Raw genomic sequence first — 144,179 nt, forward strand, 5'->3', positions numbered from 1 at the left:
GTGAAACTAAATAGAACAATTGACTATTGAACAGTCATATCCACTTATGGAGCCACCTTTATGGAGCTAGGGACTAGAACCCCAATATTCCACTAAACATCAATGCTTTTTTAAACTTCTGACACTTACCATATATTTTCCTCTTGTAGTCGACCTCCCTAAATATATCACATCAGACGTCTATATAAAACCACTTGCCATTTCTCTGACCAAATCTCCAAAGGCAATAAACCTTTTCTACTGTGTAGAAACTTATGGATGGAAATTCATCCAGATCCAATTTTGAATAGCTCCAAAAACACATACTTTGAAAAAATATATTATTTTTGTGTTTGCTGCAATAGGCACTGAAGGATTTAAAATGCATCCAGATCTTCCTGCAATTTACCATATGGGAACCGAAAGCAAATGGAAGCTCTTATAATGCCTATTATCCTGAATAGGAAACAGAAATTGGAGGTGTGTAAACTTGCAAACTTGTTTTTGAACTGATTGTATTCTGGTATTCTTTTATGAGTGGGTATTGCTTCTCCAATTTTTTTGACTTCTTATTTTCCATTAGGAGGCAGGAATTCAGCACCTAAGCATAGATTCCCACAGCAGTGACCATTTTCAAAAATATAGAAGGCAGACAGTTAATCATTCAGAAACAAATGAGCAGATAGCTAGTCCCTAAGGGAAAAATGAATCAGCAATTGAGAGTAAATATTCCCTTAGCATCTAGAGCAGAATTACTCATTGCCTGCTAACCTCTTAAAATGAGAATAAGGTTTTATTTTAGCAAGTGGCAGTATACGTATGCAATCATCATCATGTAAAAGTAAGAGTTCTCAGCATAATGTAAGACCTAAGCAATAGCTGCATATGACTATACTATAGAAATTAGTGATACTTATTTGGTGCAAGAACTATTAATTAAAATAATGACATTGATGTGGGCAAATATCAATTATTCTAACAATTATATCACAACTTCTGCATTGCTCTGTTGGCTATAATCAGGGCTGAATGAAGCAATTCTATGCTCTGGACATCAAGATCATTCAGTCTCTAATGCTACCTTAAGTCCAATGGAAAACATAGCTCCCCAACTTAAGCATGCTGATCCACTTTGCAAGAGATGAATATTTTCCCTGGTCTTCAGATCAGTTTTGCTAAAGCAGTGGGTGGAATGGAGAGAATAGGTGAGGTTCTGCCTGCTGCAGGCTTCAGAGCTCCATTAAGAGTAATCAATAGATGGCAGAATTACAGTAAGAATGAGACTCCGTAAATAGTAAATACATATGGTATATTAAACAATAATTAACACTCCTCGCCAAAAGGGGCAAACAGATTCAAATGGATACGTTCTTGCTCTTTGTAGTTGCCTCATGATATCCAAAACACAACAGGTCCAAATCCATCCCCTTCAGGCTGAATGAGCTACCCTCATATCCAGGAGCAGTCTGGCAAGCATAGTAGTACACAGGCCTCAAGCTACTAATTGCTTTAGCCCCAGATCTGAATAACCTCATTCAGGAGGCAAGGCTGAGGTGGAGCTGGGAGTTATCTGTCAAAGCTGAGAGTTTTTCTTACAATGCATAAACGTTTTTGATATACAAAATCATTTTGAGCCAAATAAAAGTGAAGTATACAAAAGATTTTGAAAGCACTTAAAATGTCAAAGAAGTAAGATGAACAGAAGTCAAATTAAAACATCCACCAAAACTAAAATATTGCTTACAACTTACAAAGTGGGTGGGTGTCGGTATCACAGCTAAGTCTGGGCAGAATCTAGGTATTGTATTAGCCAAGCTAAGCCTGAAAGTATATACCTTTATGTCTGAAAGCAGAGTTTGGCAGATTTGTGATATTTTGACATTCAATTATGATATATGATAAAATAGAAAGTGAAACTTCCTTGAATGAGCTGATTGTGGCTGAGCATTCTTAATACAAGTGATGTCCCATACAAGATAGTTGTATTCATATTTACAACTAATTGCAGATTAACAACTGTATGACAATCATACAACATTATTTACCAGGTACATGCCATGCATTATAACTACACTGATATTGGATCAAACATTTGAGAAAAAAATTGATGAAAAATACACACATACACACAGAAACTGGCTGAAGTTCACTTCAAAAGCAGTTGGCATTAAGGAGAATAGTAATTATAGATCCAATGGCTTACAAGAACAAACTAATGTTTTGTAAATATTGGATTATGTTTTATCCTATAATCACTCTGAAAGACATTTCAGGGAAATATTTGTTTATGATTCAGATAGCATAATTTGTAATCACAATTTTGTGTTGGAAACTATTCATGAACAGTAGAACATTCAGCCCATTTCACCAATATCTTTGGATGAACTAAACTTCAATTGATATTTCACTATAGCTTTGGAAATCTTTTCTTTACGGGCATGTATCCATTGAATCTCCATTCTTCAGGCAGTGCATTTCCAGTTATAGCAACTCACTCCTCTACTAACCCTTACCTTCATCTTATTTCTAGCATTCTAAACATTCTATCACCAAAAGTCAAGCATCCAGAGAGATGATAAATAAAAGGGCTGGCATGGTAGCATAGTGGCTAGCGCATCGCTTTACAACGTCAGCATCCTGGGTTCAGTTCCCACTGCAGTCTGTAATGAATTTGAATGTTCTCCCCGTAACCATATTCCTCCCACATTCCGAAGATGTAGGGGTAAGTAGGTTAATTGATCATGTGGGTGTAATTGGGCAGCATAGACTGAAGGTCCTGTTAGCATGCTGTATCTCTAAATAAATAACAAAATGGTTACTCATGACCTTTCATTTCCTCCACAAAGGCTGAAGTCATGCACATGAGAAGGAAGTATTGGCAGGCTGTGTGGCATAATTGATAGCAGATGGTTTACTAAATTCTAAACCACTTCCACTGAAAGTACTACCCATAATCATCCAGGTATGCTGAGTTACTTTATTTCACTGTGACTACCACATCCCTGTGATTTTATCGTCTTAGACTCTTTCAATACCACATCTGCTTCTGCATAAGCCTAGTCACAACTTATAGGTTTAACTTCTTCTATAGTGTAATTTCTTGGAGTTATACTCAGAGCTTTCATGTTATTCTGTAAGTTGTAAACTAATTAAATTGTAAGACACTGTATTAATAATAATTTTAACTTACAGTTTCTGTCAAATTTTTTAAATCAAGTTATTTAATTTTATAAAATGTACTGGAGTAAAATCAAGTACTTTATTTAAGTAGTTATTAGTCAAATGAATTTTAATTTTTGATTTACTGCATATTTTCAATGCTCTGCATGTAAAGCAAACTTTGACTCACCAATTCATTCTACTGTCCATCTCTCTTTTTTGGGGTAAACCTACACCAAGAAAGTAAATGTTCTAATGCTGTAAAGAATATCCTGTTTGATTTTAGCTGGTGAAAATCAAATTAATGATCATTTCTGTCTGCAATTATTCCAATTGTGAAATTGGACTGGGCACTTCTGTTCACAATCCACATTGATCCACATTTTCTGTGAAAGCCATTGATCATACAAAAACCACTTCCACCCATAGCTACTGAAGGTTCTCAAATACAATTATGGAGCAGTCACTATAAAGCCTTTTGTTCAAGATTATTGTTTTCCTCATTGCTTAAAGAGACACTCTGTTCTTATCAGAAGATCTGAATCTGATCTTACAAAGTAAAAGCAGCAGCATAAATGGCAACAAGGTTTCACTCCCAGATGAGCTCATGCCTCGACCAACAGAGGCACCCTTAAGATCTGCCGCAGCCTCTGAATGCCCTGTGATGGCACTTTCTGAGGCCAACGTGAGAGCATCCTTCAGGAGAGTGAATCAGCGGAAAGCATTTGATCAAGATTGCGTACCTAGCCAAGTTCTGAAGACCTCTGTTAATAAACTAGGTGGAGTGTTCAGCCTCTCACTTCAGCAGTCTGACGTGCCCATTTGCTTCAAGCAGGTATCAGTCATGCTGGTTCTCATGAAGAACATGGTAATTTGCCTCAGTATATAACTTACATATATCCACCATGAGGAAGTGCTTTGTTAAGGTGGTTATAAAGCACATCAACTTCAGCCCGAGGAATGACGTGGGTCCATTTCAATTTATCTGCCATCGCAAATTATCAATAGCAGGTGCCATCTCATTGGCTCTTCACTCAGCTCTGGAACATCTAGTCAATGAAGCTCATCATTCACTCCTTCCAAACTCATCACTAAGCTTCAAGACCTAAGTGTTGGTTGCTCCCTGTGCAAGTGGATCCTCGATTTCCGCACTGCCGACCCCAGATAGCACATATTGACAACAATATCTCCTACACACTCACCATCAACACAAGTGGACCAGAAAGCAGTGTGCTTAGCCACTGCTCACTTCACACAATGACTGTGAGCCTAAGCTCAGCTCCAATGTTGGATTTCAGTTTGCTGGTGTTGGCTGAGTCAAAGGTGATGATGAATTAGGAGAACGTAGGAGAAAGATTGAAATCTGGATCAGTGGTGCCACAAAACAACCTCTCACTCAGAGTCAGCAAAACCCAAGAGCTGATTATTGACTACAGGATGAAGACGTTGGGTCCCATGGGCCAGTCCTGATTAGGGGAATGAAGGTGAAGAGGCTAAGCAGCTTTAAATTTCTTGGCATTAACATATCAGAGCATCTGTCCAGGGACCACCTCATAAGTGCCATCACAAAGAAAGCACAACAGTGCCTCTACTTTATTAGAAGTTTGTAAAGAGTTGGCATTTTGGCATTTCACTACAACGTTTGACATACTCCTAGAGATGCACAGTGGAAAGTATCCTAACTGGTTGCATCATGGCCTGGTATAAAAGCACCAATGCCCAGGAGTGGAAAAGGTGACAGAAAGTGGTGGATACAACCCATTCCAACACAAGGCAAAGCTGTCCCCACCATTGAGTACTTTCAGACAGATGGTACTGCAAGAAAGCAGCATCCAGCACCAAAGAACCTCACCATCTAGGCCATGTTCTCTTTTTGCTATTACCATCAGGAAGGAGGCACAGAAGCCTTAGGTTATACATAAACAGGTTCAAGAACAGTTATTACCTTACAACTATCAGGCTCCTGACCCAGTGGGGATAACTTAATTCACCACTTTTCTGAACTGATGATATGACCTACAGACTCAATTTCAAGGAATATTTACAACTCATGTTCTCAGTATTATTCTTAATTTCACAATTATTCTTTTGCACATTAATTGTTTGTCAGCCCTTGACTGTTAATACATACTTTTTGTATATGATAACATATACATAATTTGACAGTAAATTTAATTTGAACTATGTACTACTGCCACAAAACAACAAATTTCATGATATACAGTTTGTCAGTGACAATAAACCTGACTCAGATTCAGAACTGACTGGGCATGTGAGCACAAATAAAGGCTGCCTTCAGCTTGTGAAACGCCAGCTGCTGCAGGCTGCCCAAACACCCTCTCAAGTTCTGTGAGTGAGTTGCAGTCATTAGTAATGCTTTTTATTTCCCCTCTAGCATTTAGCTGCTGAAATGTGCATGCAGTCATAGCTTCACTGTTAGCTAAAAAAAATGGTTTTGAGAACAAGGCAGGCAAGGAATCTGCAGAGACATTAAATGTTCCCTGGACCTCTCTGATGAACTTAAGATTTTCCAGGGTTCTCACCATTGGCAACTGTAGCATTCAGCAGTAAGACCTTTAGTTTCATTCTGTGGAGGTCAAGACCATATTGGCTCTGAAATTCATCACACAGAGTTATTCCAACTGGTTACGGCAGATCTTCATTATGTCTCCAAATTCTGCTCCTTGCTGCATGATCAGTGAGGTTACCGAGGCACTGCACTTGTGATGAAATGATTTTCCTACTTGAGGAGGAAGTAGCACCTCAGCAAAGAAACATGTTACTTGAAAAGCACTGGCAGAACCTAGAGAGCATCAGAAACAAGATGAGGTAACTACTGAGGAGATGATTCTCATCAGCCCACACAACCTCATCTCTCTGCTGAGTGGAGAAGCCAGACATTGTCATAAGGATATATTCCCCATAGGCAAGGGAAAATGCACAGGAATCTGTGAAATCAAAATCTCTAGCTGAAAACCAAGTAACATTTGCGCACCCCATTCATGACCACCATAATCTAATGGTTCTTTACAAATACACAAAGAGTCACAGAAACAGGCCCTTTGGCCCATCTAGTTTATCCTATTTAAACTGCCTCCTCCCGTTGACCTAGAGAGTCATAGAAAAGTACAGCACAGAAAAACCATAAAACCAAATAAATTAATCATTAATGTACAGGTTTACTGAAATAGTTCCATAAAACTGAAGTCTGCAATGGCAACACATTCTGGCATACCTTGTGGGAACATAACATTTGCTTCTGTATTGGCCTGTAAAATGTTCTGGGAATTCTTATGCCTGGAAAAGACAGCTCAAGCCACTCTCTACTCCTCTCTTTTTTTTTGGTGACCCCCATTAGGACTTCCTGGCATCTTACATAGACAGAACTTTGCTCATGGAATCAGTGTCCTTTTGTGGAAATTTGGGAATTCCTTCCTCTCTCCCGCAGCCTCCCTATCATCCATGGCAGCTATCTAGTACATTGTAGTTGACAGTATGCCTTGTAATAGTCCGGATAGTCTTTAAAAGAAATGGACTCTTTTGCACACACACACACACACACACACACACACACACACACACACACACACACACACACACACACACACACACACACACACACATACACACACACACACACACACACACACACACACACACACACACACACACACACACACACACACACACACACACACACTCCATCCTGATCTGCTCTAATCTCTTTTTCAGGACTGTCATCCAATGCACGAGCTATCATTTTCATCTGACTTTAAGCATACCACTTCTTCCGAGATGAATCAGTGAAATTTCAACCCAGCAAAGCATCAAAATGCTAACTGACCAACACTAACTCTGAACTGTGATTTCAAGCATGACTCATTTAAAAAATGACATGCAGTTGCTTTCCCTCTAAAATCAAGATTAAGAATGTGAAAGAATCTCAAATCACTATCCTGACTCCATTGTATATATAGTAACCCTATGTTTCCAGAGATCTCAGTGAGAGGAGAGCAACACTGATGTGTGAATCCCATATTGTGGATCCCTCTAAACTGTGCACCAGAGTATTATAGAATCTGCAAGCAGGACGCCTGGGTACAGTCACGATGAATAGTCTCACCCGGAGCTACATGTGGCGGCTGTGAATAGATAGGCAGATTGAACATTTGGCCAAAAGCTGTTTGGTATGTCAAAAGTTCAAAATACACCCCACAGGCACCATTACACCCTTAGGAGTGGCCGTCATCGCCATGGCAAAGAGTGCATATTGACTTTTCTGGGCCATTCATGTGTCTGATTGCTATGGATGCTCATTCAAAGTGGCTGGAGGTTAGACCAATGAAGTCAACCACCTCAGCTAACATTGTTTCTGCCCTGAGGACTATCTTCACCAGAAATGGCTTACCAGAACAAATTGTGAGCGACAACGGGCTACAATACACTTCAGAAGAATTCAAACTGTTCATGAAGAAAAATAGCATCAGATATTTCAAGTCAGTGCCTCACCACCCAGCAACAAATGAGTTAGCTGTAAGGTTTACCCAAGCCTTCAAGAAGTCCATTTAAGCCATGGACCAGAAGGACATTTCTCTACGCCACAAGGTGACTAACTTCCTATTTGTATATTGGAACTCTGTTCGTGCAACGACAAATCAAACACCTGTAATGCTGTTCATGAACAGGAATCTGAGATCTAGTATAGACCTCCTGAAACCAGACCTATGGACAGAGGGTACAGAATAAACAGTTCAACCTGTTGTAAGCACAAAGTACACTGCAGATGCTGTGGTCAACTTAACATGTACAAACAAGCTGGAGGAACTCAACAGGTCGGGCAACATCCGTGGAAACGAGAAGTCAACGTTTCGGGCCGAGACCCTTCGTCAGGACTGAAGAAGGAGGGGGCAGGATCCCTATAAAGGGTGGAGAGAGGGTGGGAAGGACAAGGCTGGTAGGTGCCAGGTGAAAAACCAATCAAATACAAATACTTTATTGTCACCGAACAATTGATACTAGAGCATACTATCGTCACAGTGATATTTGTTTCTGCGCTTCACGCTCCCTGAAGTACAAATCAAAGTAAACATAATAAAAATTTAAATTATAAACCATAATTAGAAAATAGAAAAGGGAAAGTATGGTAGTGCAAGTCAGGTCCAGATATTTGGAAGGTACGGCCCAGATCTGATAAGATCTGTTCAACAGTCTTATCACAGTTGGAAAGAAGCTGTTCCCAAACCTGGCCGTACATATCTTCATGCTCCTGAACCTTCTCCCGGAGGGAAGAGGGACAAAAAGTGTGTTGGCTGGGTGGGTCATGTCCTTGATTATCCTGGCAGCACTGCTCCGACAGTGTGTGGTGTAAAGTGAGTCCAAGGATGGAAGATTGGTTTGTGTGATGTGCTGGACTAGGTTCACAATCTTCTGCAGCTACTTCTGGTCTTGGACAGGACAACTTCCTTACCAGGTTGTGATGCACCCTTGAAGAATGCTTTCTACGATGCATCTATAAAAATTAGTGAGGGTTTTAGGGGACAGGCCAAATTTCTTCAGCTTTCTCAGGAAGTAAAGGTGCTGGTGGGCCTTCTAGGCAGTGGACTTTGCTTGGTGAGACAAAGTCAGGTCATTTGTGATATTCACCCTGAGGAACTTAAAGGAACTTAAACTTAAAGGGGCTGGAGACTACCCAGACGGTACATACCCGTCCGCCACAACAGACAGGATCTCCTGGTTGCCAGCCACTTCAATTCTGCTTCACATTCCCATTCGGATATGTCCATACATGGCCTCCTCTACTGCCATGATGAGGCCAAACTCAGGTTGGAGGAGCAACACCTCATCTACCGTCTGGATAGTCTCCAGCTCCTTGGTATGAAGATCGAATTCTCCAACTTCCGGTAATTCCCTCCCTCTCCCTTCCCCCATCCCACTTTCACTCTGCCTTCTCTTCCAGCTGCCTATCACCTCTCTCATGATTCTACCTTCTTCTACTACCCATAGTGCTTTCACCTTACATTCCTTCTTCACCTTTCCTGCCTATCCCCTCCCTGCTTCCCCTCCCCCACCCCTTGATCTTTCCTCTGATTGGTTTTTCACCTGGCACCTTCCACTCTCCCCCCACCTTCTTTATAGGGCCCCTGCCCCCTCCTTCTTCAGTCCTGATGAAGGGTCTCGGCCCGAAATATTGACTGCTCGTTTTCACGGAGGCTGTCCGACCTGCTGAGTTCCTCTAGCTTGTTTGTACGTGTTAGTTCAATCAGCTGCCAAATGAAGCAGCAAGGAGATTCTAGATTTGACTGGAAGTTCTGAAGTGTAATTACCAGGAAGACAAGCGGACACTCTGTAGGATAGCTACAAGAACCGGAACCCTGATGTACACAGTGGTTGTTGGAGACGTCAGTGGAACAGGCACTGGATGCTCAACCGAAGAACATACCTGAGCCGATTACATCCATCAGACGGACACGTTACAGTCACTGGACTTGCCTTTCAGTGATAATCATGTCACTGACAGCAAAGTGACACCAGAAACGGAGAACATTGGCTTAGACAAACACCTACCAAACCTGATGCCATTCCATGTCCAGAGGAACTATCCTGAATTAAACAGAGTGCCACCCAAAAGACTGAATCTTTAGAACTGTGAAGTTAGTTATGGACTGTTTTTGTGAAAGCATGTTTATTTGGAATGTGAGTTTATGAAAGGGAAATTGAATGTTTGTATTTATACAGTACAGTTTTATGTTGCATTAATCGAAAGGGGGATGAAGTGTAATGTATGGATCTATTTCTTTTAGAGCAACAACCCGGCCTCTTAGCACTACATATTGATCTGGTGCCTGCACATATACTGTTGTCTACACATGCACCTTGTTTTCTCTGTCTCTCTCTCTCTCACACACTCTCTCGCTGCAATATGAATACGCCAAATAATCATCTCCCACAAATGTGCTTTTATTTAATCAATATGTAATTGTGCACAGGCACAACAGTTACTGCTTTTGAGCACAATAACAACGTTAGTTTTTAGATAGTTTGAGAGTTTTTAGTTAGTGGCCTTGTAGGCCTAGCATTTATTACTTTCCTTTGCTCTGTATATTTCTTATTAAAACTCAGTGAATTGTTTATTCCACGTCTGTATCTCTCACTCTCTCTTTAAATGGGCCATCACTGAACTCCTGTTAGTCAGCTTCATCAAGATTAACTAAACAGCACTGATCAAATTCAGAACCTTTCATCAAAAAACTGGTTCATCCAGTCTATCCAGGCCAGATAAGGTGCTGATTGATCAGTCACAAAATCATCTGTGGGAAACCCAAAACCAGGGGTGAAAAATACTCATTTTTGTTCAGGGCAAAAGAAACTGAGAAATTGTGCATGGAGTATATTAAAACCCTAATGCAATCCAACTGGTATCAGAATATTAATTGATACCGTCAGTTGTATCTACCCTCCATCTACCTTCTAGGATAAGACATGTCCCCTACTCTGATGATTGTACCCTGCACCCATCCAGAGGACTGTCTTGGTGTCATACATGTCTTGGTAGCTCTGTATTAGGCTTCTCATTCCATATACATGCTACCATGATAGAGCACCTTCTTTCTAAATAACCAAAACATTATATTCCAAAACATGGGCATGAAAATTATTTCAGAGATCTAGACGTCTGTGCATTAGCCTCGAGGAACTGGTGATGCATTATATTTTTGAACCATAGCAACACTTCTGGTGAACTCACCTCCATCAGTAATGTTGCTCTAGGACAGGGGTGGGCAAACTTTTTGACTTGTGGGCCACAAAGGGTTCTAAAATTTGACAGGGGGGCCGGACCAGGAGCAGATGGACGGAGTGTTTTGGTAATACACCTCATAAGACAAAATAAAATATCATGGGATATGTAGAAAACATGTGCTTTAATTTCAATTGAAAATGAACAAATGCATTACAACAAAATATCTGTCTTTGAAGTCCCATGGTATTTAGCTATTTATTGAAATGACTTTTAAAACACTGAAAATTAAATGAATAAAATACAGCTTTTTTTAATAGTAACAGTTATTATTTTAAAGCACTGAAAATTCTGTTATCCTTCAAGATATTATCATCATCACCCTCCTCCTGACTGTCTTTATTTCAAAAACGGTAGGAGATGCAGGTCTACTTATCTTGCTCCTTCTTATTCAATTGTCCCCTGTGCCAAAACTCAACAACGACCAGCACAAGGACAGAACAGTGACAGCGCGCCAGTATGCGGAGCGCGTTATTTGATCTGGAGCGCATTTTTTTATTTTGAGAACGTACGTGCACCTGCGCACGACTCATGTCCATCACTTAACAGAAATGACATGTAACATGTAAGGCTTATTGAAAAAAATATTTTCAAATGCATTTTTTACATAACACAACGAAGAAACTTATTTTTAATTTCAGTGGGAACAGTGTTGTTGGTCTCCTTTTTAGCCAGCGCATCAAAGTCTGGATTTAGTTTTGTTGTGGCGATTCTCAGGATGGATCTGAGGTGTTGGTCAGTTAACTTGGATCTGTGGCTGGCTTTGTTGATGTTCATGACGCTGAACGCCTGTTCACACAAATAGGTCGAGCCGACAATGCCAGCATCTTCTGTGCCGTCCTCCGGAGGTTTGGAAACACCTCTTTACCAAGTGAAGCATAAAAGTCATTCAGTTTAAGAGAGTTGAACTTCTCTTTTAAGACGGGGTCAGACTGAAGGTCGATCAGTTCCAGCTCCTCTGGTGCTGTTTCAGGATCTTGTGACAGGGGATAGGCCACCAACTGAAGGGACTTGTCAATTTTTTCAAAATCAGAAAAGCGACGGCAGAATTCTCTGTGCAGCGCATCCAGTGACTCGCTGTATTTTTTCACATTTGCGCCGGCCTCTTCCAGCGTGGCTAGTGTGGGAAAATGAGTGAATAACTTATTCAAAATCTGCCTGGAGAAAAAAGCCAGCTTGGATTTAAAGGCTTTCACGTTTGTGTACATGTCATGCACAAACTGATCCTTCCCCTGTAGCTTCACGTTCAGTTCATTCATGTGTGAAAATATATCCACAGCAAACGCAAAGTCACAAAGCCAGCTCTTGTTGCTCAGCTCAGGAAATTCGCCGGCCTTCCTCAGTAACTCCAAAAATGCATCGATCTCCTCTTTGAGCTCCCATACTCGTTGAAACACTTTGCCCAAACTTAACCAGCAGACATGGGAGTGATAAAGTAGGTCCTGGTGATCCGCATCAGTTTCCTCCAGGAACGTGATGAACTGACGGTGCTGAAGTCCCCTTGCACGTATAAAGTTGACAAGTTTTATGACAGGATTCACAACATGATTCAGCTGTAATACCGATTTACATAGACATTCCTGGTGGATGATGCAGTGAAGGAAAATAACATCCTGGTCAGGATTTTCATCTTTCACTTTATTCTGTATTCTCCTCAGCAGGCCGACATTTTTCCCCGTCAAATTAGGAGATCCATCTGTGGTGACGTTGATAAGTTTACTCCAAGGGAGCTTCATATTTTCAATGACAGCAGACACCTGGTCATACAAGTCCTCTCCCCGTGTTTTTCCTTTCAGAGACTCCATTGTCAAAAACTCCTCCGTTATTTCAAAAGTATTGTTAATTCCTCGGATAAAAATGAGGAGCTGAGCAGTGTCTTTTACATCGTTGCTTTCATCCAGTGCTAATGAATATAACGTGAACGACTCTGCCTTTCTATTTAAGTCGCTGGTTATATCTTCATCTATCAGTTCCACACGGTGAGTCACTGTCCTGCGTGATAAACTGATTTTTTCAAATTTGTCTTTGCTCTCCGGACACAATACACCTGCTGCCTCCACCATACATTCTTTTAAAAACTCGCCTTCAGACAGAGGCTTGCTGGCCTTTGCTAATTTGAATGACAGCATAAAACTCGCCTTGGTACTTGACTCATGAATGGCAGTTTGACGGTGAAAAAAATTTTGTTGAGCCTGTAAATTAGCTGCCAACCTCTGAGCATTAGCTTCCCGTTCTTTCGTTGACTGGTTGCTAGCATAGTTGGCATGTTTTGTGGCAAAGTGATGGCTGATATTATGTTCTTTAAAAACCGCCACAGTCTCTTGGCATATCAGGCATACAGCAGTTGATCGGTGTTCGGTAAAAAGATATTTAGTTGTCCACTCCTTATTAAACACCCGACATTCTCCATCCACTTTTCTTTTCTTAGCTCCACTCATCTTTACAGAAAGGGTGAGAGGTCAAAGAGTAAAGCGCAAATGTGGAGTAATACGCTGCACCTCAACAAAGGTCAATGTATATAGAGTGCGTCATCTATTGGGAAAACACCAGAATTGCGGGGAAAAAAACATTAACAAGGTTTATTAATATAATTTCATCAAGTTCTGCGGGCCGGATTAAAAAGCTTAACAGGCCGCATATGGCCCCCGGGCCGTAGTTTGCCCATGCCTGCTCTAGGACGTAATGAAGGAGCAGAAGTACATTTCCAAATCAAGGTGGTGCTGATCTTGGATGAGAACCTGCAGATGGCAGTGTTCCAATGTGCCTGCTGTTTTTGTCCTTCCTGGTTAGGAGTTTTTGTCTAAGTAACCTGGGTGAGTAAATGCAGAGCGTTTTGTTGATGTTGCACACTGTTGATGAAGGTATTGTGAATTGGTGGCAAAGGGCACAAATACTTACAGGTGAAATCAAGCAGTTTGTTTTGTTCTGGATGCTGTTGGCTTTGCTGAGAGTTGAGGGTGCTGCATTTACTCAGGCAAGTGGAGAGTATTCCAGCACACTCTTGATTTTGCTTTGTTTACAATCGAAATGTTTTGAAAAAATCAAGAGTTGTTATGCCACCAAAGACTCTTGCAAATTTCTGTAGATATTCAGTGAAGCACATATTGGCTGGTTACATCACTGCCTGGTAGGGAGGCTCCAAGGCACAAGATTGCTAGAGGATGCAGAATGTTATAGACTCAGCCAGATTCATTATAGGCACAACAATTCCCATTATCAAAGACAACTGATGAAATAATCTAATTATTCCCTTTCCTTTCATTATTTATTTAGTTTTTTTCAGTAATTTTGTATTTTTGCACTGTATTGCTACTGCAAAACAACAGATAGTGAAAAGATACCTGACAAGATAGTGAAAATACACCTGACTGTGATCCTGATTCTGATTGGTGAGATATTTACCACAGGATATACAAATCAATACAGACCAATGGCTGGAGGAAATCTGCAGGTCAGGCAACATCCATGGAAGTGAATAAATAGTCGAAATTTTGGGCCATGACCCTTCCTCAGCACTTAAATGAAAGGGGGAGGTGCAAGAATAAAGAGGTTGGAGAGGAAAGGATGCTGTCTAGAAGGTGATAGGTGAAGCCAGGTGAGTGGGAAAGATAAAGGGCTGGAGAAGAAGGAATCTGATAGGAGAGGAAAGTGGACCATGAGAGAAAAGGAAGGAGGAGGGGTCCTGGGGGAAAGTAATAGGCAGGTGAGGAGAGGTAAAAGTCCAGAGAGGGGAATAAAAGAAGAGGGGAGGGGGAGAGGAAAAAACTTTTTACAGGAAGCAGAAATCAATGTTCATGCCATCAGGTTGGAGGCTGCCAGACAGAGCAACACCATCCTGAAGGTGGCTTCATCTTGGCACCATGGACCGACATGTTGGAATGGGAATGGGAATCAGAGTTAATTTATTTGGCCACTGGGAAGTTCCACTTTAGGTGGATGGAACAGGAGTGCTTGACAAAACGGTCCCCCCAGTTTACGATGGGCCTCACCAGTGTAGAGGAGGCTGCATCAGGAGCACCAGACAGGTGAAGTGTTGCCTCACATGGAAAGAGCTTTCAGGGGCACTGAACGGAGGATAGGTGAATGGCCGGGTGTAACATTTGCAGGTCAGGGTAGCATCAATAATGGAGGAAGGGATATCCCATTCTTTGAAGAAGGAAGACATCACTGAAGCCTGGAAAGGATGGACACATCCTGGGATTAGATTTGGCTGAAGCAACAGAGCTGAAGAAAAGGAATAGCACTTTACACGAGGTAGCGTAGGAAGAGATATAGTCAAGATAACCATGGAAATCGGTAGGTTTATAAATGATGTCAGTTGACAGGTTGTCTCGAAAATGGAGACAGAGAGATCTGTAAAGGGGAGGGAGGTGTGAGAAATGGACCAAGTGAATTTAAGGGCAAGTTGGAAGTTAGAAGCTAATTTGATAAAAGCGATGAGCTCAGCATGGGTGCATGAAGCAGCACCAATGCAGTCATCAATGTAGCAGAGGGACTGTTGGGGAGTATTACTGGGGAAGGCTTTGAACATGGACTGTTTTATGTAGCCAACAAAGAGGCAGACATAGTTGTGGAGCATGCAAGTGCCCATGGCTACCCCTTGAGACTGGAGAAAGTGGGAGGAGCCAAAGGAAAAATTGCTGAGGGTAAGAACCAGTTCTGCCAGACGGAGGACAGTGGTAGTGGAGGGGAAACTGGTTGGTTCATCATCAGAGCCAACAGCTTTGAGGCCTTCTTGATAGGGGATAGAAATGTATAGGGACTGAACATCCATGGTGAAAATCGTGTTGTCAGGGCCAGGGAAATGAAGTTATTGAGGAGATTGAGAGCATGAGAAATGTCGCAGATGTAGATGGGAAGGAACTATGCAGTGCAGGCTAAGGGAACTAGGGTTTTATGGCGATGGTTGGAAGATCTCCAGATTTGATGAGGTCAGTGATTCTCTCGGATATATTACTAATGATCTTCTTTTGTAGCCCTTATCCTCTAATATTGTGGCCCCTTACCTTGAAATCCTGCGTAATAAAGAACCAGAACATAATGATTAAAAATCACACAAAATTTAAACCAGTTACTTGTCATCAAATGCCAACACAAATGAATACAAAAGATATATAATTTGCTGAATATGATTAGTCTTGAATGGCAAGTTGTGCCACTTGTTCATTTGTAATCAACACTTGACACGGAGGGCTGCCAGATGACTGGAGGATAATAAATGTGGCATCTTTACTTAAGAATAACAGCAGAGATGAACCAAGAGATTCTAGGCCAGTGACTCCAATATCAGTGGTAGGGAAGGCATTGGAATAAATTCTGAAGTTGTTAAAATGTGGGTGCGGAGCCTTGTCCACCCGAATCTCCTCAGTACGTGCAGACACCAGCTGTGCCTTCTTCACTAATGAGGAAGACAAAATCCAGTTGCATGATCTGGTGACAGAGAGAGCTGTTGGGTTCCAGTGAGGACAATGTATTCACCAGCCTCTGAGAGATGATCATGCCAAACACAAAGTTGCAGTTAATGAACATCTTGGCATATGAGGGTTTCTTTTCTAGGTGAGACAGGACAGAGTGAAGGTCGAAGGCTATGGCATCATCAGTGGAACAGTTTGAGCGTAGGTGAACTAGAAAGGATCCAATGTAGCTGGATGTTGGGATTTTATATGATTCATTATCAGTCCCTCAATACACTTCATGATTGTTGAGGTCAGTGCCACTGGACAGCAATGGTTTAGGCCAGTTACCATCACTCTTTTGGACATGAGGGTGATGGTAGCTGCCTTAAAGCCTGCAAAGAGAGTGGACTGTTGCAAAGAGATGTTAAAGATATCTGTTAAGACCTCTGTTAGTTGGACCACACAATCCAATAGCACCCGACTGGGTATCACAAATACAAGGCAATCTGCAGTTGTTGGAATCTCTGCAGTCAGACATGTTTCTGGTTTGTTCTGGCAGTACAGCATTTAATCACAGTAATGTCTTCAATCATTTTTCCTACACAGCAAATCACCAATCACACATTTTCATCAATGTTGACATGATGATTGTAGGCAGGTGTTTCCCTGACTATGCTCCAGTCCGAGTTTTTGAAACAGTCCTGCAGTACTGAGCTGGCATCTTCTTGAGCAGTTTGAGGGTCACTCCACATGCTAGGCCATAACTGCACTGCACTTTCATAATCCAGCTCACGAGTGAGGTCGACCTGCAGATTTCAGTGTTCTTTATGACTATGTTTTCCAATCATAGAAATAACAAACAGGACATGAAATGTCATTGTTGGCTGAAGTTGGAGAAGCTACTGTAACCATGCATGCCACCATCTTGTGACATGAAGGTAGACTGGATGGAAGGATGGGCTGTGATTGTGATTGAAAGGGGAGTGTTAGGAGAATTTTGGCAGGAGGGTGTTGAGCAATTGTACAATACCACTGCCTTTAGCTGTTGCTCAGTGACTAGTTTGTAACTTCCAACTTTATTTGAAGTTTGGAACTGTCTCAGAACTGGCTTCCATTTTTGTGGAAAATTATGATGTGCCAAGATGGAATTGACAAAATATTACATGGCAGGAAGTCTAATAATTAGGAGCAGTGAAAGGATTAGTGGAAGAAGTTTAAAAATAATTATGCGGAAGGAAGAGGTACTCTGAAACCCATTGTCGATGCAGGAACCGTCACTGCATTTAAAAAGCACTTACTTGGTCACTGAAATGACCATGACATGAAAGGCTACAGATCAAAAGCTGGGAAGCTCAATCTTGCTAGAGAGTTCTTCATTCTATATGTTGCATTTTCTTACAGCATAGAAAGAGGCCATTTGGTCCACTTTGTCTAAACTGGCTCCCAGAGAAATCCCATCTATTCCTCTGCAACATATGCTCTTCAACACTCTTCAGACCCTCTGAACGCCCATATACCCATGGGTAAATTATTGGCAAACAGAAATGCGATGGGATGAATAGGTTCATTTTGAGCTGGATATATCTATGAATTTATCACCAATTCTAATGCTGTGTTTTGGCACTTCTCCCCACTCCATTACCAAGTTTGTTTTAAAAAATTTAGTGAACCATCTTGCTTCTCAGACCATATTTTCTTTTCAGTCATGATCTTGCAGAACTAGTTACTAAATACTCATTACAGTATCTAATGGCCCGGAATTTGCATTTGTTTTTCAAGGGAACCTGTCAGATTTTGACATCATTACTAAATGAAATTGACAGCCACTTTTGGTTTCTATACATGTGCTATTGAGCCCAATAATCCAAAGGCTACTGTCAGAGTCTTCCAACAGGTTTTGCAGACTCAATCAAGAGAATCACTGTGAGAATCTCAATTTTTAAACATATTCTCATTATAAAAGTTTTAAGTTATATCCAAACAGAAAATAATTTTATTATCAAAGAAGCTCAGAATTACTGATCAACCTCCTCTTTAGTTCAGAAAAATTCTCACTTTAATAAATATGCCATCACGTTCTCTCAGAACATGTATAAATTTCATGTTAATTTCAAATAATAGAAGGGAACATTGAAATTCAAATATATTTTAAGAAAATGCACAATTTCCCTCTTGATCCCTTGTGGATGAACCAATTTTATTATGCTTTGTGTACAATGATTAAAATGTAAAATTTACTCCCTGCTTTATTCCCCCCACTAAACCAGGCTGTGAGCAATGTTTAGGCTGCCCCCAGTCAGTTCTGTGACTGCACGCCATGGACCTCAATCAAATGCACTGAGGAAGGGACTGAGGAAAAAGGTTGGAAATAGGGAATTAAGTGTATTGAGGTAGGGAATGGGTAGTATGCTAAAGAATCCATGCCTATTAAGTTATCTTATTGGTGTCCCAGTTCAGCACACTGTTGGGAAGATCAGATTGTCCCAGGAAGACTCCATGACAGGTGCTTTTGAACTGGCACGGTGTGAGCTTTTATGCAATACATAGGTGCTTGATATCCCATTTCATCCCAGAAAAATATGCACTTTAATTGCTTTAAGCACATAATAGAAACAAAATCTAGTCAAGAACCAGTTAGAACACAACTGTTTTTAAATAATATTGATATCCATGTGTTCAGCAGGTTCTGTGGCAACTTGCATGTCAATTAGAGATCATGCTGTTACTTTCTGTCACTTTAATTGAGTTTGCGTGCCAGAGTACATGTAGCTGTACTTGCTCCAGGCAGTAGATTTATTTATATTTTCTTGTCAAGACACATTTACAAGACTTTGACCTAGTGTCCTCAAAAGACACACCCCTTTATAAAACTGCATTAAACATAGAAATAAGAGATGCTAACTGAAAAATCAAAGAAGATCTCTTGAGAAATTAATTGGTTTTAACATTTTGATTGGATCTAATTTGTGCAAAGTCTTCCAGTTTCATTAAATTCTGATTTTGACCAAAGTGATTCTAATACACGAATGCAAAGTTGACCACAGTGGCATAGTGGTCAGTGTTTGGGATTCAGAATTTGGAGTTCATTTCCAGTATCTTCTCTAAGAAGTTTGTACATCCTTCCTGTGAGCGTATGGGTTTCCTCCAGGTGCTCCAGTTTTCTTCTAGAGTCCAAAAGCACATCACATTAGTAGGTAAATTGACCTGTGGTTGTGTCAGGGTTAAATAGGTGTGTCATTGGGCATTACAGGTGGATGAGCTGAAAGACCTGTTCTGCGCTGCATCTCTAAATAAACAAACTAAATAATCAACATTCAGAGGCAATCCCTAGACCAGTTATGTGAGTAAACATTTGGTTTGGTTTCGTCGTAGGTCAGGGAGTTGGTAATTAATGGGAACAATTGATTTTGTGAAGTTGTTGAAAAGGTCAAATTTATTCCATATACTTCAAAGATAGGAATCTGTAACCTTAAAAGCATGTTCTGTTGGAATTTGCAGTAAGATCCAAGCCAAAATTGTCAGCCCTTAATGTTATTGTTCTGATGACAATATTTGTTACCTGCACCAATGTAAGTGCAAAAACTTATTGCTATTTTGTTATTAATACCTTGCTCCTCCACAGTATACAATACTCCAGTCTGCGTAGTCAACACTAACACAGAGTGACGGATGTGAACTGAATATCAACTCATTGCACTCTTGGTGTAAAAATCACTGACGATGTTATCATTGTCATTATTCCCCAGATTATTTGATCAAATTAAGCTTCCTCAGCTGCAGCAGTGGATTTGATCTTGTACCACATCACCAATACAGGCATCTAGATTACTAGGCCAAGAACTTAATTATTATGTCATCACATCTCTAAAATAATTAAACTGTTAAAGATGATATTGTTGATTTTCTTAAGCACCTTTTGAGCCATAATGGCTGATGATTGATGCACTTAATTCCTCCACAATAATTATTTCAAAATCTTTTTATGGTAAATTTAAGACACTACTTTTTTATTTTAATCTCATAAATATCCCTGTCTTTATAGTTATAATAACTAGAGATTTTCACTTTGCTTTGGCTGGCAGTCAGTTCTAATGGACTCCTCAGACACTGAGACATTACAGGTACCAGGTGTAATACCTTTCATGAAGAATGTGCCAGAGAGAAATTAATGTTAGAGAAAGAAAAATCTTTGGCCTCAAGTTTAGAAATTTTTGTCAGCAGGTTTCTTTTAAGCAAATGCCTTTTAGCCAGTGACCAGAAAACATGTCATGAAGCTAAAACACATGTTTTACAAAATAAAACATTTATACATTTAAGTATGGTAGGGCAAATGGATTTTGACATTGCCCAGAATTTTTGTCAGCAGCAAGTCATTGTTGCTCATCCTTGGCTAACAAGCTTGGACTTTCCTGCTGTAGTTCATTAGCAACAGCTTGTAGTTTCGAGCTAACTTGATCCATGTGGAGAGAGCTGATATGGTGAAAAGGCTTTCAATGGCATGGTGGGACCGTGTGGGTTGGCAGCACAAACTCCATCCACAAAAAAGTTTGTAACCCAATGGAAAATTGCTAAGCCAGCTGTAAACCTACTAAATACTTTGGTTTCTGACATGCAAGAACATCTTTTCAATAGTCAATACTATTCATACTTATTAACATTAACAATCTATAAAATAAATATAAATGCTTAAAATGTTATTATTACAACAATTATTAAGTTAAATTAATTAAATTGTATTAAATTGCATGGCAGTTTTTCAAATATGGGATGATGATTAATTTGAATTTTTTGAAGAGGTGACTAACCTCTTGGACAGAAGAATGTATATGGATGTAATAATTTGCTTGTCTACAAATCCTAAAATGAAGCAACTCATATGATACACTCATTAAAAAACACCTGAGTACAGTTTAACCAAATAGACAAATCTGTGACAAATGGATTTCAATGCAGGAAAACATATGCTTAAGCACTTTGAAATTTGAAAGGATGGAGGTGAGTTCTCTTTTAATGAAAAGAATTCTAGAAATGTTGCAAGTTTAAAGTGGCCCTTGACAAAGATCAGAATGGTCATGTTAAGTTGAATTTATTGTCGTACAAGATGTATTGATATATTGTGTATAAAATTATGAGAGGCCCTGATCATGTGGATAGTGAGAGGTTTTTACCCCAGGGTTGAAATGGTTGCCACAAGAGGACACAGGTTTAAGGTGCTGGGGAGTAGGTACAGAGATCTCAGGGGTAAGTTTTTTACTCAGAGAGTGGTGAGTGTGTGGAATGGGCTGCCAGTAACGGTGGTGGAGACGGATACGACAGGGTTTTTTAAGATACTTTTAGATAGGTACATGAAGCTCAGTAAAAATAGAGGGCTATAGGTAAGCCTAGTAATTTCTAAGGTAGGGACGTGCTCAGCACAACTTTTTGGGCCGAAGAGCCTGTATTGAACTGTAGGTTTTCTATGTGCATATGTGAAGTGGTACACTTTAGAAGTTTGAACTTGAAAGCAGAGTACAGTGGCAGGGTTTTTAGCAGTTTGCAGGAACTGAGGGGTCTTAGGATCCAAGTCCATAGATCCCTCAAAGTAGCCATGCAAGGTGATAGGGCAGTTAATAAGGCATATAGTGTGTAGGCCTTCATTGGTTGGTGAATTAATTTTAAGATTGAAGTAATGCTGCAGCTCAATATAACTCTGGCTAGACCACAGTTGGAGCATTATGTTCATTTCTGGCTGCGTCATCACAGGATAGGGGGTGGAAGCCTTAGAGAGAGTGCAGATGAGATTTTCCAGGATGCTGTCTGGATTAGAGAAGCCTACCTTATGGGGAAAGTTTGTGCAAGCTAGGGCTTTTCTATTTGGAGTGAAGGAAGACAGGAGTGGTGTCTAAGATGAAGAGGTTGATAGAGTGGGCAACCATTGTCTTTTTCCCAGGATAACAATGGCTGATATATATTTTTATGGGGGCTGGAGGAAAGCATAGTGGGAAATATCAGAGCTAGGGTTTTTACATAAAAAGTGTCAAGTGCATGGAAAGCACGTCTGTTGTCGCTGAGTCAGACAGATTTACATAAAATTTACAATTTACGTAAAAATTTACACATTTACGTAAAACACTTAGACAGGCACTTGGATAAAACAAACATGAAAGGCTGTGTGGGGGGAGGGGCTTAGACTGAGCTTGAAGTAGGTTAAAATGTCAACTCAATATCGTGAGCCAAAGGTTCTGAGTTTCATGTTCTCTGGATGTACAGGTGCAGTGAAAAACTTACCTGCAGCTGCATTGCAGGCATACAGCATTAGCATCCCAACCTTCACAAGAACAACATCAACTAAACATAAATTCTACAAGAAAGAACACAATTTTGCCTATTAGCCATGTGCCTATCTAGGACTCCTAAACATAAAGAAAAGTGCCAAGCGGTCAGATTACAAATCCCATTGCAGTACAGTGTATACCTAAATCAGTAGAGATTTAGATTACACTGTACGCATGAAGTGTTGTAAATACTATGTATTCTACTGCTTCAGATATTGCACAGGCACTTGCAGATTTGGGCGACTGATCCAGAAATGTGACTTCAAATCCCATTAGAGTGAACTGAAATTTAAATCAGGAACAAAAAGTAAAAAGCAGGTACCAGCAGTTGTGACCATGAAAACCAGTGGATTACTATTGAAATCCAAACTGACTCATTAAGATGATGAAACTCTGTCATCCTAACATTATTAATGTCTGAGATAGGCTAGCAAGGAACAGACGCAGAGGAATTAAACTGGGAAATTGGTAATTAGTATATGATTGTCACATACACCAAGGTAAAGCAGTTTACATGCCATCCACACAAATCAATACCGAACATCAGTTTATCAAGTAGTATAAGGGAAAAGAAGTAACAGAATGCAGAATGTAGTGGACGTTACAGAGAAACGTTACTTCATTTCATCCATAAACTTTGCCACAATGCCAACAATTCCATTATCCAAATCATTGACAAACAATGTGAAAAGCAGCGGTCCCAATACTGACCCCTGAGCAACACAATTAGTCACTGGCAGCCAACAAGGCCCATTTATTCCCACTCGCCACCTCCTGCCTGTCAACCATTCCTCTCTCTATGCCAGTATCTTTCCAGTATCTTGTTAAGCAGCCTTGTGTGGCACCTTATCAAATGCCTTCTGAAAATCCAAGTAAATGACGTCCACTGCCTCTCCTTTGTCCACCTGCTTGTTATTTCCTCAAAAAACTCTAATAGATTTGTCAGGCAAGATTTCCCTTTTTAGAGTATGGAGCTGATGGAATTCAGAGCCAAATCTGAAATAAGCAAGACCTGTTAGTACATTCTGTGGTGGTGTTGATCATTCGAGCTATTGAGCAGTTGGTAAGGGTCGATAAAAACAAGTTATGTTTAAGTGACGTGCCTGTTGTGGGAACAGACATTTTGTGAATGGGCCAGTGTTAGAGTAGAGAGCTGAGGATTTGTCAAAGAGACTTTGGCAAGAAGAGTCAGAAGGTTTGTTAGCACAGCTCTGGGAGTTTTAAACTAGAGTTGCAGAGGGATGGGAACTGAAGTGCCAGAGCAATTAGTGGAGTGGTTATAGGGAAAGTAGGAGTTAAGCCTCAGGAAATGAAAGATTGAGTATGCATCGACTGAAATAGATTGTATCTATTTCAATGCAAGGAGTATTGTAAGAGGGCAGATAAGCTTAAGAGGATGGATCAGCATATAGAATTATGGTATTGTAGCCTCTAGTAAGACTCAACCTGTAATGTTCTGATCATCATTCCTCTGCCAGCCAATGCCATCAATATAAAATGCTTGTAATTTATTTGCCCACTCTCAAGGGAATCTGCTGACAGAATGGCTTCTGCATTTGGAATGATGATTTCAGCAATAATCACTATGGAGTGCCATTAGGATATAATAAGATGCTAAAGTAAGCACAGAGGCCAGTGATGTCATTTTGATGAAAGTGTGGAGCTGGGCTGTACACATTTACATCAGTTCCATTTTACACATACAAGCTCACCTCATCCTGATGCAGGGTCTCAACCCAAAATACCTCCCCACCACCTGGTAGCCTCTTTCTTTCGGAGTTCAGAGTCAAGTGTCTGCTTTCATAGTCATAATGTAGGGTGTGTGAAGGGTGTGGGAGAGAGGAGCAGAGTTTGTAGTGATGTTGTTGCACTGCTTGTTGTACTGCTGAGCATTGTGGGTATGTTATGCTGCTGTTGGAATGTGTGGTGATACTTGACAGCTGCCCCCAGCACATCCCTATGTGTGTTGATTGTTAACATAAAAGATGCATTCACTCTATGTTTCAGTGTACACATGATTAATAACAATAAATCATGAATCTTGATTCAACTAAGTGTAACTACAGCCTCATTGTTAGAATGTTGGAGTGGGAGCTGACAGTGATATGGGTTCACTCCTTTCCAATGACTTTGTACAGATACGATTGGCCGTAGCTTTCAGTGTCGCTGTAGGTAGTCCAATTTACATAAGCAAATTAAAGGACGGTGATCACAGATTGAAAGCTGCTCATGAACACATTCATGGTGAGCTCACCATCCTCCCACTGACCTCTTGTAAGCTAAAAAGTAATTCAATAAAAGATGAGATAAGGCATAGCAAGAAAAGTTGGATTACCATTTATTAGACATGAATGTAAGAGCTGAGATAACTTAATGTTAAACTGGAGACACAAGAGATTGCATTTTCTATACTGCAAAGTAATGCAAAGGAAGTAATGCTGCCAGAGGTCAGAAAGCACCAGACCGGGGAAATGGACAGTTATGTGCCAGGGGGCCTCATCCTTTTTGCCATGCTCAATTTTCTAAGCACAGCAGTTGGCACTTCAGGAAATCAAAGGGTTGTTTTTTAATAAGATTAATTTCCAACTATTATTCTTTTTTTAGCTGCTGGTTGTAAATGGGAGGCAGTTTTCAATGTTTAGTGTAAATTGTAAGTAATAGTCAGTTTAATGTTGAAAGAATGGCTTTTGCGATATGCACACTGTCTATAGAAAGCATGAAGTTGGGTCACAGCACCTGAACAGATTTCTCAAGAGGAGCAGTATACACCAATGGGTATGTTAATTTAGCTTGTTTCAAAACCAGCAAGCTAACTAAGTTGTTTCGTTCAAGGAAGCTTGCAGACAAGATGGATATTATCATTTAGCATATCAAATAGCTAATGTTTTAATAAGCTGGAAGGATTGTGTACGCACGGAGTCAGCTTCACAGCATTAATTGTGGGTGCCTGAGAAATGTGTCTCCAGAAGCTTTTAGACTGTTAGTGTTAAAAATGGTATCTAAGGAAATACAAGTCTATGTGGCAAACAAGAAGTATTAATGCAGAGAACAGTTCAGGCTTTTTAGAGGAATGGTTAAAGAACATCAAGAAGAATGATAGAAATGCAAGGTTCCTTTGGCTTCAATTTCAGAAACGGGCGATTTGTTCATCTACATCTTTGGTATGTCTTTTTGGATTATAGGAATTGTACCTGTGTTATGGAATCCTTTGTATTTTAGAAATGGCTGTAATTTGAAAGTCTTTTATTGGATAGAAAGCCTCTGAGTTTTTAATGTTTTAAGAATGTGGTTTTGACTTAAGCATGCATCATTGAAAATAAATGAATGGTGTTTAAATTACTTTGTTAGCTGCAAGTATTTTCTTCCTCATAAGGAGGGGAACATTCCCCCCTCCCCCCCCCCACTCAAATATTGGGTGTTGGCAGTTGAACTCACCATGGAGAATAAACAGAGAAGTGAACTGGTCTTTGAAGATTGGGTAGTACAGTATAATCTCCCTTTAGTGAGTATACTCGCAGCTACTATTTCAGATAGGGCATAAGGCCTTTGTTTAAGTTCAGAATTTAGCAGTCAGAAAACTCAGTCTGGGTGAAGGTCATCCGCCACAAATGCTGCCTCTCCAGCTGAGTTCCTGTAGCATCTTTTTTTTGCTTGATATTGAGTAGACAGCAGAAGATGGGAAAATTAGAGGCAGTGTTTTATCGAGAAGAAATTGCATCCCACTCTGAACTGAAACTCATATTTCACCCACGCAGAAACTTGGTCAAAAGTATGGATTTACATAAAAGCACTTTGAAAATGTTGCATTACCAAGGGGTAGTCAGACTTCCCATGACTCATCTTTTAGCTCAGGGCAGTGAATCATTCATTGTGATGGATGAGGGAAGGAGAAATTTACTGGGAACACAAGAAGCCCGTTGCTAGGAGAACTGGAGTGAATTGAGGTCTCTTATTGAAAGCAGCATTCCGTCACAGAGTATTACGTAGCCTTCAGGGGCTGTGTGTGGTGTAATATGGTATTGTGACACAAAGCATTCTTGCAAACTTTAGAAATCTTTGTAGGACAAAGACAAGCTAAAACAGAGGTCAGATTTCCCTTGAACCAGTGTAGAATGTTATTCTGTCAGGTGCTGGAAAAAATAGAGTTATAAGGTCATAGTGTCATACAGCATAAAGGCACTTCAGCTTGCCAGAGCTCTGCTAACCATCAACAGACTACAAATGCTCAAATCTGAAACAAATACACTCATTCTGCAATATACAGCTGTGGTGAACTACGTGTGCCTGTCCGGACACGCCCCCTGCTGACTGCTCCTGTGGCTCCTCCCACAGGCCCCTGTATAAAGGCGATCTGAGGCCTATGCTCGGCCTCAGTCTCCAGGACGTAGTATGATGGTCACTCACTTCTGGTTCCTTCTTCCAGTCATTAAAAGCCGATATCTCGCCTTATGTCTCAGAGTGAGTTATTGATGGTCCATCAACAGCCCAAGATCCCAGTTGAAGACTACCACTTAAATTCCCATTCCCATATTGGTCTGTCTATCTCTACTAACAGGAAGGAGCCCATCGCAAACTGCAGAAGCAACCTCTTATATTCCATCTGGATAGTTTAGAACTCAATGGCATGAATATTGCATTTTTCAAGTTTGGGTAGCTCACCGTCCTTCCCACTCTCATTTTCCTTCTGATACTTTGGTCCTCCCATTTTAATTCCCTTCCTCACTCCCATCCTAGTTCCATCCACCCAGTTCACACACAAGATCCCACCTCCATCTGGGTCCAGCTACTGTTCAATTCTCCATTCTCACCTTTATTTAACAGAATCCAACTTTGCTGGTACTTTGTATTCCTGCTTATCTCTCTCCAACAGCTGTCTCTTTTTCATACTCACTCCTCCACCCTGCCCTCCACTTGCTCCATCTATTTTTTTTCCTTTTTCCTCTTTCTCTTTTTCTCACTCCATCTATCATTCACCTGCCACTGCCTTCCATCTCCCTCCCTGCTTAATTTACCTGGCACCACCTGCTTTCAATTTCCATTTCTCTGTCAGTTTACCAATTCATCAATATAATTATATAGCTGAAGGTTACCCATCTCATTACCAAAAATGCTGCCATGTCATCTGTTAACTTACTAATTATACCTCCTACATTGATATACAGATTGTAAAATGAATATAACATACAGAAAGGGTCCTAGCAGGAATCCTTGTAGTACTTCACAAAAACATTATCTTGACCATCATCCTCTGCCTCAACACCAAATCAATTTCAAATGTAATTTATCAAAGTGTACTGAATCCCATATACTTTTATCTTTTGGATCAGACTTCCACGTAGAACCTTGTCAAAAACCTTACTGCAATCCATACAGGTTACATCAGTTACTCATTGAAGCAATTTCACAGGAAGTAAGGTCACAGGAGACCTTACCCACGCCCAAGATTACGGCTGCACAGGTGAAAGGTCAACTGAGGAAGATCTGTATCAGCAAGCTGGCTGGACCGGATGGAGTATCCCCACGATTACTGAGGGCCTGTGCGTCTGAGCTGGGGAACCCCTTCAGCGCATCTTCAACATTAGCCTGGAGCAGAGAAGGGTACCCAGACAGTGAAAAACATCCTGTATTGTCCTGGTACCAAAGAAACTACAACCAAGGGAGATGAATGACTTCAGACCTGTTGCTTTGACATCGCACATGATGAAGACCACGGAGCGGCTGATAATACAGAATCTGAGGCCACAAACCAGGCACGCCCGGGATCCTCTTCAGTTTGAGTATCAGGAGAAGGTGGGAGTGGAGGATGCTATCACATACTTGCTGCACAAATCCCTCTCTCACCTGGACAGGGTCAGTGGTGCTGTGAGGATTACATTCCTGGACTTCTCTAGTGCCTTTAACACCATCCAGCCCAGGATCTTAAGGCACAAACTAACGGAGATGGGAGTAGACTCACACATGGTGGCTTGGATAACGGACTACTTGACAGACAGACCTCAGTATGTGCGGTTGGGAGACTGTAGGTCTGACATGGTGGTCAGCAGCACAGGAGTGCCGCAGGGGACCGTGCTCTCTCCGGTCCTGTTCACCCTGTACACATCAGACTTCCAATATAACTCGGAGTCCTGCCATGTGCAAAAGTTCGCTGATAACACGGCCATAGTTGGGTGTGTCAGGAATGGTCAGGAGGAAGAGTATAGGAAACTGATACAGGAATTTGTGATATGGTGCAACTCAAACTACCTGCGTCTCAATATCACCAAGACCAAGGAGATGGTGGTGGACTTTAGGAGATCTAGGCCTCATATGGAGCCAGTGATCATTAATGGAGAATGTGTGGAGCAGGTTAAGACCTACAAGTATCTGGGAGTGCAGTTAGACGAGAAGCTAGACTGGACTGCCAACACAGATGCCCTGTGCAGGAAAGCATGGAGTCGACTGTACTTCCTCAGAAGGCTGGCATCATTCAATGTTTGTAGTGAGATGCTGAAGATGTTCTATCGGTCAGTTGTGGAGAACGCCCTCTTTTTTGTGTTGGCGTGCTGGGGAGGCAGCATTAAGAAGAGGGACGCCTCACATCTTAATAAGCTGGTAAGGAAGGCAGACTCTGTTGTGGGCACAGAACTGGAGAGTATGACATCGGTGGCAGAGCAGGGGGCGCTGAGTAGGCTATGGTCAATCATGGAAAACCCTGAACATCCTCTGCACAGCACCATCCAGAGACAGAGAAGCAGCTTCAGCGGCAGGTTGCTGTCAATGCAATGCTCCTCAGACAGGATGAAGAGATCATTACTCCCCAACTCCATTTGGCTCTACAATTCAACCACCAGGGGCAAGACATGTTAAAGTGCTGGGGTTAGGACTGAGCTTAAGTTACCACTCAATGCACTTTAGTAAACTATTTAAGAACCTTTTAAAAGCTATTTATTAATGCTTTTTGGGAGGGTGATTTTACATGCATATCATATTTATACTGAGTTAAATACTGTATGTAATTAGTTTTGCTACAATAAGTGTATGGGACACTGGAAAAATGTTGAATTTCCCCTTGGGGATGAATAAAGTATCTATCTATCTAATTTGTTACTCATCGAAAAGATCAGTTGAATTTATTTGACAAAATCTTCTCTTAACTCAGCCACTCTGGCTGTCCTTGATAATGAAATGCAGATTAATTCTATCCCTGAGAATTTCTTGTCTACTTTTCAATTTACAAGAATTAAACATAAAAAAAGTTGAGACAAATTAAGAAAATCATCCACAATGAAGCTTGGGTTGACAATTTTCAAAAATGTTAATGAAAATTACTGTTGAATTTTGTCAGAAATGTCAACCTTTATAATTTCTGTGGATTTGAAATAAATGAAATGGGAGTTGTTGTAATGTCAATGAATTTCAGTTTTGCTGTGAAATTCCTGTCTGAAGATGTTTGCTGTCTCTGCTGTCCATGTTGACATTTGTATTTAAGCACTGGCACTTTTAAAAGTTCATTGGAGAGTGCAATTGAGAAACCCACAAACCACTGGAACACCTTGATCTTCTTTTATCTAAATTGGAGTAATTTGGATGTTGTGATGTTAATCTTCTGGGGCTCCAAAAGGCTTTATAACTCATTTCCAAGGAACATTGATGGTTATTTCATTGTAAAAATCAAAGGAAAGCTGCAAACTCCAGTTCCGACACTGAAATAAATGATGAAGAGCAGGAGTAGCCCATGGAAATTTTCACAATTGTCTCAAATAATTCTAAAAAATCTCTGCCAAGATCTATCTCAATGCCTCAGCCAATAAAAGCAAGCATGCTGTAAGCTTTCTTAACAACCCTATCAACTGGTTTAGTCCATTTCAGGGAGCTATGAACTTGCACCTCAAGATCACACTGCTCATCAACACTGTTAATGGTCTTGCCCTTAGCAGTCAAATTCACATTTAGCCAGGTTAAACACTTTCTACCATCTCACTGCCCATTTCTGCAATTGATCTATATCTAGTTGTATTCTTTGCCAGTACTCTACACCATCTACAATCCCACCAATCTTCCTATCATCTGCAAATTTACCAACCCACCCATCTACATTTTCATCCAGGTCATGTATATACATCACAAGAGGTCCCTGTTGCAAAGAACAGGCAAACCCAAATGCTGGACACTGGCACAAAGATAGAGTTAGGACACAGACAAGGGCATGAGCATGGCAGGGGCTGAACAGCAAACAGGAGGGTAAATGGAAAAGCAGGAGACAGGCAAAACTTATCTTGACACAGGGTATTGCTGGAGCTGAATGGCAAACAGGAGACACACAACACTGACCTTGACACAGAGCATTAAATGGAAAGACAAACAGCAGGCAATTCTGATCTTGACACAGAGAGACAGAGTTTCATAGGTAAACCTCAGTACTGAAGTAAAACTTAGAATACACCATTCTAAGCAGCCACAAACATGAATTACCACACTGGCTGAAACAATGATCTGGCAATGAGTGGATGCAAGCTGGGGTATTTATGCTGCAGGTTTCGATGACATTCAGGTGTGCCACAATCAAAGGGAATTAGGAGAAGATGGGGAATTAACAGTCAGGACTGTGACAGTCCCAGTATAGATCTTTGCAGAACACTACTAATCTTAGACTTCCAGCTGGAATAAATCCTATCAACCACTACCTTCTGTTGTCTCTTGGCAAGCCGGTTCTGAATCCAAGCAGCAATTCTTCATGGATCCAATGCATTTTAATCTTCTGGTTGAGCCTTCCATGAGGTACCTTTTCAAATGCTTTACTAAAATCCAAGTAGACAACATCCACAGTTCGATATTCATCACCCGCTTCACTTTGTCAATAAACTCAATCAAGAGAGTAACACCCAACTTGCCCCACTCAAATGCATGCTGGTTTGCCCTAACTAGGCCATAGTTTTCCAAATGCTCATAATTTTCTTCCAGGAACTTCTCTGACGTGTGTCTCACCGGTCTATTGTTTCCAGGATTATCCTTGGTTCCCTTCTTGACAACATTTGCTATTTACCAGTCCTCTGGAGGCTTGCCTGTGGCTAGAGAGGACATGAAGTTATTGGTCAAGGCTGTAGTAATCTCTTCTCTTGTCTCTCTTGATAACCTGGAGTATATGCCATCAGGCCCTGGCGACTTACCCACTTTAATGTTCTTTAAGGGACCCAGCTCTACCTGCTCCTTTACCTCAAAATGTCCTAGCATATCAATACACCTGGAACAGACCTCCCTGTCCTCCACATCCTTCTCCTTGGTAAATGCTGATGTAAAGTACTCATCATTAAGGACCTCATCCATATCTTCTGCATTCAAGCAAATCTTTCCCTCTTTATCCTTGAGTGGTTCTACCCTCTTTCTAGCTGTCTTCTTGTTCTTGATGTATATTAAGCAGGCCTTCAGATTTCCCTTAATCCTGTTTGCCAAGGACTTTTCATAGCTACTTTTCATACCTGCTTTAAAAGCTCTCCATCTGTCAGATGTGCATTTGCCCAAAAATAGCTATTCCAATTAACTCTCCCTAGTTCCTGTCTAATCCTCCCATAATTTACCCTCTCCAATTTAATACTCTCCTATAAAGTCTATATTTAATCTTATCTCCAACTACCTTTAAACGTAAGGAGTTGTGGTTACTGTACCCTAGCTGCTCACTCAATGAAATGTCAGTACCTGACCTGGCACATTGCCAACCATCAGACCCTGTATAGTCCCTCTTCTTGTTGGACTATCTTCATATTGGTTTAAGAAACACTCTTTAATGCACCTAACAAATTCTGCTCCATCTAAACCTCTTGCACTAAGAGGGTTCCAGTTCATAATAGAGAAGTTGAAGTCCCCCATGACAACAACCCTATTATTATTACAACTTTCCTTAATTTGCCTGCATTTCTGTTCCTCAATGTCCTGATGGCTATGGGGGGGTGGCAGGGGTGGGGGGTAGTTCTGTAGTATAATCCCGTCAAGAGTGATTTCATTCTACGTATTTTTGAGATTTAAGCATATAGATGACCCCCATTAAGTCCCCTCTAAGTGCATCGGTGGTATTATCCCTGATTAGTAGTGGAACTGTGCCCTCCTTCTTCCTGCCCTTTTACCTCTCTCTCTATCTTTATTAATACATCGAAATCCAGATGTTAAGCACTCATTCCTGTCCCTCTCTCAACTAAGACTATGTAATATCCATAACATCATAATTCCATGTACTGATCCATGCTTTAAGTTCATCAACTTTACACATAATAACTCCCATGTTTAAAGTTTATTTGTGTTTTTGCTTTTAAAATAATTATCACATACTTGTTGAAATTGCATGTGTTTCAAAACTTCTAATATCTGTCATAGGCATTCACAGATATTCATGTTTCTTGACAATTTTTAATGTTATTAAATTTGGAGGCATAGGCTAACTGGTTGTCTAAATATTTCTGGGCAGAAATTACTCTTCTCAGCAGAAAAGCCTTGCCCTGTAAAATGCCTTGGATGTTCAGAAGTTGGCTTTAAGTGCTGATGGGAGAGCAGTGTTCTGTTCAGTACATCTCAGTAAGTTCAAGTGCTATGCATCATGACTCAAGTGATTTTAATACATCTTCCATTTTGTGTATTTAATATTACAGTAGTACTTAAGCAATCGTGTATATATTTTTTTGATTAAGCGTTCTTGTTTGTTTAAATCATTCATTATGTGTTTTATATATAAAAATACATGAATTGCATATGCCTTCACACTTTTCTGATGTTTGTGCACCTCATTTAAAGTACGAGGTTAGATGCACATTTTGGACTCACATGTCTTCTCTTGAACTAGTTTAAGGTGTTGAAATTACAAAACATAACATTGGCAATGAGGTCCTTTTAAAATGAACCCAAAATGGCTACTGACCTACTGAAATGCAGTGAACTGTTCAAACTAAAAAATAATTGTAGGGAGGAATGGTAGTGAAAAATGCAGCCCGACACATGCCGAGATGATTGAGATTTTTTTAAAAAGGCAAAAAATAGAAAAATTCACAGGTTCATAAAGAGTAAGGACTGGGATGAAAATAATCATTAAAAAAGGAGAGTAGAAATAGCTGGATACATTGGAAAAATTGGTGCATTTGATTCCACAAGGGATAACTGACTCGTACACCATGCAAATTGAACAATGTTTTGAAGCAAATGAAATAAATGATGAGAAATGATTATCAATTTTGCTAAGTGCATTTGATATCCAGTTTGCTTTGAAGTTTGACTGCTCCAACCAAACCAGTAGAAATGAGCTAAGGTAATTTTGTCAAAGTAATGCAGGAACATTTAGAATGTGGAGATGCATACATCAGAAAGTTCTCATTGAAAACAGCTCTGTATTCAAAACTATTATCTCCTCAAAACTAATGAATAAACTCTAAGACCTTGGCCTCAATGTTTCCTTTATAACTAGATCTTCATTTCCTCATAGGCAGACCCCAATCAGTTTGGATTAGCAACAACATCATAAACCTCTGTGTTTGTGATATTTATCAATGATTTGGATGAAAATGTAGATGGATTAATTACCAAGTTTACAGACGATGCCAAGATTGGTGGAATTGTGGACACTGTAAAGGACAAATGTAGTGGGTCATAGATCAATGACAGATAGGGACAGAGAAGTGGTAGATGGAATTTAATCCAGGAAAGTGTGTGGTGTTGCACCTTGGGGGGGGTCAGATGGAAGGAGAAGGTACATAGTTAATGATAAACCCCTTAATAGCATGGAAGTATGGAGGAGTTTTGAGGTCCACGTCCATAGTTAACTGAAAGTGTCTACACAACTGTATAAGGTGTTAAAGAAAGCTTATGGCACACTTGCATTTGTTGGTGAGGGTATTGAGGATACCATGCTATATAAAGTAAGGAAGTCATGCTGTATAACGTTTTGGTCAGATTGTACTTGGAGAATTACAGGCAGTTCCAGTCATGCTATTATAGGAGTGATGTGGAGAATATGGAGAGGGTGCAGAAGATGTTTACCAGTATGGTGCCTAGATTAGAGGGTATTAGCTACAATGAAAGGTAGGACAAACATCAGTTGTTCTCCCTGAAGCATCAGAGGCTGAGTGGAGACATGATGAAGATTTTCAAAATAATGAGAGACATAGATAGAGCAAACAGTCAGAATGTTTTCCCCAGGGTAGAAATATTATACAGAGGACATGATTTTGCAGATAGAGGGGGAAAGTTTAAATGCAATGCGTGAGGCAAGGTTTTTTTATGCAGACAGTTGCTGGAGATTGGAATAAGTTACCAGGGGTAGTAATAGAAGCAGGTGGTTAGGTGGAATTTAAGAGGCTTTCAGGCAAATACGAGCTTATGAAGGGAATAGTGGAATATGGATAATACACAGGAAGAGTACATTTATTATAAAGTGGCATCAAGTGGCAGAACATCATAGGCCAAATGGTGTCCAGTGTGATACTCTTCTGTATTCTTTTATAGAGAGATAAGTGTAGAGGAAGACAGGAGGGATTAAAATACCCTGATCTATTTTCTAGCAATGGAATAGAAAGCAAAGGACAGCATTCAAATTCATGGGTGGTCTTTAGTTGTACAAGCCAACTCTGGTTCTCCTGAGGGTATCATTTTGAGTTCTCGAGCAGGATTCCATGAATGTTAATTTGCAATCTAAGTTGGTAGAAAGGATGACAAATGCAACATTAGTATTCATTTTGAGAGGAATAGAGTATAAAAGAATATAGGTTAGCACAATGTTTTACAGTACAAGTGACCCAGATTCAATTCCTGTCATGACCTGTAAGGAGTTTCTATGTTCTTTCCGTGACCACATGAGTTTCCTTCAGGTGCTCTGATTTCCTCCCCCAGTCCAAAGATGTACTGGTTGGTAGGTTAACTGATAGTTATAAATTGCCCTGTGATTGGGCTAGGATTATATTGGAGGATGGTTGGGTGGTGTCACTCGAAGGACCAGAAAGGCCTATTCCATGCAGTGTCTCAAATGCACATTACATGTCAGAGAAATGTACATACAATAAACATCCTGAAATGCTTTTTCTTCACAACCTTCCACAAAAAACAGAGGAGTGCCCCAAAGAATGAATGACAGTTAAATGTTAGAACTCCAAAGTCCCCCCCGTTCCCCTCTCTCCCATGCATAAGCAGCAGCAAGCAACGATCCCCCTCCCCCCACCAGCAGAAAAAGCATCAGCACCTGCCACTGAGCACTCAAGTGTGAGCAAAGAAACAACAAAGATACAGACTTGCAGTACTCCAAATACTACTTTTTCACCCGGTATTCAACATACCACAATTCTTTCTCTCCCTCATAAGGGAGAAAGATGTGTCTCTGTTTCACAGCGAGAGGGGAGGCATTACAAACAACTCGCTGGCTTATGGTGTTAGAAGTCCATTGTGTGCTTTTTCTGAGCTCAGGTCTCTGGGCACACAGCCTTAGATCTTCCATCTGCCACAACACTCCGATCCGTCTGGACACCGACCTTCAAACCGCCCATCTCCAGAGCCACGAGACCTCGGCCTTCCAAATGTGAGCTGAGCTCTTAGGCCAAATCTTTGGCATCACAAATAACAGCCAGACATAAAATCTCGAGGGTGGGTCCTGTTCCTGCAAAGAACCAAAGTCAGTCTGTAACTCCAGATCAGGGACTTCAAAAGAACCCTGAAAGCGAAAAATAGCAATATTAAAGCTGGAAATAGAGCTATTTCTGAAGATGCAAGCAAAGGAGTCTTATTATTATTATTATCTTAACAATAAATAATAAGTAAAAATAAACTAGAATTGTTGGGGGTGGGAACCGTTCTGAAGAGACTGGGGAAGAAGAGGTTGGCTCATAAATAGAGAAAGCTTGTAGTCAGTGTGAGAAGGAGGATAGGCAGGTGATAGAGAAGGGACGCGCTCAGACTGAAGGTTTGAGATGTGTCTATTTTAACGCAAGGAATATTGTGAACAAAGCGGATGAGCATACAGTGTGGATCAGTACTTGGAGATATGATGTGGTGACCATTACAGAGACTTGGATGGCTCAGGGACAGGAATGGTTACTTCAATTGCTGGGTTTTAGATGTTTCAGAAAGGACAGGGAGGGAAGCAAAAGAGGTGGGGGCATGGCACTGTTGATCAGAGAGAGAGAGTCGCGGCTGCAGAAAAGGTGGATGCCATGGAGGGATTGTCTACAGAGACTCTGTGTGTGGAGGTTAGAAACAGGAAGGGGTCAATAACTTTACTGTGTGTTTTTTATAGGCCGCCCAATAGTAACAGGAATATCAAGGAGCAGATAGGGAAACAGATCTTGGAAAGGTGGAATAATAACAGAGTTGTCGTGATGGGAGATTTTAATTCCCCAAATATCGATTGGCATCTCCCTAGAGTGAGGGATTTAGATGGGGTGGATCAACCACGTACAAACAAGCTGGATGAACTCAGCAGGTCAGGCAGCGTCCATTGATGTGAGCAATCAACGTTTCGTGCCGAGACCCTTCATCAGGACTGAAGAGGGAGGGGGCAGGGGCCCTATAAAGAAGGTGGGGGGGAGGGTGGAAGGTGCCAGGTGAAAGACCAATCAGAAGAAAGATCAAGGGGTGGGGGAGGGAGAAGGGAGGGGACAGGCAAGAGAGGTGAAGAAGGAATGTAAGGGGAAAGCACTATGGGTAGTAGAAGAAGACAGAATCATGAGAGAGGTGATAGACAGCTAGAAGAGCTCCCACCTGGTACTTATCCCTGCAAGCATAAGTGCTACACCTGTCCCTACACCTCCCCTCTTACCACCATTCAGGGCCCCAAACACTCCTTCCAGGTGAGGTATCACTTCACTTGTGAGTCTGTTGGGGTAATCTGTTGCATCTGGTGCTCCCGGTGCGGCCTCCTCTACATTGGTAAGATCCGACGCAGATTGGGGGACCGCTTTGTCGAGCACCTCCGCTCCATCCGCCACAACAGACAGGATCTCCTGGTTGCCACCGACTTCAACTCTGCTTCACATTCCCATTCGGATATGTCCATACATGGCCTCCTCTACTGCCATGATGAGGCCAAACTCAGGTTGGAGGAGCAACACCTCATCTACCATCTGGGTAGTCTCCAGCCCATTGATATGAACATCGAATTCTCCAACTTCCGGTAATTTCCTCCCTCTCCCTTCCATCACCCCACTTTCACTCTGTCTCCTCTTCTAGCTGCCTATCACCTCTCTCATGATTCTGCCTTCATTCTACTACCCATAGTGCTTTCACCTTACATTCCTTCTTCATCACTCCTGCCTATCCCCTCCCTTCTCCCCTCCCCCACACCTTGATCTTTCCTCAGATTGGTTTTTGACCTGGCACCTTCCACCCTCCCCCCACTTTCTTTATAGAGTCCCTGCTCCATCCTTCTTCAGTCCTGACAAAGGGTCTCGGCCTGAAACATTGACTGCTCATTTCAACAGATGTGTCCCAACCTGCTGAGTTCATCCAGCTTGTTTTGTACGTGTTGATTTGACCACAACATCTGCAGTGTACTTTGTGTTTAGATGGAGTGGAGTTTGTTAGGGGTGTTCAGGAAGGTTTCTTGACACAGTATGTAGATAAGCCTACCAAAGGAGAGGCTGTACTTGATTTAGTATTGGGAAATGAAGCTGGTCAGGTGTTAGGTCTCTCAGTGGGAGAGCATTTTGGAGATAGTGATCACAATTCTATCTCTTTACCATAGCATTGAAAAGAGTTAGGAACAGACAAGTTAGAAAAGCATTTAATTGGAGTAGGGGGAATTATGAGGCTATCAGGAAGGAAATTGGAAGCTTAAATTGGAAACAGATGTTCTCAGGGAAAAGTACAGAAGAAATGTGACAAATGTTCAGGGGATATTTGTGTGTAGTTCTGCATTGGTACATTCCAATGAGACAGGGAAGTTATGGTAAGGTACAGGAACTGTGGTGTACAAAGGCTGGAATAAATTTAGTCAAGAAGAAAAGTAAAGCTTACTGAAGGTTCAGAGAGCTAGTTAATGTTAGAGATCTAAAAAATTATAAGGCTAATAGGAAGGAGCTTAAGAAGGAAATTAGGAGAGCCAGAAGGGGCCATTAGAAGGCCTTGACGGGCAGGATTGAGGAAAACCCCAAGCCATTCTACAAGCATGTGAAGAGCAAGATGATAAGATGAGAAAGAATAGGACTTATCAAGTGGGACAGTGTGTATGGAACCGGAGGAAATAGCAGAGGTACTTAATGAATACTTTACTTCAGTATTCACTATGGAAAAAGATGGTGATTATAGTGATGACTTGCAGCCGACTAAAGCTTAGGCATGTAGATATTAAGAAAGAGGATGTACTGGAGCTTTTGGAAAGCATCAAGTTGGATAAGTCGTCGAGACCAGATGAAATGTTCCCCCAGGCTACAATGGGAGGTCAGGGAGGAGATTGCTGAGCCTCTGGCAATGATCTTTGCATCATCAATGGGGACAGGAGAGGTTCCAGAGGATTGGAGGGTTGCAGATATTGTTCTTGTATTCAAGAAAGGGAGTAGAGATAGCCTAGGAAATTATAGACCAGTGAGTCTTACTTCACTGGTTGGTAGGTTGGAGAAGATCCTGAGAGGCAGGATTTATGAACATTTGGAAGGTATAATATGGTAAGTGTTACGAATCCCATAACTGGGTCACTTACCAGCAAAGATAGAGAGGTCCATTGAAGTCTGATGGTACTATTTTTAACAGTATTTATTGATAAAAATACACAAAAGAATATCAATGCAAACATACAGATAATATATGTTGTCAATACTAAATCTAAAAGCGCGGGTACAATAATAATCAATAAGAAATAGCTCTATCGTTGTCTAGGGGATAATGTATTGTCCGATGGAAATATAAAAGTCACTGTTAGTTCGTTCAAGCTGCAGCGTTTTGGTTTGAGAGAAAGATGGGTTAAAACTTGCCCAGTCCTTTTATGATGTCAATCCTTCGAGAGTCGTTGGGAGTTGGTTTCCCCGTTGTTAGCTAAAATCCATTCTTCCGTGGTAAAGGACACCGGTTCCGGGGCAAATGGAACCGAATGCACGTGGCCTCCCCACCGGCTTCCGCTATTACGGGATCGCTAGCATTTCTTCTGGTGCGTCTGAGGGGCTGTTCTCACAGACCCTCTTTTATCCTGACTCACAGGGTCTCAGATGTCAATCCGGTTGGAGCAATCCCTCCACCAACCAGCCCACTTTGCCTGAGGGCTTCCACGTAGCACAGTATTGTAATACACAATTCCGTCTCCAAGAGACTATGGCCGTTTCCCATAGCTTTATATCGCCGGCGGGGGGGGGGGGGGGGGTCAAGACATTCCGAACGTCTCTCTCTCATTTCCTGGGTCTCCTGACCCAAATCAATAGCGATCCTGCGATTCTCAAGAAGGAGGGGGCTGTAGGCGTAACACTCCCTTTCTTCAACCAGTGGTGAAAACGAAGTAGTACAGAGTCTTACAGGATTTTAGAATCTAACCCAGGGGTCAGCAACCCGCAGCTCCGGAGCTGCATGTGGCTCTTTCATCTCTGTGCTGCAGCTCCCTGTGGCTTTTGAAAATAAATGATGAGTATTTAATTAAAATGTATTTTATGTTAGTTTGTTAGTTTTTGAAATGTAATTCTAAATTTGAAGATTATGGTGATCTTGTACAATCTAAATAAAACGTTGACGCGACCCATTTCCTGGCACATCCGTACCGGCTCACAATTAGCCAGCGTTCCGGCTAGGGGAGATAACCTCCGGGGGTTTGTGAGTACGTGTCTTTTGGAGCATCCGCACCCACGGGGGGGGGGGGGGTTTGAGGGAGGCTTAAGAGCAAGGCTGTTAAGGCTGTTTAGTTCAAATAAAGTTATCTTTGACTGCAGTTTACCGACTCTGTGTTGTTATTTTAGTGCTGTGTGTAGCACACCGCTACAACGTGTTTTTTATCGCTATTAATATACGTCACCACTGCCAATGCCTGACACCCACCAGTGCGTAAATTCTTTTAATTTTTCTATCCAAGGTAGGCTAACTATGGAGTAACCTTCAACCCAACGTCTTTTTTTCGGAGTTCAAAATGTTTTTGTTGCATGCAGGAATGTAATTTCATTTTCTCTGCAGGAGTTCATCGATTTCATAAATGCAACACATTATAGTTTGTTTATACATAGCAAAAAGGCAAAAAAAAGTTGTATGCAGTGTTATTTCATTTTAAATGTCAAACAGGTTTTGTGGCTCCCAGTGTTTTCTTCTCTGTGGGAAACGGGTCCATATGGCTCTTTCAGTGGTAAAGGTTGCCGACCCCTGATCTAACCCAATACAAAAGCTTTTCCTTTTCACTACAGAGTAATACAGTTATACATTCAATTCAGCAGCTAAACAGTTAACGATTACAGTGTCACTTCCTTTAATATCTTAACATCTTGTACCTTACTAAAGTCTTGTAGCATCAGACTTCAATTTAATAACCACCTATTTTTATTTCTTTCCTTCAGCAAACAGAGGCTCTCGCCCGCTTCTTTCATAGGAGTTATTTTATCAACACTGTGTCCCAAACTTAGACCATCTTCCGAATTTCCACCCAATTCTTTCATTTTACACAAGTTGCTAGCTTTCTCTTCAGGACCCTTCAGGCTATTAGTTTTCAGTTCGAACTCTTTGTTCAAGCAGCATTTCAAATTCTGCCTTTTCACACCACACTCTGGAATAACAATAGCATGGGGGGTCCCGACATCTTCCAATTCAATCTGGAAGCGACCTGCAGGCTTTAAATTTTCTTCATTCGATTTGGGAACTACATATTTCCCGTTTCCTTCAATAATAATATTCATCTCCCCACTTTTGATCTCTGCATTAACTTTTAACACACCATCGAGCACAAACACCTGGGAACTCTCACTTCCCACTATTACCAAGGTTAACCCTTTCTTCACTGAACCAAGTCCATCTGACCCACAAGGACGGCCTTCCTTTTCAACTGAATCAAATACCTCAGACTTTTTCTGAGCTCCATTACTAGGTTCAGTACCACGTGCATCCACATCTTAGACACACTCAAACGGGACGTTGGCCTCTTTCAGGCTTTCAATACCCATACCCGGTCCAAATTCTAAATTCCCCTGATTCTCCCAGCTACTCTCTGGGCAACTCCCTTCTGGAGTAAACACTGATGTTTGATCAGAATAAGAAGCTCTCAGTTTAATGAACAAAAAATAATTGAGCCAGTGAACAAATACAAAAGGATTCTGATTGTAGCAAACACATACTTTTTGTAGTAATTCGAAGCTACATCAATAAAGACTTATTAATTCTATATACATTTCCTTTTCTGTTATCTATTGGTTCACAAGTTATTCAGAATGAAACTAACTGTACAACTAAGGTGAAAGAACTGGTGGATGGAACTAAAGATTTGTTCTGCAGAGAACGAGAGGGACACGATAGGCCAAAGGGCTTCCTTTTGTTCAGTGACCATTCAATAATTTTACTTTGCTTTACTTGCAAAATGTGGACTATGCAATAATAATCTACACTATGTCAGTAACCTATATTAAATCTAGAATCAAATTATTCTAATGTTTTAATTCCCAGCTATCAAGTATACCTGGCTGTGTGGAACTGTGCAATTTTGGGGTTTATGGGGTGAGATTCGCTCAATAAATTACTTGTTACACCATTAAAAGACAGAATACCACATAACCCCTGAAGTTGTTATACAGTGAATTATACAAAGAACCATCCAAATGCCACCACATTGGGGAATTGTGCATATATGGAAGCATGGAATTCACCATCTTGCTGACCCCTCTCTGCCAGACTGCATGCAAATATTCGATAATTCATGAATTACAGCAACAGCCAATGAAGTTGTGGCATTTTCCCAGCACTCGCACAATTTCAGCAGGTCTGTTCATTTGAAAGGAGTGCAGTACAAGCATTCAGTATTAAGTTACACAGATTTTTTGAATTAATTGGGTATAATGGTTAAATTATGTGTGGTTTTGTTTTTCTGGTCACCTCAATACAGGAACAGGGTAGTTGCCTTAAAGAGGGTGCAGAAATTATTTACAAGGATGCTGCCTGGATTAGAGAGTGTGTTGATTTTTTAATTTTATTTGGAGATACAGCATGGTAACAGGCCCTTCTGGTGCAACAAGCTCACACCACCCAACCACACCCATGTCACCAATTAACCTACTAACCCTTACAAGTGTGGGAGGAAACCACAGCACCCAGAAAAACCCCCCCAAGGTTACTGGAAGGACATAACAATTCCTTACAAACAACAGAGGTAATTGTACCTGGATTGCTGAGCCTCACATTACTGCGCTGCCCCCTGTTTTAGTAGAATAGGTTGAGCAAGTGAGGGATTTTCTTTCTGGAGCCAAGCAGGATGAGAGGTAACTTGATAGAGGTGTGCAAGATTATAAGAGGCATAATTCAAGTGGATAGCCAGAGACTTTTTCCTCAGGGTGGAATTAGTAAATATGAGAGAACTTAATTTAAGGTGATTGTGGGGGATGTCGGAGATGTCAGTGGTGATTGCATGGAACTCTCAGATAGGCACATGGATGATAGAACAATGGAGGGCTATGTAGGTAGGGATGGTTGGATTGGTCTTCAAGTAAGCTAAGAGGTCAGCACAACGTTGTGGGCCAAAGGACCTGTACTGTACTGTAATGTTCCATGTTTATGTTAATAATTTCTCAAAGTTAGTTATTCATTGATTTTAACAGGTGATGAATATTTTGGAATATCTCACCCAGAGACAATGGTTTGCCTGTTGTAGATTTGTTTCAGTTCTTTTGTGATTGCTGCTTGTTCTGGTCCAACCTGACAGTCTTTACCATTACAGGAGTCTGATGTCATGTTGGTTCTCACTATTTTATAGAAGTTTTTATATGTTCCTAAAGCTGCATATCTTAAACACATGGGATGTTCTAAATTCAGACCTCTGTGGCAAAAATAAATTCTCTACCTCGTCTTCATCCTTGCCAACTTTGACTGACTTTCAATGTCCCTGAATAAATATGTTTATTCTTATGTTTAAATTCTTTCAATGTCTCACACTTTGTGTAACCTCGTCTGGACCTAACTCATTCTTCAGTCTTTACATTTTTCTGATTCTAAAGTCTTGTGCATTTCACCCCTTAATTCAATCACAAGGACCTAAGCTTTCAGATGTTTGGGCCTAGTAGAATCTCTTTAAATAACCCTTCTATCTCCGTCTTCATTTCCAGTCTGTTCATAAGCAAACATTTGATTGTGCCAAATATATTCTCCTCTGCTTGACATTTTTATCTGATTATCTTGGTGGATTGCTTCAGTACTTCTCTCTCTACTAAACATGATCCAGTATTAAAAACTGTTGTCAAGACAAGTTTGGAATTCATCTACAGTATCATTCCAGTCTGGAATTTCAGAAGTAATTGTCTTTATGTATTCTTCAAGTCTCCAATGGCCATATATTTCTGCTTTGTTATAATTATCCAGTTCTGTAATTAAAATAGAAATGCTAAAGATCATGCAAGCAAGACTGCAGCAATATATGGAACGAGAAATGCCAAATGTACGAATCGGTTTTAGAAGAGGCAGAGACTCCAGAGACCAAATTGCTAACCTACACAGGATAATAGAGAAATTGAGGGAATTGCAGAAAGGTATTTATCTATGTTTTATTGACTACTCTAAAGCCTTTGACAGTGTGGACCAACTATGGCAATTCCTTAAAGAAATGGGGATATCTGGACATCTGATCTGCCTTATGAGAAACTTGTACGGAGTTCAAGAAGCAACAGTTAGAACTGAACACAGAACAACAAACAGGTTCAAGGTTGGGAAAGGAGTACAACAAGACTGCATTCTGTCACTCTACTTATTTAATCTATATGCTGGACACTTCATGACATATGCAAATCTAGAGGATTCAAATGTTGGAAATAAAATTTCCAGATGAAATATTAAGAACACCAGGTATGCAGATGATAATATTCTAATGGCTGAAAGGGAGGAGGATCTAAGGAAGCTTCTAATCAAAGTGGAAGAAGGAAGTGCAATAGCTGGCTTGTTGCTCAATATTAAGAAAACCAAGATTATGTTGACCAGCCCTATTTTAATTCCATGGTGATGAATGAAAAGGAAGTGGAGGCAGTGACGGATTTTGTCTTCCTCAGTTCAAAGCTTGCTATAGATGGTAACTGCAGCCACAAAATTAAACGATGCTTACTCCTGGGGAGGACAGCAATGACAAAATTAGGTAAAATACTGAAGAGCAGAGATATGGCAATGTCTATGAAGATCCATATAGTCAAGTCTATGGTATTTCCATTTGTGGTGTAGGTCTGTGGAAGCTGGACTATTAGAAAGGTTGAATACAAAAGGATTGACACCTTTGAACTTGGATGCTAGAGAAAAGTGTTAAGAGTTTGTTGGGCAGCAAGAAGATCCAATGTCAATACTTGAAGAAATACAGTCAGACTGCTCACTAGGAGGCTCGGTTATGAGACAAAAGATCAAATATTTTGCTCACATCATGAGAAGACAGGATTCCTTGGAGAAGAGTCTCAAGTTAGGTAAAACTAGGTAAAAGAAGGAAAGGATGACAGAGGCTACGATGGATAGATAATATTACTCAGACAATGCGTATGACCTTGGGGGATCTTGGAGAGGCAGTTTCCAACAAGAAGGCTTGGTGCGCAGGAGTCCATGAGGTCATGAGGAGCTTGATTCGACTTAACGACCGAGCAACAAATGACTTACATGCTATACAAAGCACTTGAATTAAATTGAACTAAATAGATTAGGGAGAGTGATTATGATTTTGGCTGTTTTTTCTTCACCAGTCCAAACATGTTTCAAATTACTTTTGTCACTGGCTTTATCTTTTAATGGACAATAAAGAGTTTGTTTTGGAAGACATTTTGCTTAAAGAGAACAAACATTATGTGGATAGCTCCAATAATTGCAGCTGAACAGCAAGTCAATTGCTTATGTTACCTTCAAAATATGTGAGTGATTATTATGTTCATGTCAGTTCTGCTTCTTGCTAGGCTCACATTTCACACAGCATAGGAGGAGGGCATTTGGCAATCTGATCAGATCTTTGAAAGACACATCCAATTAATCCCATTCCCCTGTGTTTTCCTTACAGTTCTGTAATATATAGGCAATTCCTGACTAAAAAGTTACAGTTGATTCTGCTCCCAATAAACTCCTAAGCAGTACATTGTAGATCACAATATAGTTTCTTGGTTTTAAAAATGACACTTAATGTCAGCATGAGTTCTTCTAAAAATTATTTTAAATCCTGATCCATGGGTTGCCACCCTCTGCAACAGGATACATTTCAAACAGTTGGCATGAATTTTGTGAAGATGTTTAAGGACAAATTGATTCTCTCACTTCTGCTTTTCTAACTCATTATCTGACAAGAGATCTTCTGTCGTTCGGTAACCAACATTGTAAATCTGAAGCTCAGTAGTATTCTTCACTGTGATTTCTAACAAAAGAGCCTTAAGGGAAAGTTTAACAAGAAATACATCCACCTGCACAAAGGACATTTAAAGTCATATAGACAACAATCCTTCCTCCTATGGTACCATGAGCTCAATCAGGATGATTTTCTTGTCGTCAGTGGACCACAGTATGATGTCTGGTCGAAGTGTGGTTTGCACCACCTCTGGGAACTGCAGCTTCTTCTCCACATTGACCCTCATCTCCCATGGTTTGGCAGTTTACAGCAGATTGGATTTGACTGGTGTGGCCCTCTCCTTGATGAAAATGACTGTCCTGTTTGCCTCTCTGCCAGCTGGTCTCTTTTTGCACCTTTCCTGCTCCAATATGTCAGCAAGGGACAGCAGGAGATTGTCGTGATGCCACCTATACCATCCTTGTGTTAAAGCTGTTCTGCATTCTGACAGTATGTGTACCTGTGAACTCTGCTGACCACAAAGCTTGCAGTTAGGGTCCTCTCTCAGCCCCCATGTGTGCAGCTGTGATGGTGTAGGGGGAGTGTCATACACGGACCCTTTGTGTGACTCCTTCATGATTTATCAGTTTGTATTCAGAGCCCCTCAGTGTTAACACAACTCTACACTTTGCTATCTTGAACTCCTCCACTACCGATGACAACAGGAGCTATAGCTGACCTGATCTTATGTAGAACCCCACTGAAGAAAAATCGGGGGAATCCCCAACCGTCTCTGTCGGTGCCTGTTCATTTTCCTCTCGATGACTTCTACAGTGGCCATAGGGAATTAGTACAGTGTGAAAAGTCAAAACAACCTTGGTAGAAGACCATGTTGGTATAGCAATCTCTTAAATTTACCAGGGAGTTCAGTTTTATTGATTTTCTTCAGCCGCTCTTCAGTCTGTTTTACAGTATCGGTGATGTTGACGCTGTCTGTCATTGCTGCATTAAACCACTTACTGGGTTGTCCTCTATAGATGGAATGACTTCTCCCGGTACATGAAGAGTGAACTTGCTAGTAACTTTCCCCTTTTTGATCACCATGTATCTGGACTTCCTGGCCTTGAGGGTCATCCTAGCCCAGGTAGCTATATGTCCAGGGTTTCCAGTACCCACCTTGCTTGGACATGGGTTGCAATGCTTACTGTGATGTCATCCGTGAACCCCCATATTACAGTTAGTCAGATCCTGGGCTCCAACACTGGGCTTGGGTTACGTCTGTTGTTGCTGATATGAGGAGGTTCATACCCATGACAAACAAGATGGGGGAGATGGTACAGCTGGTTGGAATCCTTTTTTGGAGTCCTGCCACCTGGTTGTAAATTGGTTTGAAGTGAAGCGTATCTTGAATACTCCTAGGTAGCTGCTGATCAAGTCTCGAGTTACTGGCGGGATATCATAGTGGTCCAGGCCCACCTGGATGAGGACATGTGGAACTGACAAGGCAATGGCTAGGTCTAACCAGATGACTGTTAGGTTTCCTTTGTTCTGCCTGGACTCGCGGATCAATTGACTGATTATTGAGGAGTGTTCGAGGCACCCAGGAAAACCTGGGATGCCACCTCTCAGTGATATAGTGGTTCTCCATTAAGTAATAAGTCAGCCCTCTCACAAGCACCGAGAAGAATATCTTGCACTCCACACTAAGGAGGGAGATTGTCCTCAACTGGGTGATTGTGAAGGAATCTTCTTCCTTGGGAACAAAGCATCCTTCAGTAATTTTCCAGCTTGGTGGGATAGAGTTTTGGGCATTTCTTATGTACCTTGTGGATATAATACTTGGTCCTGGGGTGATAGATGGCTTTGCTCCCCTGACGATATCCTGGACCTCCTGCCATGTGAGCTCTGTCATGTTCAGCTACTGTGAAAGGAGTGATGATCCTAAAACACCTAGTAATTCATAATAAGAGTAACTGGGAATGTTGTCAGGAATATAACTGTCTACAAAGGTCATGCTTTTTTTTCCTGAACAATTTCCTGAGAAATAGAGAGGCAGTGGAGTTTAACAAGTAGGGACAGAGGTTCTGTGAAGGATATCCAGCACTTTCAGTTAGACAGGACTGGTCCTGCAGTGTTCGAGGCCATTCTTCAAGTTATTTGGCTGTTCAGAGTGTTTTTTAAAATCAGTGCCTGCCATGTAAATGACTAATCTTGGCAAGATTAAAGCCATACAGGTGAGGGAGCTAGAGGCAATGCCAATGAGAAAAGACCCATTGGTCCAACTACACCAATAGATTCTATCTCTGTCACTGAAATAGCTTTAATTTATAATAGTTAATACTGCCCTTGCAACTAACACTTTAACTTGCCATGGTAGTATGTTTGAAGTCAATTTCTCTTTAATGTTTAGCCTTTCCTTATGTCTAAAGTAAGACTTCGTCAGTTTCCTCTTGTCTATAGTATTGGTTACTCCTCACCCTCATGCACGTCGACTGTAATCTTTCAGCAGAAGATACTGGTTTGGAGGTGGGAACACAACAATCAGTGTTTAAGGTCTCCTCTAAATACATGCAAGGATGAACAGTAAAGTGGCTCAGCTGAGAAATAATCTAAAGACTTCAGAACCAGTAATCTTAGCTGGGATGGGCCATGGTGATGGTGATTCATAAATTTTGATGTCAGCAAGTAGATAATGGTTCGCTTCAGATACCACTGATCATTGAAGCTGTAACATGGATCTTCCACCTCAGAAGGAATCTATTTTTGACAAGGTCTATTGAGACAAGTTTAATTTGAAATTACAGGTAATCCAAGCTACGTATTGTTTTATGGAATTTCAGTTGATATATAGTCTGTGCCTTTCACTTACAATTTTGCTGTTCTTTTATGCATTTTCATCTCTCTGATGCTCCTTTCCCTATATTCCCTGCAATTTGTAATTTCTCTCCAACATAACAATGGACGGCAATGTAGCAAGGAAGGGTCAGATTGATCTAAGACTGAGTTCAAAGGTCAGCACAACATCATGAGTCAAAGAGCCTGTATAGTGCTGTAATGTTCTTTGTTCTTTTCTGCCTCGCTACAGATGGAAGAGATGTCAGGTGTGAAAGAAATGAACTCGTACATCAGAGATCTCAAAAGGGTACTAGTGTTAACTATTCTTTGGAGCATCTAAGTTTGATGGGGGACTTGATAGAGGTATTTAAAATTATGAGGGGGATAGGTAGAGTTGACATGGATAGGCTTTTTCCATTGAGAGTAGGGGAGATTCAAACAAGAGGACATAAGTTGAGAGTCAGGGGGCAAAAGTTTAGGGGTAACACGAGGGGGAACTTCTTTCCTCAGAGAGTGGTAGCTGTGTAGAACGAGCTTCCAGTAGAAGTGGTAGAGGCAGGTTCGGTATTGTCATTTAAAAAAAAATTGGATAGGTATATGGTCAGGAAAGGAATGGAGGGTTATGGGCTGAGTGCCGGTTGTGGGACTAGGTGAGAAGAGTAAGCGTTTGGCACGGACTAGAAGGGCAGAGATGGCCTGTTTCCATGCTGTAATTGTTATATGGTTTATATGGTTAATGCAGCAAGTGAAAGCAAAATGTCTTTGGAAACAAATAGCAGTCCAAAAGGGATCATTAAATCACCACAGAGACAGTTTGAGAGTGGTGAGTGTATAAAAGACTATATTTGCTCATTACAATTAAAGTTAATGTAAATATCTTTGTTGGAAAGCATTATTGTCTCTTGCAGGTTTATGGAGACATAGTATTGTGTTTGATTTTTTTTAAAAAGGGTGGATGCTTTATTATAATTATATCTGTATATAATAAACAGCTTCAGTTCCCTGTGTGCAATATGGGTGGTTCACCCAGACCTGAAAGTGACGTTGACGGACGGAACACACACACATTCTTGGCGGGCTAGAGGTTCAGTGTAAAATGTGGTCAAGCTGAAGCTATGACTGTAGTAAATCTTAAATAAAATAGTTCCAGCATTCTTACCTATGCAAGTGTGTCTTTGTTAAAGAAAAAACATAACATCAGGTGTATTATATTTTAAAACAGAGAAAGGAACTAACAACAGCCACAAGCTGCTTTGATATGGATTTTGAAATGCTTTGAAATCTTCAGTCATCCTCTTTTCTACTCTTATCTCCTCATTTCCAACAGATGGTTCTATTAATAACAAACCTAATCAATTGCATAAGCAATAGATTTATTGTTTACTGGTTAGATTTACTGTTAATTGGGACACATTGGGACCAGTACACTTTGGCCCAATTAAGCAACTGCCCTAATTTGCCAACATTTCAGAGAAATGGTTAAAAGGGTATAAAAAATACAAACTAATATTTATGTGAGTAGCAAATGAGATACAGGACAAACACTATCAATACCACTACAGACACTACAAACACTGCATGCATAGAATAGCTTCTATGCATGATTTGACACATTGAGTAATGTGAAATCGTGGAATGCCCCCTCTCTCCCTAAGAAACAAGCACCATCTCTGGCCACAGCTGAGGTGAGCAGGATCCTAGCCAGGGTAAACCCAAGCAAATCTGTGGGGTCTGACAACATACCTGGTCGGGTGCTGATGGACTGTACAGATCAGCTAACAGAGGCCTTAAAAGACATCCTTAATAGCTATTTGAAATGGTCCACTGTCCCTGCAGGTTTCAATAAGCCACCACTATTCCAATGCACACAGGAGCAATAGTAACTGGCCTAAATAATTACTGCCTAGTGTCTTCAACAATCAAGAAGTGCACTGAGAGGCTGGTAAAAGATCATATAAAATGCCGTTGGATCCTTTCTAATTTGCTTCCGACTTAAGCCAATGCATTGATGATGCTATAGTCCTAGCCCTCCTTTCAATCCTGTCCCACATAGAAAACAATGCCTCATACATCAGGTTGCTGGTCAACAACTTCAACCAGGAATTTAATGCAATTATCCCTCTGAGGTTGGGCGGGGGGAGTAAACTGTCTGTTGGGACTCTACGCCCCTCTCTAACAGAAAGTTCTGACTTGGCAGCAACATTTCAAGCTACATCACGCTGAGCACTGATGCTGCCCAGGACTGCATGCTCAGTGACATTGCTGACCGCATGCCAGATTCAGCCCGAATCATATCATCAAGTTTGCTGATGATGCTACAGTGATTGGCCTCATCAGCAACAATGATCAGTCTGTATACAGAGAGGAGGTTGAGAGGCTTGTCAAATTGGCCACTTATACTCCCAGTTCCCTCTCTTTCACACTTGCTGGTGCTCTACAAATCACTATGCAAGTTTTATTCTGGTTTGAATGTCCGAAATTTCCTTGCTCTCATTTTTGAACAATGGAACAGCATTAGCCTCTCTCCAGTCTTCTGGAATTTCATCAGTGGTTAAAGATGAAATAAATATCTCCACTAGAGCCTCTGCGATTACTTTACTAACCTCCATAAGGGCCGGGGGTGTACTTGGTTAGGCTCTGGGGATCTGCCCACCTTAGCTTAGAAATTTCAGTAGGAGGCATTAAATATTCAAAATAAAAGGATTAACATTGTATGGACGTATAAATACTGCCAATAGTGTACTTGTTGCATAAATTTAAATTCTGTAAAGCAATTTTAGATTTCTTTCAATTTGTGAATTTAGATTTATCCAACTTATTCACAGCTAGTTATTCAGCCTAACATCAAACAGGGAAGACCCTGTGTATTGTTTAATATCATGTGGTTAAATTGAAGAGAAGTGGCTTCTCTGGAATTCCGACTGAAATAACAGTTGTCTCAGTGGAGTGGTTTGAGATTAAATCGTACAAAAATAGGTGATCTTGGAAAATGGCCAGTGCTACCCCTGTTTAATATTTGATCCCAATCCAATGCAATGGAATCTGCGGATCTTCGGGCCTATTCAAACAGGCATTCTTCTCTTTGAATACGCAGATAAAGAGTCCCTATTTCATACAAACATTTTATTTACCTGAGGATGATGTTTCAATAAAGTTCAGGGTTGAGGTATTAGCCTTTGGCTATTTCAGTCAACTATGTATCATAGAACTCAACTTGACCTGTTTATTTTCAAGTGGTATGCTTCTGTGAGTGTCAAAATCCCAAGAAGATGAACATTAAAGTACAAATAATTGGCACTCTTGACTTGTGAACTACACTGCCATTATTAAATATTTGATTCTTGCCTCTATGGTACAATGATGTTGTACAACTTGGCATCTATATATTCAAGTTAATTGAAATCAGCATTGGTTGTTAATATCGGCTATTGAAGTGGCAGAGAAACAAGATCAACATCCCGACGTACATGAGGACAAAGCTGCCATTGTTAAAAGGAATTTTGAGAAACAAGCCTGTAATGAAGTATTGGCTCGGACACAACTATAAAAGCCTGTTTATTTTTCAATCTTTACTGACTGAAATCGGGAGTCACAACAGAAAGGTGCATCCATGAGAAGTAATGAGAAGAATGAGAGTATTTGTTCCTGGAGACAATACACCTCCACCTTGAAGCCAATGTCATCGATAATTGTATGGACAGTGATATCTCACTGACATTATCAGCCTGTGAGCAAGCTAGCCACAGACAGTCATGAGATGCATTGTCATTCCATTGGACTTACTGAAGTAATTGTACTCGATTGCAGCGTGATTCTGAAAGAAGTCCAGGCGTTTCCTCTTAAAAGTGAATTAATGATAATATAAAATGTCAAAATTGCTGTGGAAATTAAATAAGGTAATAGGTGGAATGGATTAGAAAATAACAGTGAAAAATATATTCCTTTTAGATCAAGGCATTGCAAGTTATTTTGGGATCTTGTTATGGGATATGTCAAAGGACATAGACTGAGTAATTTGAAATGTGACTTTGCATCTTGGGATAATAGGAAACATAGAGAAAGGGAATGGTGGCAACAGCAAAGATGAAAACTAGATCTTACTCAGTAATCATGTCCAAAAGCATATTTGTCTATCATGTAGCAGCTTAGATTGGGAAAATCGCCAACATGTTTTTCAGACAGCACTAGAGCAGGACTATCCACATTGGAACCTTGTGAATCCCTCTGAATGCCAGCTCTGCTCCAAACACTCAGCATGTAAACCAGAACCATTGTGCCTGCTGTGGAAGGGATCCATGACTTTGGTGGAAGCAGACAAGAGATCCCTAATGGCTTATTCCTTAGCCATTAGATTAAGGTGAAAACTATTATAAACAAAGAAAATAATGTCACTTGTTTGACTGGCCGATCAGCCAGAGCCTTGTCATTGACATTTCTCAATTGCTGAAACAGAACTCTCCATCTTTGAGCCAAAGGGATATCTATGAAGTTCCCGCCTGCCCTGGAATCAATAAATGCCTGAAGTTCATGAGTCTGCCACCTCTATGACAAGGAAGTTAGGAGCATTATGTAATTAGGGATAATTGACCGATCAGTATTTCCCATCCTGCTGATGGGTATCCTATTTTTGAACTGGGCAAATGAAACATGATGTCTGAAAGTGTCCTGGATTGCCACAGTAGAGACAGGAACCTGTTCTTCTCCTTCAGTCGTTCTCTGCACCACTCATTTGCCCAGTTGTCGATTTGAATTCTCAGTGTTACCGAGTCATCCAGACTGTCCTGCTCTTCACATTCTGTGATCTCATGCCCTCAGTCCATCACGGAAAGCAGTGAAAAAGGATCTCTTGTTCCACCCCATCTCGACCACAGGTGTATGGCACTTTATTGTGTAGTCTATCACTGTTCCTTTTCCCTGGCTCAGGTCCAGGAGTTAGTAGGCTACCTCCTGACCCCATACTGAAAAACTGAACACTATTTTGAACCAAGTTACGAATTGTTAGACTAGGCTGTGGGGTTACCTTGTTCTCTAGAAGCATTGAACAGGCAGAATGGGAGGTCTGTCTAAGGGATTCACCTGGTAAGCCAGTTTATGTGCATCATCACCCAACCGACCTGGCTGGGTTGGAAAGTCAGCTCATACTGGGTAATAAAGTTCCCACATCCATCAGGGTCACTTGGGTATCTGCCTGGTGGAGGAATTCTCGATTCTGATCCAGATATTGCTGAGGGAGTTGGAGCATTAGTGTTTGAAGCTGATGAGACTGTTACAGAGAAAGATGCCTTTCCGCTTTTCTCTCAAGATCTTGGCGATGTTCTCATCATTTTCATCAAACCACTTCTAGTGGTTCTGTTATCTAGACCCCAGAACAGATGTAGTCGACTCAGTTACCAAAGGTTTGTAATCCTCCCACTTCTGCGTGGGTTTTCCAGTGAGGGGCCATGAAATGTCAACTTGTCATCCAGATTGTCTCCAAATTGTTCCTGATGCCAGGGGTGGTTCTGCTTCCGGATATTGAATGACTGTTGAATGTCCCTTGGCTTCTTGAGATGTTTAGGTGTGATGCATATTGTAAGAATCGACCTAGCCAGTGGATAATCAGTTCAGCACTCTGCTCTGTGCATCACTTTGGTCATCCTGCAGTCACCAGCATCCACTTCCTAGTGATGACAAAATCTCTCAGATGCCTCTGTTTGATCATGGATCCATCCATGTTCCTTATCTGTAGCTATCGTAAGTGATATTATGTGATTCAGGAGTGGAACTGGGAAGGGGAAAGAGGATGAAATTTTGGGAGTGACATTGATTGGATTAAAAGAAAAGGAAGGAGAGAAGAATTATTTTCTGACTGGGTTATCCATAAAGAAATCATCTTAATGTGATGCCTGTGATCAGAACCTCAATTCCTCATTATCCAGCAGACAAAGCTCTTCTTTTTTTTCTGTTGATCATCGCATCGTCTATTTGACGACAATGCAAACACAAATGGTTAAAAACAAATCAATAAAATAAAGCTCGTCTAATTGCACAGGACCATGAACTAATCACCTTAGTGTGTTCTCTTAGGGCTGTCTTCTGTATGCCTATCCATTTGCTGTTGCATAGTGACCAATGGCCTTTTGTCATTTGAGGACAAGAGCATTTGTAAATCAAAACCTCACACCTGGCACAAAACTCATAGTCTACCAGATCTGTTACATTGTACAGGAAGGAGATTGTTATCTTGAGAAATATTTGATATGCAGAACCAGAATGGGAATTAGGTTTATCATCACTGACATATGTCATGAAATTTGTTGCTTTGCAGTAGCCATACAGTGCAATGCATAACAGTGTTACTCTAAGTAACAAAATGAAATATATAAAAAATAAATTAGTGCAAAAAGGGAACAAAAAGTGAGGCAGTTTTCATGGGTTCATGGTCTGTTCAGAAACCTGATGCTAGAGGGGAAGAAGCAGTTCACAACACAACAAGTGTATGTCTTCAGGCTCCTCACCTCCTCTCTGGTAGCAATGAGAAGAGGGCATGTTCTGGATGCTAAGGGTCCTTAATGATGAATGGCACCTTCTTGAGGCATTGCCTTTTGAAGATATCCTCGAGGGTGGGGAAGCTCATGCCTGCGATGGAGCTGGGTGAGTTTATAACCCTTTGCCGCTTTTTCTGATCCTACGCAATGAAGCCTCCAGTCAAACGGGTCTCTACAGTACATTGGTAGAAATTTGCTGGGATTTTTATGGTGACAGTTCCCTCAGATACAAATATAATACATCTCCAACTTTGCACCACCCTTACTAAGGCTTCCACTGCAGTGGCTACACTCAGTGGCCACATTAGCAGGTGCCTTTGAATCCAATATAGTGTATGTTTGTGATCTTCTGCTGCTACAGCCCATCCACTTCAAGGTTTGATGTGTTGTGCATTCAGAGATGCTCTTCTGCACACCACTGTGGTAACACGCAGTTATTTGAGTTAGTGTCACCTTCCTGCTTGAACCATCTATCTATTCTCCTCTGACCTCTTATTACCAAGGCACTTGCACCCACAGAACTGCCACTCACAGCATGTGCTTTTTTGTTTTTCACACCATTATCTGTAAACCCTAGAGACTGTTGTGTGTGAAAATCCCAGGAGATCGGCAAACTCTGGGATACTCAAACCACCCTGTCTGGATTCAACAATCATTCCACGGTCAAAGAGACACTTAGATATTATTTCTTCCACATTCTGATGCTTGGTCTGTACAACAACTGAACCTCTTGACCATCTCTGTATGCTTTTATGGATTAAGTTGCTGCTACATGATTGGTTGATCAGATATTTGCATTAACGAGAAGGTGTACAGGGGTATCTAATAAAGTGGTGAGTGAGCATACATGTTCTTCAAGGCCACTGAAGCAGTTGATGGACCGTGCAAACTGAATCTCATGCCCCTCTTATCGGCAGAGTGAGGCGTAATATCAGTGAGTCATGGAGACATGTTAGTAGCCTACTTAACATGTTGGGCATTGTAGATCAAACACTGCTTGATCAGATACCCCAGAAGCATATTATTAGCACCCTTGACTGCCCTCCTACCCTGGATGAATTCAGGAAAGCCATTTCTCTGACAATCTCTGGTAAGGCCCCTGGGAGGGAAGGAACTCCTAATGAGCTCTTTAAGTCAGCAGGCCTACTAACACTTATAGTGTACCACAACATCCTGACAAAGATATGGGAGGAAAAAGGTGTACCTGAGGACTTCAGGGACACCATAACTGTTGTGTTCAAAGGCAAAGGTAGCAGAGCTCACTGTGGCAATTACCAGGGCATATCTCTCCTGTCTGTTGGGTTGGGGAAAGGGGTTGTCTTAGCTTGCATTATCCTCAACTGTTTGATCACCAACATATCAGAGGCAAAACTTCCTGAGGCACAATGTGGCTTTCCACCAGGCTATAGTACTATCGACGTGGTTTTCATCATTCGTCAGATTCAAGCAAAGTGTACAGAAAAGAATTTGAAACTACTTGCCGTCTTCGTAGATCTAACCAAAGCCTTTGATACAGTCAACAGGGAGTCCCTATGGCAAGTGCCTTCAAAACTTAGGTGACCACACAGATTCGTCAATTTTGTCCATCTCTTCCACAATGACATGAATGACCTTGTAGAATGGGGAGACGTTGATGTAATTCAGCATTTCAAGTGGTGTGAAGCAAGGATACGTAGTGGCACCTATGCTGTTTAATCTGTTCCTCACGTGCATACTACACCACACACAGTTGGCACCCCACAATGTGGGATATACCTAAGGTTCAAGACTGATGGATCTCTGGTTGACTTGCATTGCTTGAAGGTCCGTACAAAAACAGTCAGTAATCTCATTCAAGAATCCCTATATCCTGATGATTGTACTCTTATGGCCCACGCAGAAGCCAATCTTCAGCTGCCTGTTGATAGGGTTGCAGAAGCCACTCGTATATTTGGCCTCACCATCAGCCTACCAATGATGGAAGTCCTGTTCCAACCCGGTCCAATGTCTACTGCCCCCACCCCATCCATCTGCGTCAGAGGCACAGAGCTTAGAACATTGGAGGAATTCACTGGAGTGAATTTTTTTTCTGGCAAGTCGACATCCTACATATGGAGAGTGTTTAAAGATCAACTGCACAGAGTAAAGGATAGGCATGTTCCAGTCAGAAGGGTGGACAAGGATGTCAAAGAGAACTTTGGATGTTGTGAGAGATGATGAAATTATTCAAGAAGAAAATGGAAAAGAAGCCAGAAGTCAGTAAAGAACTTAAGAAAGAAATTAGGAAAAGCCAAAAACGGCCATTAAATGTCTTTGGCAAGTAGGATCAAAGTTTGATGTGTAAATTTATTATCAAAGTACAAATATGACTCTATATAGAACCCTTAGTTTCATTTTCTAGTGGGCATTTTCAATAAATCCATAATAGAATACTAACCACAACAGATCATGCCAAGTTGGGCATTCAACTAGTGTGCAAGTACAAAAAGAAATTAATAATAACAATATATAAATGAGCAATAAATTTCCAGAAAAAGAGATGAAGAGTCTGTAATACAGAGTCCATAGGTTGTAGGAACATTTCAGTAATAGGGCTAGTGAAGTTGAATGAAATAATCCCCTTTGTTTGAGGGGTAATAATGCTCCTGAAACTGATGGTGCATCAAAAGCAAAAGGATATCTAGGGAGAAGGTGGGTCAAGTCAAGGATGAAGTGGGGAATATTTGTTGGGATATAGAAGACATTGGTGAGGTCCTTAGTTACCCTGTCTCTGTTCCTCCGTTGTCCACAACCAGCTCTTTGTTTTTGTGACATCGAGGGAGAGGTTGTTTTCTTGACACCACTGTGTCAAGGTGATGACTTCTTCTCTGTAGGCCAACTCTTTATTATTTGAGATTAGGCCAATCAATATAGTATCACCAGCAAATGTAATTAGCAAATTGGAGCTGTGGGTGGTGACACTGTCATGGGTATACAGAGGGTAAAGGAGGTGGCTTAAGACACAGCACTGAGAGACACGTGTTGAGGATCAGAGGGACAGAGGTGAGGGAGCCCACTCTTACCACCTGCTGGTGATCTGACAGGAAGTCCAGGATCCAACTATGCAATGCAGGGTGAAGGCTGAGGTCTCTGAGCTTCTTGTTAAGCCTGGAGGGAATTATGGTGTTGAATGATGAACTGTTGTCCAAGAACAGCATTCTCATATAGGTATCCTTCGTCTCCAGATGTGTAAAGATGGTGTGCACAGCTGTGGCTACCATGTCATCTGTCGAGCGGTTGTGTCAGTAGGCAAATTGTAAGGGGCAAGAGAAGAGATTACTGGGAACTAGACCAATATCTTATGTCATCTACAGCCACAGCCAAGATCCCGTAGGACTGGCAATTATTTGGTGTTATTCCATTATTCAAGAAGGGAACCAGATATAATCCTGGAAACTATAGACTGGTAAGTCTTATGTCAGTGGTCAGGAGGTTACTGAACAGAGTTCTTAGGGATAGGATTTATGAGCACTTGGAAAACCATGGCCTAATTAGAGAGAGCCAGCATGGCTTTGTGCAGGATAAGACATGTCTTACTAACTAGATTAAGTTTTTGACGAGGTGACGAGGGTGATTCATGAAAGTCGAGCTCTGGGTGTTGTCTGCATGGAATTTAATAAGGCATTTGACAAGGTTCTTCATAGGAAGCACATGCAGAAGATCCATTATAAATTTGCTGTTTTGATTCAGAACTGGCCTGCCCATAGAAGACAGGGGGTATGGTTGAAGGGACTTATTCTGCTTGGTGGTCCATGATTGGTAGTGTTCTGTAAAGATCTGTACTGGGACCCCTGTTGTTTGCAATGTTTATAAATGACCTAGCTGAATATGTAGAATGGGTGAGCTAGTAAGTTTGCATTTGATACAAAGATTGGTAGTGTAGAAGACTGGCAAAGAATACAAAAGGATATAGATCAGTTGCAGATACAATATGAGTGGAGAAAAGGCAAATGGAGTTTAACCTGGCCAAATGTAAAGTGTTGCATCTTGGTAGATCAAATGGAAAGAGGTAGTATATTGCTAAAGGCAAGATCCTTAACAGTGTTGATATGCAGTGGGATCTGGGTGTCCACGTTCATAGCTCACTGATAGTGGCTACACAGGTTGATGAGGTGATTAAGAAGCTATATGGCATGCTTGCCTTTATTAGTTGAGGCACTGAGTTCAAGACTTCGTCAGTAATGCTGCGGTAATTAAAATTCTAATTAAATCACATCCGGAATTTGCTCTGGTCGTCCCATTATAAAAAGGATGTTGACGCTTTGGTAAGGTTGCAGAGGAAGTTTGCCAGGATTTTGCCTGGATTAGAGGGCACGTGCTATAATGAGATGTTGGACAAACTTGGGTTGTTTCCTCTGGAGTGGCGAAGGGTGAGGGGTGATCTGATAGAGGTTTATATGGTTGCGAGAGGCATAGACAGAGTATACAGATAGTACCTTTTCCCCAGGGTCTCATACTGCAGGGCATGCATGAAGTGTGAGAAGGGTAATTTCAAAGGAGATGTAAGAGGTAAGTTTTTTTACACAGAGTGGTGGGTGCCTGGAATGCACTGCCTGGGGTGGTGGTAGAGGCAGAACCACTGGGTACTTTTAAGAGATTTTTACATAGTAATATGAACGAGAGGAAATTGGGAGGATTTTGATATTGTGTAGGCAGCCGGTATTGGTTTATTGGCCATTTGATTACTAATTTACTTGGATCATCATAACATTGTGGGCTGAAGGGCCTGTCCTTGAGCTGTACTGTTTTATGTTCTACAACTGTGGCAAAAACGCTAAAAATATTTTCAGTGTTGCTAGGCTAAGAAAGAGCATTAGTTAGAGTTTGTGGCATTGTTGGTGTTAAATTGGCAATGAAGGCCAACTGACATCACAATAGCCCCACTGATATTGATCTTCATGCCCTCATCAATGAGGCAACTGCATGAATCATGTCACAAAGGAGGTACCACATTTAAACAATTGGCATGCACACTATACTACCCAGGAAACAGTGCTAACCTTTCATCCACAGTCTGCTATGAACTCATTTCCGAGTAACATGGATAACAAACATTTAACTTTCACTCACTTTATTCTTTTTTTATTGCCACAATAACACCAGAACTATCAATAAAAATCTATCTGCTCTTTGGACAACATCCACCATTAGTTAATTAGTTGAATATTTAACTGTAACAATAACCTATTCAATTTGGCACATTGATTTGAGTCCAATGTTTGTGATTATCATAGCTGAATGATTTTTGCCATTTATTTCAATGTAAATAATTAATCTGCTACAAATCTGCTAGTTTGTACAAAGCTGGGCACGAATATGTATCCACATACAAACTCTCTATTGTTTAAAACTATAGAAAAGTCTTAAGAATTTTTTGAAGGATTATTGAGAAACAGTTGTTACTTAGAATAACATATTTATTTTATACAAATTTTTAAATTGCTTAATTGTTCGCAGTAAAGTGAAAGTTAATTACAATTTTGTTTCTATTTCACTTTCAAGTACATTCACATCATTTCAACTTATAAAAGGGCACTATTTGACCTACTATCAAACGCTGCCGTGCAAATCTGATGGGCCAAATAATAAAGTGGTGGAAAAACACAATGCATTTTAATTTATAGGTATTTTAAAGTCTAGAATCAACAGATAGACTGTACTGAACTTTCACTTCAACATTGGCTGACTTGTTGCAAAATATTGTGATATCTGGTGACATAAACATATCAATTTCTCTTCTTTTCTGTTTTGTATATTTTATCATTCATTAATTGGACCTCGTCATAAAGAGAAAGCAAGATAAATGAAATTGATGTTAATACAGAAGTTGGAGTAAATGAATTATAATGATGGAGAGTAAAGTATTAGAATTTGTGGGTGGTTTTTAACACACCACTGTAAACTAATCCAAAGCAAGCTGCAGGGTTATGATTTAGTCAAACAATTCAGGTCTTCAGGATGTGATCTTGAAATGTAGGTTGTTGTCAAATAAAGGTTCTGTCAGAAATCCATATTTGTGCATTTCAATCTGTACCTTTTTAACTCATTTTTATTGTCCCTGCCAACTGAGGCTATTTCAGAATCAATCACATTGATGGGACTGGAGCCATATTTAGGGAACTATTGTTCCTCCCTGGAAAATCATTAATGAGACATACTTTTTCACAATAGATCCATACTTTTATGGTCATCATTACTAATGACTATGAACTCCAGATTTACAACTGAATTTAAACACAAAGGTAGTGATTTCATCTTTGGTCTTCAGATTGTTAGTCAAGTTCTCTATGTATGAATCTCATATCTTAACTGCAGCACGATTATCATACCCCATCTGCAGATGTACAAGGTACTGATAGGACCATATTTGGAGTACTCCATTCAGCTGTAGAGAGTGCAAAGAAGATTTACAAGGATGTTCCAAAGTCTGGAGAATTTGAGCTATAAGATGAGGTAAGATAGACTAGGACATTACCCTGAGGAGTGTAAGACTCTGAGGGGCAAACTTATGAAGGTTTATAAATTCATGAGGGGCATAGGTAAGAAGAATGATCAGTCTTATACTCAGAATAGGGAGTCCAAAGCTATAGGGCAAAGGTTTAAAGTGTGAAGGGAAACATTTGAAGGGGACCTGAGGCTTATCTTTTTAACACACAGTAATTATTTGGAATAAATGTCAGGGAAAATTGTTGAGGCATGTATTTTGACAAGGAAATTGATAGGAAGGGTTTAGACGATGTGAGCCGAATGCAGTGAAATAAGATGAACTCAGATAGGTAACTCATTTGGCATGGATGAAGGCAATGTTTCATTGGTCTATAGCTTTATGAATCAATTACTCTACAAGTCACATTAAAGTGGGTTTAATCATATTAATCCACTAGACAACTCATTAGCTTTGAAATTGAACCAATAGCTAGACTGGATGCTCTCTCAGGTGACATCTATCTACTTTCAGCTCCATTACGCCGTAATAATAATATTTTAGAGCTGCGCGTTTTTAAGATCTTGCTTCATTATGGGTGAAAGTCTGCACTAGCAGAAAACTTTCTATTCGTGATCTGAATGTCTGATCGAGGAGTAAAAGTGCACTAGTTATGTTAACAGACTGAGAATGAGTGGAATGATTCTGGGGATGGGGAATTTTGTGGCGAGTGGGATGCTACAGGCAGTGTTTCTGATGCGTCCCTTATCAGAGTATGTATCTACCACAAATTTTAGTTGTGAGAAACTTGGGAAGTACAGCTTTATTGGTCCCAAATACGATAGGATATCCTTGTCAGTGTAGCTTAAGAATTTCCATTGCAACTGACAGATATTTGTGCCTTGTGTAATAAAGGTTATAAACTATGAAGATAAAATCCTCACTCAGAAGTCCAATCACTGTACAAAACTTTGGCTTTCTCCAAATTCACTGCATCCTCACTTTCACCTTCATTTAGCAACTGTGGACTTACAATTGTCCATTTGACACCACAAATTGCAGCCAAGTCTGTAGAGACAGTGCTCCTGGCTTCAATTGCTGGAGTTCTTTCCAATTGATAACTTGTGACAGCTCAATTATTTGCCACTGTTACAGCACACAATTAGAAAACTACAGGGAACAATGAACAAAGGACACTTGTCTTATTACAGAGACCAGTGTATCTGGGATGCTGGCCAGGAGATAGGTCTATGATTATGGTAAGGAACAAGGAAAATAGTTGAATGAAAGGTTTAACCGTGCTCGATAAATGATACAAACTGCTTATTGTGACTTCAAAGATGGTGCTGAATGCAATTACTCCTAGGAGTTTGGAAAGCTGGTAGGTTGTATTGCAACAGAACTTGAACATGCTTTAGCTACATAAACCTAGTTATCAGACCATAATGTTCTGTGCTTCAAATCAGGAATATGTCTTCTTTCGCATTTATCAAAGGTCATGTGATTCAAGTCTGTACATGAGATCTAGAGACAGACCTGAATTCTTGGCTTCAGCCTCACTCACAGAAGACATCATATTGTGAAAGCTACAGCAGAATTTGGCCATCAAATACACTCTTGTAACTTAATGGATTGGGAAAACTGGAAACATGAGCAGGATTCATTTTCATATTAACCACCGTGCATCAAAATCTTTGCAATATGAATAGAACCAATAACAAATCATAACTTTTTCCCCGTGAGCTTCAACTATAGATAATAGCATCCATGAGGGAACTTCCAAAAGAACATTGAAACCAGGCCCATTATATTTTCTCAAGAACATATGTGATTATGTTTTGTATTTTGTGATAAAGCCTATGGAAACCACTGCCAAAGAGATAACATGTGACAGGAGCATTTGAAGGAGCAGCTTTTACCTCTTATCATTTGGTTCTATTCCTTATGAAATCAATCCATTATTCTGGTCTGAACTTCTGCACACGTTTTTAGGTGCTGACCATTCTTTGCATTAGTAAATACACCAAGAAAATTATGCAAATTGAGGTCTTTATGAAAGCCCTTATTCTTTTACGAGTGCCCAGATGAGTCTTCCTATGGGGTTCTATGTATTTTATGTTAAGGAAATTTGAATGGTACGCAAAATTTATGTTTCTGCCTGCTGATGTTCCATATGCTTTATAGTCTAAGACACAAATTATACATTCAGCCCATTGTACCAATGGTTCAAGAAGAGCTTCCCAGTTTAATCCCAGCTTCCAACACATGATCCGTGTTCCTGCAGGTAAATACGATGAGGATTTCTGCCTTTACCATACTTTCAGGCATTAAGTTCTGGACTTCTAATAACAATGAGGTGCTGAAAAAATCCTTCCTCATCATATCCCACTGCTTTAAACCTTTGGACTTTGAACATTTGAAAGAGGTAACAGTGTAAAGTTGAATCAGGTTTGCAGGTCTGGCAAATGAGGCAGAGAAACACTATGAATAAGTATATTAATCATTTATTTATAATCAGTAAAAATTTGACCAAACATTCACGTTCCAGAAGTTACAGAAACTACGAAGCTGAATATTCAACAAACATACTTAGTTAAAGTGCGCACAAGCATACCTTTCCAATGGTCTTGGGGACCTCTTGCCTTAACAAAGGAAGAGAAAGCAAGCTGCTTCCATATGCTATTTTATACTCGGGATATCTGAAACGGAACAACAGGCAACTAACCAAAGGAAAAAGCAGCTGCAGTTTCTAAACTAACCAATGATGACTAAGCAATTAACATCAATCAGATTAAGCCACATCCCCCTGCCCACAGAGGATAAATATGTTGTTCCAATACATTCTATCTAGGCCTCTCCTAACTTCAGAATATAGAACATTGCAGCATAGTACTGACCCCTTGACCCACATGTTGTGCCAACTTTTTAAACTACTCTATGATCAATCTAACCCTTCACTCCCTTATTTCTTCTTTCATCCATGTACCTGTCCAAGAGGTTCTTGAATGCTCCTAATTCATCTTCCTGGCGGGGTGTTCCATGCACCCACCCCTCTCTGTGTAAAAAAAAAATTACCTCTGACATTCCCCCTATACTTTCCTCCAATCACTTTAAAATTATGCCCCCTTGTATTAGTTACTTCCACCTTGGAAAAATGTATCTGACTATTCACTCAATTTATAGCTCTTACTATCTTCTACACCTTATTTAAGTTTCCCTTCAGTTTCCTCTGCTCCAATAAAAAGAAGTCTCCTCTTCCAAACTTTGTATAGAGCTAAAATTGTCCAAACCCGATATCTTTCTGAAATTTTTCTGCTTCCTCTCCGAGAGTATAACCTTAACATTTCTGTTATGTGATTACCAGAACTGTACGAAGTGCTCAAGCTGTAGTCAAACTCATTGCAGTAAACAATATGTATCTTCCTATAGTCTAAAGTATTATTGTTAAGTGTGGGTCTTCAGCTCCCTGTTGGTAGTAGTGAAAAGAGGACATGCTTGAATGGTGAGAGTCCTTAGTGATGAATGCTGGCTTGTTGATTCATTGTTTTCTTGAAGATGTCCTGCTGATTATTCACTTTCAATTATGCTAATTCCTCAGTACGTCCTCCTTTGCCATATCACAGGGTCATCATTTCATACTTCCTAAAGCACAAGTTCAGTACATATGCATATACTGACAATCTATGTATATAAGCTCTCCTAAGCATTTATTTTTTTGTGATTTTAATTATTATTATTGTGTTCTTTATCTTATTGTGCATCAGATCCAGAGTTACACATGCATTGGAAATAACATTAAATAATCTTGAATCTTTAGTGTCTACACCCTATTTTGTGAAGACAGCCATGGATACATTAGGTATATCTTGCACTGGGTTTTATAAATTTATCACATAACCTCTTGGATTTTTTGAACTCACTGTTTTGGCATATTCAGGCACAAATTATCAAAACATTAAGCTTCCCTTTATCTCTTTCACTTAAGGATTACAAATATCTTCTATGATAGCTGGTGAATGTAGAAAGAGTAAATCAGCACTCCATTCTTCTTTTATGGCCTGATATAATGAAAAATAAATTTAAAGCCTATCTAAGCTACTTAAATAGTTTGAAGATCTAATAAATTAATAAGTTTGAGTGGCCTGGATAGAGTGGACATGGAAAAGATGTTTCAAATTGTGGGCAAGTCTAGAACCAGAGAATACAGCCTCAGAATAGAAGGATGTCCCTTTCAAACATAAATGAGGAGGAATTTCTTTAGCCAGAGAGTAGGTAATTTGTGGAATTCATTACCATAGTTGGCAGGGTATATTTAAAGGGTAGGTAAATAATTTCTTGTTTAGTAAGGAGAGAATGTTATGGGGAGAAGCCAGGAGAATGGAGTTAAGAGGGAAAATATATCATCCATGATTGAATGATGGAGCAGACCCAATGGGCCAAATGACCCAATTCTGCTTCTATGTCATAATCTTATTGCCAAATGGTTTAAGTGATTTCTTATGAAAGTTATTTAAGATTTAATAAGAAAATTTACTGTAAGAACCTAATAACAGTTCATTATTCTGAACCTCTTCCATGGCTATAATAAAATTCCTCTGCATATCAGATGGTCCATTAAAACATCCTAAAATCCAAACAGTTAGAAATTAACATTTTTTTCATCTTCAAAATTCTTGAAAGCAGAGATTTAAAGTGAGGAGTGACAGATACATGTAAGCCCTTGGGAGTCAAGAGAATGTTTGATTTACGAAGAATAGTTATGATCTGGAACTCACAATTTTTAAAGGTAATGGAAGCAGCATCAAATATGACTTTCAAAATAGAATTAGATAAGAATAATGGAAAGTAAACTGTGGACATATAAGGAGAAGAATAAAGGGAACTGCTTTGGTTGCTCTATGAAGAGCAGATGAACTTGATGGGCTGAAATTCCCTTTCTGTACCATAACAGTCTATACTTCATCTTTGATTATAATTTATAAACTTACGAGTTCAATGATTATTGCATGTGAAACTTCTCTGAATAAATGTTTATCAGATAACCATGGCAACCATATGCATAACATTACATATTTTTCATTGAGCTAAACTCCAAAAGAACAAATCAACCATGCAATGATAACATACAATGGGAATAGTAAGACTTCAAAGTCTCAATTAAGGTCAATAACAAAAAGTAATGTTTTCCTGAGGCAATCACACAGAAACTGCCAGCTCTTACTCAATGCATTTACCTATAATTACTGGAGGTGTCCTTTATATGCCCTCTGTGTTATGGACTACACCCTTATCATAGTTTTTTTCATCAACTAAATGCTTCTTGAACTGAAGGTGAATATATTCAGTATATTTGGAATTAATATACTCTCACTTCCAGCTTTATATATTTTATTCTTAAAACTATATCAAGTAACACAAACTTTTTTAAAAAATGTAAATAACACACAAACTACATTGGGAAAGACTTAAAATTCTTCATAATGAAAATGTTGTGAACATGCTGTATTACTAAGAAAAAAATAAAAGCTATATGTTAAAAATCAAATAACATGAATAATGACATTTTCATACCCTGTATGAAAATATACCTTATCTACTATCTTTAGAAATACAGTGCTGCCTGCTTAAAGCATGATTACATTTCCGTTAGTAACTGATGACACTTGCAGTTTTGTAACCAGTAACTTGTTTTAGAGCATTGCCTAGGCAACTGAATGAGTTAGAGTCATCAGGAAATTATTTTGAAATACTTAGAAGATAGGTCTCATTTAGCAAACACCAGCTACAGCAGTTTTATTGACATTATGGTTCAAATATTGTTTGTGAATCATGTAAACATATTTGTAAGACTTGTGTTACTGATTGGTCAATCCATTAGCCAATTGTATGTATACATAATAACAGCTGATGCAATTAATCTTAAAGAAACACTGATCTGATGCCAGTATGACGTGACTGGGCTTCAATGATCAATCTAATAACTTATCTTAATAACTCACTGGAAACCTGCAAGAACAATCCCACCTATGCTATTTAAATCAATATTCAGTTATTGTGCTGGACAGCACTATACTTGGGCAGATATCTGACAAGTATTTCACAATAAGTTGCAAACTTTGGACAATGGACACAAGGTCAATCTAACTAAACTGTAATGTATCATATTGGAATGCTCTTGCTGCTTATGGAGTGATAAGCACACCACAAAACTAAAGGAAATGACCATCTTTGGCAAAACTGATCTAATGGCCCTTCACTGTCTGATAATTAATGAGTTACCCAACAACAAAACACTAAGAATTAACAGTAACCAGAAGCTTAGCCAGATCATTGCTATAATTAATATAGTTAAATGAGCATGTCAGAGGCTCTGTAGGGCAAAAACGTTGTTTTTGCCCATACAAAACCATTCCTTAATCCACATAGAAAACATACAGAGGACAATGGAATGCAGTCCATCTGCTTTGCTAAATACGTCCAAAAACACTTACAAAACTGAAAACAATCAAATTCAAAGCATCTAGCATGCCTAACATTTCCTTCTTTCACCACCAGTGAATCATGACTGTACCGTTTACAATTTCAATAAAGTATAGCACAGCATAGGGAATAGCCCTTTAGCCCACATGCCATTGTTGACACTTTTTTCCATCTACACTAACTTATTTGCCTGTACTAGGTCTTTATTCTTTTATGCCTTTCCTATCTATGTAGCTGTCCAAATGCCTTTTAAATGTAGTGATTATATCTGATTCCACCTACTCCTCGGGCAATGCGTTCCAGATATCAAACTGGTCTCTCTGTGTTAAAAAAAAACTTTCTTTTATGTGCTCCTCAATACTCCTTCATTCCAACTTAAACCTCTGCCCTCTTGTTTTTGATGTTCCTGTCAAGAGAACACAAACTCTGACTACCTATCCTATCAATGCCTCTCGGAACTTTATATACCATTGGCAGGACACCCTTCTGCCTCCTTTGACCCAGGGAAAACAGACCCATCCTATTAAATCTCTCCCCATATCTACAGTTCCCCAGTCCAGGCAACGTTCTGGGGAATTCTTTCCAATATAACCATATCCTTTCTTGAGAGTAGCGACCGGACAGCACACAATACTGCAAGGACTGTCTGACCAATGTTTCATAAAGTTTCAGTGTAACATCCCAACATTTCCATGATGACAATTTGCCAAGGGTTCTTCCATATACCAACCAACCAGCCTATCCCCTGGAAGGCCAAAAGCAACAATTAGAGTTACTGTCTCCTGTAGCTACCTTTCCAATTCACAAGGAAATATACAACCATACCTTATTGGTATTGGATCAAAATCTTGGAACTCAAAGTTCAAAATTACTTTGAGTTTTGAAATCTTGGAACTCGCAATCTAACAGCACTGTGGGAGTAACTCCAGCACTGCCAATGCACCTGGATAAGGAGGTGAGTGCCAACCACTCCTCGAAGACAGGGAAGGATGATCATTGCATGCTGTTCAGCCATATCTACATCACTGAAGTAAAAAATTAAAGAAATCAAGTGTATTAATTCCATCTTACCATGCTAATGTTGCTGCTTATTTTAATACCTATCTGTTAAAAATCTCACCTAAAACTCTAAAAGGATTCTTTTGTTCTGAAGCAGCCACAAGATTACACAATACTGATGATAAAGCCAATGGTTCATCAGTACAGAAGTATGTTATCTTTCACCGACTCATGCAAACATTAGAGCACTATGTTGCAACATTATGAAACATAGGACCTAACCACACTTGGAATATTGTCTGCAGTTCCGGTCGCCATGCTAAATTTTAAATGATGTAAGATTTACAGTCCAGCCTTCTGGAAGTCAGTCATATTCATCACTATAAAAGAAAGGAATTTCAATATGAGAACGATTTTGAAATCTTATTAACTTAAATTGGTGTTCATGGTCCAATACCTGCAACTTAATTGAATCTACATATTTTAAAATGGTAGGTTGAAGCAACTTCCTCTAATACAGTGACCTTTATTTTTAATTTGAATGATTTCATGGCAGAATTTATAAAATGCTTCCTTGAAGGTCTCAATTAACAAAGGTTTGGGTGACCTTAGTCATGGACCAAGAAAGGCTCGGAAACAAATGGTGTTGTTGACAGATTTCTAAAACTCAGCGGTGAGGTGCTACACTCGTAAATCCACAATCTCATTTTCTTTGAAGACAATAAAAGAATATACCAGAGGCCTGCAGAAATCCTGAGATTTTAGCCATCTTCAAGAAAGAAGACAAGTCTGACTGTTGATTGCCACATTGAAAGTTATCATTAGATTGTTCCTAAACCTCATTCTTTCACTGGTCAAGAAGATGCCCCTCAGATTGCACTATGGATTCCATCTGGAGGAACAATGGAGATGATCTTCACTGTGTGACAAAAAATGCAGTGAGCAGAGCCACCTTCTATGGCTTTTTACGGCAGCATTATACCCTTAATACTGTCAGTGAGGAGGGAATCTAAAACATTTTCTCAAATTCAGTTGTTCAGTGAAATTTATCTCCATTTTCTATTTGTTTCATGGTAGTATGTAAGTTCTGGTCCTAATCAATAGGTCTTCTACACAGCTAATCTCAGTGAAGACTGGTGTCAAACAAGAGTGCATCATTGCCAAACACATTTCTCATTCTTCTTTGAGACCTTATCCTGAGGAGACAATAACAGCCATTGTCAAAAGTCCTGTTGAAGTTGGCATGGCAGTATAATGTTTCAAATGTTCAATGCAAACTCTGTGAAAGTTGCAAGTAAATGCAAAGACTTAGTAAACACATTTTAAAACAAAATACATTTTAAATTTAAAGGGACAGGCTTCTTGACATCCCCACTTTATAAAACATACTCTCCACTGTATAACATATGGTATAGTGGTTGTCTGTCATGTCTGATGACAACAGGAGAGTTTTTGAAGTGGAATATCTATTGCACTGGGGCAGTTTCGCTCTCTTGACTTCAGAAGTCTGGTTCCAGTGGTACGAACAAGTGTCACAAACTGGGATTTTCCTCAATTGCAGGGGATGACCAAGACATCATCTGTGTCTTGTCATGCCCTTCTCTGTCCACTGGATCTCACTGGAGATCTCATCCACCCAGTCCACCAGAGCTGACTTGGCAGACTAGGACCAGCATATCCCTATCTCACTGGAGTATGAGGCCCGCTGGCTACCCTTACCTGGTTCAGCCCATCCGTCAAAGAGGTGTGCAGGTTGTGGTCACTGTCGCAGACAAACACCTACTTAGAGCCACAGGTGAGAGTTGAGTGTCCAGTGGAGACCAAAAGTGAGTGAGTTGCCCCAGAATGGACATGATAAGCCCCTTCATCAGAGGTGCTAGCCTTCCCTGGGCACCCCATACACCCCACATTATAACATACATAGAACATCTCATATTTCAAACAGTTTTCCATAAGACCATAAGAAATAGAAGCAGAATTATGCCATTCAGCCCATCAAGCCTGCTCTGCCTTTCCATCATGTCTGGTTTATTATACCTCACAACCCTATTTTCCTGTTGTTACACCATAACTTTTGACATCTTATCTAATCAAGAGAGCCTTTCAATTTCCACTTTAAATATATTCAATGACCTGGCCTGTGCAGCCATCCAGAGCAATGAATTCCAAAGATTCACTAACCTCTGGATAAGGAAATTTCTTCTCATCTCTATTTTAAGACTGTCCTCCAGTCCTCTCCACATCTACTCTATCTAGGCCTTTTTACTATTCGATAGATTTCAATTAAATCCTCCCTCCTTTTTCTAAACTCCAGTGAGTACATGCCCAAAATTGAATTTAAAAACTCAATCAATCAACCTTAAGATACTCAGGACAATGAAGGGTAAAAAGATTTCTATAACTTATTTCCTACTTCTGCCCTCTTGGCTATGTTGGACAGGCACACGGGGACACCGTTCTTAGTGATCCAGTTGTTCAAGCTCCTACTCATAGCTAGAGTAACCTGGATCTAACCCTGACCCTGGACATGTTTTGTGTGGAATTCACACATTCTCCCTGATCATGTGAGATTCCTGTGTGTACTGGCTTCCTTTCAAAGACAGTCTTTCTTCCCAAACATATGAAGGTGGTAGGTTAATTGGCCACAGTAAAGTGTTCCTAGTATGTAGATAAGCATTGGGGTGGATGGGTAAAGGGTTGTTGGGAATTGCAGGTGTATAACATGAATTAAAGAAAATAGGTGCTTGATATTTGGAGTGGACTTGGTTGGCCAACGTGCTAGTTCCCCTGCTGTTGGAGTCTGTGGTTCTCCAATAACTGTGCATCAGTTCACAGATCAGCCCAGACAAAGGAGTTGAAGTTTAAAACGATTCTTATAACTGGCCAAAGAAAAATGTGAGAAAGGTTGCCATGGCTTCCTTCCATTGTCCTTTGTCTGGTTCCTTTGTAGTGCAAGATGAGGTTGAACATGCACAAGGGCTGCCCAGGAATCTTGGCGGGAGCACAACAGTCACCTATGCAAGTTTCCATTAATTGGCCACAAATTTCACAGAAGACCACAGGAACAGGCCCTTCAGCCCACAATGTCTGTGCCGTTCATGATTCCAAATTAGTCCCAGCCACCAGTTCGGAGTCTACATACCTTCACCCCCTGCCTGCTCCTGTGCCAGTCTATATTTCTATCTTATCTGCTCCCACCTCCTCCCCTCATTTCTGGGACCTGGCACTCTCCATGTAACAAAACTTGCCTTGTAAATCTCCATTAATTTTTCCTCCTCTCATCTGAAATCTATGACCAATGGTAGTTGACATAGGAAAAAGGTTCAAACTATTTGTTCATGAGGGAAACATCATGAACAAAGCGGATGGGCTTAGAGCATGGATCAGTACTTGGAGCTATGATGTTGGGGCCATTACAGAGGCTCGGATAGCTCAGAGGCAGAACTGGTTACTTCGAGTGCCAGGCTTGAGATGTTTCAGAAAGGACAGGGAGAGAGGCAAAAGAGGTGGGGGCATGACACTACTGACCAGACGATAGTGTCACAGCTGCAGAAAAGGAGAAAATCATGGCGGGATTGTCTACTGAGTCTCTGTGGGTGGAAGTTAGGAACAGGAACGGGTTAATAACTCTACTGGGTGTTTTTTATCAACCACCCAGTAGTAACAGGGACATCAAGGAGCAGATAGGGAGAGGGATTCTGGAAAGGTGTAATAATAACAGGGTTGTTCGTGATGGGAGAAGTTAATTTCCCAGATATTGATTGGCATCTCTCCAGAGCAAGGGGTTTAATGGGTGGAGTTTGTTAGGTATATTCAGGAAGGATTACTGACACAATATGTAGATAAGCCTACAAGAGGAGAGGCTGTACTTGATCTGGTATTGGGAAATGAACCTGGTCAGGTGTCAGGTCTCTCAGTGGGAGAGCACTTTGCAGATAGGGATCACAATTCTCTCTCCTTTACCATAGCATTGGAGAGGGATAGCAACAGACAAGTTAGGAAAGCATTTAATTAGAATAAGGGGAAATATGAAGCTATCTGGCAGGAACTGAATTTCTTCAGCAGTTTGAACGGGACACGACTGCGCAAGCGCGTGGAGGTCGGCCAGTGAGAACAGCGGGAAGAGTTACAGGGGGAGTGCCAGAGTAGAGGGAGACAGAGTAGAAAGACTTTGGCTCAACGGGGCTTTGGCAATAACGGGTCAAGGTGAGGTTAGAATACTGACAGAAAGAATGTGTGTGAGGCCGGTTTTCTGTGCTCGGTGTAAGATGTAGGAGGCTCAGGGGACTGTCAGCCTCCCGGACAGCTACATCTGCATCAGGTGCGTCGAGCTGCAGCTCTTTAGGGACCAAGTTAGGGCACTGGAGATGCAGCTCTATGACCTTCGTCTGGTCAGGGAAAGTGAGGAAGTGATAGAGAGGAGCTATAGGCAGGTAGTCACTCCAGGTCCTGGGGAGACAGATAAGTGGGCAACAGTCAGGAGAGGGAAGAGCAAGAAGCAGATGCTAGAGAGTACCTCAGTGGCTGTCCCCCTTAACAAGAAATACTCCTGCTTGAGTACTGTCGGGGGGACGGCCTACCTGGGGGAAGCAACAGTGGCCGTGCCTCTGGCACAGAGTCTGGCCCTGTGGCTCAGAAGGGTAGGGAAGGGAAGAGGAAGGCAGTAGTGATAGGGAACTCTATTGTTAGGGGGTCAGACAGGGGATTCTGTAGACGCAGGAAAGAAGCACAGATGGTAGTTTGCCTCCCAGGTGCCAAGGTCCGAGATGTTTCTGATCACGTCCACGATATTTTGAAGTGGGAAGGAGAACAGCCAGAGGTTATGCTACATTTTGGTACCAACGACATAGGTAGGAAAAGGGAGGAGGTCCTGAAATCAGATTACAGGGAGTTAGGAAGGAAGTTGAGATCTGCCTGTGCCACGTGACAGTGAGTATAGGCATAGAATGAGATGGAGGATAAATGTGTGACCTGTAAACATGTGACCTGTAAAAAAGGGACGGGTTGCACTTGTATCCGAAGGGGACCAATATTCAAGTGGGGAGGTTTGCAAGGGCTATTGGGGAGAGTTTAAACTAGAATTGCTGGGGAGTGGCAACTGAACTGAAGTGATGGAGGTTGGCTTACAAATAGAGAAATCTTGGAGACAGTGCAAAAGGGAGGATAGGCAGGTGATAGAGAAGGGATGCACTCAGACTCATGGTTTGAGATGTGTCTATTTAAATGTGACATGTATTATGAGTAAAGCAGATGAGCTTAGAGTGTGGATCAGCACTTGGAGCTATGATGTTGTGGCCATTACAGAGACTTGGATGGTGCAGGGGCAGGAATGGCTACTTCAAATGCCAGGCTTTTGATGTTTTAGAAAGGACAGAGAGGGAGGCAAAGAGATAGGGGTGTGGTACGGTTGATCAGAGATAGTGTCACAGCTGCAGAAAAGGAGGAAGTCAGGGAGGGGTTGTTAGGGAAGTTAGGAATAGGAAGGGGTCAATAACTCCACTGGCTGTTTTTTATAGACCACCCAATAGTAACCGGGATATGAGGAGCAAAGAGAGAGACGGATTCTGGAAAGGATTAATACTAACAGGGTGTTGTGGGATATTTTAATTTCCCAAATATTGATTGGCATTTCCCTAGAGTGAGGGGTTTAGAAGGGGTGGAGTTTGTTAGGTGTGTTCAGGAAGGTTTCTTGACACATTATGTAGATAAGCCTACAAGAAGAGAGGCTGTACTTGATTTGGTTTTAGGAGATGAACCTGGTCAGATGTCAGGTCTCTTAGTGGGAGAGCATTTTGGAGATAGTGATCACAATTCTATCTCTTTATATTAGCATTGGAGAGGGATAGGAACAGACAAGTTAGGGGAATGTTTAATTGGAGTAAAGGGAAATACGAAGCATTCCGGCAAGAACTTGAAAAAATAAATTGGAAACAGATGTTCTCGGGGAAACACAAAAAAATGTGGCAAATGTTCAGGGGATATTTGTGTGGAGTTCTGTACAGATACATTCCAATCAAACAGGGAAAGGATGGTAGGGTATAAGAACTGTGGTGTACAAAGGTTGTTGTAACACTAGTCAAGGAGAAAAGAAGAGCTTACAAAAGGTTCAAAAAACTAGGTAATGATTGAGATCTAGAAGGTTATAGGAGCTTAAGAATAAAATTAGGAGAGCCAGAAGGGGTCATGAGAGGGCCTTGGCAAACAGGATTAAGGAAAACCCTAAGGCATTCTACAAGTATGTGAAGAGCAAGAGGATAAGACGTGAGAGAATAGGACCAATTAACTGTGACAGTGGAAATATGTTTATGGAACCATAGGAGATGACAGAGGTACATAATGAATATTTTGCTTCAGTATTCACTATGGAAAAGGATCTTGGCGATTGTAGGGATGACCTGCAGTGGAAGGAAAAACTTGAGCATGTAGATATTAAGGAAGAGGATGTACTGGAGCTTTTGGAAAGCATCAAGTTGGATAATTCACCAGGAATGGATGGGACATACCTCAGACTACTATGGGAAGCAAGGGAGGAGATTGCTGAGCCTCTGGCAATGGTCTTTGCATCATCAATGGGGATGGGAGAGGTTCTGGAGGATTGGAGGGCTGTGGACATTATTCCTTTATTCAAGAAAGGGAGTAGAGATAACCCAGGAAATTATAGACCAGTGAGTCTTCCTTCAGCGGTTGGTAAGTTGAAAGAAAAGATCCTGAGAGGCAGGATTTATGAGCATTTGGAGAGGCATAAAATGATTAGGAATAGTCAGCCTGGCTTTGTCAAGGGCAGGTTGTGCCTTACGAGCCTGATTGAATTTTTTGAGGATGTGACTAAACACGTTGATGAAGGTAGAGCAGTAGATGTCGTGTATTTGGATTTCAGCAAGGCATTTGATAAGGTACCCCATGCAAGGCTTTTTTTTTGTAATTTTTTTTTAATTGAAGTTCATCAAACAAACATTTCCATAAGATCTATTTCAGACATTGTACATATATATCATATAATCATATATATCACAAATCTCCACAAAGTATTTATCTGGGGTATACACTTATAGAAATGAGTGGAAAGAAAAAAAAAGCAAAAGGAAAGAACTATGTACAAGTAGGGAGTGATCTTTTTTTTACAACAGATTCTTTGATTTGTGAGAATAAAATCAGGCCTATGAGGCATTATGTAGTTAAACCATTTTTCCCAGTATGAATCAAATTGTTCCAGCTTATGATTAACAGATGCTGTTATCTTCTCCATTTTGTAAATGTCCATTGTAATTTCCATCCATGTAGTTAAAGTTGGGCTCTCCTGTGATAACCATTTCTTAGTAAGAGTCTTTTTACCAGCCACCAACAATATATTCATTAAATATTTATCTCTTTTTAACCATTCTTGAGGTATATATCCAAAATATATGGTCTTACTCTCCAAGGGTATTTCACAGTTAAAGATGTCTTGTAGGGCATTGTGTATCCCCCTCCAATAGTTTTTGATAACAGGACAGTCCCAAAAAATATGATAATGATTTGCATTTTGATTTCCACAATTTCTCCAGCAAACAGGAAGGTTACTATCATAATGGGATTTCTGAGAGGATGTAATAAAATATCTTATCAAGTTTTTCCATCCAAACTCCCTCCATTTCTGTGAATTGGTACACTTCCATTGATATCTCCATATTGTTGTCCATTCTTCCTCAGATATAATTATTCTTCCTTCCTTCTCCCATTTTGTTTTAATGTATGAAGTCGAATGTGTTTTAAAATTTGACAACCCCTTATACATGCTTGAAATGATTCTACTTCCATTATCTGAATTATATGCTTTTCTAAAGAGCTCTATCAAACATGTGTTTGCCTTGGTTACATTTTTAAGCATCTTATTAACATATTGTCACATCTGTAAATACCAATAAAAATCTTGCTTTTCTAATAAGTGTTTCTCTTTAAGCATTTCAAAACTGAACAGTGTTCCTTCTTTCATTATGTTGCAAAAAACTATTATTCCTTTAGCTGTCCAGTCCTTAAAACTAGCATCCAATTTATTTGGTGTAAAACCAGAATCATATGCACACCATTTAAGAATTGCAATATCTCCATCTAGATTATATTCTTTTATAATGGTTTTCCATATTTTAAGAGAATATTTCAACCATGGGTTATCAATAGTATTTATGTATCTTTGCAGGTTGTTATCAGCCAAAATTGCTTGTATGGGGATGGGAAGTACCCGCTCCTCAATGTTTTTCCATTGAGCGTCATATGATGGGTTGCACCAACATATCACAGCTCTCAACTGTGCTGCAAGATAATAATTTCTAAGAGAAGGCAAGCCCCAATCCCCCTTTTCCTTTGTTAATGCAAAGTTTTGAGATGAACTCTAGGCCTTTTACCCTGCCAAATATACCTTGATAACATCTTGTTCCATTCATTGAATTGATTTTGATTAATCTCTATTGGTAGGGTCTGAAAGAGATTTAACAGTCTGGGCAGTATATTCATTTTAATAGACTCAATCCTTGAACTGAGACTGAAAAAAGGAATCAGGCTCCATCTTGATACATCTTCCTTAATTTTTTTATATAGAGGCTGATAATTACATTCTGATAATTTTGCCAAATCTTTTGGCATAATGATGCCCAAATATTTGAAAGAATCTGTGTGCCATGCCCAGGGGTATCGACTTTCAATTTCTCTTGGTGGGCTATAGTAATATGAGCGTAATTGGGTTTTATCCATGTTGATCTTGTATCCTGATAATTAACCATAGTGTTCAAACGATTGCATCAATTTAGGTAAAGAGTATGTTGGTTGCCCTAGATAGATCAAAATGTCATCCGCATGACAAGCCAATTTATGCTTTGTCCCTTTAATAGTAATCCCCCTGATACCTTCATTTTGTCCGATGTATTGAGCTAATGGTTCCAGATATAGCGCGAAGAGTAGTGGTGACCATGCACAACCCTGTCTTGTGCCCCTTTCTAGGGTAAGACTATTTGATAAATATCCATTGAATTTAATCCTAGCAGTAGGATTGTCATATAGTGTCTGTATAGTTTTAATAATTGTGTCTTGGAAACAAAATCTATGTACAACTCTGTAAAGAAAATTCCAATTAACTGAATCAAATGCTTTTTCAGCATCCACGCTTATCACTATTGCTTCGATTTTATTTTTTTGTATATGATCCATAATGTGAAGAGTCCTTCGTATATTGTCTTGTGTCTGGTGTTGTCGTATAAAACCTGTCTGATCATTACGTATCAGTATGGGTAGAAACTCCTCTAATTGTTTGGGCATGATGGAGGTAAATAACCTATCATCTACATTAAGATCGGATATTGGTCTAAATGACCCGCATTCCATTTTATCCTTGCCTTCTTTCGGTATAGCTGAGATTATCGCTTCCTTCCAACTGGGTGGCATTTGTGCCTTTTTTAGAGCCCAGTTCAATGTGGGGAGTAAAACAGGGATTAACTCATTTTTAAATTCTTTGTACCACTCTGCCGTATACCCATCTGATCCTGGTGACTTGCTTAATTTAAGCCTACTAATTGCAGCTTTTAATTTAACTTCAGTTATGTCAGCAGTCATCCTTCTATTTTGCTCTTCGCTTAAAGTGGGTAACTCTGGAGAATTCAAGAAGGTGTCAATTTGGGGAATGCTTCCCCCTGGAACTTTGGAATATAGAGTTTTGTAAAACACTTCAAAAGCTTCTTGAATTTCACTTAGCTTATTTTTTATCATTTTCATTTTTGGATCCCTAATTCTATGAATTGTATTTTCTGCTACCTTTTTTTTCAGTTTCCATGCCAGTATTTTCATAGATTTTGATTCATTTTCATAATGTCTCTGTTTCAGAAACATTAAGTTTTTCCTGATTTCTTGCATAGCCAAATTATTTATTTCATTCCTAATTCTTTTAATTTCCCCTCATGTATCCTGTGCCAAATACAATTTGTGTTTTTTCTCTAGTTCCTTCAGCCTATTTTGTAATTCCTCTAATGTTTTATTCCTTATTTTTTTCTTATATGAAGATATCGCTATAATTTTCCCTCTTAAGACTGCCTTCAGAGTATCCCATAAAATGAGAGGTAAAACCTCTCCATTATCATTAAATTCTAAGGAGAGACCAATTTCTTTTTTAATTTGTTCTTTAAAGTATGGATCATTGAGTAGACTTGAATTTAGTTTCCAAATAGTATTCTTTGGTTGTAGGTCAAAATCAACAGATAAATATATAGGTGCATGGTCACTTACATCTATTGTCCCAATTCCACAGGTGTTTATTTTGTCTTTGCCTTTTCCAAATGTTATGAAATAGTCTATTCTTGTATATACCGAATGTGGAGCAGAATAATGAGTGTAATCCCTTCTGTCAGGGAAAAGGTCCCTCCATATATCAATTAGACCAACATCCTCAAAAAGTGCATTAACTTTCTTATGTAAAGATTTTGTTTCATAGGTTTTTCTATTGGAAGAGTCTAAGTTTGGTTGTAACTGTAAATTTAAGTCTCCCCCACATATCAGGAGACCTTCTGTTTCCATTACCATAATATCAGTAATTTTCTGAAAGAAACCAATATCACTTCCCGGGGGTGTGTATATATTCAATAGAGTAACTGAATTGCCGTCTATATTCCCCCTTACCAGAATATATCTGCCTTCTTTATCTCCCATTTCGAATATTTTTTCAAAATCTAGCTTACTTGAGATAAGAATAGCAACTCCTCTCCTATGTCCTGATTTATATGAGGAGAAAAACAGATTAGTGAAGCCGATTCACTTTAGTTTATTATGCTCATTATCACTTAAATGAGTTTCCTGGAAATATACTAAATGGGCTTGTTCTTTTTTCATTTTGGATAAAATTCTCTTACGTTTGATTGGACTTAATAGCCCATTTACATTAAAAGAAATGAATTTTACCTTGTCCTTAGCCATCTGTATTTATCTGTCAATGTATCATTGAAATTAGAATAAAACTTAATCGATCTACTCCTTGAACAAATAAGAACCAAGAAACTCAAATAACAAAAATGGCAACAAACGTGTGATTCCAAGGCTGAGGTCTCTAGTAAATGACCCTGCATACAGCTAGAGGAAATGTTTAGCTGTGGGGGATAACCCCTCCTATTTGTGAGATGAGGGCCCCCATTGCAGTATTCATAAAAGTCAGTGAACAAATCCATTACACAGAAATGTTTTCCCTGTGTACTCCTATATATACTCCTATAATTATCTATCTATATATATATATATACACACACACACACACACACATATATATATATACACGCACACACGCACACACACACACACACACACACACACACATATATATATAAAGTTAGCCAAACCTTATGGCTCTTCTGAAGGGGGTGAGGACTGTCTTTGGGAAACTCCCGGTCTCTTCCTGATATGTTTCTCTCGGCCTCCTCCAGTCTCCTGCCTTCTTGTTTCTCGCACTATTTCCCAAGCCGAGCGTGACAATTCCTCAGCCAGGCTTTCTTTTGTTTTGGTCATGCTGACGGGCAACCCTCTGGCCTGGTACAACTGCATCCCGTTGTCATAAAACACTCAAAGTTTAGCAGGGTACGCAGTTTGAAATCTAATCTTATTTTACTTTAATACTCACTTTACTTCAGAGTATTCTTTGCATTTCTGGAGGACCGCGGGGGGGGGGGGTTAATCTTGGTCGAAATATATTAATTTATCATCATAAAACACTCTCTTCTTACCTCAGGCCCTTAGCAGAATCTCTGCCTTGGTGCTGTACCGAAGGAATTTTATTAAAATTGAGTGTGGCTTTCTATCCTGGGTAGGTTTTGGGACGAGCGCGCAGTGGGCTCTTTCAAATTCGAGCTTCATAACCGGGGAGAAGCTCCAGCGCATCCTGCAGTAACTTTCAGACAAACTCCGTCATGGGCGGGCCCTCCGCTGCTTCGGGAACGTTGTAGGTTCTGATATTTTTCCGCTGTGATCTTCCCTCCAGATCAAGCAGGTTACCTTCTTGGTGATGTATGATTTTTATTGTCTTGTTCAGTATCCGTTCCACATTTTGAATGCGAACTTCCACCTTCTCAGTGCGAGTCTCTGCCACTGCTATTTTTTGATTAATGCTGGCAAGCTCAGCATTAATATCACGGAGCTGCTGCTTTATATCTTTCTGGACCTCCATTATCTCTTTCAGGATTTTGAAGACATTCACCGCTTCGTCTGAACGAGGCCCAGCAGCCACCTCGCTCGCATGTGGTCGGGTCAGAGAGCCTCTCGCTGCACTCCTCTTGGACGCAGGCTCCGCAGTGTCGCTTTTTTTATTTCCATTTCTTCTCCCCATTTTTACCCCTCTTTTCAGTTCAAATATCTTTTCAAAAAATGGTATATTTGATGGGTTAATGGGGCTTAATACGCATTTTTCTGGAGGAGCTAGTGACTTAAGCTGCCATTCTCGATGATGATGTCACCGGAAACCCTCCATGCAAGGCTTATTGAGAAAGTAAGGAGGCATGGGATCCAAGGGGACATTGCTTTGTGGATCCAGAATTGGCTTGCTCACAGAAGGCAAAGAGTGGTTGTAGACGAGTCATATTCTGCATGGAGGTTAGTGACCAGTGGTGTGCCTCAGGGATCTGTTCTGAGACACCTACTCTTTGTGATTTTTATAAATGACCTGAATGAGGAAGAGGAGGGATGGGTTAGTAAGTTTGCTGATGGCACAAAGGTTGGAGGTGTTGTGGATAGTGTGGAGGGCTGTCAGAGGTTACAGTGGGACATTGATAGGATGCAAAACTGGGCTGAGAAGTGACAGATGGAGTTCAACCCAGATAAGTGTGAGCTGGTTTATTTTGTTAGGTCAAATATGATGGCAGAATATAGTATTAATGGTAAGACTCTTGGCAAGGTGGAGGATCAGAGGGATCCTGGGGTCCAAGTCCATAAGGCACTCAAAGCAGCTGCACAGGTTGACTCTGTGGTTAAGAAGGCATATGGTGTATTGGCCTTCATCAATCATAGGATTGAGTTTAAGAGCCGAGAGGTAATGCTGCAGATATATAGGACCCTGGCCCTATATATCTGCACAATATTATCAGCACTGGACTCCAGAGCGAAGGTTCCCAAGTTCGAATCCAAGTCGGGTTCAGCGTCAAGCTAGCAACTCAGCCTTATAGAAACAAAAATATCTTGCTATGGAAACAGTGTCATGACAGTGCCCTGATAACTCCACTGCTGAGTTAAAGGCTATTCTTTTTTACTTTATATAGGACGCTAGTCAAACCCCACTTGGAGTACTATGCTCACTTCTAGTCACCTCACTACATGGAAACCATAGAAAGTGTGCAAAGGAGATTTACAAGGATGTTGCCTGGATTAGGGAGAATGCCTTATGAAAACAGTTTGAGTGAATTCGGCCTTTTCTTCTTGGAGTGACGGAGGTTGAGAGGTGACCTGATAGAGGTGTATAAAATGATGAGAGGCATTGATCATGTGGATAGCCAGAGGCTTTTTCCCAGGGCTGAAATGGCTAGCATGAGAGGACATATTTTTACGGCGCTTGGAGGTAGGTACAGAGGAGATGTCAGGGTAGAGTTTTTTACACAGAGTGTGATGAGTTTGTGGAATGGCCTGCCGGTGGCAGTGGTGGAGGCAGAAACGATAGGGTCTTTTATGAGACTCCTGGATGGATACATGGAGCTTAGAAAAATAAAGGTCTATGGGTAAGACTAGGTAGTTCTAATGGTAAGGACATGTTTGGCACGAAGGGCATTGTGCTGTAGCTTTTCTATGTATCTATATTTCTAACTTGGATGCTTAAATTGGGACCAGATGTTCTCAGGGAGATGTACGGCATAAGTGTGGCAAATGTTCAGGAGATATTTGCATGGCTTTCTGCATAGCTATGTTCCAATAAGACAGGGAGAGGATGGTAGGGTACAGGAACCATGTGTACAAAGGCTGTTGAAAATCTAGGCAAGAAGAAAAGAAAAGCTTACGAAATGTTCAAAAAACTAGGTAATGATAGAGATCTAGAAGAATATAAGGCCAGAAGGAAGGATCTTAAGAATGAAATCAGGAGAGCCAGAAGGGATCATGAGAAGGCCTTGGCAAATAGAATTCAGGAAAACTCCAAGGCATTCTACAAGTATGTGAAGAGCAAGAGGATAAGATGTGAGAGAATAGGAGCAATCAAGTGTGACAGTGGGAAAGTGTGTATGGAACCAGAGGAAATAGTAGAGGTACTTAATGAGTACTTTGCTACAGTATTCACTGCAGAAAAGGATCTTGGCAATTGTAGGGATGACTTACAGTGGACTGAAAAGCTTGAGCATATAGACATAAAGAAAGAGAATGTGCTGGAGATTTTGGAAAGCATCAAGTTGGATAAGTCTCTAGGACCGGATGAGATGTAGCCCCAGGCTACTGTAGCAAGTAAGGAAGAAGATTGCTAAGCCTCTGGCGATGATCTTTGCATCATCAGTGGGGATGGGAGAGGTTCCAGAGAATTGGAGGGTTGCAGATGTCGTTCCCTTATTCAAGAAAGGGAGTAGAGATAGCCCAGGAAGTTGTAGACCAGTAAGTCTTACTTTAGTGGTTGGTAAGTTGAAGGAAAACATCCCGAGAGGCAGGATTTATGAACATTTTGAGAGGCATAATATGATTAGGAATAGTCAGCATGGCTTTGTAAAGTGCAGGTTGTGCCTTACAAGCCTGACTGAATTTTTTGAGGATATGACTAAACACATTGATGAAGGTAGAGCAGTAGATGTAGTGTATGTGGATTTCAGCAAGGCATTTGATAAGGTACCCCATGCAAGGCTTATTGAGAAAGCAAGGAAGCATGGATCCAAGTGGACCTTACTTTGTGGATCTAGAATTGGTTTGCTCACAGAAGGCGAAGTGTGGTTGTAGATGGGTCATATTCTGTATGGAGGCCGGTGACTAGTGGTGTGCCTCAGGTATCCGTTCTGGGACCCCTTCTCTTTGTGATTTTTATAAATGACTTGGATGAGGAAGTGGAGGGATGGGTTAGTAAATTTGCTGATGACACAAAGGTTTGGGATGTTGTAGATAGTGTGGAGGGCTGTCAGAGGTTACAATGAGCCATCAATAGGATGCAAAATGGGCTGAGACATGGCAGATGGAGTTCAACCCAAATAAGTGTGAAGTGGTTCATTTTGGTAGGTCAAATATGATGGCAGAATATAGTAGTATTGATAAGACTCTTGGCAGTGTGGAGGATCAGAGGGATCTTGGGGTCCAAGTCCATAGGACACTCAAAGCTGCTGCGTGGGTTGACTCTGTGGTTAAGAAGGCATATGGTGTATTGGCCTTCATCAATTGTGGAATTGAGTTTAAGAACAAAGAGATAATGTTGCAGCTACATAGGACTCTGGTCAGACCCAACTTGGAGTACTGTGCTCAGTTCTGTTTGCCTCACTATAGGAAGGATGTGGAAACCATAGAAAGGGTGCAGAGGAGATTTACAAGGATGTTGCTTGGATTGGAGAGCATGCCTTATGAGAATAGGTTGAGTGAACTCGGCCTATTCTCCTTAGAACAGCGTAGGATGAGAGGTGACATGATAAAGTTGTAAAGATGATGTGTGGCATTAATTGTGTGGATAGTCAGAGGCTGTTTCCCAGGGCTGGAATGGCTAACATGAGAGGGCACAGTTTTAAGGTGGTTGGAAGTAGGTATAGAGGAGATGTATAGAGGAGATGCAGGGGTAATTTTTTTTTACACGGAGAGTGATGAATGCATGGAATGGGCTGCCTGTGGCGGTGATGGAGGCAGATACGATAGGGTCTTTTTAGAGACTCCTGGTAGGTACATGGAGCTTTGAAAAATAGAGTATTATGGGTAACCTTTGTTAATTTCTAAAGTACATACATGTTCAGCACAGCATTGTGGGCCAAAGGGCCTGTATTGTGCTGTAGGTTTTCTACATTTCTGTGTTTCTATCTACCCTATCTGTGCCTCTCATAATTTTATGTAATTCTAATAGGTTGCCCTTCAGCCACTGATGCTCAAGAGAAAACAACCCAAATCTAACAACTGTAATAAAGGAAATACACCTTGATGTAAGATGAATTTTGAAGAGCAGTCTTAAGGTCATAATTTGAACATAACCTCTAAACTGAAGATTGTAACACATAATATCTGAGCTGCAGGTCATCTGATCTTGGTTTGCTGTGACTGAAGATTGAAAATACACTGCAAATGATCGTTCTGATTCTGATCTTGTAGAACCAGAGGTCTTTTGCTTACTGGAAGTGAATTCATATTTCTGGTACAAAAATTACTGGAGCCTAGCCCATTGTCATCAGTAACATGGGAACAAAACGTCTTGAGACAAATGTTTTCCATCGTTTAAGGTATTTGCTAACTGTTGAATATTGAGGCTGCTATTAAGGACAAATTAGCTGGTAACATAAATATAATATAAAATCTGTCTGTACCATCTCTGGAAATTGTTGTTCCTCCATGATGAGTTAGCTGATAAATAGTAACTTTAATTCCAAAGTTTATTGTATGCCTTGAAGCCTATAAAACATAGCAGTATAATTTTTTTTTTTCAAATTTGTAGCAAAATTAATTAGTTACTCACCAGGATCACCTGATTGAGGTTCACAACTCCCTTGCCAGAAGTGTCAACTGAAAAACAACACTTGTTTACAAGAAAAGCGGTTTGCTAAACAAGGAATTTGGTCCCATTGAAATTAATTGGACAATTTATAAGTGATTATATGGCCCTTGAGAACTGTTACTAGTTTCCCACATAATGCTGAGGGAAAGGCTGCTCATTGCTTAGTCTGTGTGAAACATAAGTAAGCCAGTAATTCGGAGTGGCAGGGAAAGGCAAAATGGATGCGCCCGCAGTAAGGGTACACAGAAAGTTAAAAGTAGCTGACCTGCTGCAAACTACCGCATGAAGTAAGAACACAGGAACACAGAAGCTACTTTTTATGACGCAGAACAGATTTAATCATGTGCCCTACAGCAAGCATGACTTCAAAACAGAAACATCCATTCTGGAATGCATGTGTCCCAAAAACTTAGGGCAAAGATAAATCTCATTTCTACGATGTAACCAGTTGTCAAAACAGCTTTTGCTGGTTGAACCAATCAATGATTTCTAGGCAACACGAGTGAATCTGCAGATGCTGGAAATAAGTTGAATGCACTAGATATCAGTAACCTTATTCCAAGCTCTGTCACTTGAAAATATCACGAGGACAGAGGAAATGATTCAAGTTGAGCTCAAAGCTTCCTTGAAAAAATGTGATTTCCCTTTTGACAGTTGAAATCCTTGAGTCATAAAATCTCACAAGAGAAGGAGGAAAAATTTGGGATGTTGGACTTATTTTCTACCTTAACCCCATCCTTTTGCCTTCTTTTCATAACCATTGATACTAATCAAGAACTTATCAAAATCGATTTTAAATATATCCAATCATTTGTCCTCCACAGCCATCTGCAACAATGAACACAGAGTCATCACCATCTGGATAAAGAAATTTGTCTGCCTCCTCACGTTTGTTCTAAAGGGATGTCCCTCTATTCTGAGGCTATGTCCTCTGGTCCTAGACTCTCCCGCTATTGGAAATATCCTCTTCACATACACTATTGCTACAACTTTGAAAATTCGGTTATCATTGGGATCCCTCCTCATTCTTCTAAACCCTATCCAAGAGAGTATAGGAAGAAATGAGCAAGAGAAACATACTTATTCCCTCACAGCTGTTCTGTTATTCACTGAGATTATGTCTGAGCTATGATTAATACTTGCTATTGCTCTCTGACCTTTTAATACCTTCAGTAAATAGAATTCTATCAACTTTGGATCTAAACTGAACAGTTAAATCTGAATTATCTGCATTGTTTTGGAAGTGAGTTCTAAATTTCTGCATGCAAAACTTTTGATGTGTTTACTCTTATTTCTTCTCAAAGTTGTTGCTCTAATTATTATTCTCTCAATTTATCATGCTTGGTTGCTAATACTACTCCTCCTCCATCATTTATTCAGACTTCCCTGTAAACTTTACACCTTGATATATTTAGTCTCCCTTCCTGCCTTGCAGCCAGGTCTTAAAATTGGCAGTCAGATCATTTTCCAAACATGCCTCCTGTTCCCAACTCCTAACTCCCAAACTACCGCAATTCTACACTTGAAATTGCAACTGCAATCCATCCTTTCTTTTTATTATGCATTAAGAGTCTGTAAAGGTGAGCTTATTTGGGACAAACTCTTTAATCTGTCCAATTGCTCTTTACTAGTTTGAATGAATTATATTTTTAGTCTAGGTTCAGTATGCAATGCCAAAAGCAAAAATGATGAATACTCCACCCTCTTCCTTTTTGCTTACTTTAGAATATCAACATGTTACATTTACCTCCAATTTCCTAGTTTCAGCCCCCTGGGCTAGAAAGTCTACAGCTCCCTCTGATGATTAAAGTTCTCTTGGCATTCTCTTCCAACTTAAAGTTGTCGAAGTCATACTCTACAAATTATATATATGAAATCTGAGTCAGTTTTACTAATAGAACCATAGAACACTACAGCATAGTACAGGCCCTTCAGCCCTCTATGTTGTGCCGACCCATATAATCCTTAAAAAAAAGTACTAAACCCAAACTACCCCATAACTCTCCATTTTGCTTTCATCCATGTGCCTGTCCAAGAGGCTCTTAAATACCCCTAATGTTTTAGCCTCCACCACCATCCCTAGCAAGTCAATCTGGGCACTCACAACCCTCTGTGTAAAAAACTTACCCCTGATGTCTCCCCTAAACTTCCCTCCCTTAATTTTGTACATATGCCCTCTGGTGTTTGCTATTGGTGCCCTGGGAAACAGGTACTGACTATCCACCCTATCTATGCCTCTCATAATCTTGTAGACCTCTATCAAGTCCCCTCTCATTCTTCTATGCTCCAAAGAGAAAAGTCCCAGCTCTGCTAACCTTGCTTCATATGACTTGTTCTCCAAACCAGGGAACATCCTGGTAAATCTCCTCTGCACCATCTCCATAGCTTCCACATCCTTCCTATAATGAAGTGACCAGAATTGAACACAATACTCTAAGTACGGACTCACCAGAGATAATGTATGCAGATTTTTCACTATAAGCTGAATATTCCTCACAGTGTTGATGGAGGAAGGTGGAAGAGGTGACCATCAGTACCTTGTAAAATTCCAAAAGAAATGTAGTTGTTTTCAAAACTCTTTTTGCCAAGAGTCCGTGTTGTTGTAACATACTCTCAAAACCACTAAAGACTTTTCCTTCCAGGATATCAGAGATACCCTCCTTCTTCAAAGAATGGGGAGTCCTTTCTTCCACCACAGATGTTGTACTCACCCACATCACCTCTATTTCCTGAACACCTGTGCTCACCCCATCTTCCTGCTGCATTAATAGTTATTGAGTTCCTTTTCTCCTTACCTACCACCCCATGGCACATCATCCAAAACATCATCCTCTGCAACTTCCAGCATCTCCAAAGGAGATGCCACTAAACATATATTTACTAGACCCTCTCCACTTTCTGCAGAGATTGCTCCCCCCCCCCCCCGTGATTTCCTTATCCATCCATCCAGCCCCACTAATTTCCCTCTATATACTTATCTCTGTAAGCAACCAAAGTGATACACCTGCCCATTCACCTCCACTAAGGGCCCAAACAGTCTTTGCAGGTGAGGCAAAATTTCATCTACATGAATTTTTCATCCTCTCAAAAGATATTTTCCATTAGAAATGTGTTTTGCCCAATGGGTACAGAAATGTTGCCACTCTCAGAGACAAATTGATCATAGGATTATTCTGAGTCTACAGGTTGGTTGCATTGGTTAATTTGATGACAATTGCTGATGTCAATTAGCCTCCACAAATGCTTTTGGGATATAGTAAACTGTTCTTCAAGATGGAATCATTTTGGGAAATCTGAAATTTATTCACAAAATAACAAATATGATGGCAGATGTTTGTAGATTAAATCAAACCCATTCTCTATTAATTTTCCTTACAACCACTAATCCCCACATTGCCATCAACTCCCCTAGAATCTTGCACTCGTCTCCACACCAGAAACAATCTACAGAGGCCAATTTATCTAGGAATCCATAGGCCTTTGGGACGTGGGAAGAAAACAAGGCATCCAGGAGAAAGACTTAACATGTAGACATCTACATCAAATACCAGAGGATAAGATAGGATTCAAGTTCCTTCTCCAGTAGGGCAGCAACTTTATTGGCTGCACTATAATACTGCCCTGCTTTAAAGAGAGTCCCAAAATGTATAAAATAATGCAAAGAATGAAGGAAGGACTGAGAAGATGGATTAGAGCAGAGAAGTTTTAGGGAAGACCTAAAAAAAGGTTTATGAATGGTTTTGTTAAAGCAAGTAGGGTGAGGCAGTTTCCTTTAGTGACTGGGCAGTAAACCAAAGGCCACTTAAAATAAGAAACAAAGAAGACAAAAAAAGGAATTATTTTTCACACAGATGGTGGTTAAGTTCTGGAAAGGACTAACTGAAAGAATAACGGAAGTAGATTCCATGTATTATAGTAGATTTATAGTATTTGCTATCTAGATTTACTCGTAACTCTACTATAGCTTATGGTAGAGTTTCAAATGACATATAATTTAAAAAGTCTAAATTACAGGAATGTCCATGAAGCTTGAGTGTCAGTTGAATTCACTCTTTTGAAGAGCAAGCTGAAGAATAGTCTGCAGGGCCTTTTACTTGCTGCATGATTCTAGGGGGCAACCAGGTCCTTGTAGAGATGTAAGAGCTGGCTAAGGTATTTAATGCCTATTCTTCATCTGTATTTACTAAGAAGAAAGTCATGGATGTCAAAGAAATTAGGATAATAAATAGTGAGTTCTTGGATTAGGGTGAGGAAGGAGGTATTTGCAGCCTTGAAGTGCATTCAGGTGGGAAAACCTTCCGTGCCTGTGGTGAACTACATATACCTGTCTGGACACGCCCCCTGCTGACTGCTCCTGTGGCTCCTCCCACAGATCCCTGTATAAAGGCGATCAAGGCCTGAGCCCGGCCTCTTAGTCTCCAGGATGTAGTATGGTGGTCACTCACTGCTTGTTCCTTCTTCCAGTCAATAAAAGCCGATATCTCGCCTTTACGTCTCAGAGTGAGTTATTGATGGTGCATCAGTGCCTGAACAAGTGCAGCTAATAGAGGGCCAGAGAAGAAATCACAGAGGCTCTCATAGAGATATTTGTTGTTAGCCACTGGCAGAGTTTCAGAAGATTGGACGGTGGCTAATGTTACTCTATTGTTCAAGAAGACTTGTAAGGACAGGCCAGGGAGCTACAGACTGGTGAGCACTGGAGGAGCCCCAGGAGCCAGTGTTGAGACCTCTATCGTTTATTATTTAAGTAAATAATTTGAATATGAATATACACGGCACAATTAGCAAGTTTCCTCATGATGCTAAATTAGGAGGTCTTGTTATTAGTGAAACCCATTACAATGAATTGCAAAGAGATTTTGATCAGTTAGAGAGATGACTGAGAAATAGAAAAAGGATTTCAACTTAGGTAAGTGTAAGGTGATGCACTTAGGACATTAAAACCAAGGTAGAACTTATACAGGTGCCATGGTAGCATAGTGTTTAGCACAATGCAAGTCAAGTCAAGTCACTTTTATTGTCATTTTGACTATAACTGTTGGTACAGTACACAGTAAAATCGAGACAACGTTTTTCAGAACCATAGAGCTACATGAAATAGTACAGAAAACTACACTGAACTATGTGAAAACACCACAGAAGAAAACTACACTGGACTACAGACCTACCCAGGACTGCATAAAATGCATAAAACAGTGCAGGTATTACAATAAATAATAAACAAGACAATAGGCACAGTAGAGGACAGTAAGTTTGAGTCAGTCCAGGCTCTGGGTATTGAGGAGTCTGATAGCTTGGGGAAAGAAACTGTTACATAGTCTGGTTGTGAGAGCCTGAATGCTTAACAGTACCAGTGACCAGGGTTCAATTCCCACCACTGCCGGTAAGGAGCTTGTACATTCTTCACGTTAGTTCTCTAGTTTCCTCCCTCAATCCAAAGACGTACCAGCTGGTAAGTTAATTAGTTGTTGTAAATTAACCTGTGATTGGGCTAAGGCTAAGATTGGGCTGTGATTAGGCATGGCTTGAAGCACTGGGAGGACATATTCTGCACTGTTGTCAATAAATAAATAAAAAGGGCAATGGTGGTTGTTCTCGAACACAGGGACCTGGGAGTACAGGAGTACATTTTATTGAAAGCTGCTGCATCAGCAGACAAGACACTGAAGAATGTGCTTACCATGCTGGCCTTCATCAGCCATGGCATCAAGTTTAGGAGTAGGAGCATCATGTTGCAACTGTATAAGTTGTTGGTGAGACAGCACTTGGAGTATTGTGTACAGTTTTGACCACAAAGCTGTAGGAAAGATATTATAAAGCTGGAGAGGATGCAGAAGATATTTAAAAGGTTTCTGCCTGGACCAGAAGCTCTGAGTTAAAGGGAGAATTTGGCCATGTTGGATCTTTATTCCCTAGAGCACAGAGAATGAAAGGTTTATCTGAGAAGTTTATGAAATGGTGAGTGGTATGGATCAGATGCAGAGTCTTGCACAATTCCCCAGTGCTGAAGAGTTCCAACTCAGAGGGCACAGATACAAGAAAAGAGGACAGAAATTTTAAAGGCAATTTCTCTACCCAGAGATTGGCAAGCACCTGGAATAAGCTGCCAGAGGAAATGATTGAGGCAGGTACAATCACAACATTTCACAGGCATTTGGATGAGTATTGCCACAGGAGCAGGCTGGGCCAGGGAGTCAACATAACCCGGTCAGGACTGCTGCCTTATTGCCATTTAACTTCTCACCACTAATTTGAGATGTACTTTTGGGGCTCTGCCAGCAATGTAGGAAACACATTTATTTATCTTAATGTATGACCTGAGTGAATCTGTATGATTCTGTACACTCCAGTGTGGCAGTTGCTCTTTGATTTAATGCCTAAAATGATTAGAAACATAGAAACATAGAAAACCTACAGCAGAATACAGGCCCTTTGGCCCACAAAGCTGTGCCGAGCAGGCCCTTACCTTAGAACTACCATGCTTACACATAGCCCTCTATTTTTCTAAGTGCCATGTACCTATCCAGGAAATTCTTAAAAGACCCTGTCATTTCTGCCTCCACCACCACCACCGTCAGTCCATTCCACGCACTCACCACTCTCTGCATAAAAAACTTACCCCAGACATCTCCTCTATACCTTCTTCAAAGCACCTTAAAAATATGTCCTCTCGTGCTAGCCATTTCAGCCCTGGGAAAAAGCCTCAGACTATCCACACGATCAATGCCTCTCATTATCTTGTACACCTACATCAGGTCACCTCTCATCCTCCATCACTCCAAGGAGAAAAGGCCTAGTTCACTCAACCTATTCTCATAAGGCATGCTCCCCAATCCAGGCAACATCCTTGTAAATCTCCTCTGCAGCCTTTCGATGGTTTCCACATCATTTCTGTAGTGAGGCAACCAGAATTGAGCACAGAACTCCAAGTGGGGTCTGACTAGAGTCCTATGTAGCTGCAACATTACCTCTCAGCTCTTAAACTCAATCCCACGATTGATGAAGGCGAATGCACCCTATGCCTTCTTAACCACAGAGTCAACCCACGCAGCAGCTTTGAGTGTCCTATGGATTCGGTTCCCAAGATCCCTCTGATCCTCCACACTGCCAAGAGTCTTACCATTAATGCTATATTCTACCATCATATTTGACCTACCAAAGTGAACCACTTCACACTTATCTGGGTCGAACTCCATCTGCCACTTCTCAGCCCGATTTTGCATCCAATCAATGTCCCATTGTAACCTCTGACAGCACTCCAAACTATCCACTACACTCCCAACCTTTGTGTCATCAGCAAATTTACTAACCCATCCCTCCACTTTCTAATCCAGGTCATTTATAAAAATCATGAAGAGTAAGGGTCCCAGAACATTTCCCTGAAGCACACCACTGGTCACCGACCTCCATGCAGAATATGTCCCATCTACAACCACTCTTTGCCTTCTGTGGACAAGCCAGTTCTGGATCCACAAAACAATGTCCCCTTGGATCCCATGCCTCCTTACTTTCTCAATAAGCTTTGCATGGGGTACCTTATCAAATGCCTTGCTGAAATCCACATACACTACATCTACTGCTCTTCCTTCATCAATGTGTTTAGTCACAACCTCAAAAAATTCAATCAGGCTCATAAGGCACAACCTGCCCTTGACAAAGCCATGCTGACTATTCCTAATCATATTATGCTTCTTCAAATGTTCATAAATCCTGCCTCTCAGGATCTTCTCCATCAACTTACCAACCACTGAGGTAAGATTCACTGGTCTATAATTTCCTGGGCTATCTCTACTCACTTTCTTGAAAAAGGAACAGCATCTGCAACCCTCCAATCCTCTAGAACCTCTCCCATCCTCATTGATGATACAAAGATCATCACCAGAGGCTAACCAATCTCCCTCACTTCCCACAGTAGCCCAGGGTACATCCCATTTGGCCCCAGTGATTTATCCAACTTGATGCTTTCCAAAAACTCCAGTACATCCTCTTCCTTAATATCTACATGTTCAAGCTTTTCCGTCCACTGCAGCTCATCCCTACAATCACCAAGATCCTTTTCTGTAGTGAATACTGAAGCAAAGTATTCATTAATTACCTCTGCTGGCTCCTCCAGTTCCCTACACACTTTTCCACTGTCACACTTGATTGCTCCTATTCTCTCATGTCTTCTCTTCTTGGTTTTCACATACTTGTAGAATGCCTTGGGGTTTTCCTTAATCCTGCTCGCCAAGGCCTCCTCACAGCCCCTTCTGGCTCTCCTAATTTCTTTCTTAAACTCCTTAATGCTAGCCCTATACTCTTGTAGATCTCTATCATTACCTAGTATTTTGAACCTTTCGTAAGCCATTCTTTTCTTCTTGAATAGATTTACAGAAGCCTTTGTACACCACGGTTTCTATACCTTACCATCCTTTCTCTGTCTCATTGGAACGTACCTATGCAGAACCCCAAGCAAATATCCCCTGAACAATTGTCACATTTCTCTGTACTTTTCCGTGAGAATATCTGTTTCCAATTTATGCTTCCAAGTTCCTGCATGATAGCCTCATATTTCCCCTTACTCCAATTAACCATTTCCTTAACTTGTAAGTTCCTATCCCTCTCCAATGCTATGGTAAAGGAGATAGAATTGTGATCACCATCTCCAAAATGCTCTCCCATTGAGAGACCTGACACCTTACCAGGTACATTTCCCAATACCAGATCAAGAACAGCCTCTTCTTTAGCAGGCTTGCATCAATCTACACATAGTTGTGTTTTGTCCATACAGAAACAATAATGTAGATAATAAAATGAGATTGAGCTCATATGAAAACCGCAAATTTTGGAAGGAGAGAATGAATCAGGTGCCAGGACTGTATATCAATATTTCATAGCCTATAGGGGAGTGCATAGCTTAGCAAGTGCATTGATGAGATTTGCCAATTTTATTACATTGATTGGATCAAGCTCACAGTATAAAATGCAGTTGAAACAAAGTAGACTTCACTGGTTTATTAATGCCATAGGTAGAATGCAATGGTACAGATTTCTTTGGCGTCACAGGTAAGAATTTAGAGATACACTTTATGAAAGAAATTCTCCTCAACCAACCAATCTGCTTCCATCAACTTTTCTCAGTCAGTGAAACTCATCTTGCATTTTCACCACTATCGATAAAACAAGTTTCTTTCTAATTGGATGAGATATATTTGTTTGATACTATGTCTGTTTGGTTTCAACAGCGAAAATATCTAAATGGCACTGCATAATATCCTCTGCTAGAGATGTAAGCTTGCCATGAGCCAACATCCCAGCCAACATTTTAATTAATTAGTCTGGCTTCAGAAGCAAATCTTTGTAGTGCATAATAAATACTCAATGTAAATCTAGCAATAGCTTATAATGTCTGCACATGTTTGGTTAATTGTGGGAGATGAGAATTTACTGTTCAAAGGGCCCTGCCATTGCAGCAGGTGTCATGTATGGATACTTTGCGATGAGTTTTAGCACTTAAACAAATCGTGGACTTCTTATTCTCTCAGTTAACATGATAGATGCCCACTAAACTCAGAAGAGAATGGCAGTGCCTTCCATTCCAACTTAAATATTAATTTTGATACTATGATAGATCTTGGAGTATTGTTCCTTTAGATTATAATTATTGTTGTAATTTAATCATTTTTGATTTATTTTGTATCTTTTCTGTTAATCCCACCTTTTCTTCTTCCATTTATTTCCCTCTCTGTACATGACTTGACATTCAATTAAATACTCAGACTGACAGCACCTGGATCAAACTCCACGGACTTGTTTATGATTCTTTATTTTGATTGATTAAGGTAAAACACAGTTGTTCTACCTGTTTATGCAGGATCCATTTTCCCTGTAGAGGGCAATGTGTTATTTGGTGCTCTAACTTAACTTATAACTCTAACTTATAGGAAGATCCCTGTGCAAAGTCTCCTAAGAAGCTGCAGACACCTGCAAATGTATTGAACTCTGGAACTTTTCACTACATCAGGACTGAAGATTCAAGATTGTTTAATGTAATTTCCTGTACACAAGTTTATAGGAGAACAAAATAATTGTTACTTTGGATCCAAAGTAGCATAAAAAGCACAAATGATAAAGAACAAAATAATAATAATAACAACAACAATAATAATAATAATAATAATAATAATAATAAAGCACAATAAATATAAACACATAAGATAACTTACGTACACAGATTGTATGTCCATGAAGTGAAACATTCAGGACATAAAGTTGTATGTCCAGTAGTGTCTGTACATAAGGTGACTGACAGGAAATAATAAAGTAGTGGTGTTTGGGGGTGTGGAGGGGTGGGTTAGTGGGTGGAGTTGTTGATCAGCTTTACTGCTTGGGGAAGGTAGCTCCTTTTGAGTCTGGAGGTCCTGGCATGGATTCTACATAGCCCCTTCCCTGATGGGAGTGGGAGAAATAGTGCATGAACAGGGTGGGTGGGATCCTTCATGATGTTATTGATCACAGTTCAGAGCAAAATCACATTGTAGTTGTTTCACTGCAGCTCTTATCCATGAACATAACATTTCATATCATCATGTTGCTTCTCAGAAATTCTTTAATATGGCTACACCTGTAGGTTGACATGTAGTTTGTAAATACCTACCTGGACATGGGCATAATCTGAAATGTGACAAAATAAATGGGATTAATCGCTTATTTGGTTAAAATCTTGACAGATTCAAGATCAAGTCTGAGTAAACAAGGTGATAAGTCCAATGGAAATTCACCATATCCTGGTGTGCAAAATGTACTCTCACACTTCTTTGTGACCAATATAGCAGACATAATTTACACTGACAAATTGTTAACATTTTTCTACTTTACACGTGATGACAGCTGGTTTTATAATTTTCCTGATATAAATGAGGAAAAATTACTAGGCTAATTAGATTCTGGTTCAATTTGAAAATTGGAACTTCTAGGGCTTTTACATTATATATTGCCACAAATATTGCAAAAATACATTGATTATTCCTTGTTAGCATGAAAGCTCATGTGAAACTTCCAACGAGTGTGTTGTAAAGAACATAAGGATACATTATTAATTGTATGGGTCACATGGAATTATTTTGATACATTGCGATCTGGACTACTTCAATAAAGGATCTTTCGTTGGGGTCACTATCTATTATTACTCTGAATAAGCTGGAACCTTAGAAACCACAGACACTACAGTTACATTCTTGAAAATCTTCCCAAAAACAAATCTTGTGACAAATCTCAGCGCTAGGACTCTGCATAAGCCTGGTTCCCAAAAAGGTAACTGATAATGGTATAATTTCCTTGTTATCTTTCACAAGTAACAGATATTTAAGGATGCAAATTGGAGAAAGGCAGACAGCTTCATTCCATTTTGAACCATATATAGAACAATTGGAGTTTTGTTTCTAGAGTTTCTAGGCTAGAGTTTTGTTTCTGAAATGCCACCTATAGTTAGCATGAATTGCCTTGATCCGGAATGTTAAGCAATGGTTATGGACTGCCGTCAGAAGAACTCTCAATAAATTTAACTATGGTTTACTGAAAATAACAGGCCTGATATGTGGAATATATATAGTTGTATTGTGTTTTTCAGCTTCTTCTATAGTTTGCAGTGGTTGAATATTTGCAATAATTTATCTTTGATCAACTTTATGTATGACTTACATAAAGTTGCAATTGCAATTGTTGAGGTCACAATTCTTCAAACAGGGATGCCTTGACTTTCATCCAAGATTGTATTTTATTCATTTCAATTTTATAATGATTCAGTAAGGGATTCGATCCTAAACTATTTTGTCTGATAAATACCATTGTGTGGGACATAGACCTACAAGAAGTATTTAAAAATTTATATAATACCCAATGGTATCATATTTGCCATACTTTGGGAGCTTCTATAAAAATGTCTTTAAAAAGGGAACCAGTATTTCATGTGGAGAAAGTAATGCAGGACCTGTAAACCTCACATTAAAAGAGGTATCTGACAGGTCAAACAGCACTGATACTGAGAGAAGCTGTGTTTCAGGCCTTCCATCAAATGGAGAAAGATTAGATATATTACCAATGTTAAGCCAGTAAGAAAGCAGAGAAAGAGTGGAGGTGATGAGAGAACATAAAATAAAGTTTCAAGTTTAGGAGTAGCCCAGGTGAGTAGTTGCATTAGATCTTGCAAATGGTTAATGGTGCAGTTGGTGGAAAGGGGCGTGAATGTTTACATTAGTGGATGGGATGCTAATTAAGTGGGCTGCTTTGTCCTGAGTTGTGCTGAACTTCGTCAGACTCATTGGACTTTTCTAGTCATTTTGAGAGTTCCATCACACTCTTCACACGTGCATTATAGATCATAGAGAGGGCTCCCTGGAGGTGCATCGTTCACTAGGATTCCAGCTTCTGGCCACGGTCCCATTGAATTTCCAGTCAATGGTGACTTTCTGGATGCAGATAATGTGGGTATCAGCAATGGTGGTCCCTTTGAATGTCAAAAGTTAGTAATTAGTCTTGCTTATTTTTGGAGATAATGATTATCTGGGATTTATGAATGCTACTCATTTTATTAGCCCAGATTTCAACATGGTCTGGGGTTTGCTATAAGCAAGTACTTGAGTGACAATATTTTCTGTGAGGTTGAGCATCCACTTTGGACCTTAGGATGAGTAGAAGTTTATTGATGAAACAGATTAAGCTGGTGCTAATGGAACGTAATTTCACTGAGGAGTCAGCAGTAGAAAGGATGAGCGGCTTTAGGTTTTTTGGTGTCAACATTTCAGAAGATCTATCCTGGACCCAACATATTGTTGCCAATGGCTACATTTAATTAAGTGTTTGAGATTTGGTATGTCACTGAAGACTCCAGCAAATTTCTACAGATGACTGACCTTTCAGTAGATGAGCAGTTAGCGAACAGTGGCCACAAGTCTAACTTTCAGGTTGGCTATAGATAAGAATAGGTATGGTCCTTTCGGCAGAGTCTTAAGTTGGAGTAGGGCAAATTATGAGGGCATTAGGCATGAACTAAGAAGAATTAATTGGGAACCAGACATGTGGAGGGCATTTAAAGATCAATCATACAGATAGGAAAGGTATGTTCCTGTTAGAAGGAAGGAAAGAGATAAAAAGATAAGAGACCCTTGGATGTCCAGAGAGGTGATGAATTTAGTCAAGAAGAAAAAGGAAGAGTAGGTAAAGCTTCAGAAGTTAGGATCAAATGGAGCACATGAGGATTATAAAGAAGCCAGAAAAGAACTAAAGGGTGGAATTAGGAAAGCCATGAGAGTCATGAAGAGTCCTTGACAAGTAGAATTAAGGTGAATCCCAAGGCATTCTATACTTACATCAAGAGCAAGAGGCTAACTAAGAAACGAGTAGAACCACTCAAAGATAAAGATGGGAATGTTTGTTTGGATGTGAAAAATGTGTGTGAGATACTTAATGAGTACTTATCTTCAGTACTTACCAAGGAAAGGTGTATGAAGGACCAGGAGATCAGTGCTGAGTGGATACATAGGTTTTAGAGGTCAAGGAGGAGGAAATGTTGGGTCTCCTCATAAGTATTAAAGTAGATACATTCCCAGGGCCTGATGGAATTTCCCCCAGGTTATTGAAGGAGACAAGAGATGAGATTGCTGGGGCCTTGACCAGCATCTTGATGTCCTCTCTAGTTACAGGCGAGGTCCCGGAGGACTAGTGAGAGGCTAATGCTTTATCTCTATTTAAGAAGGGAACAAGAGAAAATCCGGGGAACTATAGACTGGTGACTCTCACGTCAGTTGTAGGGAAATTGCTGGAGCAAATTCATAGTGATAGGATATAACAGCTTTTGGAAACCCATTGCCTAATTAGTTAGAGCCAGCTTGGCTTTGTGCAGGGAAGGTCATGTATTCCCAACCTGATTGATTTTTTTGACAAGCTGATAAGAGAAATTGATGAGGATAGGGCAATAGATATTTTCTACATGAATTTTATTAAGGCATTTGATAAAGACCCTCATAGGAGGCTAATCCAGAAGATTAAGATGAAGGGAGTCTGAGGTGAATTGGCCGTTTGGATTCAGAACTGGGCTTGCATGTAGAAGACAGAGAGTAGCGATCGAAGGAACTCATTTAAGCTGGAGGTCTGTAATTTGAAGTGTTCCACAGAGATCTATGCCGGGACCTCTGAGTTGTGATGTATGTAAATGACCTGAATGAAAATGTAGATTGGAGGGTTGGTAATTTTGCGGATGATATGAAATTTGGTGGAAGACTGTGTAGAAGACTGGCAAAGAATACAGTGTGATATAGATCAGTTGCAGATATAGGCACAGAAAAGGCAGGTGGAGTTTAACCCAGAGAAATGTGAGTTGTTGCACCTTGGTGAAACAAATGCAAGGAAATATTAAAGAGCAAGTTCACAGTCCCATGAAAGCGGCTATATAGGTCAACAGGGTGGTTTAGAAGGCTTTTGTTTAATTATTCATTTACAGGATGAACAGCTAAGCCAGCATTTATTGCCCATTTCTAGTTGCCCTTGAGAAGGTGGTGATGAGCTGCCTTCTTGAACCGCTGCAGTCCCTGAGGTGTAGGTACACCCACAGTACTGCTAGGGAAGGAATTCCATGATTTTGACCCAGGAATGGCAATAGGTTTCCAAGTCAGGATGGTGAGTGACTTGGAGGAGGATTTCCAAGTTGTGGTGTTCCCAGGTGTCTGCTGTTCTTGCTTTTCTAGAATCTTTTTCTCAGGATAGAAATATCCAATACCAGACGGCATGCATTGAAGGTAAAGGTGGTAGGTTCAAAGGGGATGTGAGGGGTAAGTTTTTTGCTCAGTGAGTAGTGAATACCTGGAATGGACTGCCAGGTATGGTGGTAGAGGCAGATACATCAGCGGCTTTGAAAAGACGTTTAGAAGGCACATGAATGTGAGGAAGATGGAGGGATATGGACATTGTACATAGGTAGGATTTGTTTCTGGGAGTTTTTGATTTACTTTTAATCTGGTTCAGCTCAGTATTTTGTTCCTGTGCTATGCTGTTTCCTGTTCTATGTACCGTGGAGTGTATTCTGACTGGTTGCATCATTGTCTGGCAGTGCACAGGAACAGAAATAGCTGCAGAGGATTGTAACTGAGTCAACTCCATCACAGCCACTTGCCTCTCCACCCACCATCGAGAGCGTATTCGAAAGGCAATATCTCAGAAAGATGACATCCATTATTAAAGTTCTTCAACATCCAAGAGGTACCCACTTCTCAATACCACCATCAGAGAAGAGGTACAGGAGCCTGAAGACACACACACTCAATGTTTAGGAACAGCATCTTGCCTCCTCTATTAGATTTCTGAACAATCTATGAACCCATGAACGCTACCTCATTATTTTGTTCTGTTACTGCACTACTTATTTATTTTGTTAGGTATGATAGTGGGTGGATAAAATTTGAGCAACCTACAATACACAGATGACACAGTGTGGATAGCTACTTCCAAATAGAAGCTCCAAGAAATATTGAATAAAGTCGTCAAAAAAAAGTGCAAAGAGAGGATTGACCATGAACTGCAAGAAGACCAAATGTATGGTTGTCACGAGGAAGGAAGAAGTACAGAAATGCAAACTGAAAGTGGGCAACCAAACAATTAACTCACACAAAATGCTGGTGAAACACAGCAGGCCAGACAGTATCTATAAGGAGAAGAACTGTCGATGTTTTGGGCCAAGACCCTTCAAGGTCCTGAAGAAGTGTCTCGGCCCGAAACATCGACAGTGCTTCTTCTTATAGATGCTGCCTGGCCTGCTGTGTTCCACAAGCATTTTGTGTGTGTTGTCTGAATTTCCAGCATCTGCAGATTTCCTCGTGTTTGAACAGAACAATTAAACATGGAACTTCAAATAACTAGGAAGCATAGCATCTGCTGGTAAAGATCTTGTTGAAATTAGAAGAAGGATCAGGAATTGCTAAATGCACATCTGAACATTTCAGCAAGATACTAAAGAATAACATAATTTCTATGGATATGAAACTCAGAGTTGTGGTGCTACATCCATTCCATACTAACATATAGAAGCAAATGTTGGACAATTTCAAAGAAAATGGAGAGAAGACTCAAAGCTGAAAACATGGTTTTTGAGAAGAATGATGAAAGTTCATGGATGCAGAGTAACAAAGGAAGTAGTGTTGCAAAAAGCTGAAAAAAGAAGAGAACTGGTGTCATCAATCAGGAAGCAGCAGCTGGAATTTCTGGAACATGCTGAGGAAAGAGAGGCTCGAACGTCTGGTAGTAATGGTAAAAACTGATGGAATAAGTCACAGTCAGTCCACTGCACACGACACTTGTGAGTTATATCAAGTTATGGACAGGCAAATGTTTTGTAGAGCTTATTAGAACTTTTCAGGTTAAAGGCAGATGAAAGACCATGATCATCTACATACATCATACAGCACAGCGGATAATGATGATTTGTTTTAATATTTCATATTGTATCTTATAGTATATTTTTATGTATTGCATTGTACTGTTGCTGCAAAGCCACAAATTACAGAACAATTGATAATGATTATAAACCTGATTCTCATTCCCATTCTGAAACAAAAGAAACACAAAAGTTGGTTAAAAGGATGGCACAACATTATAGCCAAAGGACCTGTACTGTGCTACACTGTTCTACGTTCTATGTTCTAAACTCATACTGTAGTCTTCAAGAATATAAATGGCAATAACTGAATCATTGAGAAAATCTGACATGCTGAGTGCAGTTCTGAATCTAGAATCTGAAAAGCATCTATCTGAAAGTGGTGCTGTCGCTCCCATCTGCAGCAATGTTGTATCATCGCCAAAAGACAGGGAGGTCAGTGTAAGGGTGTGGGGTGGAGAAATAAAATGATAGATGACCAGTTACTCAAGGTCAGTCTTTCAGACTGAGTAGAGATGCTCTTTAAAGCATTCACCTAGACTATCTATGTGCTTATCACTGAAAGCCTATAACATCTATCTCCCATTCTGTATCCAAGTACAACAGATCATTCTGAAACTGCATCAGGCAAGTTTCATGCCTCAGCGCATTAGGACAGGTTGTGAGTATTGTCAGAACGTCATCATTTTCCAGAAGAAATTCTAGTAGGTAATATTTAAATAATGTCATGCATAAAACTGAAAATGAAATGTATTTGATGGTTACAAAATATGGAGAAAAACAATCATTTACCTGAATCACAGTAAAGGAAAAAACACCTGAAGTGTCAAGGCAACCGAGATGTCAACACTGTTTCCAACTGTGCCATTGTAATCTGGAACTGTTTAAATCACTGGAACATTCAGCTATTCAGCATAGGATAATAAATTGCTTAATGCCAACATTTGAGCAATTTGGGTGAAGTCCCTTTTTGAGGTAGAGTTTGCTCAATGGATTTGGAAAGGATTACAAAGTTTGCTTCATAAACTTGCTCTTCAAGTTAAATTCAATGTTTAGAAGATGATGTAAAATGGTAGTAACAAATGAGATTCAATTATATAGAGGACAACATTTTCCTTTCCACTGATTTCTCTTCTCTGTCCCTTAAAAGTGATGTTAATCTTATACTTTGGTTATCTGTTCATATGTACAGGCCCTTATTTCCATAAAGAAAAGGATCAAAAACAGTAAGTTGAGATCCTTAAACAAGAAGAAGCTTACTTGTGAATGGTCTGAGGGTAAATAGTGACCAGCCATTTTAGGGCCAGAGTCAGCTTGTTTCCTTGGTCTTTGATCAAGAAAATCCTTCAGGACAGTAGGAATTATTAGGATCATCGAGGAAAAGAGCCAGAGCTGTTGAAGTAGGAAGATATAGGCACACAAATTATCAGCAACTCCGCCCTGAATGCTGGATTAAATGAGCTGATTCCAATGTGGGTGAGCGAGTTTTGAAGAAACACACAAAAGCTAGAGGAAATCAAAACTATTAGACCATCAAGTCTGCTCCACCATTTCATGATGGCCAATCCAATTTTCCTCTCGGCTCCAGTCTCTTGCCTTCTGCTCGTATCTCTTAATGCCCTGACCAATCTTCTGAATTCCATGGTATAGTCCTAGGTGATTCAATACAGACCCTTCAGCCCAACAAGCCCATGCTAACCTCAGTGTCCAACCAGCCAGTCTCAACTTATTGTGTTCTGCCCATACCCCTCTAAGATCCCTTACCTTGAGAAAACTCTTACCTTCTGCCTTTCCTGTACCAAAATCTAGCAGCCGTTAACACAAACAAGAACCAGACTTTGATCTCGGATGTGGATAGCTTCATGAATCCACACTGTCCTCAACAGTGAAAGCCAGCTCCTAATGCTGTGGCAAAAGGGGCTCATTTTGGGGCATCTGAATTTCCAGTGGTATTTGAATTGCTGGAGACCTCCTAGTATGTCAATTAAAATGTGCTCCATTGGAAAATCACAGCACCACTTATCCACATAGAAATATTGAAGCAAATTATGCAATTGAAACCTTTGAGAGCTTCTTTCTGGCAATTATTAGATCACTGAACAGACCTCTCATCCCAGAAGATATAGGAGCAGAATTAGGCCATTGGATCCATCGAGTCTGATCTGCCATTTCATCATGGCTGATCCATTTTCCCACTCAGCCTCAATCTCCTACCTTCTCCCCATATCCCTTCATGCTCTGACTAATCAATCTCTGCCTTAAATATACCCAATGACTCAGCCTCCGCAGCCACCTGTGGCAACAAGTTCCACAGATTCACTGTGCTCTGGCTAAAGAAATTCCTCCTCATCTCTACTCTAAATGGTGTCCCTCTATACACTAAGAGATCCACAGCTGATCTTCCTGTCTACCTCGTCGTGCCTCTTACATTTTGTCTACATGCACTGCACTCTCCCTGAAACTGTATTTATTTAGAGATACAGCACAGTAACAAGACCTTTTGGCTAACGAGCCTGCACCACCCAGCTGCAATGTGACAACTTAACCTACCAACCCGTACATGTTTGGAATGTATGAGGAAAGTGGAGGATCTGGAGCAAGTCCATGCAATCATGGGGAGAACGTACAAAATCCTTACAGATGGTGCTGGAATTGAACTCTGAACTTCGGTGCCCTGTAATAGCATCACATCAAAGCGCTAAGCTACAGTGGCGCCACAGCTCAGAACCAGGACCTGTGGACCATCTAGTCCGTGCTGAACTGTTCACATTAGCTTGACACCCTTCATCAGGACTGGAAAGAAAGAGGGCAGAAGTCAGAATAAATGAGGGAGAGAAGTGGATGCAGGTGAAATGCAGATTAATAGTCAGTGGAAGTGGAGAGTGGAAATGATGTAAGAAGCTGGTAGTTGAAAGGTGAAAGTGACAAAGGGCTGAAGAAGATGGAATCTGATAGGCAGAGACAGTGGACCCTGGAATGATGTGAGGAGGGGAACCAGAAGGGAGAATGCATCAGTGACGGGCAGAAAGAAAGGACAGGGTAGTGGAAAGAGAAGAGGTCATGGAGAAAAGGGAAAACAATGGTGGGGGACGGGACAAAGAAGAGTTGTTACTACAAGTTAGAGGAATCAATATTCATGCCATCAGGTTGGAGATTACCAAGGTAGAATCTGGGAGTATTGAAAGCCTAGTTTTTTCATAAGCTTTTACAAATTTCTTGAGTTCAGCAGAAGCCTGAAAATTGACATGGCCGGATCAATGTGATCATTGGATAAGTTTAAAGCACTTAATCGTACTGAGGCAATTTCTTTTTAAATTCAAGACATTAATTTATTTTTAAGAATTAGTGCTGGTATTCACAGGATATAATATTTGTCTCCTTATTTTGGCTTGCCTCTAGCACTTGTTTGTTATCCTGAAGGTAGAAAGGAGCACATTCTTTGCATCCATTATTAATTGAATTCAAACAGATCTACATTGGAAAGATCTTTTATAGCATGACTTCTTCAACTTGTACTATCAAGCACCAGTGAAAGTATTTGTCACAATAATAATGCCACAATATTGACCAAAAGTATTCTTTCAGAATCCTATATTACACTATATTTGAAGGGAAGACAATGTATAAATGTTATTAAGAAGTGGTGTTCCAAGCAATGTTTTCTGAATTGAAACTTTTAGCAATTGTTCTTGCAGTCTAGCAATTTAAGTTTCATAATAGAGGTCTTTGAACGTCTTATAGACAATAGACAATAGACAATAGGTGCAGAAGTAGACCATTCGGCCCCTCTAGTCTGCACCGCCATTCTGAGATCATGGCTGATCATTCACTATCAATACCCAGTCCCTGCCTTGTCCCCATATCCCTTGATTCCCCTATCCATCAGATATCTATCCAGCTCCTTCTTGAAAGCATCCAGAGAATTGGCCTCCACCGTCTTCCGAGGCAGTGCATTCCACACCTCCACAACTCTCTGGGAGAAGAAGCTCTTCCTCAACTCTGTTTTAAATAACTGACCTCTTATTCTCAATCCATGCCCTCTGGTACTGGACTCTCCCAACATCTGGAACATATTACCAGCCTCAATCCTATCAAATCCTTTAATTATCTTAAACTTTTCAATCAGATCCCCTCTCAATCTCCTCAATTCCAGCGTGTACAAGCCCAATCTCTCCAATCTCTCTGCGTAAGACAGCCCTGCCATCCCAGGAATCAACCTAGTGAATCTACGCTGCACTTCCTCAATTGCCAGAATGTCCTTCCTTAAACCTGGAGACCAAAACTGTTCACAATATTCCAGGTGTGGTCTCACCAGGGCCCTGTACAAATGCAAAAGAACATCCTTGCTCTTGTATTCAATTCCCCTTGTAACAAAGGCCAACATTCCATTTGCCCTCTTCACTGCCTGTTGCACTTGCTCATTCACCTTCATTGACTGGTGAACTAGGACTCCTAGGTCCTTTTGCATTTCTCCCTTACCTAACTCGACACCGTTCAGACAATACTCTGCCCTCATGTTCCAGCTTCCAAAGTGGATAACTTCACATTTATTCACATTGAATGACATCTGCCAAGTATCTGCCCACTCACTCAGCCTATCCAAATCTCCCTGTATTCTCCTAACATCCTCTTCGCATGTCACACTGCCACCCAGTTTAGTATCATCAGCAAACTTGCTGATATAGTTTTCAATGCCCTCATCTAAATCATTGACATAAATCGTAAGGAGCTGTGGTCCCAATACAGAGCCCTGTGGTACCCCACTAGTCACCTCCAGCCACTGAGAAACACCCATTCACTGCTACCCTTTGCTTTCTATCTTAGTTTTCTATCCATGTTGAAACCCTGCCCCCAATGCCATGAGCTCTGATTTTACTCACCAATCTCTTATGTGGCACCTTATCGAATGCCTTCTGAAAATCTAGGTACACAACATCCACTGGCTTACCCTCGTCTAACATCCTTGTTACACCCTCAAAAAACTCCAACAGATTAGTCAAGCATGATTTGCCCTTGGTAAATCCATGCTGACTCAGCCTAATCCTATTTCTGCCATCTAGATGTGCCACAATTTCGTCCTTAATAATGGACTCAAGCATCTTCCCCACGACTGACGTTAGGCTAACAGGGTGATAGTTCTCCGTTTTCTCCTTCCCTCCCTTCTTGAAAAGTGGGACAACATTAGCCACTCTCCAATCTTCAGGAACTGATCCTGAATCTAAGGAACATTGGAAAATGATTACCAATGCATCCGCAATTTCCTGAGCCACCTCTTTTAGAACCCTCGGATGCAGACCAACTGGACCCGGGGATTTATTAGCCTTCAGTCCTACCAGTCTACTCATCACAGTTTCTTTCCTAATGTCAATCTGTCTCAATTCCTCTGATATCTTATGACCCTGGCCCATCCATACATCTGGGAGATTGCTTGTGTCCTCCCTGGTGAAGACAGATCTAAAGTATGCATTAAATTCTGTTGCCATTTCCCTGTTTCCCATAACAATTTCTCCCAATTCATTCTTCAAGGGGCCAACGTTGTTCTTAACTATCTTCTTTCTCTTCACATAGCTAAAAAAGCTTTTGCTATCCCCTTTTATAGTCCTGGCTAGACTGAGCTCATACCTGATTTTTTCTCTCCGTATTGCTTTTTTAGTTAAGATCTGCTGTTCCTTAAAACTTTCCCAATCATCTGTATTCCCACTCATCTTAGCCCTGTCATACTTCTTTTTCTTTAATGCTATATATATCATCCTTGCTAATGTCTTGCTAATATATCATTCACATCTTCAGAAGTGTCACGAAGGATAATTTCTCCTAATAAATCAACCAGCAACTCCGCCCAACTAAAATTTACCTTTCACTACCTGCAAGGTAAAATTTTGTTCTGCCTGTATGCTGGCATTTCAAAGCTGAGTCCATATCTCAACTGCTAAATAATTGATACCTAAACACTAATGCTTCAGTACAACTAGTTGGATCATGTTGGAGTTTTTAATACATCGCATGGAATTTTAATTCCTTAACCACTGAACCCATGCAACCAGTTGTGGTTATTCCCCACAATTTTCAGATTTCCCTGTAGAGAATGCAATTAACTTTTCCATCAAGTAATTATCAATTTTTTTTTGTTGAAAGTCACAGCTAACATCCAACTGGCCAGTATACACCAGATCACTGCATGACAATGTTTCATTTTGTTTGCCAATCCTCTCCCTGACCTGTGACCAGTGGTACTTCACTCTTCCACCTGTATGTAGAACTGCTTTTTGTTCATTCTGTTTTCATCACGGAAGCTCGGCCTTTTGGACTGGGGTCATGTAATGGATACAACGGAGGGCAAAATTTTGCCTCCTAGGAATTTAATCCCTCATCTTTTCACTTTATGGAATGACATAGCCCCAATTTGAACAGTATTTAGAAGTTAGGAGGTCAAGGCTCTATTTTTAGTAGAATGCAAAGTGTGTCAAAACTTCGCTTTTCAATTATATTTTCACAACAATGCCTTTGGTAAAGTGTATCAGCAAGGTAAGTGTCTACATGATTATCGTTATAATGTGAGCATAAGTTGCTAGATCTTTAGATTTAGACAACTGGTTCAGGTGTAGGTGACACTTTTATATCAGCAGTGTGCAAGCTAAAACACTGCCCAGAAGAAGCCCCATCACGAGGGACTGTGTAAAAACCACTACCTGGACACTCTTGTGAATCTGAGTCAGGACAAAGGACTTCTTTCCTTCATCTGCCTTCTGCACTCTGGATGCCCCACCGATATAACCCTGATGAATTTATCGACCATCCACCATTGCTCATTTTGGGAGCCACAATCCATGATCCTGGGAACAGATGCTAAACTGCTGTCATCCTCTAGAGAACTGAAACAGCTGAGGATGATCCCAGTTCTGACACATAGTGCAGGTGGAGATAGCCACCTCACGTACTTGCATTTTGTGGAGCCCTTCTCCTTGAGCAGTTGCTTCATACCTGGATGTGCTGCAGAACCTTCTCACTCCTGCTTCACACACTCACTAATAAATGGAGATGCTATCGTGTTTATCCTCAGCTAGGCCAGGCAGCCAGAAACAAGTTAAAGCCTAAAAAATACACACGTATTGGGGCACTGGGGATTTGATTTGTGGATAAGATATGGAGAATGTAGGTCACAATTAAAAGTGATTTAGTAATAACTTCTCCAAGGATTGTCAGCTTGCTGTAGTGCAAAGGCTTGTGAGTTCCTGAGATCCTGAGAATGATGCTGTCTGGATTTTACCTCCTGATAGGGTCACCCATGGCAGTAACATCAAGAGAGAGGTTCCAGACAAAGAGCAACCCAATCAAGACCTCAACGGTGGAGCTGGCAGAAGATGATTACACGTCACAAGGTCCATGAAGGCGGATGCAGGATGCAGCAGAGAAGGGTCACGTCATCTTTCACTCCTGCCACTGGACCCTGACCCCGATCTGCTGAGGACTATGTAGTGGCTGCCTGTGCATCAACCTCCCCACTACATACAGGCACTCTCCATTAAGGGAATCCACCAACCCAGCCTAACGTCCCAGATTAAGTCCCATGGCGACGGGAGCAGGATTATGAAGTCTGGATGCCGCTAGTCCGGAGCAGCCATATTGGGCAGTGGGTGTTTGATTCAGTCACGGGGCTTTTGGACTGAGGTAGAAAGAGCACTTTGGCTGCTGCATCCATGTCTAAGCAGTGCTATTTAGGATCAATCCGTTCAAGGAAGGGTCTGGAAAAGGTGCACTAAAAATAGCCTGCTTTGAAATCTCCTGACTGGGCTATCGTGATCAGAGGGATCACCATATGTGGTAACCACAGTCACCACTTACTCACATCTACACAGAATATTTGGATCCCAGATCAGCCTCTACAACCACCTGACAACTGACCAATAGACAACCCTGAGGAGAACATCTTACTCACCTCAAGAGGCTGCACTACTACTAATGCAATAATAGTACCAGCAATGTTTCAAAACTTTTAGTTGCAAAATGATGCCTCTACTTTTGTCAAAATAGTGCACCAGAAATAACATACAAGTGTTTCTTATACCAAAATGATTTAATCCAGACAACCTGTTCATATTCTATACCTTCACAGTATGGACTGGGTCAATTTTGACCCGGCCCAAGAATCCCTTCATAACAAGTGTTGAATTTTGAACCAGAGATCTATTTAGAATGTATAAATAGCCTATCTGACATTAATAAATGGATGATTAATCCTTAATTAATGTTTCAGAGATCAAAAATCCATTTCAATAGATACAAGTCAAATTTGACCCAGAATAGCCTGAATGTACAAAAATTTGTAGCACCTGTGCAAAAGTATGACATTTTTGAATATTTTCATTTTTGCATATTTTGGGTCACTTTCGGAAAAGTCATCAATTTTCGGCTAAAAGTTGATATTTAGGGTGTTTTTACTGCTGTCAAATGTCAAAATGGGTCAAATTTGACCCAAACGGTATGTAAGGGTTAAGGAATGTGGAAATGCAATCTGACCCTTTAAGCTTAACTAGAATTAGATTTAGGGTGTGTTTAGTTCAGAAAAATAAAAGTGATGATTTAGATGTTGTTGGATATGGGCCAAGATTTAAACTCCTTTCTCCACTCTCTGAAATGTTGCAATATTGCTTCAATACTTTTCACCTCATTAATGGGGCAAAGAACAAGTATGTCTAGATCCTGGAGTCAGGATCGTCCTTCACTGGTCACCAGATTTACACCGTTCACTCAAATCACCCACAGCCTATGTGCTTGTGAATGGAATATCATATCAATAGATGAACAAATGAAGACTATGATCTTGCCATTAAAGTAGTTTGAAAGAAGATAAAAGTACATTACATTTGGTGAGAGAGGAATGTTCACAAATATCAGCCTTCAGATTTTGATTAATAATATAATAGATATCATTCCATAAGTCTACATTTAAACTGAAGCTGAATAAATTCCAAATAAATCAATAAAATAAGATTTTTATTTCCTAGTGGGCCTGAGGCCATTTGCAATGCTTTTGTAATCATAGTCAATGTGGCAATTCTGGTTAAATTGCCTGCTTATGATACTTTTCTGAGGTTCACCTTTATCCTTCCTTCTTAAATGCCTGCCCCCATGACATTAGGCAGGATGGGTGTGCCCTGACCTTAAAGATAAGCATTACATTTTATTTGAATGCTTATATTTATAGTATACACAATGCAAATCATTTCAGCTGAAACTATCAAAAATGAATTAACTAAGATATTTTGTTATAAAAGCAATGACGTGTTTTTAGCTTAGCCTTTGAACTGAGTTCATTTCTCATACATACACACATTCCTTCCCCAGCATTACAGTAATGGGTGAAATCAGCTAAAGAGGCTGCTGCCTTTCCTCATTCAGTCAATTCCAATTGGATCACATAATGTACGTGTGCAGAGATGACATTTGACATTTCTGTGCTTATGTATTAGCGAGAAGAAACAGGAAGAAAAGAAGTCTACTGCTGCTTCTGCACAGCTACAAGCCCAGTGGGAACAGAATGAGACAGAGTCCATAAATTTTGAAGTGTTTGCTCCTTCTATTACACTTTAAATTTAATCTCTTATTGTTTTTATCCTTGAAGAAGAATTGTTGGATTGGCTGGATCCTCTGTGGCTCATGATTGAGGAGAGTGTATCGGCAACAGGTGTGAGGCCCAATGCATATCTATCCTTTCCTGATTGTCAGGGACTTCTTAGGCCCAGGTATAGGAAGGATGCATATCCAATACCATAAGACCATAAGACATAGGAGCAAATTACGTCATTCAGCCCATCAAGTCTGCTCCACCATTCCATCATGGCTGATTGATTTTCCCTCTCAAACCCATTCTCCTGCCTTCTCCCTATGACTTTTGACACCCTTACTATTCAACAAACTATCACCATCTGCATTAAATAAACCCAATGATGTTGCCCCTACAGCTGCCTGTGGCAATGAATTCCACATTTTCACCACCCTCTGGCTAAAGAAATTCCTTGGTATCTCTGTTCCAAAGGGACATTATTCTGTTCTGAGTTGGTGCCCTCTGGTCCTAGACTCTCCCACTATAAGAAACATCTCTTCACATCCATCTATCTAGGCCTTTCAATATTTGTTAGATGTCAATGAAATCCCACCTCGTTCTTCCAAGCTCAAGTGAGTACCAGCCCAGCACCATCAATCATTCCTCATATATTAACCCTTTCATTCCCAGGATCATTCTTGTGAACCTCCTCCGGACTCTCTCCAATGCCAGCACATACATTCTTAGATAAGGGACCCAAAACGGCTCACAGTACTCCAGCTGTGTGCCTTATAAAGCCTCGGTATTACATTTCTGCTTCTATATTCTAGTCCTCTCAAAATGAAAAAATGAATGCCAACATTGCATTTAACTTCCTTACCACTGACTCAGTCTGCAAGTTAATCTTCAGGGAATCCTGCACGAGGACTCCCAAGTTCCTTTACACCTCAGATTTTGAATTTTCTCCCCATTTAGAAAATAGTTTGCACCTTTATTTCTTCGGCCTAGGTGCATGACTATACACTTCCCTACACTATATTCCATGTGCTTATTCATTGCTCATTCTCGCAATCTGACTAGGTCCTTCTGCAGAATCCATGCTTCTTCAATATTACCTACCTTTCCACCTATCTTTGTAGCATCCACAAACAAGGCCATAAAGTTATCAATTCCATCATCTAAATCATAAAGCCAGTGTCCTCTCTCAGACCAGCATTCCCAGCATTGAGACTTAAGTTAGTTGCATTGGGCAGTTCATGTCTCTCACATGCTGGAAGCCAGATTCCTGTTTAGAGCTCTGTCACAGGAAGAGGTTACCTAGTGCGCAGAGGAAAAGATTCTGCAATACACTCAAAGTTTATTTGAACAGATGCAATAAGCTCACTGACACCTGAGAATCTCCAGCCCATAAAGGGTCAAACAGGAGAAGAATAATTCTTCCTTAGCATTGAGGAACTATCCAAGCAGACATGAAAAAAAACATATAACTAGCATGTCAGTACTGCATCCATGTATATGTTATTGGATGTGACTTTAAACCAAGGCCTTCTAGAGACACTGAGTCTGAGAGTTCTGCTGGGTATGCACAGAATTAATCCTTCAATCCTCATCATCATAAAATAAACAGATGATTTGATCATTATAGTATAGTTGTGGATTCTCGCTATACCTCAAATTACCTTCTGCATTTCAGAACTATATAATTGAAGCTCTATTGCCACAAGTTCCTTCTACTGGTTAAAATATGCTTAAAGCAGTGCTTACTGTCAAAGGAGAACTCCCACGGCTTTGGTGCAAAAACAACAATACCATGTGACTACAAGAGTCAGGAGTTCAGTACCAGACACAATTCCCCACAATACCATATGTTTAAAGAGTTTGAGATCTACTTATTCAGAAGAAAGAATATCCGTTCAAGTTCAAATTTAGTTGTCAGTCAATCATACACTGTTGTGGTCCTCCATTGGTCTTTACCCATGGACTTCTACACGCTATGCAAGCCAGACAGTATAAACGGAGAGCAAGCTGTTGCCCCCTCGCTATACAGCAGATGAGAACAAAAGAATGACAGAGATCGATACAGTTTGGCCCAGCCATGTTACAGAAACTGCCAGTCAGCATGATAGTCAATGCAGAACTGCCTTAGGGACTCCAGCTCTGGATTTTTCCCTCAAGGGTTTTACTTCCAAAGCCTTCCCCATGAGTGGGTGTAGCTGCAAGGCAGAGGAGGTTTGAGATCAGAGTTTTCCTTCTCCTAGATGAGCTGCCACTCATCTGACAAGACTCATCTCCCTGAAGCTACTGCTAAGGCACCAGTAACCCATTTTGCCCCTTTTCCTGTCGGTTAAAATGGTTGTTCATTGCCAGGCTTTGTAGCTAAGCTACACATGCTGGGCTTGGTTGTCAGAGTCTATTTGAGGTGTTGCCACTCGAAGCATTTAATAGGTAGTAAGAGCTTGAGGCCACTACCTACCTCAACTATGCCAAATTTAGGGAACCATACACTTTATGCAGCTAAATGAAACTTTGTTCTTCCAGAGCTAAGGTGCAAAATACAGTAGATACTGTCTTGCACAGCACTCAGCATGTAGTTACGACAGAACATACAGTTACAATAATACTAGCATAAGTCCCTGAGTGGCACTTCGTAAACCACTGCTACATATAATATAATAAAATGCACAAGACAACAGATGAGAGACTAGACCGGAAGGTGAAATCAATAAAGGAAGAGTCATTTCTCAAAAGGAGTCACAAAAAGGTGATTTGCACAATATCTCATTCACTAAAGATGAACAGAATTCACTTTGTATAGCAGCATGTGGTGAGGGGTTAGGCCTGAATGGCCTACATCTGGAACAGGGAGAAAGATACAGGGATGTCAGCTCAGGATGAGGTTTCACATGAATTTGGCTACAAACTCAAATGGAGACTCCAAGACAATCTGTATTTGAATGTTACCAGCCACTTCGCTGTAATTTTAATGTAGAACTGGGGGAGAGTTGACAGTAATTAATTACCGTGCATGAGACAATAAAGAATCAGTAATGGGCACCGTGAAAATACTAGATTGCTCCAAAAGTCAATCTACTTCACACGTCCTCCCTCCTTCTTTGATCTGTTCTCTCTGTAACTCTAGAATAAAGAACAATGCAGCATGACTCTTAACACAATACATACATTTTCTATTTTTGCTTCTGATTTCCAACATCTGCAGATTTGTTTCATGATTTTCATAGACTCTTATCAAATCTTTTACATGTCCCGCAGTTGAAGGACAACCAGAGATGTGCAATGAATGCCATCTTAGGCAGAAACTCCCACATGTTGGAAATGAGCAAGACATATTTGAGATATGGCATCAGTACAATAGCATCAATGCCATTAGCATTGCCCTCAAACATGGAGAAGCTAACAGTCCAAGTAAAACTCGCTCACCCACTAGATTCTGCCTCATGAGAATAAAATTCAATGTCTCTTTTATTGAGATTATCTTGTACGTGTTGTACATAAGAGTAAAAGATGAACTAAGAGATATGATGAATACTCTCAGTCCCAGATACAATAATATTCATTGACATCCACTGGCAATGCATTCCTTGTGTGCTATGAGCTTACCATTGAGGCTACAGAAGAAGTTAGAGTTCAACAAAACTATTAATATTAAAGTGAGATGTCTCATAGATTATTCCTTGCTGGAGTTAATTTAAAGCAATTACTCTCCCATCATTATTTTCAGCTTTGACCTCCTACTGTGAGATCAGCTTGTCTCCCTTTTATTCCCTATTCCAGCAACTGGTCTTAATCTTCATGCCTTTTACAATTCTCCTGGTAATGCTGTATTCCAAGAGAGGTAACCCTGAAGCTCTATTGCTTAGTGACTTGGTTGTGTGGTAGCATTGAAATAAAGCCTCACCTACAAAAGACACTAAACACTCACGGCAATAGCTGACCTCACTGGCATGCTTCTGGCAACATTTCCCTTGCAAATTAATGCCCGTACGCTATATTTACAATTTTAACTTATAGAGCATCATAGCCTGTAAATTATGGGCACTAACAAACCTCAAATTCAGTTCAATAAAGTTTTGTTAAAAACAATTACTGCACATTAAAATTGCTTTGTAAACTATTTTGGCCAAGTATAACCAATAGCGCAATCACCATTCTAAATTAATTGATCTCATGTTGATGCTATTGGTGTGGTAATGTATGGAACTATTTCTTTTAGAGCAACGACCCCACACTTTGATCTGTTGTCTACGCATGCGCATTACTCTCTCTTGCTCACTGCAGTATGAATACATCAGTTAAAGGCATCTCCTCTGTGTGTGCTTTTATTTAATATATTGTAGTTATGCACAGACACAACAAATTGGCAATGAGTACAAACCCAAATGTCAGAGAATATCACAGATGGCAGCGACAGTTATGGGATGAAACAGTGAGAGTTAAACAACATGAGAAAGCTGAAGGACACGTGAGTAACAGTGAAAGACGTGCTGAATTTAAAGTGAAAATAACACGGTGATGGCTTCAGCCTGAAAAGTTGACAAATTTTATAGCACTTATGAAGGCTGGGAGTCATATATGGAGACGGTTAAACTGTGTTGTAACATGAACAACATGGAGCAAAGGAAAGCCCCTACCCTTCTTAGCTTAACGGACCCAAGCACACACTGTCTGTTATGCAACTCAGTAATCCCTGCCATGCACGCAAGCAATACGTATGATAAAATTGGTACAACTTTACAAAATCACTTGAACCGTAAACTGCTGGTAACAACGGAGAGACTCAGATTTTACAAAAGAAGCCAGTCAAAAGATGAAAGTCTTTCTGAATGTATTGCAGAACTGCGTAAATGTTCTCAGTACTGTGACCTTAGAGATGGACTTTCTAATGCATTAAGGTATCTGGCGTGCATAGTCAAAGCACACAAAAGAGGCTACTATCTGAAAGAGACCTAACTCTAGAATGCGCATTGAGCATTGCAATATCATTAGAGTCTGCAACAAAAGATGCAGCAGAACTACAGAATAGAAGGTTAGAATGTGAAATGCACAAAATGTCCCTGAATGGTGCAAAAAGCCAAATATGCTAATAAAGTGGCAAATACTCCCATGATGCAAATAGCTGTTTGTTCAAAGAAAAAGTCTGCAGGAAGTGTCACAGACAAGTGTCAACGAGAGAATGTGCGAGCCAGACAAAAAGCACAACCAAATGAAAAGTTTCAAACATAAAACTAAGCAAATGCATAAAGTTATCGGATGTAAAACAGAATTAGATAGCACTGAGTCTGACAAAGGTGAACTGTCATGCCTAGAACTGCATAATATAGCTGAAGCAAATCACAAAATCATTTGGATCATAATAGACGTGTTTGGTGTAAAACTGAAAATGGAGCTGGATGCAGGGTCTGCTTTGTCCATAATTCCAGAGACTGACTACAACAAACTGTTCTCTAGGATACCATTAGAGAAGATCTCAGTGATGCTAAAGAGCTACATAGGCAAAAAAGTGTCTCCCAAACACAAACTTGAAGGTAAATCTGACATATGGAGGTCATACAAAGACACTTAACACTTTATGTATTGAATCCAGCTAGACAGACACTCAATCAAAGCTCTCAGTGTGGCATCAACAGGCACCTACAGCCCAATGGTAGCACTAACCAGAGGCTGGCACAGCTGCTTAATACTAATCAGAAGATGTTTGAGAAGGTAATAGATAAATGATTCAAAGACTTGGCCAAAAGCTTTTCGGGAAGCCAAAAAGTTCAAAATACTCCTCTACAAGCACCTTCACACCAGTGGGAGTGTGGGTCTTCACCATGGCAAAGAGTACTTTGCTGGGCCATTCTTGAACTCCATGTTTCCAATGGCTGTGGATGCTTATTCAAAGTGGCTGGAAGATACATCAATGAAGTCAATCACCTCAGCAAAGACAGTTTCTGCTCTGAGGACTATTTTCACCAGAAACAGCATACAAGAACAAATTGCGTTGGAACAGACCACAATAGACATCAGAAGAATTCCAACTGTTCATGTGGAAAAATTGCATCAGTCATTGTAAGTCATCTCTTCACCACCCAGCAAAAATGACTTAGCTAACAGGTTTATTCAAACCTTCAAGAAGTTAATTAAAGCAATGGGCAAGGTGAACATTTCTCTGCAGTGCAAGGCGGACAACTTCCTTTTTGTGTATTGAAACTCCGTTCATGCTTCTCATGAAAACAAATCTAAAAACTCACAAAGACCTCCTGAAACAAGATCTTTGGAGGGAGGTGCAGAATAAATAGCTCAGCCAGTTGCCAAGTGAAGCAGCAAGGAGCTTCAAGATTTGCAGGAAGTCCTAGTGTGTGATTACCAGGAAGACAAGTAGACATACAGTAAGATAGCTACAAGAACTGGACCATTGATGTCCATGGTGGATGTTGGAGGTCAGACGTGGAGCTGTCATGTGGACCAGGTAGTGAATGCTCAACCGAAGAACACACCTGAGTTAACTGCATCCAACAAGATGGACACATTGGACTTGCCTCTTAGTGATGATGTCACTGACAGCAACTTGACACTGGAAGTCGAGAATGTTGTCTTAGACAAAACAGCTACCAAACAAGAGGTCACTCCACAGGTGACAAGAACGTTATCATTGATAAGACACCTGCCAAGCCTAAGGCAACTCCACAGGGCCAGAGATACTATCCTGAAAGAAGCAGAGTGCTGAAATGGCTGAATCCAAAAGGCTGAATCTTTGGAGCCGTGAAGTTAGTGATAATCTGTTACTGTGAAAGCATGTTTATTTGGAATATGGGTTTATGAAAGGGAAACAGAATATTTTGTGCATATACAGCTTTATGTTGCATTAATCTAAAGGGGGGAAGAGTAATGTATGGATCTATCTCTTTTAGAGCAATGACCTCCCCCACCCCTGAACTCTATGTATTGATCTGTTATCTGTGCATGTGCTGTTGTCTATTCATGCACATTGTTTCTCTCTCTCCCTCGCTGAATGTGAATACACCAGTTAAAGCCATCTCCTATGTGTGTGTGCTTTCATTTAATTGATAAGTAGTTGTGCACAGACACAACAGTTGTGGTGATGTTAACTACTTTCAGTTAGAAGCCACCAATTGAGAAGGACATATTTCATTCCCTAGTCACTTTAATGAATCTGATGTGCTGTTCTATTGGCTACAGCAGGCCACTTCCGATAAAAGGCCATCAACCTAAAGCATTAAAGCTATTTTCTCTCAACAGACACAACCTAGGTATTTCCAGCATTATTTCCAGATTAATTTCACTTTCTCAGGACCCGCTGTGCTGTGCTTCCCCACTGTTAACCTTTCTTTCTCTGTTTCTGGTCCTCTGCTTCAAGTAGATCATTTGTGATTCACCACCCTCTCAACCAGTTCTAGTAGCACTTGTGGTCAGTCTCTCCAAGTTTCTTCTCAAGACATTCCCTTTCTTCTATTCACCCACTTCCCTCTGAGCAACAGAAGATCTTTGATTTCTAAGTTCTGATTAAAAGTCATTAACCCGTAACATTAACTTTGTTTTTCTCTCTATTATGCCACCTGACTTAGTATTTTCAGCATTTTTCATTTTTATTTCAGATTTGTTGCATTTTTATTTGCTTTTACAATTACATAATAATTCCACAACCACCATTTCTAAATACAAATTTTAATAAAATTAGGCAAATGGGACTAGCTTCAATGGACGCCTTGGACAAGTTGGGATGAAGGGCCTGTTTCTATGCTATATTACTCTGTGATTTTATGATTTTAAATTTTGGCCCACATGCTTGATTAAGTCTTGAATTTGAAATCAGGATCCTGAGTTCAGAATTTTTTTCAACTTTAGAGTTTAAACAAAATATATTCTCATCAATTATATTCCTTTTCAGATTCATTAATATATGATTGGTATAAAAGATAATTAAGCAGCTCTTTTATAAATTTCTTGACTTTAATGTCAAAACAATGGGGCCCATTTTCATTAAAAGAATAAAACCTACCTTGTAAGACAAGAACCATTATGTTTCAAATCAATTGTATTCTGCTTAATTTCCTGTTGAGAATTATTTCCCATAGATATTTTGCAATGCTCTTACTTAATCTGAGCAACATGCTTTAACAGTGATAATTTAAAAATATACTGAAACCCAGAATGGAAGAGTACATTTACTGCAGACTTGAAGGTGAGTTATTTAATTTATTTGGCTTGTGGACTTCTTGCCTCAGGTTACTTTGAGTTAGAACAGGTGATTTAGGATGAATGCCTGCAAAGGAGTCTTTTATTTCAATATTTTTGATATTTAAATTAATGGAAAAAGTGAGGTGGCCACTGCATAGTGTAGAATGATCACTGATAGTTTATTCAGCTTGATTTCACAGACTATTATCCTCATATGGAACTTGCAAAATCAAAGATAACCTACTCAATTCTGCACTTCAGTATAAACATCCTGGGTGCATGAGAATGAAGTGAGGCACTTCTTTGAAAAATACATTTGACCACACAGTTTAATTAATTGGAAACTAAGTATATTCAATTAATATCTGGTGAGTCTACATTGTCAATATCTTAATCTTGTACCTTAATGCTTGCTGCATAGAAAACATTCATAATCTTCCATGACATTTAGCAGAATGAATAACCAGTGATCTAACATAGATGAACATCTGAAATAAAAGCAGAGGTGAATAAGATGGCTTTTTGAGACTGCTTCATCTTCAATGTCTTGCTCAGTTCTGTGCTTTAAACCTTCTTTCCTGCCTGCCCAACATTCTGCACAATTCCTTACAGTCCCTATGTCATTAAGATAATAACAAATACTTCTGTTAAAATTTGAAGGCAGGGAGGAAGAACTAAATTGAGGTCCAAGAACTTCAAAAGTAGTTTTTTGGCATTTGGTATTTGGATAAACTCACTATATTGTCACAGAGGGTCTATATTATTACAGCAATGTAGTGAATCCAACATAATATTTCTATGAAGATTGCATTATTGGCTGCTGAATCTTTTGTTGCTCAAAAAAGGATGTAGTACCTTTTATTTTCACACCATGAGAAAAGAACAGATAAAAGCACAGCTTAGAGAAAGTGACATATCAACCTGCAATCAAAAAAGGAAGGCAACACATTTATTCCTGAACAAGAAAAAATCTGCAGATGCTGGAAAACTGAGCAACATACACAGAATGCTGGAAGAACTCAGGCAATATCTATGGAAAAAAGTATAGATGGCGATTAAGGCTGAAACCCTTTGGCAGGACTGAGTATGTTTTTGTGAAATGGATTAAATTCCTTCAACTGAACACTTCTTTTTACAGCATTGTCTCAAATAAAGATACTTATTGGCTACCTTACCCCTATTAGGATGTTGTTGCTCAATTTCATAATCCAAGTTGAAACATCTACAGGAATGCAATCTTTAAATCTATGTGGGCAACTAACATTTACATTCATCATGAAATCCGACAAATGATTCTAATTCATAATCTCTAAGTGTACTCCCACATCTAGCATTTTGGTCCTATTGAAGGGTTTTGGCCACTTTCCGCTACAGATGCTGCCTGACATATTAAATTCCTCTAGTACCTGTGAGTGTAACTTCAGATTTACTGTATCTGCAGTCTTTTACATCTAGTACTTGCATCAGCTGTATTCCTGATATTGGCATTGAATTTACTGTGGTCGAGTTTCCTCCTGTTAGATCTGAAGTTGAGAAGTGAATGTTTGGGAGATTTGTGTGAAATGCCCAACAAACAAAGCAACAGATGTATGCTAAGAAGGAGGGGAAAGGAACGACCTATGAAACCACTATGAAACAGACATCAAAGAATGAACAAACTTAGAAATTCATGCTCTCTCAGCAGGCACAAAAGCACATTGACTGGTTCAAAGGAAATTCAAGATGCAGTAACATCAACATAGTCTAGTTCAATATCAGTCTTTCCTGTATTTACATGATACTTCAGTTATAGAGATGCTGAGTAAACATGATTCATTTCTATCAAATCAGCTATCACAGACACAGACATGACGTGTGGAGGGCTAATGCTGGCAAAATGTTTTGAAAAATCTAGATATGAAGGCATCTGTTCCACATTAGCATGCTCCACAAATATGTAATGTACTAAATTACTCATGTGGTGGCTACCAAAATATTTACCTAAAAATAAGCAGGATATTAGTTGCTACATATTCTCTTGACTTCAATGGAGCTCAGTTTTGGAAGCAACAAGAAGCACCTGGCCACCATTATGTGTACATTCGTCCCAGTGAATCAGAATGATTCATTTTCCCGTTCTGTAAGTTCTGCAAGAGATCTGAGATATATTTGTATGAATCAATGCCTCCTTCAAGAACTCTGTGATCATTCAGATGGGTTTGCAATTTCTACATAATGATGAGCTTCAGCTTTATCTTCAACTGTCAACTGGCCCAATATTTGAAAAATAAGTTGCTGAAGTTGAAACACACATATATATGCTTTGTGTGTGGCTATATGCATGCATAATTTATATGCAAATAAAACTAGATATGGCTTCTTAATTACACAACCAGCCATGAACAGATGACGAATCAGATATTCAATGACTAATCATTTCTACATAGTCCTTTTTGAGTCAATTAAAGTACTGAGTGGATTAAAATAAAATGGATACCTAGTACAGGATTTTGATGTTTTCATATAAAGGCAACATTTTCAGCACTTATTTTAACTCAATCCATCTGGATTCTTAAATCATACTGGACTTTTTGGTTTAGTATTAAAAGCAGAAGGAAGCTTAAATCCCAGGAAGTATTAGAATTTGATAATATTTTATCCTGCCTTCAGTTATAGAGTATTTAACGCAACAAGGCAACACATATTTACTACTCAGAACTACTTACCTTTTTCCACATATTTTCCTACAACTCAGTTATAGCCATCCTTTTTTGCATAACTTAGACAGTGGGCAGAGCCTGTAATATGGAAGGTGGACACTGAGGAATTTTCTGGGCTAGTCACGCCAGGGAGTGATCATGATCACAGTGGAAGTATTCCAAACTCTGACTCAGAAGGCTGGTTTTAGATTCATTCCTAAACAATCTTAGCACACTAAGAGAAACAGTTTTGAAGTGTAGATGGGCATCCAAAATTAGTTATTGTTTGAACTGGCTGAATTGCAATCCAGATGTTTATTTACTTACTGAATATAAATGTAACAGCCTAATTGAGTTGTTTTCATCTCACTCCAGAGAAGCTACACCAAAGTTATTAAAAATCCATTTTTAAAACATAATGGAAGACCATTGTATAAGTTACTCTTTCCCTGAAAGTGGCTCAGTGTTACATTTCTGAGACTTAGAGTACAACAGATAAAAGGATGAATCTGTATTTATTGAGACATGGTTAGAAAGTTGTTCGTCATGTATGTTCAAACTTCAAAGTAAATTTATTATCCAAGTACACTTACATCGCCATATTCACCCTGAGGTTCATTATCCTGTGGACATACAAAGTAAGTACAAGAAACACAATGGAATCAATGAAAGACCACATCCAACAGGACAAACAACCAATGTGCAAAGGACAACAATTGTGTAAACATAAAAGAGAAAGAAAAGTAATAATAATAATAATAAATAAGCAATAAATATCGAGGACATGAGATGAAGAGTCCTTGAAACTGAGTTCAAAGCTTGTAGGAACAGTTTAGTTTGGGGGCAATTGAAGTTATTCACTCTAGTTCAAGATCCTGATGGTTGAGGGATAATATCTGCTCCTGACCATGGTAGGATGGATCCTGAGACTCCTTACTCTTTCCTCCTGGCACCCAAGACCTATCCTCTGGACTGCACAATTCACCATTGACCAGGCTTAGCACACCCCTTCCACAACGATCAACCGGTGAATCATGTACAGTGGACCACATTCCACCATCCTTTGTGCAGATTCAGGTTGGTTGAGTTGCCCATGGACCAAGGACTTGAGGCAGGATATATGGAAGGTAGGTGAGATTCTGAGGGATGGTGGCTGCTGGTGTTGGTAAGTGGTTTGATGTGATGGGTAATCACTGAAGGAACCAATGAACTGAGGAAAGAGTTGTGGGTGTCAGTGTACAGGGATGGATCTCAGATGGACAACTAAACATGGTCCCCAAGCCAGAGTGGTCTAGCTGGGCACCACTAGCTGTTGACCTGGAAGCTGTAGACATGGTTGGCAGTTAAGAACCAGGTCCCTGGTATACAGGACCTCTACCATTGGCTCCTTTAAAGGGAACAACTAGAGTTGGTAGCCATGAAGCAATTTAAAAGGTGATACGCCCATGACAGTGGAGGTGTGTAGACTGCGGGACAGCTCAGCTCAGAGCGGATACTTCATCCCTGTGGAAGGATTAGAGATGACGAAGCATTGTAGAATCTCCACTTGCTGACTGGATCTTTTGGACTGACCACCGGTCTGCCGATGAAAGCCAGAGGACAAACTCACTGAGATGTGGAGGGCAGGGCAGAAGGCTCGGCAGAAATGGGAAACCAACTATGAGCCCCAGTCTGACACAATGTCTTGTGGGAAACCATGGAGGTGAACAACATGTTGGAGAACTAAGTCTGCCATCCCAGCAGCTGATGGATGTTTGGGGAGGGCACTGAAGTGGGCCGACTTGTAGAACTGGTCCATCATTTTCATATTCACTGTAGCCCCATTGGAAGGTGGCAAACCGGTGATGAAATCCATGGTGACATGGGACCACAGGTGTTTAAGGATCAGTAAGGACCACTGTTTGGAGGAATTTCAGAACATAACAAATAGGGGCAGGAGTAGGCGATCTGGCCCATCGAGCCTGCACTGCCATTCAATAAGACCATGGCTGATCTGTCCATGGATTCATCTCCACCTACCTGTTGCTTCCCCGTAACCCTTTATCACCATACTATGCAAAAATCTATCCAACATTGTCTTAAATATACATACTGAAGCAGCCTTTGGGAAGAGCATTTCCTCCTCATCTCTGTCCTAAATCTACTTCCCTGAATCGTGAGGCTATGTCCCCTAGTTCTAGACTCACCTATCTGTGGAAACAACTTTCCTGCCTCTATTTTATCTATCCCTTTCATAATTTTATATGTTTCTATAAGATCTGCTCTTATTCTTCTGAATTCCAGCAAGTACAGTCTCAGGTGACTCAATCTTTCGTCATAGTCTCACACCCTCATCTCTGAAATCAACCTGGTGAACCTCCTCTGCACCACCTCCAAAGCCAGTATATACATCTTCAAGTAAGGAAACCAGAACTGCAAGAAATAAGTACCCCATACAGTTGAGGCATAACCTCCCTGCACTTAAATTCAATCTCTATAGCAATGAAACCCAACATCCCATTTGCCTTCTTGATAGCCTGCTGTGCCTGCAAATCTACCTTTTGGGATTCATGTGCAAGGACTCCCAAGTCCCTCTGCACATCAGCATGCTGCAATTTTTTTTTTACCTTTTAAATAATAATCTGCTCTTCAATTTTTCCTTCCAAATTGGATGACCATGCATTTACCAACACTGTACTCAATCTGCCAGACCCTTGCCCACTCACTTAACCTATCTATATGTCTCGTCAGACTCTCCATATCTTCTACACAATTCACTTTTCCACTCAATTTAGTATCATCAGGAAATTTAGATACACTACAATCAGTCTCCTCTTCCAGACTGTTAATGAACCGTTTTGATCGTGAACAGTTGTGGGCCCAGCACTGACCCCTGTGGCACACCACTCACCACTGATTGCCACCCAGAATAATACCCATGTATTCCAACTCTCTGCTTTCCATTAACCAATCCTCGATTCAGGCTAATACATCACCCCCAACTCTATGCATCCTTATCTTATGGATAAGTTTTTTATGTGGTATCTTAGCGAACGCCTTCTGCAAATCCAAATTAGTAACACCCATCTGTTCCCCTCTATCCACTGCACTCATTATATCCTCAAAGAACTCCAGTAAGTCTGTCAAACACCACCTGCCTTTGCTGAATCCGTGCTGGGTCTGCCTGAATTTGACTGGACATATTAAGGGCACGCAGCGACAAATTGACTTACATCTGCAATCATGGTGAGACACCAGATCCAGAATCATATTAAATCCGGAGTCCATCTGGATGGCCAGGGAGGGGAGAGGAGTAGGTCCACAGGAAAGCCTCAGAATACAAGGCCAACAGCAAGTACATATGGTTACTAGGTGTGTAGGCCAAAGCAGACTTGCTCTGTAGGGCCTTCTGGATTTGGCCCTCAAGGTCCCAGACGATCAAGGTGAGGATCTAAGAGGCTGGAATGAGAGGCTGAAGGCCAATTTCCATTTCCACAGGGTTGAGCTATTGTGACATGTTGTATGCATTAGTGTTCTTTGAGCTGGGTCAGTCAGAGATGGTCAAGCTAAAAGCTCAAGGCAGAGGGGTCAGTGAGCCTGACAGAGGTTGAGTTGGTGGGTCTGTTGTATGGATATGAGATATTGGTGATCAGTCCAGATCAGGAAGGGCTCGGTGTTTCCCATCAGCCAATGTCTCCATTCCTCCAAGGCCCATTTAGTGATGAGTAACTCCCAGTCCCCTACTCCATAAAGGTGCTCTGTGGCGTTGTCAAAAGCATGGTCTGCAGTAACAGGTCAGGTTGTCCAAAAGGTACTTGACTTGGTGAGGGAGATGAGAAGAGCAGTGATTTGTCTGCCATTTTTGATGAACTGGCGGTAGAAGTTAGAGAAGCCCAAAAAGCACTGTAGTTGTTTGAGGAAGCACGGTCATGGCCATCCAATGCAGGTGTGCACTTTTTCTGGGTTCATGCTTATACCTTGTGGTGAAAGGGTGTAAGCTGGAAGGAAATGACATTTCCCTAGTTCGTGGTACAGTTGGTTTTTAAAGAGACACTGAAGGACTAAATAGACGCGACATGGGAGTCCTTGGAAAATATGAGGATGCCATTGAGGTAAGCGAACACATACCTGTGTAGCATGTTTCAGAGGGTCTCATTAATGAGTGCTTGGAAAATGGCTGGACTGTTGCCAAGTCCAAAGGCATCACCAAGTATTCCTGGTGGCTTATGGGTTTTCTGAACGCCATCTTCTACTCATACACCTGGCAGAAGTGGATCAGGTTGTACACACTCCATGGATCTGGACCCTGCAGACTGTTTCAAATGTGCTATCCATCAAGGGGAGAAGGTAGCAGTTCTTAACGGTGATTTTGTTAAGCCTGTGGTAGTTGATTCAGGGACAGAGACACCATTTTTCTTTTTGACAATCAAGAATCCTGCTAAGGCTAGAGACTGGGATGTTCAAATGAAGCCATGATTTCGCATTTCAGCAATGTTGTCATTCATGGCTTGAGTCTCAGGAAGGAAGAAGGGTGATGCCTAGGAGGAAGTCATTTGTGCAGTCATGTCATCTGTGAGGCAGCAGGGTCCTGGCTTCCATATTACTAAAGGCTATGGCTAAGCTTGGTTTTCTTTTTGGAATCTCCACGGATGAAGTCAATAATTAGGCTAGTGGGCTGCCTAACTCAGCAGTGAACTGGATAACCAGATGAAGTGAAGATCGTGAATGGAGAGCCAGAGGCAACCCAAAATGAGTACTGGTTGATTTCAGCAGGAGGAATTAGATAGTCTTGCTGTGCTCTCCAATGCTCAATACATAGGCCATATGCACACACTGAATATCCCAGACCCCAAAGGATGCCTATCAATGGTCCTGATCCAGAAAGGGTGAGAGTTAGATTCAGTAGGGAATTCAAGCTGTACACAGAAAGCCTAGTACAGAAAGTTGACTGCTGTGCCGGAAGACTCCAGAGCCCCCTATGTGTGAAGAGGCATCGGAGGGTGGAGAAAGATAGTGAGTCACACTATGGAGCTGCAATGAGGGACCAGGGAGAGATTTTCAAATAGTTGTTCCTTGTCTCTTCCTGGGGAGGCCTGTTTCCTGCATACAGTGGAAATTGGTGGTTGACTGCTCTGCAGTAGGTGCAGAGGTTGTTTCTCCTCCGACGTTCGTGCTCTTGTGTGGTGAAATTAGAGTTTCCTCCATGCATGGGTCCTGCAAACATTGCTGAGAAGGGTACTGCGGGCCGAAATGTTTCTGGGAATGAAACTGGGGCTCTGGCTGTTGATCAAGAGGGTCATTCCATAAGATGCTTATCAGCACTGAGAGACAGTGTGATGATGGTTTCAAGGACAGAGGACATTTCCTGGGTAGACAGATGCTCCAAGAGGCTACGGTGGTAGTGGACCAACAGAACTTCTTCAATCCCACTGCACTCCACCACAAGGATGTAATGTTGAATCACGTTTGCAGGTCTAGAGAGTGAGACAAAACACACTGACTGCAAATAAATATATTAATCATTTATTTACAAACAGTAAAAATTTGACTAAACATTCATGTTCTCCAACTTACAGACACTACAAAGCTGAATATTCAATAAACATACTTAATTATAAGCATGCACAGAGCATACCTTTCAATGGTCATGTGCACAATTTGCCTAAAGCAAAGGAAGAGAGAGCAAGCCCCCTCCAGGTGCTATTTTACACCTGAGGTATTTGAAACTGGACACCAGGCAGCTAACCAGGAAAAGCAGCTGTAGTTTCTGAACTAGCCAATTATGATAGAAGCAACTTTTTACAGACAGAATAAGCCATAGCCCCTGACAGAACTTGCTCACCTTCGAAAGTTGTGAACATGATGATCCAACCCTCAGACTAGTACGGTTTGACTCTTGTGAACTCTCAGCTAAGCTACATATAAAACACAAATACAATACCCAGTACCATAAACCCAGTAGTCTCTTCCACCGGAGTATACCATAGTAGTCCACCTGCTTCCCCGTGCCCCAAACGTGCACCAGCCCCACCCCGCAGTGTAATGAGCTAATCCTCCACTTGATCATATACACTGGTTCTCAGATGTAATCAACCAGGTGGGCGATGTTCTCCAACGTGTCAGGAATGTATGTGCAGCGTTCTTGACCAATAACATTACAAGTGCCGGCTGCCTTTATGAGTAAGTAATCTAAGGTTATCGGAAAGTTCCTGGGACAGTCTGGCCACACCATGCTGAGAAATGCTAGCATTCAAAACATTCCTTTTAATAGCCCGCTTACTGAACAACATGGACAGGGTACTCACCCTAGGCATTGAGGTGACATGCATACAGCATCACATATCAACTGCACCAATCTGTGGGAACCATGTGTAGGCCCAGGACCTGCATATCCAGTAAGTGCCATTCAGCATCAAACAAGTGTACACAATCTCGACACCATTTGGCATAGACACAGCTAAACCAGGACACTGTTCCTGCTCATAGTTGCCATCCACCTTGCACCTTGTACCTGTACTCAACGTACAACCTACACCAACACTCTGTCAGGTGTGAATATCACTAAGAGTCAGGACTTCCCAATTAAACAAATTGTACATAGGAAAATACCAGCCCTTAAAGCACTTACAACACCAAGGCTATTGAAGCTCAAATTCCTTAAGACTTACCATACTAAGGGTCAAGTTTGGCTGGAATAGACTACACCCTCATAGCTCCCCCAAAGCAGAATGCCAAAATCAGATAATTTGCTTCAAAAGCCTTTTTCCTTATCAAAGGGATCAATATCAGTGGCATCCCTTTTGCTATGTAATAAGGAGTCCTCATACAAATTCAGCAATCTGACTCATTGGTCCAGTGTGCAAATTCAAATACCATCTCCTGGAATGTATCACAGAATGCCCCACTGCAAGTCAGTATCCACCACTTCGCCATTCTGTAACACAGGGAGATAGAACTGCACTTTCTCCTTGCTCTTGGGTTTTTAGAAAACAAAAACAACAGATCTACTGGAATTGTTGTCCGATGGTTATGTCCTAATGAAATATAGGCACCTCACATCCAGCATAAAGTTTCAGAAATTTCTACCCTGTCAACTCAAATTTCATATGGCCAGTACGAAGTGGAGTCATCCCTAAAACCAATTGCATGTAAAAATGTAACAAAACATAATGTAACAAATTCAGACACATTAAACACGTAACTGTTTTTTAAATAGAAGAAACAAAGTAACAGATTAGAACACTAAACACAAAACCCAGGCTGTACTATTCTTCAAAACTTTGTACGGAACTGCAAAAGCTCAAAATAGACAGTTAACTTCTCACAGAGGAATAGCACACTTATCAGAAAACAATTGAGAAGGGAAAAGCAACTGGTTAGTGCCCAACATATTCACAGTCTCTTAAAGGCAAAGTCCACACACACACAAAGTAAACTGATGTATGAGGGCTCTCCTCACATACTTCTCTGCATTCAAATCATTCATGTTTTTGACAGGGAAGAGGGAAGCAATTCAAATGACCCCCCTCCTTACAACAATGAGGCACAAAGGTGCTAGCCACCCCCGATTCCTATTGTCCACTAAACATTATCCAAAGTCCTTTGTAAGGAATCCTAAGTGAAATGTGAGGAATCTGAGAGAGGAATGAACGGAGCTCTTTCAGCAGAGGACTTGAAGAAGGACCCTATCTCCTCAACAGTCTCCCTTTCTTGCTTCTCTTGACAGTTCTTCCTCCACATTGCATAGAGGGTAGGGGTGGGAACCCATTTACCTGCTCCTCTTGGACACCATCTTTGAGCAACACTAAAAATATTTCTTTATGAGAAATGCGGGATCCCCCACACCTCGTTGGTTTATTTAACCTCTGTACGTGCCTATGTGCACTCTCGTCTACGTACACTAAACATTGTAATAACTGAGTCACTGTACGTATGGGTTGAAAGAGAGCTGGTTCCACCAAAGACAGGACTACACCTTTTATTGAAGAAGCCACTGATTTAACTACGTTTGTAGATGTCCTGTCATTCCAGACGTTAATTCCCCATCCTGTGGTGAGCTACCACTATTGTGGTATGATGATGACGATGACGTCCATCTGTCTTGAAGGACAATGGATAATGGCACAGGAGAGACCCCTGCAGAGCACAAGCCTGGGTGGAAGGTATGGAGATCCTGGAATGCCGAGTCATTAAAATGGTAAGTACTAGCTGCTACACTACTACAATAGATGCATCACAACAACCATTTGACGTAAGTTATGATCCTGTGATAAGAGCCCACTGGTGTGGAACTTCAGTGCCTCCCTCAAATGCACTCCATTCTGCTTGGGGGTTTAAATTCCGTTCAGTAAGGGAATGATACTTGAATGTAACCACAGTTGTTACCCGATCTCCTAGTGATGCATTATGCTGGGAGGAAGCAAGCAGCATCCGCGCGATGTTATTGATCACATGCTGGGACAATAGACCTACTAAAGCACCCATCTCTCTTTTAAATAGGATCTCTCTGGTACTCCTATCACCCCATATCCTGAATAACCACACAGCCAAAGTCTCCCCAGCCTTTTCTCTGTATCTATCCCCTAAATATACTAATTGCTTAGCAAAGAATTCTCTGACCTGTTATCTTGAAGAGGCCCATTACACCACCCTTCACACATTTCTATTGCTCCTACTCCCCCTCCTGAGAGGAAGAAGCCATGGGTTGATGCCCCCCACTGTGCATGTGATCACTGGCTTAGCCCGTACTGTTTCGGATATGCAGGGGAGAGGGTGATCATTTCAAGAGATAAGCTGAGGGGTCCATGCTACCCTCTCTCCTTCATTTTCATCATCCAGCCAGACATCCCCATCCCTCAGCCCCACAGTAGGATCATCACCCTGCCTCATCGTGGCTCGAACCTTATCAGGGTCAGGCTGCCAACCAGCTCGGCGCGTAACGTCTGCGTGCTTTGGCTTCATTAGCTGACAAGGTATTTCTATATTCTTATCCTCGAACTTTGTAGCTCGAGTCTGGGTCATCAATGGTGATTCTCTCAGAATAATACAGCATTGACTGAGATTTTCCAAATTCGCTCTTAAGACTCGCTATTACTTTATGCTGATGCCTGACAATCACTACAGGCAGCCAGAAAGCATCCCACTGGCTGGGAAAACCCAACGATTTAAATATGGAAACAATGTGTTGTCCCATTTCAGTCCTAGCGAAATCTAACTGGTCTGACTAACTATCTACTGGCATTCCATAACCCATCAGTAAGTTAGTGAGATTTCCAAAGCCTGCACTATGATCTGTCCACTCTGGGTCTCTGAACTTATATGGAAGATCCGCTCTTTTAAATAACCTTTTAAAGAAACACATTTCCGCTCAAAAAACCAGACCCTGCTTGCCGCAGCACCAAAATGTAGAGCTGAATCAGATTCGCTGTTCTGCATTCTGCGGAGAGAAACAGAGGACACTGTCTGCTAATAGTATATTAATTATTTATTTTTCAAACAATAAAAATTAGACCAAACATTCATGGTCCCCAAGTTACAGATACTACAAAGCTCTATATTGAACAAACATATTTAATTAAAAGGGTGCACAAAGCACAACTTCCCAATAGCTATGTGCACTGTTTGCCTTAAGCAAAGGAAGAAAGAAAAAGCCCCACCCATATGCTATTTTTTTACCCAGGATATTTGAAACTGGATACCAAGCAGCTAACCAATGGGAAAAGCAGCTGCAGTTTCTAAGTTAACCAAAGCCAAAGGAATCGACTTTCGACAGGCAGAAAAAGTCATGACCCCACAGGACAGAGAAATCCTGAATTCAATGAAGTAACCATGCACCAAGCATGAGCCTTGACACAGCGTAATATCTGATCTGCTGTCTGCCTTCAGCTTCCCAGATGGAAGAACACCCAATGTATCTCAGCAGTGAAATGTTCTGTGGCAAATAGCAGCGGCTCAGGTCAGAGCTCACCCACTCAAGAGAGAGATGACAAAGCCGGTCTTGGCTCAGTCCATAAAATACAGAGAAGGCTGGAGCTCGAAGTGCAAGATGCACTGGGACAGGAAGCTGTGGTTTCAGGTTAGGGACTAGTGGAAACATGCGGTCACTAGGATCCAGAGCTCCAAGGGAGGAGGTTGTCAGGCACAAGGTTGCTGTATCAAGACCAAGAATAGGACGAGGGTGGCGAGCAGATGGTCAATGGTTTCCTACTTGCTCTGGATTGCTCTTGTCAACAAACACTACCTTTAGGCAAGCAAACTCTGCTGGGTGAATCACTGGCTTATCCATCCTGGTAGGAATTGTAGAGGAAGCTTGACTGAAAAGAAGAACAGTAGAGACAAATTAGCGGTAACATTATCTTACAAATACACTGCAAAATAATGAGCCATCAGGGGCCACCAAACAAGAAAGAACAGATACCAAACTAAACACAACAAGCAACAAGGCTAGGAATAACTGGCTGAGGCTGGCAAGTTCGATGAATGAACAAGGACAGTGGATGAATTATGGGTTTCAATAGGCTGCAGGTGATACATTGGAAATGAATGGCAGGTGACTGCTGTTTACTGGGTGCAGACTGGGAGATGCCAGACTGTTCAGACCTAACACCATCAGTATTTCCCCTAGATTTACACACAGGGAACTCAAAAAACACAATTAATCTATTAATCCCATTCAATAATTCAGAGGCGTGCATCATGGGGTAAAGAGAATACTTTTATTTTAAAGACACTTTATTGACTCCTCAAGTCTTCCCAAGTTACTTCACAGGCAACAGATTACTTTTTGAGTTTTAATCACAGTAATTACAGTGAGTAATTTTCTCAATTGCAAATAACTATAGAAAGAGGTTTGCCGGTGTGCCTGCTTATACTATATATTCAAGTCTGATCTACAGATACTAATCACCATTGAACATCCCTCCATAATAAAGTGAGAAGTGGGGATATTCATTACTGATTATGCAATGTTCATCCGGGCATGGACCTCCTCTCCTTACTACCATCAGGGAGGAGGTAAAGGAGCCAGAGGATGAACAATCAGTGTTTTAGGAGCAGCTTCTTCACCTCCAGTTCATGAGCCCATGAACATTACCTCAATATTTTACTCTCTTTTTGCACTATCTATTATTCTAACTTATAGCAATTCTTGTGTATTGCACTGTACTGCTACCACAAACAAATAATTACAGGATATATGTCAGTAATAATAAAGCTAATTCTGATTCTGATAATTAGTAACTAAAATGTGCTGCAAAAGTGCCAGGTAGAGAATTTCTCCAATGTGAAAGAGACTGATCACCTGTCCTTTATTACCACTGGCATATGCCCATTACTGAATACTTCACCATCAACATCCTGGATGTCACCATTAGGCGGAAACTCATCATGTACGTAAATATTGTGGCTACAAGTCATTGACTGGGATTCCCACAATGAGTGAGTCAATTCTTGATACTCCAGAACCTTTCCATCATCTACAAAAGAACAAATGAGGTGTGTGACAGAATAGTTTTCCTTTGTTCCATGAGTGCAACTCCAATAACACACAAGAATCACAATGTCATAAAGAACAAAGCAAATAGCTTGATTGGCGTACCATAATTATTCATTGCTTCCATCATATGTTGGTGCAGCTTTTGCTAGCTGCAAAATAAACTGCATTTAATCACCCAGTACCTGCAAAGTTCCATGACCTCTTCAACCAGGAAAGATAAGGAAAGCAATTGCTTCAGAACAGCAGAATCTTCAGCAACCCTCCAAATCACACATAACCTTGACTTAGAAATACCTCGCTATTTTTAAATTGCTTTTCAATCTAAATCTTGGCAATCTCTATCTGACAAGCATAGTGGCAATAGCTTCACAAGATGACCAGCAGCAATTCAAAACCACTTCCTTACCCATAACTAAGGGTGTCGGCAAATCCTGTATCCCAAAATATGACCACATTGGTAAAAGTCAGATGTGGTAACCAAGTCAAAAGTGGATAACTGTTGTAGCTGAATACTGCCTTGACTGGAGAGCATCTAGCTTAAAATGGATTAGATTGACACGTTCCTGTTTCTTGCCATGTTTTAACCCACAATTGCATTTTTTTTAATCTTTCTGTTACAGTACTCCATTATTAAATACTGACACAGACAACCTGATTGGTCTGCATTGGAAAGTGCTTAAAATATTTACTTTTAAAATATCGCTGGCTTGGATGCAACAAAAGAGCTCACATCAAATTCATGATGAATTCTGTAAATATAATGTGATTATGGAACAATAAATTATAATTCATATTTTCCATTCCAGTAGTTATATACAGTACATGACAAAAATAATTCCATTAAAAAATAACATGTGGTAGTTTACAGTTGACTTCTTCCAGCATTAAATTAATGATAAAATGTACCTTATCAAATGTGAAAAATAAATTGACGAAAAGTTAAAGGGAAATGGCACAGATGTGTCAAGGAAATTGCACTGAGGTAAATGAATTTTCTTAGCTTGGATAATGAGCAAATAATGAGGTCATAAAAGTTCAAAAGATATTAGCCTGAAGTTAGTTTGGAGATTACGAAATACATTTCCACAGGATAACAAATGCAGGTAACAAAGAAGGTCATTGATACACTGTCAAGGAAGTGAATCAATATTTAACAAAAATGTTTCTGAGGAAATCTTGCAAAAGGTTTAAGTATAATTTCTATGGCTGAGTTTAGATTGTTGTGTTCCAAAGAGTCCATGTATATCTGCAACTGTTGCCAAGTTGCAACCTCAAATCTATTTGAAGAGCATCATAAGGCTTCTGCTTCACACTGTGTCTAAGAGGCGAGATAGTAGTGTAGCAGTTAGCACATTGCTATTGCAAGTAGGAGCATCAGAGTTTGGAGTACAGTTCTGGCGTCTTCTGTAAGAAGGTTCATATGTGTGTGATTGGGTTTCCCTGGGAGCTCCAGTTTCCTCCCACAATCCAAAGATGTATCGGTCAGAGGTTAATTTGTTGTTGTAAATTTGCACATGATTAGGCTAGGTTTAAATCACTGGGATGTTGGGCAGTGTGGCTCATTGGGCTGAAAAGGCCTATTCCATGCTCTACCTCTAAATAAAATAAATAACAATAAAATAAACTGGCATCCAAATTGATTAGTTTTTTGCATGAAACAAAAACAAGTCCAAGGACATTTTTAGTTCTCAGCCAAATACAAATCCTTCATTCAACTGTTGGGAAAAGCAACACATTGCAAGAAAAATCACACAACTTAGAACATCCAGATGAAATAACCTTAATCTTTCATAAGAAAATCATTAGGTGCTTCCTTATATTTTCCATAGTAGCACCGATCCCAGCTGGGAATGCCCTATCATGGAATCAGTCTTGACAGTCAAGATTATATTACTGCTGGCTATACCGTATTGAGAATTAGGCTCTATTTTTATTTCAAATGCTTCTTGAAATGATGTGCTAGTATTGAGGAGTTTGCCTGTAGATATTGGAGCCAGCCAATGGATCTGCAAGGGACTATTTCTGACTGAGAATAAGCTTCAATGCTTTCAAGAGAATTCTATGCAACTCACTGTTAAATGGTGTTAGTCTAACTCATGACAAAATAATGCCTGAGAATCTATTTTCAGGCATTATTGAAAGAGAAAAAATTCTCTTTCACCAGAAGATTAGTTTGGAAAGCATGGTGTTGACACAGATACTGCTGTTGTCTCACAGCTCCAAAACATGGATTTAATCCTGATTTCAGATGCTGTAACAGTTTCTATGAGTCCATGTGTTTCCTCCGGGTTGGCTTTTCTGTGAGGCAGTGTGGACCTGCTGGGTTTCTTTCCATGTCAAGTTATGTATGAAAATAGATGTGGAAAGGATGTTTCCCATGGTGGGGGAGTCTAGGACAAGAGGGCACAGCCTCAAGATAGAGGGGCGTCCATTTAAAACAGAGACGCAGAGACATTTCTTTAGCCAAAAGACAGTGAGTTTGTGGGATTTGTTACCACAGGCAGCTGTGGAGGCTAGGTCATTGGGTGTATTTAAGGCAAAAATTGGTAGATTCTTGATTGGCCACAGCATCGAAAATTACAGGGAGAAGTCCAGGGATTTGGGCTGTGGAGGGTAAAAAGGAAGGATCAGCCATGATGGCCTAATTCTGCTCCTTATTCTTATGGTCTTACGCCTTATGTTATATAAGATTAAAATGTTCTGAGTATTATGTAATCGAGCAATATTTTCAAAATGCTAATTCTCTTTGGAACATGAATAATATACCATTTTGAAAATATAGTGTTAATTAATTGTACCTCCTGTAACTAATAAAGTGGCCACTAAGTTGATGTTTGTGGCTGTCTGCTGCTGTAGCCCATCCATTTCAAGATTCAACATGGTGGTGCATTCAGAGAAGCTTTTCCGCACACCACTTATAATGGGTGGATATTTGAGTTACTGTCACCTTCCTGTCAGCTTAAACCAATCTGGCCATTCTCCTCCGATCTCTCTCATTAATAAGGTGTTTTGTCCACTGAACTGCTGCTCACTGTATGTTTTTTGTTCTTTTGCACCCTCCTCTGTAAAGTTTGATTGTTTACAGAGAAGATTGTTGTGCATGAAAATCCCAGGAGATCAGCAATTTCTGAGATATTCAAATCACTTCCTCTGGCACCAACAATCATTCCATGGTCAAAATCACTGAGATCACATTTCTTCCCCTTTCTGATGTTTGGTCTGAACAACAAGTGAACCATGTCTACCAGTTTGTGTGCATTGAGTGGCTGCCACATGATTAGCTGATTAGATATCTGTATTAATGAGTAGGTGTACAGGTGAACCTTATGTAAAGTAGCCATTGAGTGTATATCAGAATTCTGGCTTATAATATATTGATAATGTCTCTTTAAATGGATTTTCTCAGTTACAACTCAAGGTGACATCTGGTCATCTGACTGCAATTAACTGCTTAAAAATCTCAAAAAAATGTATCTTAACATGCATTTAATTCACAAAATGCCACAAGAGGGAACCAATGCTGTTTGTTCATCGTTGATCAAACTAGCCCTTATCGATAGTCCGATTGGAACTATTGAGTCACCTCACAAAGACAAAAGTTGAAGAAGGAATAAAATTAGTTAAACAGTAACCCTATAATAACAGGGTAAGGTAAAGGTCACTTAGTAAGCTGGCTTTATATTTAATGCTAATTACAGCAAGCACCTTCAGAGGTTGTGAACAACTTAAGAGACAATGTTATAAGATGTCAAAGTAAGAAAGATTTTCTCACTTTAAGGTCATTGTGCTCATGACATTACATCTTTGTTGTTTCATGTATCTTCATTTATTATGGAAGCAGTCCAGCTAAGCATGTCATTTGTGACAGAGGCAGACTGCTGTGACTGGTAAATGTAGTCAGGGATGACATTAGAATTTATAATAGGGACATAAAAATAAAAAAAATAAAAATGTTTGAATTTATAAAGGGCATTGACGTTTTAATTAGCTCCTGTCCTCTAGCTGACTTCCTAACACACTGGGAGCTAGGGTAGTGAGACCATATGAGGGGGGCAAGCCTGAATTATTCTGCATTTCATTGCCAAGGTCGTTTCAACACACCCACGGTATTAGCATTTTGCAATGGATTTAAACATACGGAGTCGGGCTTTTGTCAGTGCATGGAAAGCACAATCTGTTGCAATGCAGCTCAGTTTCGGGCTGGATATTTAAAATCACTTCACCAGCAGTTCACTCAGTGGACCCTGGCAAAAGAGGAAACACAAAATACACTGCAGGTGCTGGGCTCAAAGCAACATGCACAACACACTGGAGGAGCTCAACAGGTCGGGCAGCATCTGCGGAAACAAACAATCAACATTTTGGGCCAAAAAGTTGACTGTTCGTTTCCATGGATGCTGCCTGACCTGCTGAGTTCCTCCAGTGTGCTGCGCGTGTTACAGCAAAAGAAGAAACTGAACAGTGACCCTTTATCATGGGGTCGGGTCTTTGAGTATACTGGTTGCTTTTCTGAGGCAGCGAGAAGTATAGACAGAGTCCATAGAGGGGAAGCTGTGATATGCTGAGCTGTGTTCGCAGACCTTTGCAGTTATTACCATGAGTACAGATGATTCCTTGGAAGAGGCAGAACCATAAACCCAAACAACCAATCATTCTGCTTGGCCTCTTTAACAGCAGCATTTGTTTGTTGGAAAGTCAAACACTTCTGTCCTGCTGACCTACTGGAAAGCCCCGGCCAAGAATTGGTATTGGTTTCTTATTGTCACATGTACCAAGATACCTTGAAAAGCTTGCCTTACATACTTTTCATACAGATCAAATAATTACACAGTGCAGTGAGTTAGAATAAAGTAAAACAGTAACAATGCAGAGTGAAGTGTAAAAGCCACCAAATGAGTGCAGTGCAGGTAAACAATAAAGTGCATGATCATAATGAGGCACTGGAGATTGTGAGGTGAAGAGTACATCTTATTGTACGAGAAGTCAGTTCAAGTCTGATAAGAAGCTGTCCTTGAGCCTGGTGTTACATGCTTCAGGATCTCGGGCCTTCTGCCTGATGGGAGAAGGGAGAAGAGAGAATGTTCAGTGTGGGTGAAGTCCTTGACTATGCTGTGAAGCAGTGAGAAGTACAGACAGAGTCGATAGAGGAGACGATGGTTCCTGCGATACACAAGGAGTATCCACTTGCAGTCATGTGCTGAAATGTGTACAAGTTCAGAGCTGTGGCCGAGTACACAGCCGTTAACAAAATATACCTGCTTGCTGTGGAGGAAGAGTATCTCTCTTAAAGATTTTGCATATGGCTGCCTCCACTTGCCTCGATAATCTGAGCCTCATGAAACACAGAAGTTATCTCACGTCCCAAACACCACACTTCTGTCACTCTACCCGGGGGCAGATTTTGACCTCCTGTGAGCTGTATGTCTGTCACCCTCTCCTGGAGTCCAGCTGTGGGAAAGCAGAAGCAGAGACTCCTGTACCTGTCCCTACAGCAGGTTTGTCAGCAAAAACACCCACACTGCTCCTGTGATGGAACCTTCAAAGTATTCTGAAACTGCAAAATTTATCACCCAATTATTATGTAAATTCCACGTTCTCAAAGAATGCCAAGTGGGTAGGATGGTTAAAAAAAGTACATGGCATGCTAACTATCATCAGTGGGGGCACTGAGTATGAGAGTTGAGAGGTTAAAGCAACACACCCAAAATGCTGGAGAAACTCAGCAGGCTAGGCAGCGTCTATGGAAAAAAAGGACAGTCGACATTTCAGTCTGAGACCCTTCAGCAGGACTGGAGAAAAAAAGAGCAGGTTTAAAAGGCGGGGGGTGGGAGGGGAGGGAGAAACACAAGGTGGTGGGTGAAACCAGGAGGGGAAAGGGTGAAGCAAAGAGCTGGGAAGTTGATGGGTAAGCGAGATACAGGACTGGAGAAGGGAGTATCTAATGGGAGAGAAAAGGAGGTCATAGATCCTGGACTGCTGCGTACCTACATCTCCCTACTGGATGTCATGCTGAAGGCTATGAAGTCACACCTGTTTCCTGCTAAGGAGAAGAAGAAACCATCATTGGTATAGGGAAGGCCAAGAAATACATTCTGCTGCTCCTTATCTAGTTGCTGCATACGCTGTCATGGTTTCGTTGGATCAGGTTTCATTGAGTGTGGAATGAGCTGACAGATGAAGTTGTAAACGTGGGCTCACTTTTAATATTTAAGAAAAACTTGGACAGGTACATGGATGAGAGGTGTAAGGAGGGATATGAGCCAGGTGCAGGTCAGTGGGACTAGGCAGAAAAATGGTTTGGCACAGCCAAGAAAGGCCAAATGGCCGGTTTCTTTGCTGTAATGTTCTATGTTTCTACGGAAGGTAAATAAACAAAACTGACTGCAGAGAATGCAGGTGTTGCTTGATTTTTTTAGATACTGCTTTTGTGTTTGGAAAGGGCCTACCACTGTGGAGCATCAAATGCAGCAACCACACAAGCACTTACAAACCTAACTGAGGACATACATGACTTGAATGCAGTCTTCACTCAGTTACTTTGGCCTGCACTATCACTACTCACTAGTCGAAAGCAAAACTGTCAGATGCTCAGCGATGCTTTGCTTTCAGAGAATTGTGAGAAGACTGTGAATGGGATGCTGTTGAGAAGGAGAATGGTGGCAGGGGCTCTGATGAACACCCTTGTGTTTATTCACCCTCTCACCCATTCAGTCAGCAGTCCAGAGGTTCCCTCACGTATAAAGAGACTGGTTTGACTCTGAACAAGTGCAATTACAGCAGGCCTCGTGAGCATTCCAGATTTCAGAGGCGGTCAGCCAAGTGTTACACAAACATCGCAATAGGGATCTGCCACTACCCTGCAAAATGTAAGTGTGCATGCTCCATGCCCGTCCTCGAGGACGAGGAATAGTCAAGCTTTGCTCTTGTGGAATGCTGTGTACAGCTAAGTTCTCAGAACTTAAAGTAAGAAATATTGGTTGACATTGTGTTCTAGTCTGGAATAAATATGTTTTGGTGAGTGACTTGCAAGTGCCCTTTTGACCCACCTCAATTGCAGAAGTATGGGAGTTGGGAAAGTTATTTTGACTCTTTGCAGAACTGGTTTGTGTTAATGCAAGGTGGGGAGGGAAGGAGATTTTTATTTTGAAAAGTACTGTAAATGTCAGAGCAATAGATTGCTGCAGGCTTCGTAATCCTTGCAGCACTGGGGAAATCATAGGAACAATAAGAACTGTTTATCTTGCAGTGTTTTTACATCTTCCTCCTTCTCCTCTTTTGATGAACAGGCAGACTATTATTTAAATGGGGAAAGAATTCGAAGTTCTGAGATGCAACGAGACTTGGGAGTCCTCTTGCAGGATACCCTTAAGGTTAACCTCCAGGTTGAGTCAGTGGTGAAGAAGGTGAATGCACTGTTGGCATTCATTTCTAGATGAATAGAGCATAGGAGCAGGAATGTGATGTTGAGGCTTTATAAGGCACTGGTAAGACCTCACTTGGAGTACTGTGTGCAGTTTTGGGCTCCTTAGGATGTGCTGACATTGGAGAGGGTTCAGAGAAGATTCACAAGAATGGTTCCGGGAATGAGAGTGTTAACATATGAGGAACATTTGACTGCTCTTGGACTGTACTCCTTGGAGTTTAGAAGAATGAGGGCAGACCTCATAGCAAAATTTTGAATGTTGAAAGGCAATGACGGAGTGGATGTGGCAAAGTTGTTTCCCTTGGTGGGGGAGTCTAGTGAGAGAGGACATGACTTGATGATTGCAGGGCACCCATTCACCCATCTAGGTCCTGCACTCTTCTCACTGCTGCCATCAGGAAGGAGGTACAAGAGCCTTATGTCCCACATTGCCAGGTTTAGGAAAGTTTATTATCCTTTAGCTACGAGGGTCCTGAACCAGTGTGGATAACTGCACTCACCACAACACTGAAATGATTCCACAAGTTATGGACTCACTTGCAAGGACTGTACAATTCAAGATCTCAGTATTAATTATTCATTCATTCATTCATTCATTCATGTATCTACAAACATTTGTATTTATTTGTATTTGCTCTGTTTGTCTTCTCCTATACATTGGTACATTTGTTACTCATTGTATGCAGATTTTCATTGATACAATTGCATTTTTTGTTTAACTGTGTATGCCTGCAAAAAAATGAATCTCATGATAGTACATGGTGACAAATACATACTTTGACAATAAATTTACTTTGAAATTTGAATGTTTAATTTCAGAGAGCAAGGTGACGAAGAATGAGATTCTGGAGCCAAGTAGTAGCTCATTTCACTCTATTAATCACAAAAGCAGACTCATACCATGCACCTTTCAAAGAGCTTCTCCCAAACACACTCTCGTAAAAGTAGAGAAAAGTAGTTGTAATCGTCATTTGATATCAGTACTACACACCTGATGAAGTGTCTTCTTTTGGCCACAGAGAAGTCACAGCTGAGTAGAGGGAAGATTCACCAATGGATGTATATTCCTGGGTGAGTTGGTGGTAATTTGATAAATACATCTTCAGAGTCCACGTGGGAAACAGGTGAGTCACTGACCCAGCAAGCTAATCATTGCCCTCGTGAGGAGAAAGCGATATAGTTAGTCCCTTGGGAAAACAAAGCAAACTTACTGGACCACAAATTATGGAATGCCTCTAGCATATCCCTGAATGGAGCCCAAAGTCAAGTTGACAGCTGTTGACAGTTCTACAGTCACTGTAAATCATGGTCTCCAGCTCCAAACGCTGCATGTCTTGTTCCATTATTTCTTACCATCTGCTTTATTACCCAAAATATATTCTATCTATAGTGTTCAGCTGCATTAGGAAAATTATCCTCAGTACACTTTGTATTAGTGCATATGGTCTCCTGCATCCAGGACTTCACTGCTGTGCATAAATCTTTGTCCACCTTCGGAGAAAGCCATAGTTCTTTGCCGGAAGTTTCCAGTAGAAGGGACAGAGAATGAGAAGGCCTCTATCAAGCCCTCTGATGCTTCATGTTAAAGGGGAAATGGGAGAGTTCAAAACCAACAACCAGAAAGTGAGGTGCAAAAAGAAGGCTGGGAGAATCTTGGTAACTGCAGTGGATGGTATGTTCCTATCTACCAGAGCTTCAGGGTTGTGTTGGGCTCCTTTGACAAAGTGTCTCACTTACGTTTTAGAAGTAACTGTCTCTAAGGTGTGTGGACGCCTGGGTCATCCATGTGAAGACACCAGCAGAAATATGAGCAGAGTCAGACTGGGAATAGGATAATTGCAGAAGCAATGCTGCTTCAGCCGAAGCTGTGAAAGTTGGCCCCGGTATGTCGTATTTCCTCCACGTACAACATTTGACATAAATACACGTGATACGTGTTTTTCCATTTTGCTTTGATTGATCCAATGATAACCCCCTTCAGAATGGTGGCAATTTGAATTAAAAGAGCTTTGTGGAGGAATTGTGATGCATGACAAAAGATTACACGTAATGTGCATACGTCTGTACATTAGTGAAAAGAATTTTAAATAACAAGCCTTTGAATATAATTCAACCATTTTATTTCCCATGGAGCTATAAATGCCTGATCAGATATGATTGAAGAATTAATGTAAAGGTTTTATTTTTAGAGGCCATTGGTATCAGTTTCCCATGTTTTAAGAGAAAAATATCTGAAGGGTGAAAATTGTTTTACACTCTATTTTTGATAACTACAAATCCACAACGAAGTATAGAAAATAAATAGTATCTGAGAATTAGAAAAATGCAGTAAAACCAAAGCATTCAAACGTACAGTTCAGGCTGCATTGTGAACTGTGACAGTGAAGCCTTAGGTGCAGGTATCTGTAGTTTACACTTGAAGTATTTTCTTAAACAAAACAACATACCTTTAGTGTCCATCTTGCTATGGCACCATGTTTAGTCTGCTGTAGAATTTCAGGATTAACTTGTCACTCAAAACCTTTCA

General features: G+C 40.5%; 1 protein-coding gene across 3 annotated transcripts; it reads right to left on the reverse strand.

Moving 5' to 3' along the window:
* Nucleotides 1–10,906: 10,906 nt before the first annotated feature.
* On the reverse strand, nucleotides 10,907–64,515 carry LOC132397741 (general transcription factor II-I repeat domain-containing protein 2-like). 3 transcript variants are annotated; one of them, XM_059976506.1, is made up of 4 exons: nucleotides 64,433–64,515; nucleotides 35,927–36,243; nucleotides 13,832–14,087; nucleotides 10,907–13,742 (listed from the first exon to the last, which is right to left on the reverse strand). In XM_059976506.1, the coding sequence occupies exon 4, from the start codon at nucleotides 13,369–13,371 to the stop codon at nucleotides 11,707–11,709; it is 1,665 nt and encodes a 554-aa protein (XP_059832489.1). In that variant the 5' UTR covers nucleotides 13,372–13,742; nucleotides 13,832–14,087; nucleotides 35,927–36,243; nucleotides 64,433–64,515; the 3' UTR covers nucleotides 10,907–11,706. The 3 variants fall into 3 exon arrangements, with proteins under 3 accessions (XP_059832489.1, XP_059832488.1, XP_059832487.1); XM_059976505.1 differs by adding an exon at nucleotides 22,597–22,669 and having other exon boundaries at nucleotides 10,907–14,087; XM_059976504.1 differs by having other exon boundaries at nucleotides 10,907–14,087.
* Nucleotides 64,516–144,179: the final 79,664 nt, after the last annotated feature.

This window comes from Hypanus sabinus, chromosome 8 (genome assembly GCF_030144855.1).
Source record: "Hypanus sabinus isolate sHypSab1 chromosome 8, sHypSab1.hap1, whole genome shotgun sequence".
Classification (NCBI taxonomy): Eukaryota; Metazoa; Chordata; class Chondrichthyes; order Myliobatiformes; family Dasyatidae; genus Hypanus; species Hypanus sabinus.

Coding starts and splice junctions, on each gene's coding strand:
- LOC132397741 (XM_059976506.1), bottom strand. CDS start 13,371: ATGAGTGGAGCTAAGAAAAGAAAAGTGGATGGAGAATGTCGGGTGTTT.